The sequence below is a fragment of the Sardina pilchardus genome, chromosome 3 (genome assembly GCF_963854185.1).
Source record: "Sardina pilchardus chromosome 3, fSarPil1.1, whole genome shotgun sequence".
NCBI lineage: Eukaryota > Metazoa > Chordata > Actinopteri > Clupeiformes > Clupeidae > Sardina > Sardina pilchardus.
The window spans coordinates 4392738-4534427 of NC_084996.1; the positions used below are offsets into that span (position 1 = coordinate 4392738).

At 43.2% G+C, this 141690-nt stretch overlaps 13 protein-coding genes across 20 annotated transcripts in view; 6 read left to right on the forward strand and 7 right to left on the reverse strand.

Moving 5' to 3' along the window:
• The first annotated feature begins 2831 nt into the window (after positions 1-2831).
• trh (thyrotropin-releasing hormone) lies at positions 2832-4607 on the forward strand. The gene is made up of 3 exons (XM_062531039.1): positions 2832-2924; positions 3073-3326; positions 3549-4607. Exons 2-3 carry the CDS (start codon positions 3137-3139, stop codon positions 4130-4132), a joined length of 774 nt encoding a protein of 257 aa, XP_062387023.1. The 5' UTR covers positions 2832-2924; positions 3073-3136; the 3' UTR covers positions 4133-4607.
• Positions 4608-13702: 9095 nt separating this feature from the next.
• LOC134076395 (cyclin-dependent kinase 17-like) lies at positions 13703-29753 on the forward strand. 2 transcript variants are annotated; one of them, XM_062531433.1, is made up of 17 exons: positions 13703-13971; positions 16379-16543; positions 17598-17744; positions 19831-19964; positions 20247-20372; positions 20553-20609; positions 21199-21313; positions 22156-22250; positions 22372-22434; positions 22815-22938; positions 23140-23260; positions 24382-24479; positions 24853-24958; positions 25336-25378; positions 25651-25741; positions 26063-26140; positions 27110-29753. In XM_062531433.1, the coding sequence occupies exons 2-17, from the start codon at positions 16414-16416 to the stop codon at positions 27145-27147; spliced, it is 1566 nt and encodes a 521-aa protein (XP_062387417.1). In that variant the 5' UTR covers positions 13703-13971; positions 16379-16413; the 3' UTR covers positions 27148-29753. The 2 variants fall into 2 exon arrangements, with proteins under 2 accessions (XP_062387417.1, XP_062387418.1); XM_062531434.1 differs by lacking the exon at positions 17598-17744.
• A 265-nt stretch (positions 29754-30018) lies between these two features.
• LOC134076396 (citrate synthase, mitochondrial-like) lies at positions 30019-40543 on the reverse strand. Its single transcript, XM_062531435.1, has 11 exons — positions 40392-40543; positions 37792-37836; positions 37498-37605; positions 36728-36793; positions 35990-36121; positions 35116-35304; positions 34435-34634; positions 33784-33913; positions 33366-33467; positions 32775-32984; positions 30019-32169 (listed from the first exon to the last, which is right to left on the reverse strand). The coding sequence occupies exons 1-11, from the start codon at positions 40440-40442 to the stop codon at positions 31999-32001; spliced, it is 1404 nt and encodes a 467-aa protein (XP_062387419.1). The 5' UTR covers positions 40443-40543; the 3' UTR covers positions 30019-31998.
• Positions 40544-41740: 1197 nt separating this feature from the next.
• Positions 41741-50201, forward strand: LOC134076399 (cytosolic sulfotransferase 2-like). Of its 2 annotated transcripts, XM_062531438.1 has the most exons (8): positions 41741-41924; positions 42171-42312; positions 47728-47856; positions 48301-48401; positions 48487-48613; positions 48832-48929; positions 49631-49805; positions 49951-50201. In XM_062531438.1, exons 2-8 carry the CDS (start codon positions 42174-42176, stop codon positions 50061-50063), a joined length of 882 nt encoding a protein of 293 aa, XP_062387422.1. In that variant the 5' UTR covers positions 41741-41924; positions 42171-42173; the 3' UTR covers positions 50064-50201. The 2 variants fall into 2 exon arrangements, with proteins under 2 accessions (XP_062387422.1, XP_062387423.1); XM_062531439.1 differs by lacking the exons at positions 41741-41924; positions 42171-42312; positions 47728-47856; positions 48301-48401; positions 48487-48613 and adding an exon at positions 48643-48661.
• Positions 50202-53043: 2842 nt separating this feature from the next.
• Positions 53044-67692, reverse strand: LOC134077642 (proline-rich transmembrane protein 3-like). Its single transcript, XM_062533343.1, has 4 exons — positions 67445-67692; positions 59970-60932; positions 59401-59691; positions 53044-55226 (listed from the first exon to the last, which is right to left on the reverse strand). Exons 2-4 carry the CDS (start codon positions 60826-60828, stop codon positions 53044-53046), a joined length of 3333 nt encoding a protein of 1110 aa, XP_062389327.1. The 5' UTR covers positions 60829-60932; positions 67445-67692.
• A 4692-nt stretch (positions 67693-72384) lies between these two features.
• Positions 72385-76842, reverse strand: ogg1 (8-oxoguanine DNA glycosylase). 2 transcript variants are annotated; one of them, XM_062531436.1, is made up of 8 exons: positions 76796-76842; positions 76389-76533; positions 75586-75947; positions 75294-75473; positions 74683-74861; positions 74320-74467; positions 74178-74227; positions 72385-73853 (listed from the first exon to the last, which is right to left on the reverse strand). In XM_062531436.1, the coding sequence occupies exons 2-8, from the start codon at positions 76496-76498 to the stop codon at positions 73626-73628; spliced, it is 1257 nt and encodes a 418-aa protein (XP_062387420.1). In that variant the 5' UTR covers positions 76499-76533; positions 76796-76842; the 3' UTR covers positions 72385-73625. The 2 variants fall into 2 exon arrangements, with proteins under 2 accessions (XP_062387420.1, XP_062387421.1); XM_062531437.1 differs by having other exon boundaries at positions 76389-76528; positions 76796-76817.
• Positions 76843-77010: 168 nt separating this feature from the next.
• Positions 77011-91599, reverse strand: nr2c2 (nuclear receptor subfamily 2, group C, member 2). The gene is made up of 15 exons (XM_062531440.1): positions 91448-91599; positions 89805-89915; positions 87437-87538; positions 86962-87162; positions 86235-86340; positions 85813-85992; positions 85402-85549; positions 85163-85253; positions 84738-84868; positions 84193-84367; positions 81776-81897; positions 81024-81163; positions 80257-80394; positions 79834-79939; positions 77011-79655 (listed from the first exon to the last, which is right to left on the reverse strand). The coding sequence occupies exons 2-15, from the start codon at positions 89862-89864 to the stop codon at positions 79481-79483; spliced, it is 1875 nt and encodes a 624-aa protein (XP_062387424.1). The 5' UTR covers positions 89865-89915; positions 91448-91599; the 3' UTR covers positions 77011-79480.
• A 2290-nt stretch (positions 91600-93889) lies between these two features.
• b3galt4 (UDP-Gal:betaGlcNAc beta 1,3-galactosyltransferase, polypeptide 4) lies at positions 93890-102713 on the forward strand. Of its 2 annotated transcripts, none has more exons than XM_062531444.1 (2): positions 93890-94048; positions 97666-102713. In XM_062531444.1, exon 2 carries the CDS (start codon positions 97887-97889, stop codon positions 99000-99002), a length of 1116 nt encoding a protein of 371 aa, XP_062387428.1. In that variant the 5' UTR covers positions 93890-94048; positions 97666-97886; the 3' UTR covers positions 99003-102713. The 2 variants fall into 2 exon arrangements, with proteins under 2 accessions (XP_062387428.1, XP_062387427.1); XM_062531443.1 differs by lacking the exon at positions 93890-94048 and adding an exon at positions 96980-97099.
• A 389-nt stretch (positions 102714-103102) lies between these two features.
• On the reverse strand, positions 103103-109392 carry wdr46 (WD repeat domain 46). The gene is made up of 14 exons (XM_062531442.1): positions 109248-109392; positions 108764-108952; positions 108538-108618; positions 108283-108395; positions 108017-108104; positions 107709-107770; positions 107478-107582; positions 105902-106052; positions 105375-105610; positions 105105-105258; positions 104649-104796; positions 104311-104501; positions 103846-103959; positions 103103-103699 (listed from the first exon to the last, which is right to left on the reverse strand). Exons 1-14 carry the CDS (start codon positions 109302-109304, stop codon positions 103580-103582), a joined length of 1809 nt encoding a protein of 602 aa, XP_062387426.1. The 5' UTR covers positions 109305-109392; the 3' UTR covers positions 103103-103579.
• A 2247-nt stretch (positions 109393-111639) lies between these two features.
• Positions 111640-117617, forward strand: LOC134076407 (cytosolic sulfotransferase 3-like). Its single transcript, XM_062531451.1, has 8 exons — positions 111640-111969; positions 112895-113033; positions 113621-113749; positions 113979-114079; positions 114355-114481; positions 114655-114752; positions 115805-115979; positions 116070-117617. Exons 2-8 carry the CDS (start codon positions 112895-112897, stop codon positions 116180-116182), a joined length of 882 nt encoding a protein of 293 aa, XP_062387435.1. The 5' UTR covers positions 111640-111969; the 3' UTR covers positions 116183-117617.
• On the reverse strand, positions 116973-134932 carry LOC134076404 (protein SSUH2 homolog). Its single transcript, XM_062531448.1, has 10 exons — positions 134814-134932; positions 121591-121720; positions 121362-121422; positions 120779-120900; positions 120573-120635; positions 119374-119456; positions 119091-119183; positions 118210-118315; positions 117978-118085; positions 116973-117873 (listed from the first exon to the last, which is right to left on the reverse strand). Exons 1-10 carry the CDS (start codon positions 134915-134917, stop codon positions 117733-117735), a joined length of 1011 nt encoding a protein of 336 aa, XP_062387432.1. The 5' UTR covers positions 134918-134932; the 3' UTR covers positions 116973-117732.
• On the forward strand, positions 133636-139235 carry LOC134076405 (cytosolic sulfotransferase 3-like). 2 transcript variants are annotated; one of them, XM_062531450.1, is made up of 8 exons: positions 133636-133700; positions 134940-135078; positions 135693-135812; positions 136054-136154; positions 136437-136563; positions 136737-136834; positions 137898-138072; positions 138163-139235. In XM_062531450.1, exons 2-8 carry the CDS (start codon positions 134940-134942, stop codon positions 138273-138275), a joined length of 873 nt encoding a protein of 290 aa, XP_062387434.1. In that variant the 5' UTR covers positions 133636-133700; the 3' UTR covers positions 138276-139235. The 2 variants fall into 2 exon arrangements, with proteins under 2 accessions (XP_062387434.1, XP_062387433.1); XM_062531449.1 differs by lacking the exon at positions 133636-133700 and having other exon boundaries at positions 134919-135078.
• Positions 139066-141690, reverse strand: part of ssuh2rs1 (ssu-2 homolog, related sequence 1) — an 11620-nt gene continuing 8995 nt past the window's right edge. For all 3 annotated transcript variants that reach the window (XM_062531445.1, XM_062531446.1, XM_062531447.1), the window contains 5 exons: positions 141477-141559; positions 141194-141286; positions 140296-140401; positions 140064-140171; positions 139066-139961 (listed from right to left, as the gene is read on the reverse strand). In XM_062531445.1, coding sequence (XP_062387429.1) covers positions 139821-139961; positions 140064-140171; positions 140296-140401; positions 141194-141286; positions 141477-141559 — 531 coding nt within the window. In that variant the 3' untranslated portion in view covers positions 139066-139820. The remainder of the gene's footprint in view (positions 139962-140063; positions 140172-140295; positions 140402-141193; positions 141287-141476; positions 141560-141690) is intronic.

A 141690-nucleotide genomic window follows, 5' to 3' on the forward strand; every position in this document is an offset into this window, starting at 1 on the left:
AGATGAGTGAGGCTGTTGTCCACCTAGAGCATGATGTTGTGAGCTACTAGCCATGTTCCTGGATGTAGACTGAGGCTCAGCTGCTACTGTTGACCTAACAGCAGGTGGAGGCAGCAGAGAGGAGTGCGGTGCAGGTTGCATGAAGCTAGGCTGGCTTAGATGAGAGCGAATAGAAGGCTGAAGCATTGCAGTTGAACGATCAACAATGACTGTAGGCGATAGCGGTTTGACTGGTTGGGTCAAGTCAGTTCCAAGCAACAAACTGTCAGACTCAACGCCAGTGGTGTGATGACGGGGGGAACTCATCAACTGCGATTCGATGTCCCGTCGTTGCGTCACCCTCACTGGGCTAACCGGTGTTGCTTCTCTCTCCTCGATCACCCGGTCACTTTGTGCTTGGTCATCGTTGGCTCCTTCAGCTTGTTGTTTCAGGTTTCTTCTAAGCTGACGAATAAGACTGATGTCCGGTCCAAGCTGCCTTTGCGCTTCCTGTACCTCCTGAAGTAGCAGACTCCATTCATCTTGCAGCATGGGTGCTGTATGGGAGTCAGAGGAGTCTGGGTGTGGAGCTGGAGCTAAGGCTGTTGGCTGGGTATCAGCATCAAGAGACTGTAGGCTGTGACCTTCATCCTCTTCAACCTGCCCCTGTGTATGCTGCGCTATGCTAATGTTACCTGTGTAGGCTGTTTGTTGCCGACTGGCACCGTAATTCACCACAAAGTCGTCCAGGTGGCGGGGCCTGCGTGGCTGGCGCGAGGGGTGACTTGGCAATGACTTATCCATCCTGTTTCCGTGGTAAAAACCAATCCGGCTCGAAGGACCTCAATGTAGACGGGGTTTGGTAAGGACTGTATAATAAAATGGTGGAAATGATGTTCGCCACGGTATGCCGGTCAGAGCATATATAACAGGAGCCAGTCTGAGGTTACTTCCTTTTACTTGGTATTCAATTAAGCAATACACAGGGGGGTCAATTCAATCCAAATACTGCCATTTACAGCTTGATAGTGCATACATATGCGTGGGGTGTGTAAGTGTATTTGTGTGTCTGCGTGTCTGTGTGGGTATCTGTGTGTGGTTCTGTAAAGAGATAAGCAAATGTGGACACAATGAGCAACATTCAATTCAGAACATTGGCATACAGAACATATACATTCAGTACAACTTCTCAATTCAAATAACACACTTGATATTTTAAGCTACAAAGCATAAACATATGAATGCAGTTACCTAGCTAACCAAGACAATATACTAATCATATGTAGCCCTTGTGGCTAGGAGAGTAATGATATTGCAAGCTACCCTGTTAGCTTCCCAAACATGCTGACTCATACTCATTAGCGACATAGTTGCTACATACATCAATAGAATTCCCTAGAAACGAATTCAGATCTTTAATGCCTACAGTAAGTGGAAATAAGAGTTGCAAACTCACCCTTCTCATGTACGCACACAGTAACAAACACAGTCACGAATTCAGTCACGAACATAAAGTGCTTTCTCAGCAAACACGATGTCTTGACTGACCTCCAAAAAACGAACTCTACTCACTAATCTAATTACAGCTTCCTGCATTTACTACAAATATACCCCAAACCTGAGGAGGGCGCTGTTTCTACATTATACAGTCAATGGCCTTCACAACATAGTCAGTTTGTTTTATTTAATTATTGTATATTGTATATCATGTACAGTTTTCACTTGCACTGATACATACCACAGCATTTCACTTCATGGCCTCCACTGGCACATACAGCACTCTTTCAGTATAGTGATATAGAAATGACACGCTGACTGTATACCCACGCTCAGCTATGGCAGTGTAGGCGATTCATAGCTCGTGTCATGGCGTTCATGAACATATCTTAAGCATAGAAGTATTTTTATACTGTGAAAGGTGACTTGTATTGACAGGTTGAAGGATTGGACGTGACAGCACATTTAGAGATCCAATTGATTACATTACACGCTCTGCGCATTGCTGTCACTCACCGACCACTTAATCGCCAGGGCTCGAGTTCGTCGAGATTTTAGTATGGCGAATAGGCAACGCTTAATGGCCTCAAAGCTTTTGAGGAAAATGAAAACAATGATATTGTCTTTCCCCGGTAACCTGTGTCGGCTTACCCAGATGAATGTTATTATGAAGCTGTCATGAATACGCAAATCTGAAATGGATGAAGGGTCTTGGCAAATGGCCATCTGTCATGATGAGGTATAGCGTGGAATTCCCAAAGGCTGTTTCGAGTACTTAGGATAGAAGGACCAAAATGAGCATTTAAATAACCCTCTTTCAGGCAGACAAAAGGCAGGCACATAGCGATCATTCACTGTCTGTAGTGGTGATTTAGGGAACTGGCTGTAACTGTAACACAACAAAAAGACATTCTAACATCCTGAAAAAAAATAAAGTTTGGTAGCTTAATCCAACTTAGTAGACTATAGTGTAAAGTCCATTAAGTATGATGAAACTGCATCTCCATTATTCATAGCCTGTTCATTTCCAAAATGAGTTCCTGAGTTAATGAAATGCAAAAAAATGTATGCACCAATGTAATGATATAGTACCTCAACTTTGAAGTTACTTTATAGCATAGATCTTCATAAAGAAGGTGTGCGTAAAAGTTTTACAGCATTTACAGCAGGATAAAATAGAGAGCGCCTTCAACAGGTTTTCAGAAGTACTACACAGTCCAGTCGCCTCATGATGAAGTTGTGACATCAAAGATGCGAAGAGATCCTTTCACTCACGCCAGAGCAAAGATCATGACGGGGGTGTGTGGCCAGTATATATAGGAGGACCCACCAGAACAGCATAGAACTAACTACCCTCTCAAGCGGCTCTGCCTTGGTTGAAGACGAAACTTCATCGACGAGAAAGAAAGGTCCGGTTGTACTACAGTCCACTTCAACACTCTCTGAAGGTAAGACATTTAAATACAACATTCATCGTATGGATAATGTAGCCTAATGCATAGGTAGCTTACTTACAAACTAAAACAAATGTGGGTGCAAACATGATACCAGCTTTATATACATTACATTTCTTTCTTTCTTTCTCCTTCTTTTCAGGACATTCCAAGTCTCCTTCCGACCGTCTACCATCACAGAAGAAAAGAAAAGGTTTCTGGTGGCCATGAAGTCCGCATACCTCTTGTTGTTGGCAGCGGTGGCGGTGTGTGACTTCACAGTGAGCCAAGCACAGAACATCCCAAGCGAAACGGACCTGGAGGAGCGCCCAACGCTGAGAGACATCCTGCAGCGCGCCGAAAGTCTACTCATCCGCTCCATTATCAGAAAAATTGAGGAAGATGACAGCGAAAATGGTAAGTAACACATTTTCGCGTATGTACAAGTTATTGGAAATATTTGAGGTGACACTAAATTGAGTAATGACAACATTATAATACAAATGATTTAAACAAATGTAAATTTAAACAAATGTAAAATTAAATATAGATGGCTCTTTATTGCTCATCGAAACCCTTGGTGCTGGTTTATAACAAAAGTTTAAACACACTTTTGTTTCCCTGTATTTTGCATCTCAGATATGGTGTCACCTCAACTCAACTGGCTAGAGAAGCGACAACATCCAGGAAAACGCCAACATCCAGGAAAGCGCGAAGACGACGACTATGAAGACTACACAGACGTGCAGAAAAGACAGCATCCAGGAAAGCGAGAGGACGCGTCGGAGGAGTCGCTGGAACTCCAGCGAAGGCAGCACCCAGGGAAGCGCCTCATCCTGGATCACTTCGCTGAAAGCCCGGCTGCCCAGAGCGTCATCTTAAACGAACTTTCCAAACGGCAACACCCGGGGAAACGCTACCTGATGACGTTCAGCAAGCGGCAGCATCCTGGTAGGCGCGAGATAGACGAGAGTGACCTGGACACTGGTGACCTCTTGGGTCTGGAGAATCGCCAATATTCTGGGAAAAAGTATTTGGATGGCACCATCCAGGATATAAGCCTGAGCGGGGGTCCTTGCGACGTTCAGGATCCTGCTAATTGCAGTAAAACCAGTCTATTGTTGGAGCTGCTGGATAACGTGTCCAAACCTCGCCTTGAGGAGAAGAGACAGCACCCCGGGAAAAGGCTCGCAATAGAAGATGATGTAACGGAACAGGAATGAAGTAGTATTGAGTACTGAATGCTTGAACGTGTGAATAGAGTGTAAAGAAGTAACAGAGTTATTCCAATAAAGAGAATTTAATAATTGTTAATCATGCGCATTATTTATGAAATAGCACACGAAATATGATATATTTTAGCATTTTGCGTATCTGGACATGATCTTTGAGACAGACTCATTTGAAAAAGACATTTGGCCTAATTTACAATAGGCTTATGGCCAGTAAAGCTATATACTTAATGCGTCAGCGCAGGCTACAGTTAGCAGACAGACAGCATAGAATAAAAATAATACAATTATTCTGTTTGTATAGAGCAGTCCGTGAGATTAGTCTGACATTCAATTGTGTGAACATTTCAAGATGTAAGTAAATGTTTTCTAAAAATGTTTGCTGTCATAATAATAGGTTACAGGTGTTTATTCCATTGTCATTCATTCTGTCAGATAACTTGAGACTTCTTTGGTAAAATACAAATGTCCCATGCAAAAAAAAACTGGTCGATTATTATTTTTGAATTGTTCATATGAGGAATACAACAGCTGATGACATGCACGTATCCAAGGCTACAGAATGTCTTGATTGATGAGAAATGATTTTAAGAAATGCCTTTATAACTTTTGTCCTTTTAACACTTAACATTGAAAAGTTATTTCGTGACAGTGGGGGAAACTTGACCTTTGTATCATCATGCGTGAAACATTGGATTGGTGAGTATGCATGCCTGCGTTGACTAGGGCGGATCAATTCGTCTCTTGGGCAATTAAGATGCGTCCCCTCCTTCTCGTTCCTTGGCGAATCAATGCACGGAGGATATCGTCGGAGTCTATCCCTTAACTAATTACAACAGTTCCATCAATGCTACATGCGCACCACATTGGATCAATCAAAAGTTTTAGTGACTGAGAAGTATGTGTCGTCTTCAAGACAGCTAAACAGGAACAGAATCAAGGTTCAGACATAAAAATAATTCAAGAAACAACTCCTACATCCTTTGGTGATCCACCTTTGACCAAGAAAGGTGGATCGACGAAAGACACGAAGGAAGAAATGGAGGGGCCACAGGGATGTGTATGCATGGCCAATTAACAAGCTACCAAGGGAAGATCTCTCATTATACAGTGCATGTGAAAATATGTCCACTAGTGAATATAATTGCACATTCAGTTGCGCGAACACTCTCAATAACAGAGGTGGGAGGATTCTTCCCAAAGCATATGGCTTAATGCATATTGTCTGCAGGAAATAATATCTGCCTGCATATGCATATCAGGCATGATTCCGGCTTCTAAATGCGTTTTGTGAAAAGAGACACTGTTATTTAAAATATTACTGGCGAAAAACATAAAGATATCCACAGATGAAAGGAAAGGATATAGACTACTTCGCGTTCAGCACCGTTTTCCTCAAACACGCTTCAGTTTCTAAAATATTTAGCTAAAGTAGGCTGACTTAGTTGTATGAATGGCAATTATTTCGAAGCACTTCGTCATACAGATGTGATATAATACAGATATTTGATTAAAGATAACATGCAGGTTAGCCAAAAACGATAGAAAGTTCGTTGTAAATGAACAGATAATTCCCATTCATAACAACACAATAAAATGCTAAGGAAAGGGATTTAAAGTATTGCTTTTGTATATGTTGATCCCTAATAATTTGGCAAAGATGTGCAGTAGTCCTCGCGTTGAGAAGACTTAAATGGTTTACATTAAATGGCAACAAAGATCCACGAAATCTGCCCCACAAACTCACGCATTCAGAGAAGGACAGTGTGTGCTACATTGTTTCATTCCATTGGATAATAATGAGGGCCTGACACAAGGTCAAACTACTGATAGCCAGGAATGGACCTTCTTTAAAGATCACTCATGTCAAAGAAGGCCACAAAAAGACTATGGGGCCTGACACACAAAAGCTATTTGAGCATCAACAATAACAGTAAGCCAAGGTCAAATAATACACCACAATGAATGTTAGACTTAGACATTCTTCCATCATTCGCGACTGCCAGTGTCTGGTCTGATAGATGAGATACACTTCCCATCCATGTACATTTATTATTAAATAGTTTAGTGAATGTATTCACACAAGTTTCACACTTTTTTCAAATAATGCAATGTTTATTGAGTTGTGACATAAGGGAAGTAGGCTATGCGCATTTGTCTTAAGGACTGTGGCTAAATAACTTCCAAACAGTCATGGAGAAACTTAACATCAACAGCACATCAACAACGCAATTGGCGCTGATCAAAGCTTCTCAGTATGGGAATCTTTTGGCAATATAGTTAGCGATATTTTGCAGTTAAAACATTTCTCATATATACATGGAATGATCTGTTCCTGACCACAGAATTACATCCTGTATGTCCAGCTCGTGGGAATGGTAGGTGTGTTACATTTCCCTCACATGCTTGGAGGTGAAACCAAATCTGCTCCAAAACGAACTGTCAAAAGTGGCCAAATTGCTGATATACCATTAGGCTGTCTTCTTGTCATTCCATTAGCAGGTTTTTTTTTTTTTTAGTTCCACAATGGCTGCAGGTGTGGCTCCAAAAGTTTGCTATAGCAAGCCCTTCTGCAGCACAGGGACCTCTACTGTCACCCAGAGGGCATGGTGGTCAAGTGGCGATGAAGTAGGAGTGTGATGTGTGATGTGTGATGGCCTTACAGCGATGGCTGAGGTCTGAGCGGAGGTGGATGGGGGAGATCTATTTTTCTATAGCTTAGCTATAATATTGCAAAAGAGGAGAAGGTAAAGAGGTGAACTATGTGGACACACTAGAAATGTATTGCAGTTGAAATGAACAAATCCTCTATTACTTACTTTATCTTTAGACAACACCACAAATTCTATCAAAAATAAATAAAAATAATAATAATAATAAAAAATGACACAACTACAGACACAACTACAGACACATTTCCACAAGAAAATGCAAGTGTGACCGTACATCAGAGGACTATCATTTTCTTATGGAAGCATATATACTTTAACATATGCAACAATATTCAACATGTTTTACAGTGAGCCAGCAAGCCAGAGGCTGCCCAGCACATTGAAGAATCACTTCCTACTTGTTTAAGTGAGCAGCCTCTGCCAGGATTTGCTATGCTTGCTTGCTGAAATTTAGAGCACTGTATGTTATTATTATCATGAATGTGGCCATATGTGGGAGCAGGAAGAAAAGACATGATTGAAAAGGTCAAAAGGTCAAGAGCTCAAGGACTAAAGGTCACAGCATTATTAAATCAGGACTCAGAGGGACATACATGGGATGTACAGATATATTAACACAGTAGGCTACAGTATACAGATTTACATTGAATGAGAAATATATTAGTAAGTAATTGGCAACATATTTTTAATCTAAAAGGTGCTATTCTTGATTGCATTCTTGTACATATAAATGGAAACACACACACACACACACACACACACACACTCACACACATATACTGGAATGCCTGCACACACGTGGTGATGCAGTGCTGCTTCCATATAGCAGGTTGAATTTGAAAGACACAAAGCCATAAGAATTCGCAGTGTTTGAGAATTAAGGGATTTATCAAAAATATTAACGCTGTTATAAACACTGCCCATGGAGAACCTCGTTGCTTATCCAAACGAGACAGGGAAGATGAAGCTCCATCAAGTACAAAGAGCAGATTCTCAAAAACTTTTTAAATGCCAAAAAAAAACTGATGACAAATAGTTTTCTGAAATCATGCAGAAAGAAACTCAAATGAATGTACTGGTCTGATAAATAGTCTCTGTACTATCTCTCTTTGTGTGCAGTCATCGACTAATGGCGATGATGAACCAGTGAAAGTGGTGTGTGTGTGTGTGTGTGTGTGTGTGTGTGTGTGTGTGTGTGTGTGTGTGTGTGTGTGTGTGATGGAGGAGTAGAGGGAGGTGCACACATTAAAGCATCTGACACTTTGGTCTTGAATTATAGTGCCGTGGGGTACATGCTTGAAATCACGACGGGACAAAGCTGTACCATGGGCTGAGATCAGGCACAGCTGGGGATTGGCATTGCAATATGAAATGCAGGTGAATCATCAGGCGCCTCTGTGCTTGACAACAACACTCCAGAGCCTCTCTCAGTGAAAGGTGCCAAAGGTTGATTACTATATTAGAGACTACCACTGAGGGATAAATCAAGTTTTTGACCTTGTTAACATGTCTGTATGATGTGTGCTATGTTTTACAAGTGAGTAAAATAAAATAAGCAGTCAATGTCATGGCCGAGTATTTTTGCTTTTGGACGTTTGTTTCGACCAATCACTGCCCAGGTGGGTCAATTAATGCGTGATAAGGGTACAGGACCAATCCTGAATAAGGCCATGAAGGCGATGACATCCACGTCTATGGATTTGATGCGCAAGAGATAGAACAAATAGACCTCTGAAGTTTGCCACCGTGAGCTGATCGGTGCAGACGTTTGTGTTTTTATCCTTTAGATGGCAACGCAATGATAAGATTTCCACTCTAGAGAGCTACCTGCAGTCTACCGTGTAGTGCACTGTAGTCAACCGTGAGTGCTGTCGTGTGCCGTGTCGTGTAGGAGTTCTAAACTATGGCGTCACTTGAGGTGAACAGTGTGTGCAAAGGGGGTGGGGCCTGATAGATTCCTACAACAATTCCCTAAAGGAGAAAGGTGTTACAAGTTTACATTTAGGCCATTTGAATACCATGATGAGGGGATTTTTCCCATTAAAACCTTCTGAATGTATATTTTTTAGAGGAACAGAGAAGATTTTAAGGGGTGTTATAAACAGCTGACGTCTGCTGTAAGTAGTCTACTCCACATTTAAATGATGTCAACTGAGCACCAGTCCAGTTAGAAAATACCATCAAGACTGAACTGTTTATGAAATGAGAATGACCAGGACCTACAGTACATTCAAAATGAATAAAGAGTGGCCCTCAGACTTAACTTGAAGGAGTGGTTAGCAGTCAAAGTGTGTTTTCAACATGTGTATTATAATCATCAACAACAACAACAATAGAAATATTATTGTACTACTACATAATAATAATAATTGATTATAATGTGCTTTCAAAGCCATAATCCACCCTGACAGGCACAATCTGCTCTAACAAAGAGTTTGCACACTGTGTACAGCATACAGACTAATGCAAAGGAACTTTAAAAGGTTATAAAAACTCTTTACCTGACATAAAGCTACATTTTTTCCAGCGCCTGTGAATGTGAGGACTTGCCTATACAGTTTCTCAGAAGAACAATGTGTTTGTCTTTCACCTCTCGACGACGTCTCAAAACCCGTCTACTTTTGAGTGATGCGGGTCATCTCTGGACCCCCGCTGCTGGGATGGCGGTTCTGTCCATTTCTCCAGGCGGAGCGATAATGACGGACGCTCCTGAGCCGGATGAGGTGACGCTCACCTGTCTCCCGGCAGGCCCCCGATTCACGCTGAGATCAGCAGGTTTCTTATCAGCCGGCTGAGAGAGAGAGAGGTGGAGGTGGCGGTGGCGGTGGCGGTGGCGGCCGGTTCCTCTGTGCCGCGGCTGCTTCTGGAGGAGGCCCTTTCCTGCTGTTCCTGCTCAGACATGCTCAGCGTCACCCCCCCCCCCCCCCCCCATCTACAGCAGGCCTGATTACAGGCTCCCCTCTGTGGGCGCACTGCCTCTACGCCTGCATAAGCCTGCAGCTCCCGCTCTCGTGCCGCTTCCTGTGCCAGAGGATGCGGATATACACAGGCCTGGTTATATGCATTTGTGTGTGTGTGTGTGTGTGTGTGTGTGTGTGTGTGTGTGTGTGTGTGTACAGTATGTGTGCTTGTGTGTCTCTCTCTCTCTGTGTGTGTGTGTGTGTGTGTGTGTGTGTGTGTGTGTGTGTGTGTGTGTGTGTACAGTATGTGTGTTTGTGTGTGTGTGTGTGTGTGTGTGTATGTGTGTGTCTGTGTATCTGTGCGTCTGTGGGTGTGTTTGTGTGCAGGTTTTCTGTGTGAATCTCTTGCTAAAGTAATAGTACATCCCACAGAGCTACTATACTAGGATATACACAGGCCGGCTTATATGCATCATTTGTGTGTGTGTGTGTGTGTGTGTGTGTGTGTGTGTGAGTATCTCTGTGTGTGTGTGTGTGTGTGTGTGTGTGTGTGTGTGTGTGTGTGTGTGTGTGTGTGTGTGTGCGTCTGTGGGTGTGTCTGTGCGGGTTTTCTGTGTGAATCTCTTGCTGAGGTAATAGTCCATCCCACAGAGCTACTATGCAACATAAGAATGACTGACTGCTTCTTCACAAAGAGCACAAGTCTTCACAGGTCTGACCAGAGGTGTGTCAGTGGGCTTACTTTCCAAACACTCCAATTCAGTATGTCATTACACATCAGACAAGGAACTCTACAGAGCGTGCAATGAATGGATGGATTTGGCAAAGTTAACACCCCTGCAGTTTGTTCTATTCTCCAGAGAGGTACAACTGATTGCTTTGCAAATATGCATTTTGTTCCTCAGCGTACTTACAGTAACTGTATTCTCATGCTGTAATGCTCCAGACTCTCCAGTGTGACGGATTATTGTCACTGTAATGTGCTTTTCCACACCTCAGGCAGAGCATAATGTGAGCAGTGCCAACCATCTCAGAACTAGGCTACGCGACGATGAACCGTTTTACCAAAAAAAAATGAGACTGTAGCGCACCCATGTGGTGGAGTTTTAGAAATGCAGGTTCAAAAACAAATGATGTCACTAAAGGGGAGAGAGAAGTTCTACTAATCCAGTGCTAAGGACATTCTAAATGGGTTCAAACTCAATTTGTCCAATGGGCCTTTTATGTGGAATGTTTATCCAGTCAATCTCACACAAATTCAATCACATATACAATTTCTAATAATGTTCTATGCCCACTCCTCTCCCAGTGACTGGGCTCACCAGAACAGAAAGGGCTGCTGAAATGACTTCTGAAAACATACTCTGTTAACATAGAACCATTATCTCATAAGATCATACTTCCCCAATGGTTCTAAATGTACAGTGAATCTTAAGTTCCTCTGAGAATTAAATGTGTTTTGAAACCATCTTAGCCATAGAGCCATAGCCCGCACACACACACACACACACACACACACACACACACACTCCGGGAACTCACAGAACAGGACCAGTTGGTGCTGATACGAGACTTGACGTGAATGACGGGTTATCACTGGTTGCATCACTCACCTCTCACTTCCTGGCATGAAGCCACCGGGCACAGAGGCAAGTGTCAGCTGGAGGCACAATGCCACTAAAGTCTTGAGCTGAGGAGACATTTTGTCTGGAGGGAAGAAGAATCACGCATCGAGGAACATGAGGACATTTGGTTTTTTGTGCCTATATCTTTAATAATGCCTCTCTTTTTTGACAAGGAAGATCACAGATTCAAAACGAAATAGCCATACACAAACATTAAGTCTTAAACAGACCAACATATAAATTAAAATAGCATCTGATCCAGCCGACTGAGACAAGATACATAAGCTAATGTGGAACCAAGATGTGATAAAGTATTTTAATATTACCTGTCTGTTGGGCTGATGGGATCAGGTGGGCCTTGAAAATTCCCCACCTTCAAAGTGGGGAATGACAGAAAGAGTTTGAGAATCACTGTCTTAGACCTGCACTTCACTGAGGCCTTGCTAAATGCCAAGAGTAATTGTTTAGTAGTGGAAAAACAACGGTCTGGTTTCTTATGGTTTAGAGCAGGCCACTTGGTCTTGGTGATGCTATAAATAAGCATACAGCATGTTTTTAAGAATTTGCATGTGTTTATAATGTTCAAGTCCATGTAGTCTTATATTTAAAATCCTTTACAAACTGCCAGGCAATTACAGATGTTTCACTATAGACAATCTCTATAGGTTTTTATTTAGGGTGGTGTCCTATTTTTAACAGTGGTGAGGGAGCACAGTTTGAAATTTGGATGATGGATGGATGGCTGGCAAGAAATCTCGTGAGTTCCTCTCAGTTAAATGTGGCTAAAACCATAATCCTCCGTGCCCCAAAAGAAAAAACACAGATGAGATTTAATCAGTATGAGTAGCACACTGGCCCTGCAGTACAGTGGGATGAATGCGAAATGGATCCCACTTATGAAGTCTCAGCATTAGTCACTGGGCTTCCCTCGGCACGGCAGTATTGCATCTAGGCTCGGTGGACTGCCGTAGCTGTAACAGAACCTCTCTGCAGAAGCAGTTCACTCCTCTTCATTCTACGGCGAGTGCCATCCAGAACCTGCACTCGTATTATAACTAAATGGGGCGATAAAACATACAGGGAGACTGAGATGATATGAAAATTGCACTGGAAATTAAACCTTTGTAAGGAGCAGTCACGGTTACCTTCCTATCTTAAAATTCGTAAAGAACATTCATTGCCCTTAAGGGGGTGGGGTGGGGGGGGCCTCATATTGGCCAGTGGCGATGCAGAATGTGTCCTCTTCAAATGAGTGCATAATGATATAATGCAAAAAGCAATTTGTATCCTGCATATTCATCTAAAGGAAATGAACTCAGGGGAAATAGGCTCCCTGATAGGTTTCAACTCCCAGAGCACGGCCATCTCGCATGTGAGCTGTGACAAATGCAGGCCTACCAAATAGACAAATACTCATAATACCTTGCCAGACCGAAGCAGATACAGTAGCAGAAGCAGCTAGGTGCAGGTATTGAGGAAATGAATGATTGATTGATTGACTGATCGATCAGTCATGTAAGTAGATCCAAAGATGTAACCAAACTCTGCAGCCCTCTAGAACTGCTATAAACGTGAGCTGAGGAGGAGGAGAGGGAATCTAACCATGTTGGCGTCCCCTCAATATTAGTGTGAAATTAGGCCATTTTTGTCAGTCAGAGGAAACATGCCATTGTGTGTTATTTAGCTACTTGTCTGATGGGCATCCATCCATCTAACTATTGATTGCATGGATAGTCTTATTTCTTTTATTCAATTCACGATTGTTAATCATGAATCGAGATGTTCTATAGCTGCCTAATCTCACATGTTTACCATGTTAGGGGTATGTATGTAGAGCACAGTATGTGGAGTAATTTCTTCACATCACATACTCATTTTCAGGATTTGTATTCTTTGGATTATTCCACAACTACATGGTTGCTATATGAATAAGAGCAGGGTTTCCTGCCCGTGAGCCACTAATGGCCTAGATTTCGGGGTTTAATTAAACAATTCAGAAAATCAACTGAGCAGTCTATTCCTGTCGAGTTTGTGCTGTCGCCACTTACGCATCTTCTCAACTCTCTGTATTATGTCTGCATTACGTGTGTTATCCGATGGTAATCCCGTCTCACTTTCCACATCTGGATAATCCGATCCGTTCGAGGTTTATCTTCCCCGCTGCTCTTTCTGAATCGTTGTATTTAAGCGCCAGTGTGCTTAATGGTTTTAAAAAGAGCTCTGTGCACTACAGTGCATGTGCTGAGTAACTTGTGCGCTCTTGCCCTACATCCCCGAGATATTCTCTTATTAAAACTACCCCTCCCACCCCTGTTTTGTCTTTCACCGTGGCACGCGCGCGCGCAGAAACATCTTGACCGGACAGCTGGATTTGCAGAAAGATAGAACAGCCTATCCAAGACGGACGCGAAATCGTTTTCGGTGTTCAAGGCACACAAATCTGTCGGTTGTACGCCGCATGCCGGGTGTACTGGATATGCTATTAGTGCGATTTGACACTTTGTCTTTTGCGGCCATCTAGGATGCTGTGTTCGGGGTGAACGCAAAGTTGGTGCAGTGGATTGTTCCGTCCCGGCGCAGCGGTCCGCACAGACTCTTCGCAACATACCGGCCACACATCAGGATCACTGCAGGTTAGCAGCAATGTCCCGTTTACATTTCACTTTGGTGCGTTATTAACGTGTCCCGTTTGTTGATATCAGACTGCTTTGGGGGTCGAGGCTCACCGCTATGTGCTTTGTTTAAATGCATATGGCTGCGATTGTGAATGGGCTCTTTTGACATTGCTGTTCCGGGTAGCCGGTCTGTCCTGAATTGTGTGCTTTGGATTTGAGGTACATCACTGATCAAAAATCCAAGTGTGCAACAATGAAAGAGAATACGAGATTCACGGCTGCTAGCCAGATCGCTAACTCATCAGAGCTGCACCGGATAGTTTTTGTCCCAACCCGTGTGAATTCGGCGAATAATGCGCGTGTAGACTCACACTTACAACTGGTCAATACGCACAATATTGAACCGATACCAGTTTGCTCTGTGATATTATTCGGTTAGGCTGTCGAAAAGGGTTAACGTCCCTGTATTTCATGTAGCGTAGGTGTCCGTATGGGTGTCCAAAGCAGGAAACCACGGGGCTAGCCTAGGACAGGCCCGGCCCGTGTTGAGTTCTGCTCCCAGCAACCGTCCTCCATAATAGCACAAGTTGTAGCATCCCTTTAAGAGCCACTTTCCGGTGCACACGGTGCCGCCGATGATGGCATTATCCAGGATATACCGGAATCCCAATCGCTAAATGGGACTCAAGGAATTCACAGAAAATATGAACGTTATTTGAAGGCTCGTTGTGAATGGTGGAGAGGTCATGGTAAATGGGACGCCATGATTCTAGCGGAACCGCAGACCAGGGAAATAGGCTATGGATTATTTAAATTCATACTGAAGGCGCATCCTCTCTCAGTGTGGAGCCTAGGGCTACACTCGTGAACGGAACTCGCGTCTTGCTGAGAGAAAGATGCTGAGGGTTCAGCTTTGCGTTGGTCACTTGCCAACTTTCTGCCGTCACTATCCTATTATACAGATATGCAGAGCTACAACAGATCTTTCTGCTGATTCTGGCTGGCTTACTCTGTGAATTTCACTGAGTTCAAGATCCATGGTGGTGTTGTTGTTCATCTCTCGTCCATTTCCCTTGCAACCCAGTATTTGACCGATATACTGTATTTTGTTTAGTTCAGGGCTTAGGGCGTAATGTTGGTTAACGAGTGAAGGAGCCTTCTTTCTGAGCATTATTTGATGTGTTGCTTTTCATTGTGTTGTACTTTCTAAAATCTCAAGGTATGTATCATGTGCATTACATCATTCATATTGATTGTGGTATTGTTTTATTTATTTATTTATTTATTTAATGTTATTATGTTATTATTAACATTTAAATGATCATCTAGTGTAGATGATTATCCTCATGTCATTTATGAGTAATTTGGGAGATTATGCATTTTTCAAATCTTTAGTTTTGCACTCTTTACTAAAGAGAATTAGATCTGCCACAGTATGCATTATCCATTTCATAGAGGAAACTCCTGATTCTTCATTCAGGAGTCCACTGTAGGCCTAAAGCAAACAAAAAAGGCATGATCTTTGAATACTATGTGATATAACAGATTATCTAAGCATTAGGTATGGCAGTTTTGATATGGTTTGTAATTGAAATGCTAATGTGGTGATTTGGTCATCTTAATCATTGCTGGAAAGCAGCCTTCCCATCGAGGCTTCAAAGACATGAAATGTGTCAGAGAAACCAACTTGCTCATAGCCTTCTGTAATAGAAAGTCTGCTTTAGAACTGTAGTTATTCATCACAGCGTGCTTTAATTTTCCACCTCATATATAACTGGTTTAGTATAATTTGGCATGAATATAATTTTGTTCGGAATCAAGCTGCCAGCTGTGGGAATTTAAAAATACTCCCCAAATTTCATGTCTTCTTAACAGTTACAGAATGTTTGTTAACAGCTTAGCTTGTGACTCCACACTACAGCGCATTGATTACTGATTATATTCTCAGCATACCCTCAAAAAGCATTACTTTTATCACTTTTATTTTGAACCTTAGTGTCAGTAGTCCCTGTTTGCTGCAAAGTCTAGCCTATACATTTATTAGCAGCTGTATCCAGGCTTCTTAGATCTAGACTGTAGATTGCCTTCTTCATATGTGTGTTGAAGTGGACTTTGGCTGAACTAAGATTACACTAATAGTGTCTTTGAATTGCAAAGATAAACCTATTTCCTTATTAACCACCCCTACTCAGACTGTAAAGGGAAAGATCATAAAGGAAGAGGGAGGCAAAGTCCAACAAACCGTTCCCAGTGTTGTAATGCTGTGAAAACAAGCAACTGGATCGCTGGACTGTGTGTGTGTGTGTGTGTGTGTGTGCATGTGTGTGTGTTAGGAGCATGCTATGGAACGGTGTTGACGGTGTTCTGGTAGGCAGTTGATAGGGTTCTCACTTGTTCTTGACTGTTCTGGTCTGTGCGGTTCCAGCCCCTCAGGTTCCTGAGGCCCATGTTCCCGAGCAGATGGACCGGATGAAGATCATTAAGAGGCGTTTGTCTATGAGCCTCCGCAATACCAGGCCAGCAGACGAGTCCCTCTCAGAACTGTCTGAGCAAAGCAACCTGGATGAGCCGGCAGCTGTACGAGACCATGGTAAGAGAAATGCACACAGAAAGACACACACACACATACACACACATACACATACAAACTCTCTCTCACTCTCGCTCTCTCTCTCTCTCACACATACACACGCACAAGCACTCTCACACACACACACACACAAACAATGTGGTTACTGTACACATGAATATTCAGTGCAGATATGCACAGAATATTCACTTGGTGCTCAGCATGAGGTTGAGTTACTTAATCCTCTGCCACCCACCCACCCACCCAGCTCGCTCTGTCTGATCACACTCTAGGTGGATGGATTAAAGATGAATAGAACACAATGGATGGGTTATGAAAGTCCATTGGTTGAAGCCATGTTCAAGACAGATCATATTTCACATTGCACTGGACATCTGAAACTGCTAGCTGAGCCACTATCTTGGTGTAACCCGTAAATGTTTGTACTCTGTGTTTGTAGTCTATGTTGGTGTACTTTTGTACCCACGGAAAAGCGCTCCCAGAATGCATGGAAATAGAATCATAAAGAACATTCTATCAGTTCTGAATAACAAAATTCCAGCTTGTTGAATTACAATGAGATAGCTTCAAATGTAATTGGTTGAACATCATTGTTGTTGAATTCAGGTCAAATTTAGGCCGGCTGAACAACAATTTGTTTTTTTTATCAGCAAGCAATGATTAGATTGAAAGACTGATATCTTACTTGCATGGATTTGGCTTAATTTGGAAACAATTTGTGACACGTTGCAACTCACTCAGTGCAGAAGTATTTAGTGGATGTCCAGTTCTGTCCAGTGACTCACTGTTGATAACATTGAGTGGTGCTGCTGCTGCTGTCACGGTAACCACAATCAAAGCAGCATACACAGACAGTGAGGTTGCGTCTCCCCATGATCTGTCCCTAAATCTCTCACTTTTTCTCCCTACATCCCATGTTTTCTCTCTCTTTCTCTTTCGCTCTCTCTCTCTCTGTCTCTCTTTTATCTCTCTCTTTCTTTCTCTCTCTTTCTTTCTCTCTCTCTTGCTTCTGCTTGCCCTCCCCCGGATCTGTCCATCTGTGTCTCTTCTTCAGAGGCCATAGTCTGCTCTGTCCTCCCTCCCGCCTCCCACAGTGCTCCCTCTTTCCTGCGGCAGTACGCGGGCGGGCTGGGCCGACCGGCGCTCAGGAGGGACGGGCTGGACCGACCCTGTCTGGGCCTGCACAGGACCGGCTCTCTTGGTGACTCTCTCTCTCTCTCTTGCTCTTTGGTCCAGTTTCCTTCTCTCTGCCCCTGTCCTCTTCCTCCTCTCCCCTTCCTCTTCCTCCTCTTCCTCCCCTTCCCTCCCTCCCTCCCTCCCTTCCTACTACTCACATGTCGTAAGTGATACTGTACTCTCTGACTTTTTAGCCTGCAGGTATGTGTTTACATGGGTTGTGAAGAGAAAAATATAGGGAAGGATTAACATATTTCATTGTAGCAGCATACAGAGCAAACAGCCTCTGTGTGCTTTAGGACTCTGGCAAACAGCCAACGGTGGTTTTTCAGGCGTATTCCTGCTCAAAGCGCCACCTTACTCCTGACGGTTTTAAATATTTATATTTAAGTTGACTCTGCTCCTCAAATATTTGAGCCAATAATTCACAGAGATGTAAACAAGAGAAAGGGTTTTGTTTTTATAAAGTCAGGTGTCAGGTGTCAAGCAAAGCTCCACTGTGCACTTCCATTGATTTACAGCCTCTGTAAAGAACTGTTGTGTTTGGTGTGTGTGGATGTTGTGTGTTAGTCATCCAGTTATTGCCCTGTGGCGGTGGAATGCTTTTAGAGAAAAGTGGCATATTAGTGCCATATGTGTTCTGTAGCTGGGAATGCAGTAGTGGACCAACCTGGTAGAATGTTTTTATTGTGTTGCTTATAGCGTAGTGCAATGTTGGCAGAATTAGGGGGATCTTTAGTGAGGATTATTTGGTCGTGAGGTGACTAAATTGGCAACGTACTGGAGTTTGTGTAAGTCCGCGGATGGATTGATGCATTGAAGGGCTGTAGGCAGCGGTCAGATTGACAGATATTGCCGCATTTGTTGGCTGCTGAACCACATAATGGATCGCGCGCTGTCAGTATGTGTAGTCAATCACTTCTCATGTGCTGATGCACTGCGCTGCATTCATTCCCTGCAGTCCAACTGAAAAGCCCGGAAGAACATCTTTGCCCACCAACTTTTCAACTCTGTTCTGATCGCACCGTGTTTCGGACAGGTGGAAAGTATGACCTGTGCAATGCTCACAGACATTAGTTTGGCTACTGTGAACCTGAATGGAAACCATGGGGTTTGACCAGAAGTAGGGTCAGATTCGTTGACCTTTTGTTAGCATTTTGGTCCGCCAGCCAGCCATCGTTGACTCACGCGGTCACATTTTGAAGTGCTGTGAGGGGGATTTCAATCCTCCACTGAGTAGAGGAAGAGAAAGTTTGAGGGCATCCAACACGCCACGCCATGCCATGCCATGCCATGCCATGCCATGATGCCACAGAGGGTCAGAGGGATTAGAGGATCTCAGGCTAATGGACCGTAATGGCTGTCATCTCCATTTCCGTGGAGATATTAGAGTATTTGGGGATGTGAAAACGCAGGGCACTAAAGAATGAAATATTCCTCTTGTGCACTTTGTCCTTTTGTGAAATTTTTGTTTCCATTTCAGGGAACTGTGATGGTTAGTGTACTGTCATTTAAATACGGCTCTGTTGACAGCTGATAAACTCGTGAGACTCAGTGGGTCTGTCCCAGCTCTTCTGCTGTGCTCTGACTTAGATCAGAATTTTCATTTGAGCTCTCGCAAAATTCACATTCATACTAATTGAAAGAGTCAATGTTTAGTGGCAAATTTATGCACTATACACATCTGTCTTCACCACTGATCTGGCTGGGATCAAAACAAATTACATGTGAGGAGCTTTTAGCCGGAACCACCACTGATGATTTCCATTGCAGAACTAAGGTGTGAAGCTCCCAAAATGCCTTATTAAAGCAGTTAAAGAAATGGTAATGATCTTGGAATCATATCTGTTAAGTGTTAACAGGGACTTTGACAGTCTTTATAGCCAATTAGTCATTGAAAATGTGTCATAGTGAAGCAAGTAAAACAGCAGTGGCAGACTTGTTTTCATTAAAACATTAAATAGATAAAAAAAACTCACCTGAAATGTAATTTTGACAAGATAAAACTAGGCTGCTGTATTTATGTATGAGTTCCCCTCTGTGTTTGTGTGTGTGTGTGTGTGTGTGTGTGTGTGTGTGTGTGTGTCTGTGTGCGTGTGTGTGTGCCACAGGAATTGTTCATGAGAACGTAAAGATGGGCTCAGATGGGGAGAGTGATCAGGCGTCGGGGACGTCGTCCGATGAGGTGCAGAGTCCTGTTCGAGTGCGCATGAGGAACAGCCACGCCCGGCGCATATGCAACGAGGTACTAAAACAGAGCACGCTCTATGGGTGCAAACTACACACATCAGCTAAAAAACGCATCAAACATTAAAAATGCGTCCATGCAAAACATACACCAAAACATTTCAGTATCTTTTGAACGATGGGTGAAATCTTAATCTTAGGTCTAACATGGCATGGATGAACGAGCACAATTCTATTGCTTTCTCCTTCTCCTTCTCCTTCTCCTCTTTCTCTTTCTCTTTCTCTTCCTCTCTCTCTTTCTCTATCTCACTCTTTCTAATCTAAATCTATGTGTCTGTAGGACATAAACAAGCGCCTCTCTCTGCCCGCTGATATTCGTTTGCCGGAGGGTTACCTGGAGAAGTTTGCCATGAACAGCCCCCCCTTTGACAAACCATTAAGTCGCAGGCTCCGGAGGGCATCACTCGTAAGTGATTCTCTTGGCTCTCTTTCACATGGTCCCTCTCTGTTGGGATAAGAGCTCCTTTGGGAAAAGGGGTAGAAATCAGTAGCGGATGGATTTTAAGAATGAATTGATTCTCCACTTATGTCTTCAGTAACATAAAAGCATATATATTCTTTCTTATCAAATTTGTTTTTTTTTCAGTCTGAGATTGGTTTTGGGAAACTGGAGACTTATATTAAACTGGACAAACTTGGAGAGGTAAGAGACACTTAGAAAAAATCATGGCCCTCTTTGAGTAAGATATTGAAGGGCAGCCATTAATTTTGTGAGTGAGGCTGTCACTTTAGCTAATTTAGTCATGTATGACATATTCTAAACTGTATGCAGGGTTATTTATGGTTTTAAATGCTCAAAATCATCCCTTGGGTAACAATTTAACGGTCAGTTTGAAGGGATGTGGCTTGGGCATTTCAGACAAGCTGCACTTACCAGTATGTGTCAACAATGTAATTGTTTTGAATAGCAGAAGAAGCTCTATGATTTGTTCGTGGGAAAAGTGCTCCTGGCCATCTCTGTCCAGAACCAACCGTAATATGACCGTATAATAATCTAGTTAATCTAGTCTGATGCATTTAGATCAAAGGGATTGCTATTGGTCAGCTTAACTAGGCCTTTATGTAATTAACTTTGGCCTGGCCCTTGCCCACACAATGCATTTGACCATACCCTGGCCTTGTGTTTCTTCTTGGGCAATTGTGCATTTTCGCTCTGAAACTTGGGGTCCATATGCACAGTTTTTGCACAACGTGAGAAAGAAATGAACGTCTCTGTGGTGTTCTTTTTCTAGGGCACTTATGCTACTGTGTACAAAGGACGCAGTAAACTGACAGACAACCTTGTCGCTCTGAAAGAAATTCGCCTGGAACACGAGGAGGGAGCTCCCTGCACTGCCATACGAGAAGGTATAAGACCACTCACTCCATCTTAGGTGGCCCTGACCAGCACTGTGGAAAAGGGGAAGTTCAGAAGCTGGCAGGATTGTACTGCACGGTTGTACTCGACTATACTGTGCTCCAGTTTTGCTGGCATTAGACACAAAAGTGATTCTGTGCTAAAAATATTTATGCAGTAGGATATGCCTCCAACATTAGACATTGCAGGTGTTTTCAGGACACACAGTACTTTAAAACCAGTACTGATATCTTAATTGTAACAGTGTAGATATAAACCATACAGATATCTGGAACTGATGGCTATGACATGTTTGTAAACCATATTTTTATGAAACTTTATACTGATCAGTGTTTGAAGATCCTAGCATATAAATGCAATAATAAGTGCCGTTTTCTGTGCAGTTCACAGGTTGTGGTTGATAAGAGTGTGATTAACATTTGTCTTAGATCTGTGCTTGTTTGTGTTCAAAACACCTGTGTGTCCCTGCTGTGATGACAGACATGTTTGCCCGTATTGAAGAGTACAGATTGCATATTCTGACCCCTAGTGGTAGCCTGAGGTCCTCCACCCTTCTTATGACGACGGCATCCTTCCTCTTCTCAGACTCAAACAAACCAGCTCTAATTTCTGGACATTTAAGGACTATTTGTTTCATGACTAATGGATTTTAAAGCATTCTACTGATTAAAGTGGAAGATTATTGATAGTATTTTTCTAAAAGGTTTTAAAATGAACCGCAGTACTTCCCTTCAAACCACAGTGCATAAACCACAGGTATAACCTTGTCATATAGCAAAAGTAATTGTGGCAATCTTATCACTGATGTCTATTCTTTTTATGTCTTTTCCAGTTTCTCTTTTAAAGGACTTGAAGCATGCCAACATAGTCACTCTGCACGATATTATCCACACAGACAAGTGCCTCACTCTTGTATTTGAGTATTTGGTAAGTATCTCTTTCTGCGTGCGTGTGTGTGTGTGTGTGTGTGTGTGTGTGTGAGAGAGAGAGAATAGTGTAGCGTGTATCTGAGTGATGGACCATCTGAGGCATTTCTTGTGTTTGCCAGGAGAAGGATCTGAAACAGTATATGGACGACTGTGGAAGCCTGATGAGTGTGCACAACGTGAAGGTACGCGGAGGTGCCTGCACTCATGTGCTGCTTTATGATGAAATCTCATTACAGCACCATCACTACATTCATGCTCTCCTCAGCAAAAAGGTCTAACCTGGCTCCTTCTTTCCTCCTCTCTCCCTCTCTCTCTCCCTCTCTTTCCCTCTCTCTGTCTCTTTCTCTCCCCCTCTCTCTTTCTCTCTCTCTCTCTGTCCCTCTCTCCCCTCTTTCTCTCTCCCTCTCTCTCTCCCTCTATCCCCCTCTCTCTCTTTCCCTCTCTCTCTCTCTCTCGCTGTCTGTCTCTCCCTCTCTCTCCTTCTCTCTCCCCTTCTCTCTCTCTTTCCCTCTCTCTCCATCTCTCCCTCTCTCTCTCTCCCTCTCTCTTTCTCTCTCCACAGATCTTTCTGTTCCAGCTTCTGCGAGGTCTCTCCTACTGCCACCGCAGAAAGGTGCTGCATAGAGACCTGAAGCCTCAGAACCTCCTCATCAACGAGAAGGGGGAGCTCAAACTGGCCGACTTTGGTGCGACGAAAACTTTTTGAACATTGAGGATTGATTTTGTGACAAGCTAACCTTTTCGAGAGACTTTTTCCTCGGGTGTTGGCAATGGCGGCACTGCGTGCCACTACTAGCTCGTTTTTTTACAGGTTTGCTTTCTCGAGACGCATGAGAGATTAATGCCATCTGATCTAATGTAGTGTGTGACTCTTGACTGCGTTGCAGGTCTGGCACGGGCTAAATCGGTCCCCACGAAGACGTACTCTAACGAAGTGGTGACGCTGTGGTACAGACCGCCTGACGTGCTGCTGGGATCCACCGAGTACTCCACCCCTATAGACATGTGGTGAGGGAGACTCTGCTACACTGCTACACTGTCTCTATTAGCTCTTTTCGACTGGCAAACTAGTCCGACTCTACACGGTACGGTTTAGTGCGGCTCTACACGGCACGGCACGGCACAGCACCAGTACTTTTTTCTTTTCCACCTAAACCGTGACCTGGAAGTGGGCGGAGTCGGCGGGGTTAACATGGACGTGACGTCGGTTTCAGGCCACTAGAAGTTGCCCGTAGGCTTAAAGGGATAGTTCGGGTTTTAAGACACAAAGTTATATGGGTTCCCTGTCAGCAACGTTGTGCATCAGCACTGACTTACCCCCCGACAGCGTCCTGTGAGCCGAGATCCAGCCGGTTTTTGATCGTTTTTGATGCCGGACTATTTTCTTCAGCAAGTTTCTGGGGTCACGAAAGTAAAGTGTTTTTCTTCTCAAAACCATATGCGTTCAACAGAGTGATATATTTGCACCACAAAAACGTTGTCCAGCTGTCAGTAGCGCGCAGTGATAGGAATCGCGAAAAATAAGTAAGTGATAACGAGGTTTGAATTTTTCCTGGACAACGTTTTTGTGGTGCAAATATATCACTCTTTTGAACGCATATGGCTTTGAGAAGAAAAACACTTTACTTTCGTGACCCCAGAAACTTGCCGGACTACTTTCTTCAGCATCAAAGACCGGCTGGATCTCGGCTCACAGGACGCTGTTGCGGGGTAAGTCAGTGCTGATGCACAACGTTGCTGACGGGGAACCCATATAACTTTGTGTCTTAAAACCCGAACTATCCCTTTAAAGCAGTCATCGCCTATGCTTGTGACTGAACAAAAATTAAATCAATTATAACTATAAAAAATATTCAACAATTGAATATTTTGCCTCACTACATTTACTGTATGTCACATCTAAAATGTAATTTGTAGATTTAAACTACAATGTTTCATTTGTATTATATGTCATTTTTTTAGCTTTAAGCGACTGAAATGAAATGTTGACATCATAATTATTCTCTGGTCATTCCTCTCTAGTCTCAAGCCAGTCAACTGAAGGCTCATTACAAACCAGGTTTTGTTAGGACCTACAAAGTCATTTAATGACACAATCTTTGTCAATGGCTCTCTCTTTTTCTCCACAGGGGAGTGGGATGCATATTTTATGAGATGGTAACTGGTCGGCCGTTATTTCCAGGGTCCACAGTTGAAGATGAACTTCACCTTATATTTCGTATCCTAGGTAAGTTTAAAAGTGCTTTTGCACACCTCTTTTGTGGGGACAGGTGCGTTGGAATAGGTTAACCAGTTATACTTGAAAGAGAGAATCCTGCACATTGTCCATTACGCATGCAAACATTTATTCATTTATTTATCCTAGGTGAGACCTTCTTGTCCGAGCAGAGAATACATTTATGTGTAACAGTGCCTTTTTAATACATTATTCTCACCAGGATCAAGAGTTCGCAAGGGTTTGTTGTGTTTGCCAGGGCTGAGAAAAATTGCATGAAATTATTATGATTTTGAAAGAAACGTTTAGTTTCTTCCTGGAATTCCTAAAAATATCAATCCAAGAAATTGTGATCTCACCAGGATCTTCTCTTTTTGTTTTGCAGGCACACCGTCAGATCTGTCTTGGCCAGGAATTACCAGCAGCGAGGAGTTTAAGAACTATAATTTCCCACGGTACCACCAAGAGCCACTGGTGTCTCATGCTCCACGGTCGGTTCTTTAGCTTTTTAGCTGTTGTCCTCAACACCTTTTTCCTTGCTATTCTCTATGTCCTTAGTGCCTTCTTCACTGATAAATGAGCTACATTATATGAATGAATAGAACATAACTTAAATTAAACTTTAAAACTATTTTGTAATCATGGACACCCTTATCCAACTCTTCAGTGTTCAGTACATGTTTTTCATAGAATATTTTGGTAAATCATCACACACTTAGATTCAGTTTGTGTTTTCTTTTCATTTGCTTTCATTATGGCATAAAGGTTTTTCATAAACAGGTATTTCCATGATACATAAAATGTATCAGTCTTCAGGATTAGGGGTGCATTAAGGGGAGCACTCACAGTGTTCTGGTTTGTTCCATAGGATAGACAGCGATGGACATAATTTGCTGTTAAAATTACTGAAGGTCAGTATTTCTTCGATGTGAGCGCAGGCCTCCACCACACACAACACATGCACACACACACACACACACACACACACACACACACACACACACACACACACACATGTAGTCACATGCACACATGTGCACAAACACACACACATCCACACACACACACGCACGCGCACACACACACACACACATGTAGTCACATGCACACAGGTACACACCTACACACATACGTACACACACACACACACACACAGAATGCTCACCATGTTGTCTCTAAACAGTTCGACCCAAAGGCGCGTGTGTGTGCAGAGGAAGCCTTGAAGCACCGGTACTTCAACAGTTTTGGCGAGCAGGTGCACGTGCTGCCAGACAGTGAGTTTCAGCCTCCTCTCATCATTACTGACCGACTGTAGCAGACTGTCCAGTCCACCAGCTACAGAAAGACAAACGAGTGACCACTTAACCACAAAAGCAGTGATTGCTATATTTAATCATATTAGGATAGTTTCAAAAGGTACTTAAAAGTGATTAGGAATCAGCAGAGATTGATTATAGGGGTTATCTAAGAGCAACAGACAGTAAGATATATATATATATTAAAAAAAAAGATAACATCAAAAGTATTGTGTTACTTGTATTGATGAGGCCCAAACAGCAAATAGAAAACAATAAGAGGCTTGTGTACCTTTTCAGCGGCTTCCATCTTCTCACTGAAAGACATTAAGCTCCAGAAGGACCCGGGAAGGCGCCCGGTGAGACAAGCAGAAGCAGGTCAGTCATACTAACACACACACACATCTACACACACACACACACACACACACACACACAGCAGTATACCACATACCTGTGTATCATAGTGGTGACGTGCTTGTGTTAATTGTGAAGTTGTGTCTGTCTCTCTCCTCCTTCTCTCCCACGGCCACCTGTGCCTCTTTGCATCCCTCTCCTCTTGCCCTCCGCGTCCTCTTCATGTGTGTATCTATCGCTGTCCATCTGTCGCTCCCTCGGCCCTGGCCTCGGCCCTGTCCCACGTTTAAAAAACCGCAGTGCTCCGTAAGGTAGAGTATGTTGTTCACGACTATCCCCAAAGAGACGAAGCCAAGCCGGGGGCACAGCCCTCCACCTCCTCCTCCACCTCTCCCCCCACAGGCTGACTCAGCCCTTGGCCAGGGTAAATACCGCGCTCTCTCTCTTTCCCCCCCTTCTTTTTCTCTGTTTTCTTCCATCCATCTGGCTCTTCCCCTTCTCTTTCTCAACGTGTTTGTGATTAAAGCATGACCTTTTGGTGATTTCATTTCATTTTTTATGGTGAGTTTCAGTTGTCAGTGGAGCACTCATGATGCTACTTGGAAAAAAACATTTGCTGAATATGCATGTCCTCTACCACATTATAAACAAACAAACAAATAATACAATATTGACGTACGGGTCAGAGGTGCCATTTAGTTTTGCGACTGTCAAAGAGCCAAGTAGTGAACGGACTCCACCCTGAAATGAAAAATAGAAAAGATATCGAAAACATTTACTAGTATCTTTGTAGTGCAAAGACATTTCACTATCACACATAACTTGGTCTTTACAAATATTGGTTTCTTTAACATATCTATATTGACCAGCCGCTTAACACTGAAGTGTACAACAGAACAACACCAAACCTTACAAACTCCCAAACTCAATGCCTACAAAATATCACATTCTTACACTTTTCATCTCTCTATCTCTCTATCTCTCTTTCAGCTGAGGGAAAGAATCGGAGGCAGAGTGTGTTGTTTTAGGACAAAGAGCCTTTTTTGCACTTATTTATCCAACACACAGACTGAGATATACAATTATAAACATGGAAATAAACATCAAAATCCAGATGAGGAACGCAAGAGTGGGATGGAGAAACTTGGAGGAACTCTGAAAAAGAAAAAAAAACTACAGGAAGAGGAAGAGGACAAACCTCATTGCTGCTGCTACTGCTGCATCCTTTTTTTCGTTTGTTTTCAGGACGCCGACTGAGGAATGCGGAACTGAGGTGGACTATCTCCACTGTTAGCTAAGCTGTGGTTGCTACTCAGTTGTAATCTTATATATCACGTCACATCTCAGCATGCATGCAGCGGTGTGTGTGCACACACACTCTCACTCACTGCATTGACCTGTGCCAGTGGCAGTGCATGTGTACAGGTGTGTGTGGTCCAGAGAAGCATTTCATTGACATATAATCTTGTATTAAGCAGCTGCTGCCACTCCATCTGACGAACACGTTAACGGTTGCGCTTCCTTTAAGTAACATTAAGTCTTACTTACTCTGGATTACATGGTAAGAGAACTTGTGATGTTCATGTTTCACAGATACTATTATTCTGGCACCTTATTCCTCTGTGAACCCACTCAGGCGGATTGCTTCATAAAACACACATTTGTGTGGATTGGACAGAACTGTGTTTCTGTGTGTGTGTGTGTGTGTGTGTGTGTGTGCGTGCGTGAGAGAGAGAGAGAGAGAAAGGATGTTTTCACTGAGTCTCATGAATACACCATGACAGACATGACATCAAACATTCTCACTCTGCTCAGGGTGGAGCCAAACAGGCTTGTGGGTATTGAAGTTCTCAGAGAGTTCTTCTGAGAATGTGACACTGTGAAGACTCCAGAGTGAAGTAGATGTACACAGAGCTCAGTTCAGGCTATTCAGGAATCTGGCTCAAGGATAGAAAAAAAGAGTCGATCCAAAGGAGAAATGCTCAGATCTTAACCCAGTTCACCACAGAAAGCAATACAAAAACGAGGACACCTGCAGGAATATTATGTCTGCTGTCCAGTACTCATATCTCAGAAAGTCTTTGTGTATTTATCCAGTTCTTTCAGTCTTGTATAGGTTTTACCTCAGTATATGTGAACCACTTTCATCCGACAAACCTTTTCACCCTTAGTGTACTTCACTTGTAATCTACGCAGGTGCACACTCCTCAAGTCACCTCTGGTCATCTCTCATGGTTGGGCATCATCTGTCAGAACGCACATTCACACAGACACCTCAAGGCACACACATGGTCCACATACGAAACTTGTAGAAACCACTGAGGAGGTCAAAACTCAGAGAGTAAAGACACTAGCTATACTCTTTGATTCATTCCCCCTCAACAGTTGAATGTTGACTAGCCATTTGTGAGTTTTTTTGCCTGTTCTTGCCTCTTCATGTTTTGGTTGTGAAGAATAGGAACAGGTTTACTAGAGGTGAAGGGGGTCTTAACAAGACTGAGCTCAGTGTTCATCACTCACCACCGCTGCACCTTATGTTTGGTCCACCTGATGGCTGTGCCATCTCCATGCTTGTTTCACATGAGATCTGTGTCATTGTGGAAGTCTACAGTCTACTCAGCCACAGGCCGTGTTCCACGGCATGTTCTTATATTGAAAATGTGCACCACAGTTTTGTCGTCAGAATCTGGGCCTTTCTCAGAAAGAAAGGGCGTCAGTAAAAGCACCATTGTGTCCAGTCTTTTACAGAAGGTCAGGTCATCAATAGGCTGCTTATTATGACCACTCGACAGCCTTGCTCGCTCGACACACATGAAATGCAAGTTATTTTGTATGCTTCACGCCCAGATGTCACTGCCTCACAGGAGTTGCTCATCAGGTGAAAACATACTAGCTCTCTTATCTGCTTAGCAGTAGTTTTCTGTTATTGGACTTAAAGCAAGGCTGCTAAATTTTAAGCTTAACTTGTGTTGAATATAGAAATGGATTGAACTCTGATGTGTAGATTTCAAGATGGTGGGAGATGGAATCTGACACATAAATGTAAAGTGGGAAAACAGCTGTAAAAACTGTTGCAGAAATCCCAAGTGGATTGACTCCAGCCCATTATCAAGTAGATGTAGAAATTAAAACGGCTTGCTAATGCTACAAATGGGAGAAGTGGTTCAAGGTACAACGTTTTGTGTAACTCATTTCAGTATTGTTGAAAGCTTGTCTTCCTTTATGAAGTCATCCTTACACCATAAGACTTTGACAAGAGCTGGGAAAGACTCCTGAAAGATAGTGGTCTTTTGAATAAAGCTTGAACAAGGGCCATTTGTTAAAAGACTCCAGTCTTTTAAGAATGTTTTCAAAATCTTGTCAAGGTCTTCTGACGTATGGGTAGCATTAGTTGCTTATGACTTAATTCAGGAGAACCCTGAAGTCCGAGCAGCTCTCCGAACAGAACTACAATAAACCTGTTTGAGTGTCCACACCTGATTCCCCATTTCCCTAACTGCTATCCCCACCCCCAGCCCCCCACTCATGCTCTTATTTCATGGCAGAGGAACTCTTCCTAAGGTGAAACGAGTTCAGTCTGTCTGGCACATCTAGCCGTCTTCTGTCTAGTGAGGGATTCTCCACTAATAAACATGTCTGGAACTCCATCGTCTCCGTGTCCTTCATTTGTAGGTGGGAAAAGGACACCTTTAAGGCAAAATGTAGGTGACTTGTTCCTACCTTCAGGCCTGATAGAGTTCATGTACGATGTCAAGAAAGACTTTGAATGTACAATATTTGATCATTTCAGGCACAGATAATTTCCTCACAGGTTGACACATTTTCAAAAACATCCTGAGTACCTTGTACCACTGCTACCGAACACAAAAACCGATACAAATAGTACACAAAGAGAAAGGTCTTGTTAATAAAAACACTTTATTTATTTTCCCTTTCCTCCCCCCGCCCATTTAGATTTGTTATTGTTCTAGGAGTGCCATTTTGCCTTATTCCCCATGGATTCCGTCCCTGACTGTGACACCCGTCCTTTAATTCCAGTGTAGCTGCGCATCCTCGGTAGGCTATTAACTCCAAACCTTTACATCTAAATCTACACGGCAGGAAAAAAAAAACAAAAAAAAAACACATACACACACAAAATAATGTACGAGTTTACAGACTGACCTACAGATATACGAAATATAAATATATGTGGGAGAGTCATGTAGTGTAGTTCTGGAGTGCTGAAGTAGGACAAGTCACAGGGAGCACTTCACATGCGCCAGCCAAAGCCTTGGAACAAACCAGGACCATCAACAGTGAGTAAAGGGAGCCTCCACGAACACATGAGCAAAAGAGTAAAACCGCTCTGAGTGACCTCTAACGAGGTCAAATCGAGCGGCCATATTAAAGCCGACTCTGGATCCTCTCCAAGCGTATACGCTGGCTATATGGTATATGAACACATCTATATGTACTACATATACAAAATAAATAAATTAGGCGCCGAAACAAAATCACTACATCCTCAGACAACGGTTCATACAAGACTATACTTCACTTCAGTTCAGACGACTGACAGCCAAACTATGCACACAACACATAAAGGCTACTTTTCTTACCACCAGACTACAGGGTCCAGTAGACTTCCATTGGAGGGGCTCTAGCTTTACACCTGTGCTTGCAGCGGGCAATTTAACTAAGCAAGTGCTCATTTTTGGAGTAGCCGATCACTGACGGACTCGCATACAACAAACACACATACTTAGACGCGATAAAAACGAAAAAAAGAGCCCTATGCTCTCTGTTGCTCATGTCGCTGGATTGCGGGCTTTACTCCGAGGCTGTGCATGTGAGTACCTGAACGCTGGACTTTCGACAATGAACCTGAGTCTGTTGCTTTCCCTGTTTTAAGTCACGCAAAGCTGACCCTTAAAACCCTGATGACCCTAGAGCAAATTCCCATACATAAATAATGATAATGAAAAAAAAAAAAACACTTTGAGTTTGAGAGATGTCACCTCACAAAGATGGACATTGCTAGCAGGAGTCGGACAGCGCGGTGGGACGATCACTTAGCGGTCACTGACATGCGATGTGACAGACTGCACTGCAGCACGGGGTGGAAAAAAACGACCTCAGACTCAACGGAGCTGGAGTCTTCTTTTGACAGAACCGAGATGTTGGGATGAAGAGCAATGGGAATAACCGTGTTCATAAAACCGCTTCTTAAGCGTATTCTAGGGGACGCATCAGCAATGCTGACCATTGATCTGATCTCACAATGCTGCATGTTATGTACAGAGGCAACTCAAATGACTCAACAGTAACCCGATGACAAAACAATCTACAGTAGCAGAGTGAAATGTTAGGCCAACTCACTAACCAAGCCAAAATGACCTTTTACCAAACTAGCGCTCATCTGTTCTGACACAATCCCTACGCATCCACAAAAAGAAAAATAAAAAAAGGAAAAAAAGGACAAATACACCCGGAACTAAAATTACATTGGTGACTTCAGCAGGGACAGACCAGTGGTAATGGGGAGGATCTGAGTAATGAGGATCTGAAATATCACATGATACCCGATGTGATGTCCCAGCCCGCCCGCCCTCCCACACTGCCCTCAGCTCTCTGCCCTCATGTTGATGATTTGCTCATAGGAAATGAATGGGGTCAGGGGGTGGGGTGGGGTGAGGGGGTGGGGTTGAGCAGCTCACTTTCACCACAGGGAAAACGGTGATGGCCCTTCTTCAAGTGGAACAGTGTCTCTCAGAATCCCTTTCCAATAGTGCATGGTGTTTTTTTTTTCTCTTATCTTTGTTTTGTTTTGTTTTTGTCTTCTTCCCTTTTCCCCCCAAAGTCCCTATACTGGCCCAGGCCGTCCCGTCGCTCGAGCTTTATCCCGACTTGGCTCCCACGAGCTTCATGAGTCCGTCGCTGCTCATGGATTTGGGGCGCTCCAGGGGGAAGCCCAGCGCTCGGCTCCAGATGAGCTGAGCCAGCACGCCCAACGCCCGGGACACTCCGAACAGCACCGTGTAGTAGTTCATCTCCGTCATGCCGTAGTACTGCGGGAGACAGCGGGACAGAGAGCAGAGACGTTAGCGCAACCGTTACTGGAATCACGCTACGCTATGATGCTAGCAATAGCATAGTGGCTAAGGAGCTGGGCTAGCATGCAGCTGCTAGCAACCGTTACTGGAATCACGCTACGCTATGATGCTAGCAATAGCATAGTGGCTAAGGAGCTGGGCTAGCATGCAGCTGCTAGCAACCGTTACTGGAATCACGCTACGCTATGATGCTAGCAATAGCATAGTGGCTAAGGAGATGGGCTAGCATGCAGCTGCTAGCAACCGTTACTGGAATCACGCTACGCTATGATGCTAGCAATAGCATAGTGGCTAAGGAGCTGGGCTAGCATGCAGCTGCCAGAGAAAGTTGTGGGTTGCCACCATTGTACACTAAGCATGGTACTTAACCACCAAGTTGCTATTCTTATAATATTTCATATTTATAAGTCGCTTTAGATGAAAGCGTCAGCCAAAAGGTACATAGGTATATAAATCTGTATCTGTACTAAAGTTCAGCCTTAACAAGTTCACTCAATCGCATAGTGAGCGAGCGTGGCCACGCAGGAGGCCGTATCAGCGTTCCCTTTCGGTGCACTGACCTGCAGGAGGACGCCGCTGTGAGCGTCCACGTTGGGCCAGGGGTTCTTGGCCTTGCCCTGCTCCAGCAGCACGTTGGGCACGATCTTGTAGAGCTGCGCCACCAGCTTGAACATGGGGTCGTTGGGCAGGTGCTTCATGGCAAACTCACGCTGGCACGTGTAGCGTGGGTCGGTCTTCCTCAAGACGGCGTGACCGTAACCGGGTACCACCTTAAGACACAAGTATGCCCGAGGAAGGTGAGACAATCGGACAATAAGACCGTTCTGACTTGAGAGAAAAAAAGCTAAACATCACAATACTTAAGACCACTCTAAACCTCAATGAGCAGGATTTCTGCACTGCTTACAAGAAATCTTCCATTCTTGTATTATACAATCTTGAGAAAAATGCTGTACAGTAATTTCCTGTGTATAAGCCTCATTTGTGTATAAACCGCAGGACAGTGTTTTATGCTAGTTAAAAGAAACAAAACCATATTAACTGCCTTATAGCTGAAGAAATTGTGCAAAATCAATGTATAAGAAGTGGGTAATAGTTGGGAAATGACAGTACTGGCATGTTGGGTGAAGATTGAGTGTGATGAGGCTCACCCTGCCAGACTTGAGTGTGTTCCAGATGTAGTCCCTCATCTTCTCGTCCGACACCTCTCCACCCATCTCCTTCTGCAGCGCTGTCAGCCACACCAGAACCTCCTGCAGCAGAGGCAGCCGTGAGCTTCACACCACCATTTCCAGCTCTTCACACACACACAGAGTCCCTAACACACACACACACACACACTCCCTAACACGGGCGCCCACACACGCACACACAGACACACTGAGTCCCTAGCACAAGCACACACACACACACACCACACCACACCACACCACACCACACCACACCACACCACACCACACATTCCCTCTTCCTATGACTCACTCATACATAACTGCAACGCTTGACATTTCAAACTTTCAGCACAACCAGTTCCAAAAGCAGAAATGCTGTGGCTGTCCACAGACTAACCTGATTGGCCAGTCCGTGCAGGGGCCCGGCAAGACCGTTCATGGCGGCGCTGAAGGACAGATAGGGGTCGGAGAGGGCGCTGCCCACCAGATGGCTGGTGTGGGCACTCACGTTACCTCCCTCGTGGTCACTAGATCAGAGAAACACACAAGAGAGTAAAAAAAAGAGGTTTCCCAGACCACCTGAAATGCTTGAACTCAAAATGTCAACCTACTAGCCTTCCTCCTCTGTTAGCACTAATAACAACAGGACATGCTTAATCTGTCAAGACTATCCCGGCTTCTTCTTCCCTTTACTTAACTCAGGGCTGATAGACAGGAAATGATCTGTGCCTAAAATGATCAAATACATTCAAAGACAATTTAGAGAACAGCCTTTCTTGACATCGTACATGGCCGAGCTCAAGCCTGAATTCAGGCACCATGCCTGAACTCTATTAGGCCTGTTATTTCCGCTTTAATGGTCATTGTATTATATGCAAGTGGCACTAATTGCTGCGCTAACACGTTGTGGCCGCAATGCATTTTGATTATTGTTCCCTTTTTGTAAGTCGCATGGGATAAAAGCACCAGCTAAACGGCTAAGTGTAAACGCGAAAGCACAAATGGCCCACAGGAGGTCAGACTGGTGGGCGTGTGGTGAATGACTGACCTGTGGATGGTGAGGTAGAGGCGCATGAGCTCGGTGAACTGGGCGTCGGGGTAGCCCAGCATGTTGGTGAAGTTGTGGGACCAGTCCAGGTTGGAGTCGATGGCGCCGATGCTGCTGCCCTCGCGGTACAGGTTGCGGTAGATCTTGGCCGCCACGCACGGCAGCTTGGCGATCAAGTCCATGGAGTCCTCGTACACAAACTGCAATGGGGAGATCAAACACACAGAGACATCTCGGATGAGGACCGTTTGGAATAGAACCACAGAGGACATGATCAGAGCAGCACTGCCATACAATTAAGTCAATTCAAGTCAATCTATTTTTATAGCATATTTAAAACCAACAGCATCGCACCAAAGTGATTTACATAAAAAAAAAAATATTAGACTTGAGATAGGGACATAAATCCTACACCAATGAGCCCAATAACCAAGTGTGGTACACGGAAGTCTAGACATGGGTACTGTAGGTTACGTGATAATGCGTAACTTAAGAGTCTCTGGATTGCTTTCAATTTCAAAAACATTACACATGTCTCATGGCGCTATACAGCATGTTAAACACACACAGAGAGCCCATGAGTAACAGGGGCGAGGGAAAAACTCCCTGAAAACTGGAGATACATAAGAAGAAACCTCGAACAGATCCACGCCTCAAGGGCTTGGACTGACTGTAACTGACCTCCCAGTACTTGGACTTGTTGACTCCTTCCGAGTAGGCTCTGGCGAAGCTGCTCTCGCTGTTGAGCGCCGTGATGGCGGCGCTGAACTGGGACATGGGGTGCAGGTTGGTGGGGAAGTTGTCCAGCATGGTGACCACGTGGGAGGGCAGAGCCGCGCGCTTCGCCCACTCCTTCGACAGCCAGCTGACCTGCGCCCATCAACACCACAAGGCACCAGAATGAGCTCAAATTCACTGGACGAGGGAGGGGGCTGTAGTGATTGAGACCGTATGGGTGCCTCTCAACATCTCCCCTCAATCCTCGATGCTCGTTCCCACTGATCTATAACTAACACTGGATAGACTATCCCAAAGCCATCGATATCTCAAAGTTGCGACAGCCGTTGACTTCCATGTTAAAGCCAGATTAGAGCGGTCACGTGGTTAGTGGGTAGACTTAGTAGTTCCCTCGGTCCCTGGTTTACTACGGGATTGACAGCAGCGATCGCATTAATATTTACGGTAAATACTCGATGAAAATGACTATAAACTGCATTTCCACATACATATATATTACTCAATGAAAATGCATTATTATGCACACGACTATAAGTCATGTAGAAAAGTCTTATTATAACACCTGAGATATTCATTCATTCTCAATGGAATAGTTCCCGGATGTGCCGCCATTGTTTGTACACGGGAGTCAATGGTAGTGTCGCAACTTTGAGATATCGATGGCTTTGGACTATCCCATTGTTGCCGCCCCATCATTCTTTATGTAGATCAGTGAGGACCGAGGACCGAGGAAGGAAGGGAGGATGTATAAAAGACCAAATGAGAGGCACCCTATGACTTGCTGAGGTTGGAGCTCAAAAGGGAAGCTCTGGCTCACCTGTTCCTCGTTGGGCACCTGTCCAGTGACCAGCAGCCAGAAGAGGCCCTCGGGCAGAGGCTCAGCTCCGCCGGCAGCTTTGGGAAGCAGCTCCTGGCATTCCGGAATGCTGTAGCCACGGAAACGGATGCCCTGCAGGGGAAAGAGAGGAGAGTCAGAGGGCGTGTGACTTCACTCAGGCAACTCACATACTTCTGAGACGGCGCACAGAGATGAGGCTCTGAGGCATAGAACAAGCACAGGCAGTTTTTCAGCTTTTGCAAGAACTGATGCTGTTCAAAACTAAAACACTACCCTGGCTTAATTGATTGATAGTACAGAAAAAAAACATTTTGTAAACATTAACAAAGGTTTTAAATGCAATTTGGCTTTGTTGTCTCAGAAAATATACAGTATCTATGTCCATATAGCTCAACACAGACACCATCAGTACAGCCATTGGGTGTGTTGCACTGATTCTGTCTGATCATTAGAAGCCAAATGCCAAATTAGCAGTTAAGATTGATTGGTCCCTGGGTATTTGGTGATTCAGAAATCGCCTTTCGTGAGAAGGACTCCAGACAGACATCCAGAGAATATTTTACTTTGATTTGTTTGGGTTCAACGGATTCACTGCACATCAAATTCTTCAAGGTTGCACATCAATACCAAGTGCACATATCCAAAACACAGTATACAATGTGTGTGTGTGTGTGTGTGTGTGTGTGTGTGTGTGTGTGTTTCTTAACTGATGCTCACCTCATCTGGGTCCAACACAGATGTTTCATACACCAGGCCCTTCATCCCCCTCATCCCTCCATACATCTGCCACATAGAAGATACATATGAGACATCCGGGCATTTGTAAAGGCATCATGCAAGTAAGAGTCAGGAAGTTGCATAAAATAAGACTCTTCTATGTTGTGTACCAGAAGTGGTCAGAGCGAAAACGAGTAGATAAGAGTTGTTGCTACAGCTGATTATGTTAATAAGATGGCAACGACCTCTGACCCCATCAGGTGATGATACATGGGGCAACTTTTCAGGCAATGCTGCTGGGCAACCACATAACCAGTTCCATTTATTCTCATTGGATGATCATGACTATTTGCCTGCTGATGATTAATGTTCTCCAGAAGAGAACTTGTTGCCAATATCAATGAGCACATGCCAGAAACCGCAATAATGAGGAACACTGCCCGGAAACATTGCTCAAAAAATGTCTCCCATGTTTCAACAGCTTTAAATTTACATTGCACTGAAAGATTAGATAATTCAAATGTATGAAAGAGTAGTCATTGTGCTCTCTGTCAACATTATGCTTAATATTCAATGTATTTTTCATTGCACTGATTTGTGCTTTTTTTTAATAGACCTATTTTTTATGATGCTAAGAATCTTTATCACACAGGGCATAAAACATACATAGAAGTTATTGCCATACATGTACAGAATCCAAAGCAATGCAAAATACTTGAGAGACAACAACCATTTGTGGCAGAAGGGTTCATTGGATGGCAATTTCTCACCATATCCACGGTGATCTGGCCAATGTTAGTTTTGCCATGTTGTTGCTTGAAGTTCTTGATCCGGGTTTGTTCTTTGGGAATTTGGTCTACAAGAACATCTTTAAGGTTCTGCAACACAAACAGAAGCAAAAAGAATTCTGTGAACATGTAACACTCAAGCAAGCAAGCAGGGATTTCAAATGATGGGAACATTTCAACATGGAGTTTCACGGTGAAATTTAACCATTTAACTAATTTCCTGGTGGTCCCAAGTTTACGCAATGGACATTGAAAAGAGAATTCAGTGGTACTTACTGTTGATGCGCTGGCATGTCTGGCTGCAACAACGACAGATGCATTCTAGAACCACAACAGCACGGAAATTCACATTAATTTTTGATCACCACAATAACTATTACATAAGTACACAATAAATAGAAGATCCATCTGGACCCATAAATGTAGGGTCTTCTGAAGCAAACAACAACAACAAAAAACATCAATGTTCACAAAAGTTCCAAATAAAGACCTCATTCATAATATTGATTCCTTTTAAGATTATGATACACCACACAACAATCATTTGCTGAACAATTGATCAACAATGAATTTGGAAGTTGTCCGGAGAGAAATGTGTCAAATGTTCCTCTTGTGAGTAAATTTCAACACAATCATCGAACTACAGTCTTGAGAGAATACACTCTGTTATCACAGTTCTCAGAATAAGAGGTTTCCAGATAAATTGCTGCTTGAAACTAAAAGCAATGTCATTTACAGACAGTGTACACACAAAATGCTAACATATTATCAAGGCACTGTTTAAGGAACTGGACTGGCCTCCACCTGAAGATTCGGGTCAATGGCTAAGTCACATACTGCCAGATGCTTATCATAAGTATACTTAACAAGCAGTTAAGGTAAACCTTAGCATGAACTCTAAATGCTACATTTTGGTACCAAATCTTGTGTCATCATTTTCATTGACCACAATGGAGAAAATGGCACGCTTCAAACCATCTCCAAGACCTTTTCCCTCAAGCTTCACTCCAGGTCTTAGATGCAAATATTATACAGTACTATGAGCCTTACAAACCTAGCGGTTCCATAAGTCATAAAAGCTGTCCTGAGACTGAGACACTAAGAGTGAAGAACTTTCAACATCAAATCCATGAGACATATTAAACCGAGGATAGAGTTCTGCCAAGTTAGGCACCACCACAACCACCACTACTACTAAGTACCAACATGAGAGATGTTGGCTTACATGGTTCTGTCCGTGCCCACATGCCTTGTCACGCTTTATGAAACCCAACTCATCTAGGTCCAAATTGGCTACATGTAACTCCTCTCCTGTGATCTTCCAGTAGGCTAGATCTAGGGCACATAAAGCCTCTGGTCAGGTTTCAGATTCAGCCCTAATATACTAGAGAAATAACTCGGAAGCTGAGTGGGTCTGAAGGCAAGAGGAAAACATCTGTCAGGCCTGAACATCACTAGCCTACTAGCAAAGCTTTGTTAAGAGTTTGAAAAAATGTTAATTCGGCTTAAGTACCACATCTCAAAGCTCTGCTAGATGGGTGCTGGCACAGATGCAGGTAAGCAACATCCGAGCCACACCCTTACTCACTGATCAACAATAGAATAAGAGGTCGATTGTAACCACTAACTACATAATCTACAGCCAGGGAAGCAACATCAACAAAGAATAGACTGGGTAACACTTGTTAAAATCCCTGTGAGACTGGCATTACAAATGACCTGGGTATCTAATTCAAGGACTTCTAACATGTCCTAGACCTTGACAAATCTCTTAATCACTATTATTTTACTGTAAGTAAATCTCCAAAAACTCCAATAATCAAATAAGGAAAGAACATATTTAGTACTGCAGCTGAATTTGGCACCGCATGCCACATCTAGGCTTCAATGCCGAGGAAGTCTACAAGTCATAGGCAATATGGTACAGGCCTTTGAATAACACATTCTACGGCAGATTACTTCAAAAGGAGCGATACACTTCAACTGTTGCATGACAGATGGCGACATAAAAACAAATCAAATGGTGGGACCATTGGACGTACACGCACCGAATAGGGCCATATAAAGAGTCGCCAAAATTAAGCACCGAAGGTCACTGCAATCACAGCTGTAGAAAATGCAATACTACCAAGTTTGACTTAAGTAATACAGCTGGTCTATTTGACCGCTAAATTCACATTCTTTGCTTAAGCCTTGATGAAAGAAAATTCTAATCTTGGAAGTCAAAGCTGGCTAGCTAGTACTTTACTTGCACCAAGGCCAATGCTTGCATAACACTAAGGATAAGTCAGTGAGCATATCAAGTTTGAGACAGGCTAGTAACGTTACTGCTAACATTACCTGCGTTAACCTACATCCAAGAAGTTAGCCAACTCGTTCATAGCATGATCATCCACTGGTTTTCTACTGCTAATTTACGAATGTTCACGTTTTAAATGAGTGGTCAAGTTAGGAAATACTGCCTAAGCACACGATGACAGTTTACTTTAAGTAATTAAACTATATTCTCCAACAAGGACATTCCCAGGCATAAACGGCAACTAATGTTAACAACTTGCGTGGTCTTCAGAAGTTCCTAGCTATCCTGATAGCAAGCTATTGACACTCTCCTTTTGAAAAAAATATTAACCTTAAGATTGACCAGTGATGCCTGAAACAAGCTCGATAACCCAAACCATTATCCTGGCTCTTGTCATAACTTGACGCGATTAGATCTCTAAGCAGTCTGCTAAATTACTTGCAGATGAACTTTGCTATGAGCTAACTGTTAACTTAAGCTAGAAAACGTAGATAGCCAGCTAAATTGGCTAAGGTTAGCTAACGTTAGATAGCAGCTTTAACAGAATAAAATCAAGCCAGCAGTACTGTCATCTTACCGTTGAATTAAGGAGCCTAGGCGCTAGCCTGCTGATTGACAGAAGGGACATGGTGTGGACGTAGAAATAATTTAATTTACTGAATGATTCTAAAAAGCCGATGCCTGATGCACCGTAAGAGTGAAGGTGCCCCTGTGTGGACCGAGAGACTGGTGAAGGTTGAAAAAAATTTAGAGGGCCTCGGAAGGCCGGAGTGGGTGTGACGAGAACTCTCATGTCAATGACGCACAGCAATACTAGTGGTCAGAGAAGTTCATGTACTAAAGCGATTGGATAGATTTCTTAGTTTAAGACATTGATTGGTTAACATAATATTAACTAAATAAGCTGTTGAGGAAGTATTAATTTTGCAACAGTGAAATGATAACGGTTTGCTACTTTAGGCATGCACACAGAGAATGTCATGCAGTTGTCTCATGAATTATAATAACACCAAATATGGTGTTTGAAATTGAATCATTGATTCAACATGTCTGAGGCCAAATACTTTGTGAACAAACCGGCATGACACATGTTGTTTTTTTAGGAGATTGAAGTTACCTTAAATAGCCTAGAAAAAGTTCAGACTAGACCTTGTACCTCAAGCCAATAATTCCATTATTTTGAGTTTACAGTACATCACAAGAATCATTTAAAATAAATAAATAAAAGTAGACCAATTTAATTTTATTTGAATTGGAGATCCAAACACTTATGGATGTGTTACAGATTTAGACAGGTCTGTTCCAACACAGATTGCTTTGTGCTATTCAACTGTAGTGGTTAGACTATAGTTAGACATGGCATCATCGTTTCAAAAATGGATAGGCCGTAGGCTATTATTGCTAGAATGGAGCAGTATTATTGCAAAAATGGAGCACAGTTTTAGTCCAAGCGAAACAATATATGCACATGCCCAAGACCCTCAAACACAAGAATGTTTAGTTTGCATTGAAGCCTCAGGTTTACAATGCTGTCGTTAAGTGGCAAACATTCATGCACACACTTAAGCGCACACACACACACACACACAGGCATGGTGGAGCAACGATACCTATCACAACCTGACAATCAGTCAAGTTGCAAGTCTGCATTGCTTAACAAGTCTGTGTTGCTTAACACACACTCCCAATCAGTAAAAGTTCAAAGATTATGTCTCATGACACTTTGTCCACAGTTCAATACACTGTTCAATAAAGCAGTGCAAGAAAGATCACACACACACGCACGCACGCACCCATGCTCGCGCGCACACACACACACACACAAATTGTTGTAATGTAACCTAACTTGTACTACAGTAAACATAGTCTATCTATATTGAACAGCAGCCAGTTTTGGAAACCTGCACAGGAAAGATCAATGTGTTTAACTGTCCATTGAGGTATTTCTGGTTGACCCAAGACAGCGCTGTGAGTGGAGAAAAAAAAGGGTGTGGATAAGCATTCAGTAGGAGAGCATGCGCATGACTCAGACACGTCATTGACAGAAAGTTGCAGAGCCAAGAGAGGAAGAGGACTTGTTTGACAAGTTCCTTCTCGACACGCGACCACAGTGAGTTTTCAATCAGATCACATTCTGAAGTAGAGGTAGCTTGAGACCAGGGGAAGAAATTCTGGCAGAGAGGCATTTGTAGTTATTAGGGATATGAAATGGTTTATTGTGCTTTTACAGGTGTTTTTACAGTTGCTGACTCAATAACAATAACAATAACTTTTTATATTTGATGCATAGATGTGGATTCCACTGATAAAAACTTACCAACTATTGTATAGGCCTAATACATGGTTTATCCTTCAGGTAATGGCAGATGTTGAACGCCCTGAACTCTATGAGTTCCATGGAGTCTCTATGACACACTATTTCACGGACAACTGGGAAAATGTTCAAAATTTTAAGGCTCTACCTGATGATATACTCATAGCCACTTATCCAAAAGCAGGTGTGTTTGTTTCAGGCATTTCAGGTCTCTCTCTCTCTCTCTCTCTCTCTCTCTCTCTCTCTTTCTCTCTCTGTGTGTGTGTGTGTGTGTGTGTGTGTGTGTGTGTGTATCTCTTTGCATAGGATGTACACTTCATTAACCAAACTTATTTATAATGTGTCTCACTTAAAGTGACAACTTTTTGGAAAATTAGCTCATTTTATGTATGTTGGGGGGGATGTTGCATGTACCTTCTCTGTGCATGCAACATCCCAGTCTGACACAATTATAGCTTAGCATAATTCACTGGAGGTGGGTTACACCAGTTAGCGTATAGCTCCCTTTTAGGCTATAGAGGCTAACTGTGTAATCAACTTCCAGTGGATTATACGGAGACGAATGGTGTCAGACTGGGCTATGGCTTGCATAGAGAAGAGAGGGGTATGTACCCGCTTATTAACGCTGGTGTAGACAGAAGGTGCGTTTGTTTCAGGCATTTCAGGTCTCTCTCTCTCTCTCTCTCTCTCTCTCTCTCTCTCTCTCTCTCTCTCTCTCTCTCTCTTTCTCTCTCTGTGTGTGTGTGTGTGTGTGTGTATCTCTTTGCATAGGATGTACACACTTCTTTAACCAAACTTATTTATAATGTGTCTCACTAGTCAGGTAGAACCCCAGGATAGGTGTGACATAAGGTACTAATGCAATTTTTTTGCATAATCTGATAGTTTAGGGGGTGTAGACTCAGAATCTGACGGGTGCCGCTCCGGCACCCTTGAGCATTTTCCTTAAAATGACATCATCTGCCACACCCCTTTTTGATCATAGAAAGTCGTCTAAATATACATTAACATATAAACCCATCATGTATGGTATCAAATTAAAGCTCTTCTCATGCAGGAATCAGCTTTGATGAAAAAAAGATGAAAAAAAAAAGTTTTTAATGACATAATCTGCCACGCCCCCTATTGTTGACCATAAAAAAAGAACTAGACTCACATTACTGTATAAAACCCATCATGTATGGTATCAAATGAAAGCTCTTCTCAAACACAAATCAATGATGTCAATTTAAAAAATGCTAAAAATGATCCCTCCAGAGAACATAATAACTGTAAAATCTGGTACGGTCACACCTCTGAAATGGTAGGCTGAGCAACAAATTGTATCAACCCTCACCAATTAATCAAATAGACAACAAAGTAGTACTTTATCACAGATTTCTGAAAGCAACTATATCAAGAACATGTTGCCAGGCTGGCCTTGTACACATCACAAACATCAAATGTCTCCTCCAAAGAACATTCATTCAATCAGACATTTCTCCCTCGCTGTCATCAGTATCCTCCACTGAAAGTCGAATTTTTATTTGCACACTGCTCATCACCTTTGCAATGGATCCCTGAAGCAGACGACCACCTCGTGACCCAAAGAGAGAGCCATTAAGAGACCAGGAAGGGCAGTACATCTGCTACACATGTGGAGAGTCCGGTCACACCAGTCAACAGTCATGGCCAAGTCACCCGGCAAAGACATGCTCCAGGAGAGGCAGACAGTGCACAGAATACTCCACCAGAGAGCGAACCAAGGCCCCCTGGTTAATCAATGATCAGGAGTGGGCTGGCAGACTGTGTTGACACTGAAGTTGACCAGTTCCTGAAACAAAATGCATTTGGTCACTGCTGGACGGTTGACCTGATGATCTCTGGAGTGAAGACAAGCTGCCTTTGGGACACTGGGTTTGAGGTCACCACCATCAAAGAGTCTCACTTTAGAGAACACTTTGGGGAGGAACAGCTAAAGTCCACCCATTGGGTGGAGCCTATGGACTGAACATGCCGGTCCTTGGTTGTCTTGAAGCAGATGTTGAGTGTTTTGGAACCACTCTTTAGTGGCGGTGCATCTTCATACTGAGAGACACCCATCTGGATGTTGTAAAGATGTAAAAATGGGCTCCCTGGCATTATGGGGATGAACATCATCAAAGATCTAGTGACCTCTCTGCTGGGTGTGGATGCAATGAGGATGAAAAGGCTGCTCCACCAGAGGCAAGTGTCCGTCGTGTGTTGGCTAGGGTCAAGAATGAGGTGGAATTCTTGGATTCAGATGGCAAAATTGGGTTTGTCAAGGTGGCTGGCAGAGAAGTGATCACCATCCCACCACACAGTAAGAAGGTGATTGAAGGCTGGTGCCTCCAACTGTGGAATGCCATTCCTGGTGGAAGCCACTCCAAAGATCAGCATCCAGAAGGGGCTTCTGGTTGCCAACATACTCGGAAAGGCAGCAGGTGGAAAAGTCCCTGTCGGGGTTATGAATACCTGTGAGAAGGCCATAAAACTAATATCCAGGGCCAGGGTAGCTGTGGTGTCCAAGTCACAGAGGATCTGTCCAAAAGAGGAGGTGGGGTTTGATGAAATGGATGGGATATTGCATGTTGAACAGTGTTCAGGCTACCGAAGATGGACACCAATGTATGCCTCTTCCAGTACAGGTAGCTGCAGGAGAGCTTAACTCGGCACAGCATGTGAAGCTTAGTGCACTGTTGAGAAGCTACGGGGATGTCTTCTCAAGCCAAGACAATGACTATGGCTACACAACTACAGTGACACATGACATAACATATAAACTGGTGACACCCACCCGATCAAAAGTTCAAGCGACATGTACAGGACATAGTGGGGCAAAGAGAGTAGCAGCCCCTGGGCATCGCCAGTGGTCATTGTGCGAAAAAAAGACGGGAGTGTGCGCTTTTGCTGTGACTACAGAAAGCTGAACATGGTCATGTGCAAAGATGCATACCCACTTCCACGGATAGAGGAGGCGCTTCATGCACTGGGCAAGGCACAGCTGTTCCCCACTTTGGACCTGACATGGGTTACTTTCAAGTGGCTATGGGTGACCAGGATAGAGAGAAGACAGCTGTCTTTACCCCGTTTGGTGTCTATTCTTAAAGCATTAAAAAAATGATAGGATGAAAAATATTGTTTTCTGTAATTCTGGGGGGGGATCCAAGGACAGTCATAATAAATGTGCTTAACTACCTGGGAAGTACCTCACAACATTGCTGTCAAATTCAGTGACAGATTCAAGGGAAATTATAACTAACATGCTAACTAACAAGGGTACATCAGACTTGCTATAATATTCACAATAAAATTAATTACTATTGAATGATTGTATTCCTGTATCTATTAGGCCAGGGGTTCTTAACCTTTTCAACCTTGAGGCCCAATTTGTCATAGTAGAAAGTGGCCCGGGGCCCATTTAATATTCATCATTCACATCCAAAAAGCGCACGTTTTTGTATTTATTGGTAGACATTGCACAAGTGCAATTTCATTACGTTACGTTAACGGTATTTGTTTTTAGACATGGCTGGATTCACTTAATGGTAGCTTTCTGGCGATGAACTTCTGGCCATCCATTCATTCTAACACGTTGGGCAAGTCTCCCCTTTAGTGAAATGTGTAGTGTCAGAATCCCAGCAGTTTTGTAAGGATTCTTGTGAGTGCATAGGTATAACGACAATGTGCTAACGTAGCTAGCAGCATTTGCAGTACATATCCTCGATACGGATATACCCACAAGGTGAATGGAATTAAGTCTCATGCATTACATATCTCTGATGTCTTCATTTGATAATCTACCCAGTACCGCGGGCCTTGCGGCCAACAGGTGCAACACTGAACATGTCTTGCGGCCCTCTGGTTAAGAATCACCGTAAGTCTGGGCTGCGGCCCTGTGGTTAAGAATCACTGTATTAGGCTAAATGGCAGTTCCATCATTTATTCAATTTCATACCAAAATATGACATGATTTAGAGTCAGCTATTATGCGGCAAAAAGGAACGTAATCTGACCTTAGAGGTCACTTTGCAAATGGTATTTTGTTCTCTGAAGGGACCTGAACTATTTTTTTTCATCTTTTTGATGGTCAAAGCTGATTCCTGCATGAGAAGAGCTTTAATTTGATACCATACATGATGGGTTTATATGTTAATGTATATTCAGACGACTTTCTATGATAAAAAAGGGGTGTGGCAGATGATGTCATTTTAAGGAAAATGCTCAAGGGTGCCGGAGCGGCACCCATCAGATTCTGAAAGGACACCCCCTAAACTATCAATTTATGCAAAAAAATTGCATTAGTACCTTATGTCACACTTATGCCCAAATTCCACAAAGTTCTACCTGACTACACTTAAAGTGACAACGTTTTGGAAAATTAGCTCATTTTATGTATGTTGGGGGGGATGTTGCATGTACCTTCTCTGTGCATGCAACATCCCAGTCTGACACAATTATAGCTTAGCATAATTCACTGGAGGTGGGTTACACCAGTTAGCGTATAGCTCCCTTTTAGGCTATAGAGGCTAACTGTGTAATCAACTTCCAGTGGATTATACGGAGACGAATGGTGTCAGACTGGGCTATGGCTTGCATAGAGAAGAGAGGGGTATGTACCCGCTTATTAACGCTGGTGTAGACAGAAGGTGTGTTTGTTTCAGGCATTTCAGGTCTCTCTCTCTCTCTCTCTCTCTCTCTCTCTCTCTCTCTCTCTCTTTCTCTCTCTCTCTGTGTGTGTGTGTGTGTGTGTGTGTGTGTGTGTATCTCTTTGCATAGGATGTACACACTTCATTAACCAAACTTATTTATAATGTGTCTCACTTAAAGTGACAACTTTTTGGAAAATTAGCTCATTTTATGTATGTTGGGGGGGATGTTGCATGTACCTTCTCTGTGCATGCAACATCCCAGTCTGACACAATTATAGCTTAGCATAATTCACTGGAGGTGGGTTACACCAGTTAGCGTATAGCTCCCTTTTAGGCTATAGAGGCTAACTGTGTAATCAACTTCCAGTGGATTATACGGAGACGAATGGTGTCAGACTGGGCTATGGCTTGCATAGAGAAGAGAGGGGTATGTACCCGCTTATTAACGCTGGTGTAGACAGAAGGTGCTCTCTTGTCTAAGGCTGGGATTATACTTGCTGTTAGACCAACCGTAAGCATATGCGCCCGTGTGCGACCTGCTGTGTCCGGTGTACAGACTCGCTGCAGCATTACGCACCCTACTGGAGGTCTTCACTAGGGGGAGAATAGTAACATCAGATGTGAATGTGGCCATGTGCCATTGTTTACTCTCATGATTGCCCCCAGCTTCGATGTCGATAATGCATCTTGCAGTCACCTTTTTTTGTAGTGATCGCCCCCTACTTTCTTATCAGTATTGCATCTCGCGGACGCGTCATGTTCGCTTGCGACGACGTGCACGACCGACGCACCAAACGACCGCAAAATACGCGAGGCAGTCATGATACGAACACGAACGCGTTGTCTGCAGCAAGTCTAAACCTGCCTTTAACTCTAGACAGAAGGTGTGTTTTTTTTTTTTACTGTTTCGTAACCTTTCCAACTTATCCAATGTTCTGGTTCTCTAGGCACCACATGGATGTCTTTCATCCTGGACTTGCTCTACTTTAAGCAGAAAGATAAGGAGAGAGAGAAGTCTATGCCGGTATTTGACCGAGTACCTTTCCTTGAGCTTGCCATTCCTAACTACTGCACAGGTCTGGCATTTCATCCCGACCCCATGACACTGGGGTTTACCAACTTTACCAACCTTTACCAGATTTTCTCAGCAATACATCTTGATGTGTGCAAAAAATTATAATATAGGAAGTCATTCGAGTTGTTAGATTAAAGTTGTTATGATGATTAGCAGGGATGACCCATGCAGATGTTTTGCTCCTACTCTAGTTCTGCCATTTCATGTTCCTTCTACACTCTCCTTTTCCTCGTTTTTTGTTTAATTTGACCTCTCGTCTCCTGAGCCAGCTGTGGGCAGATTATGTACTCTCTTGTAGAAGGTTTCTGTTTAAGGTGTCTTTGTACAAAAAGGGTGATTTTACTCGTCAGTGTCAACAATGTTCATCTGTTTTCAATATTATTAATGAACAAGTGCCAAAGTTAATGAAACTGACAAACACTCTTTTTATACTCTTGACGCACAGGCGTAGAGGCACTTGACACTCTTCCCACCCGTCCACGACTTATCAAGACTCATCTACCTATTCAGTTTGTGCCAAAGAGCTTCTGGGAACAGAACTGCAGGGTAATGTTCCGTAGGCTATTCACTCCTTCGGTCTTTCTCTCAAAGAGTTAGACAGAGGACTGAGGACTGCTCTCTCTCTCTACAGATGGTGTATGTGGCCCGTAATGCTAAAGACAACGCTGTGTCTTACTACCATTTTGATCGCATGAACACGGCGCAACCAGAGCCTAAGGACTGGAGCAGTTTTCTGCAAAGGTTTATGGATGGAAAAAGTAATAATGAATAAGGGTTGGGAGAAATATGAAGTTTACCTTGCACAAGTAATAATAACTTATTAATACATGAAGTTTAGGAAATATGAAGCTTGATTTGCACAATCTTACATGAAACTATCTCTGTTTATCTCTTTCACACCCTCACACCCACTCACACCCTCTCTCTCTCACACACACACACACACACACACACACACACACACACACACACACAGTGGTTTTTGGCTCCTGGTATGACCATGTGACTGGCTGGTGGGAGAAGAAGCAGACCTGCTCCAATATTCTTTACATGTTCTATGAAGATATGGTCGAGGTAAGCAGAGCAAAGTACCTGTGCTGCTGTAAAAGAGCTGTGTGTGTGTGTGTGTGTTTATGTTTATGTGTGTGCTTAAAACGGATGGCTGCACTGTCAGCAGGCTGTTGTGATGTGCTTAGTGCAGTCTCCTAGCTAAGCAAGCCAATGCATGTAGAGATGCCTGCAATTTCCCCCTCCTGTAGCTTCTACTCCTGGCCACCCCACACAGGGTTCAGGAAGTGATGCGTTAGCCTTCAGTGGTCAGTACACCGTTCCCTCATCAACATTGCCTCCATGTGGCAGCCCAGAGTAACTGGTGTTTTGCAGGTCCCTGCAGCTCAAACCAGTAGGTTATTATGAGCCTCTCATGCCAGTGGAAGCTACTCTGGTTGAGTGAATATGGTGGGACTTATAAGACTGTGTGTCCACATCCTCACCCTAATCAGTCTCCTTCTGCAAGCCCCTTGTGCCAAAAGTAGTGTGTGTGCTGGTTGGTGGCTAATTAAGACTCTAGGACCTGAAGCATATGTGTGTAACTGCATGAGAGAGAGAGAGAGAGAGAGAGAGAGTGTGTGTGTGTGTGTGTGTGTGTGTGTGTGTGTGTGTGAATAGTCCTCATGTTGCATAACGCTGGGACCTGAAGCATGTCTGTATGTGTAATTGCATGAGTAATTGCATGAGTGTGTGTGTGTGTGTGTGTGTGTATGTGTGTTCATTAGGACACTGGTCGTGAGATAGAGCGCCTCTGCTACTTCCTGGGTTTGTCCACCACAGTAGACGAGAGAGAGAGCATCAGGGGAGGAGTGCAGTTTGACGCCATGAAGGCGAACCCCATGGCCAACTACTCCATGGATCCGGTGATGAATCAGAAGATCTCTCCATTCATGCGCAAAGGTACGAGTTGATCCGAAACGTCTGTGGGCGAGGATGGAAATGTGTAAGACAGAGTTGTGTCAGAGCAGTTGTTATAACCTGTCGAAGTAGATAAGAGTTTCTGTTTAGAGAACATGCAGTGAAAATTCCCTCTGATCCTTTGCAGGGAAAGTTGGTGACTGGAAGAACCAATTCACTGCGGCTCAAAACGAGACATTTGACGAAGACTACGAGAAAAAGATGAAGAACAACACATTGAAATTCCGTACACAAATCTAGCAAGACTCAAAGTTAACTGTGAAATGACACGAACAAATGAAAACTGCATTTTATGTCTTATGATTCTATTGTATACAGTAAAGACAATCAATGGTCTCTACATCCTCCAATAAACAAACATGATATGTTTGGGCTATATCAGTGAATAATCTATTCAGATCTTGGTTGAAATCGATTTTGAAGAAAGATAATGATACACACACACACAAACCGATAGCCCCATCTATACATGAACACTCTAGCTACATGCACCAAACTTAGAATCAGATATACAAGTAAACACACACACACACACTATATTGGCACAAATATTGGATCACCTGCCTTGACTCCTTATTATGATCTTAAGTGATATCTCATTCTTAATCCATACGAAGTCGATCCAGTCTTTGCAACTATAACGGCTTCAACTCTGGGAAGGCTTTCCACAAGGTTTAGGAGTGTGTTCATGGGAATTTTCGACCATTCTTCCAGAAGAGCATTTGTGAGGTCACAGTGTTGGATGATGAACATCCCCGAACTGGGCTTGGCCCCTTAGTTCCAGTGAAAGGAACTCTGGACGCTTCAGCATTAACCAAGAGATTTTGGACAATTCCATGCTCCCAAATGAACAGTTTGGGGATGCCCGCTTCTTGTTCCAACATGGGATGTCACTTAAGTTCATATGCGAGTCAAGGCAGGTGACCCAATACTGTTGGCAATATAGTGTATGTTTGTGCAGTAATTCAATCAAGCATGTCCTCCCACAAGTAAGAGCTTGTCTTTCAGACTTCTGACTGCGCACGATTGAGAAACAAACATCAGTATGAGCGATTGGGGAATTTTTTTATTGTTGAGCAATTACATGACTCCTGCTCAAGAGAAACATTTGGACATAAAGGACCCACAGTAGCAAGTGGCTCACCGCTCTCTTATCGCCATGACTACTCATTCTCACAAGTCACGAATGCCTCGTGTGTCCCCACAGAAATCATTATGACATGATCACAGAAATCACAACAACTGCAAAATAACACTACTGTCAACACTGACAATTGGTTACTTATCAACTGGTACCTGAGTGGGTCATTTGAATGGATAGAAACAGCAGAGAGTGGCATTGATAGTGTCTGTAAGCCACATCAACAGACCATGGCTACTACAGAAGGAGACGAGGAAATGTGGGGAAACAGGAATGCAGCTGACCTATGTTGATTCGACTTGGATAACACATGTACTGTACTTTTGTGCTTGAAATGGTCCTTTCTCACCATTAATGATATCTTGGACCATCTGTAGGAAACATGCTTTATGGGAGGAGAATAAAACAGTTATACTTTATGACGTGTTTGTATCTGTGTAGTATTGAAGCATTTTGTTTATGAGACATTCTGTAATGTTCAAATGGTTAGTTTTCTGATCCTTCAAAGTGAGATCTCCAGGTTGAACCTTGTGTAGTTTGTCTGTCTGTGTGTGCAAGTCTGTATCTCCCATCACATTAGATCTACAGCATCGACTCCATCGACTGTCACAAACATGTCACTATCTTCAATCTTTTCTCTAAATATATATATCATTTTATTTACAGACACAAAAATAGCCGTATTTAAGTATTTACAAAAGAGTTTATGTTACATATGTATATGCGTATCATTTATGCCTGTATGTTTTGTTCTTGGAGAGAATTAATTATTGTGGTAATGTCCGGATGTGACGGATCACCACACTGGAAGTACAGTTTGGGCTCGAACTAACAGTTCACTGCCTCCAGCACCAGTAACTTGGAATCACTCACTTTGGAGAACACAATCAGTGAGAAAAAAAATGAACTTCAAAATTCAGAACAATTAAGACATTAATGTTTTGTCATGCTGGGTCAAATACCTCAAGATAACACATAATACATCAAGACCAAAGTCACGATGTCAAGTCACAAAACTACAGAAATCGTTGACGGTGAAGCACTAAAAGTAACGAGAATTAGATTCAAAAGTATCACATAGTGATTTATATTGATGCAAATATTGCAATCAATTGCGATCCCTCATTTTTTTTTTACAGCATTCAGGTTGGTTAATGGAGAATATATGATTTATAAGACACAACAAATAAACATCAGATTTGTGTTAACATAGGACTGCCTTTAGGCTGGGTTATATTGAAGATGGGTTTTTTTTTTTGTGTTTTTCTTTCAATTTAGCCTCACAGTTCAGCTAGTGTTTGGAGAACAGCAGTTGGCTGTAAGCCCAACAGATGACTGTAACACTGGTCAAGTGAGCAGCCAGGCTTTGCCTTATACCACACCTGCACACAGGGATGCACAGGCACAGCTGCGACTGTCACAGATGGCACATGTTTACTAAACACAAAAGGGTTGAAAAGGTTTGTGGACAGTGGTAAGAACACAGCCAACGGTTTCACAAAACACATCACTGGAAGTTCACAGGAGTGCGTCGGGCCATCAGATAAAAAAAAACAGATCATCACATACATGAACGTGTCTGAAATGTACTACTAACACTAACCTAATCACTGCATGTCTGCGAGATGTGAATGGTGTGTGAAATGTTATGCCATCCTTTATAACATTGATCATTGTAATCGTCATATGCACACTTGCATGCACACACAAGCACAAGCATACGCACAAGCACACACGCGCATACACAAGTGTGTATGTGTGTGTATGTGTGCGTGTGTACAAGCACAGGCGCACGCACACACACACATTCACACACACACACACACACACACATGCACACAAACACACACACACACACGCATACACACATACACAAGCTTTGTAAGTCATGTGTGGCACTCTTTCTGCCAACTTGCTTTTCAGCATGGCCATACCCTACCAGCCAGGGCTATGTGCCACAAGTCCGATTGTCATAGAGTGTGTCCCTGTCAGGCAAGCGGGTCCCAGAGTCTCCTGCTGTGACCTCTGGGTGACCTTCCGGCTGACCTTCTACAGCCCCGGCGGTCTGACCGGGCGCCATCACAAGTCAATGATATCACTGCTCACGCTCGCCGAGTCGTCCTGGCGGCTGACCTTTAAGAAGCGCTTGCCGGCCGAGCTGTCCAGTTCCGAGCCGGCCCGGTCCAAGTCGGGGGTCAGGAAAGGTCGCGTGTCGTCGCCGGCCGGCGTGAAGCGGTCCAGGCTGTTGCAGGACGGGCGCAGCGACACGGGGCAGGAGAGCGACGAGGGCACCTGCTGCTCCACCACCCAGCGCGGGCCCTGGTGCGTGGGCGTGGGCGGCGCCGTCACCTGCCGACTGGGCACGGCGCTGTCCACCACGCGGTCCAGCCCCTCCGAGGAGCCGCTGAGCGCCGTGCCGCTGCTGTCCGACAGCGTGAGCTGCGGGTCGCTGCTGCGGCGGCGCCAGGGCCCCTCCGGCGAGGGCGGCTCCGGGGAGGGCGAGGGCGAGGGCGAGGGCATCGGCGGGCACAGCGGGCGGAACAGGCTGCCGCCGTGCAGCAGGTGCTCGCGGTGCAGCGCCTCGTCGATGCTGCGGCTCAGGTCGATGGGCGACGGCGGGCGCAGGTCGAAGTCGCACAGCGACGCGGACGACTCCTTGTCGCGGTCCAGGCTGGAGCTGTGCGAGCGCGCGGGCGTGCGGGTCAGCGCCTGCAGCCGCAGCAGCGACCCTCCGCCGGACCCTTGCTGCCGGGCGCGGTTGCTGTCCTTGGGCTCGCGGTTGCGGATCAGGCTCTTGCTGATGTCGGCGCCGGGCCGCTCCTGCCCGGCCCAGTTGTTCGGGAGCTCGCCGCCGGACGCCGCGCCTCCTCCTCCTCCTCCTCCTCCGCTCGACCCGCCCGCCCCGTTAACTCCCGCAGCTGCCGCCGCCGCCGCCGCCGCGTTCTCCGACTTCCTCCCCTTCCCTCCCTTCAGGCTCTGCACGATCTTCGCCCAGCACGTGTGCGGGTGCGAGATGGCCGCCGTCGGGCAGGGCGAGGAGATCTCGCCGCAGGCGCCGCCGCCGTTCGCCCCGGCCCCTCCGGGACCCCCGCCTCCCACGATGGAGCCCCTCCCCCCGCCGCGGGGCCTCCAGAACAGCCAGGAGGCCATGAGCAGCAGGCAGAAGGCCCAGGCCAGCTCCAGCATCCGCGCCCAGAACATGTTGAGCCACCAGCCCCAGCCGAAGCGCCGCCAGTCGCCCAGCATGCCGTAGACCCAGAGGCACGCGTGCGTGTGCAGCAGGCAGCACAGCGCCCCCAGCAGGCAGCACACCGCCAGCACGCGGCCCAGCGCCCGCCACAGCCAGCGCCCGCCGCCCGCCTTGCCCCCCCGCCCGCCCGGCCCGCTCTGCTGCTGCTCTCGCTGCTCTTGCTGCTGGGCGCACGCCAGCCTCGGCAGCGCCAGGCACAGGAAGCCCAGGCAGAGCGCCAGGCCCGCCAGCAGGGTGAGGCTCTGCAGCACCATGGGCACGGCGGGCGAGAGCGCGGGCGACAGCAGGTCGGCCGCCAGCAGCATGGTGCACTGCAGCACGGCCAGCACGGCCAGCAGAGGCGGGCGCAGCAGCGCCGCGGGCACCAGATCCGTCTCCAGGCCGGCGCCGCGCATCACCAGCGCCATCAGCGCCGCCTGCGCCCACAGCAGCAGCGGCAGCGGCAGGGTGACCAGCGCCGTGACCAGAGCCCGGGGCAGCAGCCGCCGCGCGCCGTACGGGTCCAGCAGGAAGTGGGCGCCGCGCAGCGCCCCGACCAGCAGCAGGAGGCCGTTGGCGAGCGCCAGGGCGCCGCGCGACGGGCAGCTGGCGGCGGGCGACAGCGCCAGGCCCAGGGCGCCGCCCGCCGCCAGGAGGAGGAAGAGCGCGGCCGAGCCGAAGACGTGCAGCTCCCAGGCGAAGGAGAGCGTGCGGCTCAGGTCGGCCCAGTCCAGCGACGTGCCGTTGGGGCCCAGGGGCTCGTCCAGCACCTCGCGGCTCTTGGGGGCCACGCAGCCCGGGGTCCCCTCCACGCACGGGGCCCCGGAGGAGGAGGAGGAGGACGAGGAGGAGGAGGAGGAGGAGGAGGACGAGGAGGAGGAGGAGGAGGAGGAGGAGGTCGGGCGCCACACGGGCGGAGGGATGAGCGCCATCGAGCTGGAGCCGTTCCTCTTCTTCTCCGCGGCGGTCCCGTCTTTGCCCACGGCTCCGGGTCCAGGAGAGGTCGGAATGGGACTGGATGGAGAGAGCACTCCTGCAGACAAGAGAAAGAGAGAGAGAGAGGGACATAAGTTTCCCAATCTCACAAAGGCACAGAACTGAGCAAGAGCACTACCTGCTTCTCGCCAGTAGGTGGAGAAACTAAACCCTTTTGCTGTGGCACGGTCATGCATCTAAACAACAACCTCTGGAGAACTTCAGCGCCTGGTAAATCTTATTTACGGAATCTCATAATCAGGGGATAGCAGAGATGGATCACAAAGAAGAAAACATTGCTGATGATAAGGTAGTGGACGGGGATAGCTACACTTGTTCTTGTAAACTTGTATGAGTGGTAAACATATTCAATGTCAATGTGAGTACAATGTTCAAGTTCAGGTTCACTGTAAACTGTTTTATTACCACTGCTTTATTAGGTTTTATTACACATCCATAGGGGAACTTCAGAAGGAACACGGATATTATGTAGATCTGAAGACAAATTCAGTAAGGCTAAAAAGTATGTGTGTATCTGTGTAAGTATGCATGTGTGTGGTGTGTGTGTGTGTGTGTGTGTGTGTGACTGTGTGTGTGTGTGTGCGTGTGTGTGCGTGTGTGTGACTGTGTGCGTGTGTGTGTATGTGTGCGTGTGTGTGTGCGCGTGTGCGTGTGTGTGCGTATGTGTGTCTTTGTGCTTGAATTTATATTCATGAGTGTGTGCTTAAAGTTCACGTCTTATGTAACGCCTAGCAGCAGGGGTCAGATTCAACCTGTAGTGTTTCCAAGACAACAGAACAGATTATGCTGCACGCTCAGAGCCCCTCTAAGGCACACACTCACAAGCCCTCCACATTAGAGGAGCACTAGAGGAACCTGTGAGGACACACACACACACACACACACACACACACACACACAGAACCTGTGAGGACACACACCTTGCTGCTCTCATAAAGGAGGTCCTGTCCTGTGACCGTGTAAAACCAACACAGAGCATGGCCAGATCACACACTCCACCTTATCCTGCCTTTGTGCACTCTCTTTCTTTCTTTCTTTCTTTCTTTCTCTCTCTCTCTCTCTCTCTCACACACACACACACACACACACACACATACACACACACACATACACACACAAGCAAACACACAGACACACACAGACTCACAGACACACCATTATATAACTGGTTACTTTCACTGACTGAGATATAAAGTATAGATGAAGTTAATATTTGTGAATCAAAATATGACCTAACCTCAACAGAGCCATGGGCAAGGAAAAAGATTTGCATTGTACTGAAATAATGTGTGCAGACACACAGAGAGGCGCACACACACACGCACGCACAAACGGACACAAATGCGCGCAAGCATGCACGCACACACACTCACACACATACACAGTTCATCTAATAAAAAGGGACTTTACGTGTTTATATGACATCTCTTTTCATATTTCAGTCTCGGTATTTTCATTAAGGAATCAATATTGTGAAGCCACTTGGGGAGGACACCCAACAAAAACAATACGAAATGTGGCGGAACATTGCAGGCGAAAACAGCAGCAGATGTGGGCACTTACACAAGCAAGTAAACACACACAAACATGTTTGTGTTAGTGGTGAGGAAAGCTGTCGAAGCGTTAAAGCCTTTTTATTTTATTCCATATGAAGACAACGTATCTCTCCTGAATGCTACACAGACAGAAAATCTAAGTCTCTCACAGATCTTTTTTGAGCTGTAAGACTCAAGACATACTCCAGATGTGCTCCTCGGATTTCAGAGTGAGGGCAATTCAGACACACACACACACACACACACACACACACACACACACACTTCTTTATGTCTACACACGTGTTCACCCACCCACCCACCCATATGCACATACCTTTCACACACACCCACACCCACTAGATGAACGCACCACCATGCACATGTCAAACACACACACCACACATCAAGAAAGAGAGAGAGAGAGAGAGAGAGAGAGAGCGAGAGAGAGAGAGAGTTACACATATGGCAGCTATAGACATAAAAGCAATCAGCTGTAACCACAGACACAAATGCAAACACACACGCGCACACACACAAACACACACACGCACACACACACACGCACGCATGCACACCACACACGCACACGCACAGGCACAGGCACACACACACACACACACACACACACACACAGGCACAGGCACAGGCACACACAGACACACCGACACACACACACACACACACACACACACACACACACACACACACACACACACACACACACACACACACACACACACACACACACACACACACACACACACACACACACACACACACACACACACTGCTTGTGCAGGAACTTATCCCAGCAGTAGTCGCTCAAGAGGGCTTTTGAGCGACTCACCAACCACTATGGCAAGCTTTCTTTTTCCCATCCCTTCCCTCCAACCCATCTGCTTTTCATTAATCCGTCTCTCTCTTTCTCTCTTCCTACCTCTCTCTCTCCCCCTACCTCTCTTTCTCTCTCTCTCTCTCTCCATACCCCTCCCTGCCTCTACCTTCCGTTCTGACACACAATCTCCCAAAGCGTTTTATTTTCGTCCTTCCCGGCTCTTTTCATCCCTTATTTCTTCATCTCTGTTCTCCTCTCTCACCTCTCCCCCCTGGCACAGTCCCATTCCTGGCTGCTGATTGTACATCACTGCACACACACACACACACACACACACACACACACACACACACACACACACACACACACACACACACACACACACACACACACACACACTGACAAAGAGCAAGAGGGGAATAAGCTGAGATGATAGAGAGCAAGAAACACACACAGATTCTAATTAGGAAAGGGCATTATGGCCTTATAAATGTCACAATATCCCAGGCTGGTTCTGCAGCAGTTCCACATTCAACATGATTATAGTTAGCTATTCAAATACCTACAGTATGTTTGTTAAACAGCAATGAGGTAGTTAGTTAGAAGACTAACGCAAACAAACTACTAAGATTTAAAGAAACCCACAGTTAGTACACTCTTAAAAAAGGGCTCTTGGAGTAGGCCTACTATAGAACCATGTGGCTTTAAAGAACCCTTAAGGGTTCTAGCACATTTTTTTTCTAAGAGTGTGCAACCTTGAACTCAAATTGCAAATCCTTAGCCCAGATTTGCACAACTAAAGGAACATTCTTAGCCTCATACCTTTAGCGAAACACTCTCTCTACTTTAGACACTGAAATCAAACATAACACGACATCACTTCTCTGCCATGTCCAGACACCTGACAAAATACCACGATCGTGACCTAACTGACCAAACACAGCTGTCAGGTGCGAGGACACTTTGGTGCTCAACTATAAACTGCTGGGACACTTTGTACAATCTGAATAAAAAAGAATGCTATGATTTACAAATCATGTCAAATCATCTCAACACATAATTAGCTGTGAAATGTTCCTCCTTTTGTTGTCTTTATTGTTACGCAACTTTTTCAGTCTTTTTTGCCCCCTTCCCAACGTATTTGGAGACGTGTTGCTGGCATCAAAGTCATGTTCCATGAAATAGTCCAATTTCTCTCCTTCAACAGTTGATATATTGTTTTTGAACTATTCTCAATTCAATATAGGGTTGACATAGGGTTGGCACACCCATGAACCAATTGAACACATTGGGTGTAAGACACTTTAGTAATTTGAGGGATTCTGCTACTTGGGTGCGGTGTTGTGTTTATTGTGTGTAGAGTTTCGAAACAACAGGCCCCGTTTTCAAACTTGTGCTTAAACAAAACAATGCAATGCACTGCTTTAAGATCAGACAGAGCACATATTAGGAAAGGGTCACCCTGCAGGGAACGCTCCCTTGGAAAGTATTTCAAAAGCTGTTCATGTTAATGGCATTTTTAGGCAATAATCCAGTGGTGGAGTGTACACATTAAAACGGTCATTTATGTCATTTTCTATGTGTCATTTTCCATAGGGGTATAATTTTCCATACAAGGCTGCATGATGCTTGACACCCCCCTTCCCCACCACAATGTACATGCACACCCAATATTCATGAGTTTCATCAGGTCCCTTTCCACAGGTGTAGAAAGTCAAGCACCTAGATTATGAATGCAGACTGCATGGTGCTTGATCAGGAAAGGGACCTAATGAAACCCATGGATACACTACAACCATGTCCTCACTCAAACATTCCTGACACACACACAGCCTTACCTGTCCTGGTCTGTTTCCCATTACCAGAGTGGGTAGGAAAAGTGAGACGTATGATGTGAGTTCTATTGACTATTGGTCCTCTGGGCATGGTGTCCTTGGCTAGACGACTGGTGGTGGTTGCTGTAGAGGTATCCTTCAGTGTTGTGCTGTCGGCCCGCTGGCCGGTGGAGCCGGAGGTGGGCAGCAGGGGAGTGGCAGTGCTGGTCAGGGCAGGACTTGCCCCCACTGGGGCGTTTGTGCTTCCTGCTGACTGGGTTCCATGAGTGCTATTCCTAAACCCTGTATCAGCACCTGTAACAAGGTAACGTACAGTGATGCCCAACAGAGAACACTCTACATGTAGCTATTAACAAAAAACACATTTGAGATGAAATCTGGGTAAACCCTAGCCTAGAAATCTAGCGGCAGCAAATTTAATTTGCTGCCCGGGGGTAGTCTGGCAACTCTTCGTAGAGCTTGGAAGCTGGACTTTCGCAGAAATCACCGGACCAATCACATCGTGTATAGAGTCGAGAGTGCTGTTTTTTTCCCAGATCCCATCACATTTGCTATTCTCATATGGGACCTACCTGGCTGAAACCCCCCAGTGCTAACTGCTGTTGTCGTCACTGCAGCAGTGGAACTCTCCCGGTCACCCTGGGAGTCTGTGGGGGGTGGAGACGTCTTAGCTGGTCTGGCCGGCGTGGGGACGGGCCGCAGTACGATGCTAGCGGTGGGTCGAGGCAGCGCCTCCGCCATTTTGGTCAGTGTGGTGCTAGTGCTTGCTAACCTCCTGGGTGGGAGCGGGCTTGGGGTCACAGTGACTGGTGAACCATCCGGCATCTTCTTGGAAACTGGAATGTCCTGATCACCCGATCCGGCCGGCGGCGAGGCTCCTTCCGTGGGGGATTGGGTTGGTCCCTCGGCGACCACCGGCTCCGACTCCGCGGACGCCTGAGTGGTACTGTGGACTGGACTCTGACTGGACTCAGGTAGTCCCATCGCCTCCTCCCTGAGTGATGGCGATCCCAGTGTCCAAGGCTCAGTGGCAGGATGGAGACTTGAGGCGAGTCCACCTCTGGCTCCCGTGGACAAAGGGCCAGCCGAGCTGGAAGCCAGAGTGGCCTTCGTGTCAGACACATCTGTGTCTGCACCTCCAATAGGTCCACCATTTTGCTGGAGCGACTGAGTTCCTACAAATGGAGAGTCTTTATCCACAGACTCTGGGGAAGCTGTGCCCTTCACTGTCTGTGACTCAGTCTGTCTCCGAGTGGAGTGTTTGAATGGCGCATGTGTCAGGCCAATGGCATGTGTGGAAAGCACGGCCTGTTGCGTGGGTTTGAGGGGTTCTGTGCCTAGGGTCGGGGCTTGGGCGGGACTTAAGGAATCCTGGGCCGCTATTGGCCACACGACGGCCAACAGCATGGAAAAACTCAGAAGGGACGTCATGGCAACCGCTGGCCCCTGAGGTGCTTCTCTGAACAAAGTTCTGATAAGCTCCTCTCTGACAGGCCTTTGTTCAAATGGCTCCTATCAATCCATTCTTCTGAGGCCTGTAAAAACACAAACAAAGTGAATGTTTATATTATTTTTACAAACGAAAGTACAAAAAAACACAAGTACAAACATGCACTCAAACAAACACAGACATGTACTTACAAACACATAAAGACATAGAGTCACCTTTGAGGACACTAAATAAAAGTGACTGAGACAGGGGAAGACTCCAGGCGATAACTGAAAATCTGGGTCACAGAGTGTGCTATGTGTGTGCATGTGTGTGTGTGCGTGAGTGAGTGAGTCAGTGAGTGTGTGTGAGTGAGCGTGTGCGTGTGTGTGTGTGTGTGTGTGTGTGTGTGTGTGTGTGTGTGTGTGTGTGAATGTGTGAGAGAGGGTGTGTGTGTGTGTGTGTGTGTGTGTGTGTGTGTGTGTGTGTGATTAGGTCTATTCTTCCTCCTGTTCATATCTGTTTGAGGAAACCTTCTCGGTCCTGCATAACTGTCTGGCTATAGCAGATCAGCTGTCTAGATAAGGTAACATGTGAAGATGTAAAGACTTATCAAGCAACTAACACATTGTTTGTTTGAAGTTATTCAGTTGCGGAGCGGAGCGGTAATCGGGAAAATCAGGAGAATTCCCGGTCAGCCGGTAACATTTTGAGGCCAGGCTGATTACTGTGGGCTTAAAAAGGGCACATTATCGCTGTGGAGTTCTTCACTGCAGCCTCCAGCAACCTGGACTGTGTGATTGCAGCCCCTCACGTCACACTCACTCTCACTCACCATATCCCCTCCCCACAGCTCATGGTAATAACGTGGTAACAACACCTACGATGACCTGACCTAACACAGGTATGAGACGGCGATAAGATGACTACAGACTTACTGAAGATTGTACCGTAGTTAAGCGGCCGTGACATGTTTAGGTAACCCAGGATTTCCCCCCCTCCCCTAAAAAAAGGAACCAGGCCACACACTCCCTGCATCAGCGCCCCTGCTGCCCTTTGAGACTCGCCCACTGGAGCTTGAAATCTCCCAATGTTTAGTGCCCCCACTCTGCCCCTGGATGAATGTGTGGGTTACAAACATGTTTGAATGAGTACATGGGTGAGGGAGGTTGTATGTGTGTGTGTGTGCGTGTGTGTGTGTGTGTGTGTGTGTGTGTGTGTGTGTGTGTGTGTGTGTATGTGTGTGTGTTAACCTTGTTAACCTTGTTAACCTTAACTCAGAAACAAATCACTTGAAGGAATTATTATCGTCACACTATAAAATATATTAACCAGTGTGTTTGTGTGTGTGTGTGTGTGTGTGTGTGTGTGTTAGTGTGTGCACCAGCCAGGAAAACAGCCATTACAGTACTGTAAGTGTCTCACCACCACACCAGTGCCTGTTACAGTACTGAAAACTGCCACACTGCTCCCACTGGGCACCACAACAGTGTCTGCTTCTAATTCTGATCAAGTGACATGGAAAATCATGCATGATTAATCAAGCACTAAAGGGCAGGTGACTCCTGTTCAAGACGTGCCTCCAGTGGCAGAGGAGGCAACCTGTTACGGCGCATTTCACATGTTTAATACACACATCACATCTCCTCAAGAGACAGCCTAGAGGTGTCTGTCTATGCCATTCGTACACAAACATGCCCGAATAATGACATTGACACTGCATGTTATTTTGACATAAAGCTTGGAATGGATTTAATACGCCGCTAGTATGGTGTATAGAGATGGCAGTCATTTACAAAAATGTTTCTAAATAAATGCTGTGTGCGCGCAACTTATAATTGGTTGTGTGTGCATGTATGTGTGTCTTTGTGTGTGTGTGTGTGTGTGTGTGTGTGTGCGTGTATGCACGTTTTGTTTGAGATTTGCAAGAGAAAATAGTGACCTGCCCTCTGAGTCAGCATAGCATGAACATGCTTGAAATAGTCAACACACACACACACACACACACACACACACACACACACACACACACAAACACACTTTACAAACTTGCACATTTGGAAAACCATCACATAACACACATATAATTCCTTCCCTCCCTCTCTCTGTATTGCGACTCTAAGCTCTTTAACATAAGTTCCATTGTCTAGACAGAAAATTAGTGCAGAGCGTGTAGGCTATGACATCACGTCCATGCCAGTGAGAAGGGCACGGCAGTGGGGGAGAGACGGAGCGTGGAAGCACTGACACACACACACACACACACACACACACACACACACACACACACACACACACACAGAGGGAGGGCAGCGGGGGGAAAGTGAGAGTGTGGAAGCATTGACACACACTCTGCCTTAGGCATGCCAGTGACATCACCCACCCCCACTGGGTGATTTAAAGCAGCTGTTGGCATCCCAGTCATCAGTCACCTACAGCACCTTCCCAACATTGCCCAATAAAGCAAGTCATTCAACTACCCCCCCCCCTCTCCCGCCCCCAACCCCCAACATCCTGCATCTGTCTGACTCAGAGCACGCTGATCTGTCCCCGTTCTGGATATCATCTTTCCGATTGGGTATGGAAGAGGAGCCGGGGCATGCAGGTTCTGGATCAGGAACGGCGGCTTATTAGCAGAGAGAGAGAGAGAGAGAGAGAGACTGCAGAAGCCTCTGACTCATCTAGCCCAGACCACAGTTCAGAGTACAGTTGTAGGATCCACACCGCACCACACCCACTGAACAAACATGATCAAGCACTGACCCAAGGCACACACACGTGAAGCCTGTTACACGCATTACTCCCACTCTTAACGGCGACTCACCACGCGGGGGATCCGCTGGCGAAACTAATCTAGTTAAGGCACATCCTGAGGAATTGCACGCTCGCTGTAACCTTGGGTCTGTTTGTGTACTCTGTGCTGTCAACAAAGATGCACAGCTGATGTTTCAGGAGCTGGCTTTCGTGTAATGTGTACACTTTTAACACAAAGGTGTTAGAAACAACACAGACCGCATTGTCTCTATCTGGACATAGAGACGTGTTTAAAAAACAACACAAGTTGTGTTATTTTCAACACATTCCTCTTAAGAGTGTAGACCATGCCTTTTTTTGTATCAATTTTTTTGCTCTTCATACATTTCCTCATTCCCTGCTCTCTGTGTTTATGAAGATACCAGTCACCTTCACTCCTTCCCTACCTTTTATCTTTCTTTCTCTCATTCCCTCCATCATTAGTTCCTACGCCCCCCCCCCCCCGTTAACTCTCTCTTGCCCATCATCCTCTATCTTCTGATTCTGCGCATCTCTACCTCTTCTCTGGTAGTCCAACGTCTCACTTTAACAAGATAAGCGTCACGGAAGATTTACACAGATTGGAGGGAGATTAGGCAAAAAGAAGACGCCAACAGAGATAAACTGAGCAGCCGACTTTGAAAACAGATAAGGCCTGAGCGATATGTTTTGGAGGAAGAGGAGAGAGAGAGAGAGAGAGAAGGAATGAGGGCCAAAAGAGGAAATGTTTCAGGCAAGAGGCAGAAACCTTTCCTGGCAGGGGTAGCCTCTTTCCATTGTCTGAGAAAGAGAGAAAGAGAAAGAGAAAGAGTACAAGAGAGAGAGAGAGAGAGAGAGAGAGAGAGAGAGAGTGAGAGAGAGAGAGAGATGAAGAGAGTATGAATGTGTTTTTGACAGCATGTGTGTGTTTCTGTGTGAGTGGCTATATCATGCTTTCAACATGACACAGAGGGCAGTTAGGCTGGGTATTTATATCCAGCGATTTGTCCTCAGGGGCAGAAAGTCCATCTCTCACAATCCCTCCATTATTCTGACACACACACTCACACACACACACTCACTCAACGCACGCACGCACACACACACGCACACACACACACGCATGCACGCATGCACGCACGCACACACACATGCATGCAGACACACACACACACACACTTAAACATACACATGCACACACACACACACACACACACACACACACTGACTCACTAACTCACACACACACACACACACACACACTCACTATAGAAAAACACACTCCCCCCCACACACAGATAGACATATGTACTATACATCAGTATGCTAAAATTAGATAACTCCAAAACACCATGGGAATGACAGTAGCATGGTATAAACACAAACAGTGGTAAGTCAAATAAAATTCATCCCTCATAAACACAACTGTGTGCAAGCACACATGTCTTTTACGAGGACCCCTCCCCATGTGCAATGAGACGAGGAGCCCCAGTGGTCTCAGCCTAACGCTGAAGTCGGCAGAATTTTCACGTTTTGAAAGAGATGCTTGTTCGCTCTCACATACTTCTCATACGCTCACATACACACACACACTCTCTCTCTCTCTCTCTTCACTCTCACACACACACACACACACACACTCTCTCTCTCTCTCTCTCTCTCTCTCTCACACACACACACACACACACACAACACACACACTAGGCACACACTTGCATATTTTGCCAGATTCTACCTAGTCAGACATTTCCGTTAATTTTGGGGAGTGTTTCCAAGGAGGAGACAGAGGCCTGATTGTAGACAGAAGGATTTCAGCTTCTTCCCTCGCCTCCTGCTCTAGACCTGTGTGTGTGGGGGACAAGCCCAGATTTGGGCAGACTGGGTGAAAACGATTACATCTTTCAGGAATGCAAATATGTCAAACATACTGGAGTAGTTCTGCACTGGATGTCTAGTATGTTGACCATTTCTAACAGAATCTTATGATAGGCTGTAACATCTGTTCCTCTCCGCCTCTCTCTCTCTCTCTCTGTCTCTCTCTTTACCTCTATCTTCCTCTCTTTCTTCCCTCTTGAGGCACTGCACCTATGCCAGGCAGGGAGTACGAGGCGTCATCATGTCTGCTCCACCTCTGCATCAGATGTCCTTCCACCTGTCCCTGTCCTCCACTCCTCTCTTTCATCTCTCTCTCTCTCTCCACACATCTCTTCCATGTGTTCTGCTACTTGGGGGAGTCAGGACAGAAGTCAAAGGGCAAATAATGAGTGATAGATGTGAAGTACTTAAACAGTTCTCACACACTAATAAGTGCACTTAAATAAATACGCTGGCCAGGGTCACCCTCGGGTCACTATCCTGTATGGGTTGAGGTATGGGACACAACACTATGGTGAAAAGCAGTAAACCTCAGAAGGTTTGAACTCTATATGCCAATATTTTTATGGTAAGAGCCCCAGGTCTAGCTCATGTCTCAGCTTTAAACTTCAACTAATAAGCCAATATCAACCTGTCTCTGCCCCCTGTAGGGGAATTATTAGAATGTAATAACAATTCAGTTTTTCATTATAAGGTAGGCCTAATGCTCCAATATATGGCATCTTAACTGAATATTTGAAAGCTTGCAGGGAAAGTATATCTATCATCTCAGGACGTATGTGTTTAGTCTGCTGCTACTGTGATGAAACCTAGATGCGCATTTGCAGTGAGAGATCCAAATAAACCTTGAGGCTTTACTCCCTGGAGCTATGTTGCTCAAACATGGCAGGTAGTATGTTGAGATTAGAGGTGTTCTCCGTCCCAAAGCCCAACGCGTTCTTTCTTTCTAATAAAACTACAGCACACAGGCGTTTCTCAGGCAACAGTTTTGTGTTGCTTGACGTCTTGACGCCTTGATCTGATTTAAACACGTCGCGTCTTGATTCTTCAAAAAAATTACGAAATCTCATTCAGTGGTTGGCGCCGTGACAGTTGCGCCGGCAGTAAACACCAGTAGCTTTTGCGGTGTTTTTGAAGCCTTATAAGATCCAGGAAGCGAACTGGCTGGTACATCCCTCCCACCCATCATTCCAACAGTCCTTACTAATGAGAAACAGGTGTACCCAGATTCTCCAGCAGATCTGATCCCAACACCCAACTGAGAGTCGTTGGGTAACGCCTGTAAATTCACTCGCGCGCACACACACACACACACACACACACACACACACACACACACACACACACACACACACACACACACAGAGGGAGAGAGAGAGAGAGAGAGAGTCCATAAAATTCCCACAGCCTGTCTCAATAAAAACCTCACCAGTAGTACACGTGCCACTGCCAGTAGGCTACTTAGAGGCATCCTCATTAACCTCGCATTACAACCTGACTTGTTGATTTGTCTCTGCCACTCACCGCTTGTAAGACTATAGATCTAACATTTTCTGAAATGTAATGCCACCGTTTCCTCTTAGAAGCTCTGACAAATAAAAAAGGACGGGAAAGTTTTCTCAATGCACCCAAACCTATGGACCACTGACAGCCTCACAAGACATCCTCAACGAGAGAGCGTAGGCTAAGTCAATGTGTTAGCCCAAGGTGCCACTGCCATTGGATCAGGGTTGACTCTTAGACAATGCTCTCGCGTTATGATATCGCAATGAGGTTATATGCTATTGCATTTTGTCTATAATACGCGTGCCATACATCTTCGTCATACAGGTTACTCTCCTTACGTCACTACTGTACGCACAGACATTCAGACCTAAAAATCCGTCGACCAAGCAGCATCCGTACAACGCACATTTCAGGAATTCTCATAGTAATTGGTAATCGAGATGGACGGCCTCGTTTAGATCTTACCTGCAGTGCTGGCCGTGTTGGATTCCACTGCGGCGGCTGCGTCAGCCCGACACTCGACCTCCTATCACAACAGCGCTACGTATCTTCACTGTATTTTTGTTTCTGTGACCGTGTAACGGAGAGGCCGATAGAACCGTTGGAACCACACACCGTATTCCCTCCTCGCGTCTCCCTCGCTGTGCGATAGACATAGCTTGCTTTCAATGTACGCCCCTTTCACCATACGCTGTCCCCACTTCTCCCTCCACACCTACACCCTCCCGTCATGCGCGCTCACTCGCACACCCTCTCTCTCTCTCTCTCTTCCTTGCTCTCTCCCTCCCTCTCTCTCTCTGGCTCACATGCATATCAACATGATCGCCCCCAACCTCGCACTGTATGGTTAGAATTACACAACGAGGGGGCAATAACATTCCTTTGGTTGTCACTTAAAGTCATTCCGCTGTTATTTATGAGGAGGCTAGCAATTGCCACGGGGCATTAATATCTGCAGGATTATGTTTGAAAAAAATGTCCGTTCGTCACTATTTGGAATATACACTAGCAGTTAGCCAGGACAGGAGCATCTCTGATTGACTAGCAGTTTGCTCTAGACTGAGAGACTGAACTTGCATGGAGACGTCTGCCTCATTTGTTTGGGCTTGTGCGTAAACATGTCCTTGCCATAGACTGTGCGTCTGTCAAGGCATGGTTGTCCATGCGCTCCCCAAACTTATTTTCCCTTGTCCACCTACTAAACACACACACACACACGCACGCACGCACGCACGCACACACACACACACACACACACACACACACACACACACACACACACACACACTTGGCAATGCATCCAACTGAACTAGACACATTCAAATAAAAGCAAATCATGAGCAAGCCATGTGAATTCCCTTATTTACATTTAGGCTACTCATTTTCCTATATTAGGCTACAGGAGAAATTGAGTGAAAACTACACAGTGGTAACTGACAGCACAAATGTCATCCATGTATCCTGCAAATTCATGATCATCAAAGGCATTATTTTCAGGAACAAATCTGGTAAAGTTATTATTAAAATGCACTCAATATCCAATCAAATAACATCATTCTCCTTAGTGTAACCACCATAACATGGAATTTGAGGAGAGGAGGACATCCATTATGGGAGAAGAAAATCATATTTGTAACTTTAAAGATGTACAATAAAATGTTATTGTATCAGTTGTTTTGTTACACACAGTTTTTTATTGTGCTTTGTTTCATGCTGAATTTCATGAACAGTGATTAAAAGAATGTGCTTGTACTGTACGTCCTTTGAAAAGAGACCTATCCTAGTGACTACTGGTCTGATGATGGGTAGAATTGAGCACAATAACAAGGTTGTACTGTTAAACTCAAAACTCAAATCCAATGTTCTTAACCATATCGCCTACATTACAAGATGATAGTCAGTCAGCATCTCGTCACCAGCCTAGACACCAGTCACTCAGCTGTACAACACAAACCCAGTTACTCATACTATACACACAGTGCCAGTTGAGCAGTCGGAACTAAAATAACCTGTAATAGGCTGTGAGGATTTCTATAAGACTATTACTTTCCCACTGAGCTGGCGGCAGGAAGAGAGAGGGATGCATGAAAGCGGAGGGAGAGAGCGACTGGGAGAGAAAAGGTGGGAGAGGAGTGGAGAGAATTATTGAGGGAGAGGGTGATCCACATCATCATACAGTACATTCATGGCGTAATGTCATTTAAAGGGAAATAACACAGAAACGTCAGTGTTTTAAATACCCTAATATAACTAACCGCTATCACTCATCACTAATTCACCTTGTCGATGTGAAATGCCTGTAATACATGTTAAAGTGTATTTTTATGTTTTCAATACAAAGGCGGAATGTAATATATATTACTTGATGCTTTATTTTGTGTGTATGTGCTATTGCAATGCCATTCACTTGATTCATCATTGACATAGTGAAAATGTGTTAGATATCTTCATATGTGTGAGTTGTACATGCACATACATATGTGGGCATTCATCAGCATGCATGAATGTATGTGTGTGTGTGTGTGTGTCTGTGTGTGTGTGTGTGTGTAGGTGTATATCCCTCGGTTAATGAGATTATGCTAATCTGACCGTCAGTGGGGCCGTTTAGCCGCTGATGCTCGTCTCACCCTGAAGGACCCTGTGAGTCACTCCCATGCACTGGCGTCCACCTGCCTACCTGCTGCTCCGAGACACACATCCCAGGGGCCCAGTCCAGACAAGACATGTCTCACAACACCATGGGAGATATACACAGTCCATATATTTAAGATACAGATGGTCAAGAGCCCAGTTTGACTCACTGCAGGTCTCTGCTGACTGACTTCTCCGGTGAATGTGCCAAAGCAGTGCGTTTCATCTCAGAGCCCATATAACCTCACCTGAGGAAAGGTCTCTCTCAAGTACAGCCAGCATGAAGACTAAGGGGCTAAGCCCTTGAAAATCTCTATAGCTCTAGTGGTCTAGACAACATAAGGGGAAATCCCCTTAAACGGGCCCCAGGAAAGAGGTTGGTTGGCTGGGCCGGGCCATAAGAGTGAGTGAGGGGCTCCCTTTCAGCTCACGCGTGTGTAAGGAGAAAGGGTGGGACAATACTTACCCTTTCAATTCACTGGGACAAATCAGTTGACTTCTGCCTAATATCATGTGATGAATGTGGGAGAGGGAGCGGGATAAAGGGAAGGGGGGTGGTGGGGGAGCTTTAAATACAGAGCAGACATACATGGGTAGGCACAGCTGTGCTTCCCTCCAAGTTGACCACACACAGACACACAGATGCACACACAGAGACAGACACACACACACACACACACACTCACAGGGATACACACACACACACACACACACACACACACACACACACACACACACACACACACACACACACACACACACACACACACACACACACACACACACACACACACACACACACACACACACACACACACACACACACACACACACACACACACACACACACACACACACACACACACACTCTTATTTGGTAATCGATGGAGCCTGCAAGATTGCATTCAGATTCTGAACAAAACAAAAAAAACACAGAAAAAGCAACAAAACAGCCTTGCAGAGAGCAGGAACCTCGGATGCTTACAGGACTAGCCAACAATAGCAACTGACATTCCTCCCCTGAAAAGGAAGGGAACCTGTGCAGACTGCAGCCAACTCAAGGGAGAGCTCGGTTTTCTCGGGTTGCTTCGGTAAATTGAAACAGGAGAAGCAACACTAGTGCTTGTGTGCTCTTCACTCACACACATGACAATATTGGTCTTATTATCTGCGAATATTGTCATGCACTCAAACATGGGTTCTCAAACACACATTCACGCCTCTGTTTCAGCTAAACATTGATAAACATGTTGATTTGTGTTTGTGGATGCAGGAGTATGAACTTCACTGATTCAAGCAACATTATAGTATGGTGCATGTATGTATACATTTGTGTGTGTGTGTGAGTGTGTGTGTGTGTGTGTGTGTGTGTGTGTGAGAGTGTGTATGAAGCATCTGTGGCACTACCACTTACATAATATATTACACCATGTACATATAATTTAAATCTCGAGGTCGAGGTGTTGCCAATGCAAGAGTGTCTTTTCTGTCTTACTCTCTATCTGTCTCTCTCTCTCTCTCTTGTTCTTCATCTCTTTCTTTCCCACTCGCTGTCTCTCACCCGCCTACTCCATTTTCTCTCTCCATCTCTCCTTCTCTCTCTCTCTTCCTTTGCCCTAAAGCTGAGCAGCCTCCTCTGCCAGATACAACTGGACCAACGCTGAGTCACTGATTAGCACAGATGGCTACACACACGGCTACACACACACACACACACACACACACGGCTACACACACACACACATACACACTTTACATAACGGCACACGTACTGTGGGCTAGAACCCTTCTTTGTATTTACATAACGTTCATGCTGACATGGGGCATGCTTCTGGACAAACACATCAAAACAACTATTGTATCAAGTCCTCATTTAAATATATCCTCCGTCTGAACTCTGGAGAGTCAGGGGCGCACTGACACACATATATATACACACACACACACACACACAAATTCGCTTGGGATGCAGGAGACACAGGTGCTTATTTTGCACTCACATGATGCACGCGCACACACAGACACAGACGCAGAGAGAGAGACAGAGACAGAGAGAGAGAGAGAAAGACAGTGAGACAGAGAGAGAGAGAGAAAGACAGTGAGACAGAGAGAGTGGCAACAGACACAGAATAGCATCAGTCTGTCTCACACACACAAACTTATGGAGACAGACAACTGTGCAGCTATTAACAGAAGCGCTGACGAGGGAATGCAGATGAACGCTGAAGGGGATGACACTCCAGACCACACACACACACACAGAGATAAGCAAGCACACACACACAAACTAATAAAAATATAGGCAGAGACAGGCTGCATATAGGTCTCAGGCACACACATGTGATAGCTGTTTCCCCATATGGAAAGCTTGCATGTTTTTCAGACTGGTGCCATTCTTAGCACGTGTGCGTGCCTTTGCATTAGTGGCACACACTGGGAATGCACATTGTATGCGTCACTTAGCTGTGGTCGCAATTAGCCTTTCAACCTCAAGGGCGGCATATAGTGCACGGTGCACTATAATAAAATCAGCTGATGTAGTGCTCTGTTCTAGTGGTCACATGTAGTGCAACCAGCTGGTGTTTGTTTAAAATGGACTGGGCCATGCTTGACATCGGTCTCAGCAGATAATCCACTTCTCTGGTGTTCAATAAAATGCATTACACACAAAAAATGGACGCATTCCTATTGATTTTCTGAGCCTCCAACTAAATGCATAAACATTGATACAGAACCAGATATTTAAATGATGCTTTCCATTACCCTTACAAAGACACATTTTTTAATAGCTGACTTCTTATATGTGACAATTACAGTGACATGACATGAGATTTTATCTATATTGAAACAGGGTAGCTTAAAGCTCATGAGCTTAACAAATAGTATGTGAAATGTGACTAGCAGGGACTGTTTACCAAAATAGGGGGAACAAAATAATTTATCTTGAGCGCCACCTTTTGGTCATTAAATGGCAGCAAAGTTGAATATGAGAATAACTGGTATCTAACGCATTGACAGTGTCGTAAGTGGTTTTGTGGATATTATTCTGTACAGTGGGTGTTTGAGGACACAGTCCTGAGAGGTGGAATGGCTCCGCTGGTGAGGACAGGGAGGTATGCGGCTAACCTTAAACAGATTTCCTGTTCACTGGAATGCAATGCACTGCGTCAGACACACCTGGGTAGTCCAAATCCAAAGAGGCCAGTTAATGCCTGCAGCCTGCATGACATTTCCTGCCTCAGCCTCCTTTATCACATTACTCCCTCGTTAATTCATACTGGCATCCATTTAATTCAAACAACTCACACGTTCACCTGCCGTGCTACTCAGATAAGACAGGATGTGATCCGACTTCTATAACACATAGAAACAAATAGCAAATATGGTGAAGGACACAGTGAAGAAAAATATCCTTGATAGCAAATATGTCACTGTTCCACCATCGGATTAGACATGTGAGTAGCCGAGCAACTCAAATGTCCTAAAACTGTTGGATGGATTTTGTACTTCACAATCTCATAAGCTTGCACCTCCAGCTATATCAGGTGTTTCCTGTAGAAGAGGCCCAATAACTGTTTACTAGCCCCCATCATTCCTCCACAAGGTTTATAAACTGAGCTCTGCATCTTATTTTACAAATAATTCCTTAACTTGAGATCAAAAAGCTCTCTGTGCCCTTTGAAGGACTCAGCCATCCTTTCAGAGTTCAAATTAGATGTACATTCCATAAGTTCTACTGAACAGTACAGTATTCTCTTAAATACGAAGGACGATCTTTCAGCCGTTCCATTCACCGTTGCTCTAGCAGCTTGAGTTCCACCTGAGTGGAGGCTTACTGTACCGTTTGACCCTATGGCACTACAACCACACAGACCATGACTGTCAAACTCAACAACACTGCCATGTTCACTTATATATTGCTGGGTTGCTGTTGTTGGAGAGCTGACAGCTGTACTCCTGACATCAAGCAGGAGAAATGTCTTATTTTCAGTTCTCTCAGCCTCTGATTCAGATTTTACTCCCCTTCTTCCTTGACAGTTCGGTTCCTGCCGAGTGGTTTCTCCAACTTGATCTTCTTCGCAGTTTTCCCCTTGACGTTGTTCCTCTCCGACAATCTGTCTTTCTGTTTCTTAGAGCCGCTCTTCCCCTTCTGGTCGCCCTCTGATTTCACCGACTCGGTCTTCACGCCTGCAGCCTGCTCCTTCAGCTTCTGGAACTTCTTCAGGTCAGCGCAGAACAGGACCTGAGCAGGGTCATCGAGAAGCGACAGACAGACAGACAGGGAGCGCAGACAGAAAGACGAGAGAAAACAGATAAGTAGCAGGGGAGAAAGAACAAGGGCAGATCAATTACATTACCTTACATTACATTTGGCTGAAGCTTTTTTAGCCAAAGCGACTTACAACATGGTAAACAGTTTAAGCTTTTAAAAGCAATTCTCACAACATACATTTTAAAGCAATTCTCACAACATACAGCTGATGACATTCTGTAGTTATTGTAGGAGTGAAACAGAAGTCATTGAGGATGAAGACTGAAAAAAAGGAATGACAGACACAGTACTCACAGAGTGTGCCCATCCTGCATAAGGACCCCAGAGCTGTCTGAAGAAATCTCCTGTTCAGAAAGCACAAGTTGGAATTTCACATAATCACCACTAGTCACACTAATTACAAACGCCATGTCATGCAACCCTGTCACACACTCACCAATCTCTCGGTGCACTTTGTCTGTGAGCGTCTTCTGGCCATTGCCAGAACTGCAGCCATAATCTCGCTTGGCAATTTGCCACACATGTGTATCGACAGGAACAGCATCTAGCTTATCCAGAGACATCAGACACGCACAGTCGGCCACCTGCACAGAAGATCAAAACTGTAGTTTTATAAGGAGGCACCACAAATGCATCTCGCAGCCTCAAATGTTCATTCCCACTGATCTATAACTAACACTGGATAGACTATCCCATTGTTGCCGCCCCATCATTCTTTATCTAGATCAGTGAGGACGAGGATCGAGGAAGGAAGGGAAGGTGTATAAAAGTCAAAATGAGAGGCACCCTATAAATTCACCTTGACTCCGACACCAGGCAAAGTACGCAGCGCTTCCCGTGCCTCTTCATAGGGGGCGCTGCGGAGCTGATGTAGCCAATCAGGGCTGTGCTTGTCCAGGATGAGCCGAGCGCTCTGCTGCAGGAAACGAGCGCGGTAGCCAAAGCCCAGGTCACGCAAGCATGCCTCAACATCATTACCTGTCTCAACACAGCAGGTAAATCACATCACAGGTATTCAAATCACATCTGTCATGAGACATAAGGTGCCTCTCATGCAGCGTTTATACGTCCTCCCTCGCTCCTCGGGCCTCGATCCTCACTGATCTACATAAAGAATGATGGGGAGGCAACAATGGATAGTCTATCCCTTCTTCCATCTTTCTTTATGTAGATCAGTGAGGATCGAGGCCCGAGGAACGAGGGAGGACGTATAAACGCTGCATGAGAGGCACCTATAGCCTTACTGCCTTTATTCTATTCTTACTGTTCTGTATTTTTTATTTTTATTCTGTTTATGTTATTGTTGAGTGTTGTACATGAGAGCAAATATTAACCGGAGTCAAATTCCTTGTTTGTTTATGCAAACCGGGCCAATAAAGTGTTTTAATCAGGCATCAATCAAAGTTTCACCTGCAAGGGCTTGTAGCGTAGGGAAATCATGATAGTGCGTGTCCTCAATTGTGAGCAGGCGAGGTCCTAGTGTGTGACAGAGACGCTCAACCATGCCCTGGATGCGTGAGATATGGTTGTTGGAGCTGCAGATGAACGAGAAGAGACACTCCACGGGGTCCTGTTTCAGCATACGCACTCCTGTATAAACACACCATTAGAAATTAAAACAAAATCACAAAGGACCAAGGCAGTATATCATTTACATTACCGTGGTCAGTAAGCATAGACATGAACAGGGGCATTTATTTACCTGTGAAAATGCTGGCTATTTGCCTGAAGTGGTCATCACAGGCACCCCAGTCTTTGTACAGATTCTCCAACTGAATATTGAGCTGAAAGTAATCTTTCAGGAGCTCCTGTTCAGTGGAATCGTGCGCTGAGGTCACCTTTAGTCCCTCCTCACCCTCCTGCTTCACACGGACACCCTTTAGCCTCTTGTCCAGTGCAGACTCTGTAGACTCAGCACCTGAGCTCATTTCCGGCACACTCCCTGTGCCACGGTTGTTTTGGTTGGTGTACACATAGTACCAGAGGGTGTCATCTGTCTGGGTAAGGGTCCATACTCGGCCACCCATCACTCCTGTCCAATGGCCATCCCCTGTTTCACGCCACCTTGAAGGAAATTAACATTAGATAGATTAACTACTTTGTCACATTAACGACGGAAAACACACACCTCAACATGAGAGGGCTTCCCATTTGTACCAGTAAGCTACTGTAGATCATAAATAGTTAGGTTACTATATCACAAGCTCAAATACCAGAGGTGGAAGTCCAGCATCAGAAAGTAAAAGTCCTACCACATGATGTGCCATCCATTCACTTAAACCAGCTGATTCTAATTAGCATTAATATTTTGACAGGTGGAGTAGCTAACTGGTGAGATCACCTGTGTTCACAAGTGCACAGGTAGATCCAATGGTTGGACTTTTACTTTCTGAAGCGGGACTTTCCCCACCTCTATCAAATACACACCTTACTGCACCAAAGTACAAACTGAGTGAAAACAAGACACAATGAATGAAATAATGCGGGGAGAGAGGGCACACTTGCCGAAACGTTTGTCCACATCCAAGAGTGAGGTCCAGCCGGAGCTCAGATATCGGGCAGGAGAGCGCGCGCCAGGCTTTGCAGCCAACAGACAGTAGAGCGTGCTGGAGCATGGTGGGTCGAAGGAGGGGCAACCTGTCTTGCTGTGCTTTATTAAATATTTGACGGAAACATAAAATGTAACTTGTTGGCTTTGTTGAGTAACTTGCATTGATCTTACAATCTACAGCCTCATGCAGTGAAGTAGGCTAGTATAAATCTTGTTGACTGGTGTAAACTGACTGGTGTAAGCGTTAGTGCATTTGACTGGAATAAGTTGACCCACGTTGCGTTAATAACACATGTATTATCAAGCTATATCGATAATATCGTACCTTTACATCCCACCTCTAAACAGAAACTGAACTTACCACCGTGCTTGTTGTTGTTGAATATTCCCTCTTCACCTTCCTCATTTAACGTCAGTTACGCACACTAGCGTCATCTATTGGCCTGGCATGTAAAAATACACTCAAAACCCTTTGAAACAGAAGGATGCTACAAACTTGTGTACAAGAACATAGAACACCATCTTGATATTGAGTACATTCAAATTGTATTTTTCAAGTATCCTGATTTTGAACCATAAAGACAGAGCTCACAAGGAAATTTTATACATACATTAATGTAATATCAAACCAAAACACTGTAAAACAATTACTCAACAACATGGACAGTGGACAGCTCTCTCAAGACACCAATTTATACCGGACTTAAACCTGGATTAAATACCTGTCTCACTTGTAAAATATAATTTATTTTACTTGTAGACAAGACTGGATCCCACCCAAACAATTATATTAGTAATGATGGTAAGGTATAGAAACCCATCTGGGAATAAACAAATGAAAAACAGAGACTGCATTTACATCATTTAATTACAGAGGCGATCATAGTGGAGCACACATTTGACCACGTTTCACAGCATTTCATAAAATGCATAAGCTAGTCCATGCATCGCAATGCACTATTTACAAAATAAAAACAACACTGCTCATTGTCTGACAGCCTGATAATATGGCGTATAAAAGCTCCAGATTAACAAAAACATGCACTCATATTTATGAAATTACATAAAAAGCGCATTTCACAGAACAATCTATTCATAAACAGTCTTCAACAGATCTTTAACCCCAAAGATTAAAGTAATATTCAATGTACAATTAATATTCAAATTAAGACATATTTTAAAGTTTTTTAGTCTAACCATACATAATCTTTCTTCTATAAATTATTAAACAAGTTTTGTGTTCGCAGGTCCACCTCGAACATAAGTGCACACAGCTGTACTTATAGTACACTTTTGATTGGGCTACATCAGACTGCTAGGACATGGGATGCCGAAGCTAGATATCAGTTCTGAAACCTCCTCAGTCAGCATATGCTTTCATGACCACATAAAATATGCCGACATGCAAATAGGACTGAGTGATGACTTATGGCCACTCATTTGGATCTGGCGGGGGGGGGGGGGGGGTAACAAAAAGCTCTGCAGGAGGAGACCTCCTCCAGGAGACAATGAGAGATGAAGTCTGAGGGGAAATGATGGCAACATTTGTAAACAACTAAGAGCTGCAACATACTCAGAGATAACAGAGAAAAAGAAAGAAGACTCAATTTCTCTGTCTCTCACTCTCTCTCTCCCTCTCTCACACACACACACACACACACACACACACACACACACACACACACACACACACACACACACACACACAAACAAACACACACAATCTCTCTCTCACACACACACACACACACACACACACACACACACACACACACACACAGGCAGACTGAGGATATGGGCACCACGAGAGACAAAATGAAATCTAACAGAAGATTGACTACATGATTGTCATGACAACAGAGTACTGAGGCTATGTGGATGTTAGGCTCTCACCCATCGAACAGGAGGAGCCAGTCCTCCACATTTGTGGAACTATCTGCCTTGCTGATCATGTCCATCTATGGTGGCTCAGTGCACTCATACTCAGACCTCTGGTGTTACTGACCACGACTCATTCACATGAAGTCCTTATGATGCCACATCTCAACACCAAATGAGAGGGCTATCTCGGTTTCAACTTTTTTGTTGAAGTTGTCAGGGAAAGTAAGGGAGCTACTGCAACAACAGGCTTCTATGTGGTGATATGAATAGGCTTTTGGTGATCCGTTATCGTACAGACTAAAATGGCTTTAGAGTTTGAAAAAGAATTGCTGTATGGAATCGAAACGTTATCTGAGCAGTAACTGACAGCTGTACCTGACTAAAAGAGCGACAGCTGCACAGACCCACCCACATTATATTCAGCAGTGCCAGCATCAAAGACATTTGATGATCCTATGATGATCAGTTGATCTAAGCAGACCAAGTCCAAGAGGACGTCTTGTGGAGACATTCATCGAGACTCCGATTATCCAGACAGAGGGATTGTTCACGTGTCACGGGGTCCCAGTCGGCTGACCGTGGGCAGAGTAGCAAACAGAAGGCAAGAGGATATCCTCAACCAGCCAGACGTTAAAAAACAAAAAAGGCATATGTGCAGGGGGAGGGGGAAACACGAACAAAAGGCTTCCATGAATGTCTTCTATAAATGCTTGGGATGTAAGTGCTTGTCCTACGAAGCGTAGAAAACGAAGTGCTGGCGTTGGCCTCAGCTGCGGCTCGGACTCCCAGCCGCGAGAGTCCCAGAGAGGGAGCGGAGCGGAGCGATTGCGTCGCGCTCCTGGAACACGGCGCTCCGGGACATGAAACGAAGCGTGACGCATCTCTCCGAGTGAACATTCAGGCCGAGCGCCAGGGCTTTAGACAAACGCCTTCAAAATGGCCTATTGAGATAAAGCATAATTACCGTACAAATTTCCGAATGTGTTTACATCAGACAGAAATTCATCCACCTAAAAAAAAGAAAGAAAAAAAAAAAAAAAGAAATACGTATATGAAATGTAGGTCACTGTTCGGAATGAGGGAGAGCGGGGTTTGTGGGACTGAAGCATTTTAAGGCCAGTGGGTTCAGAGGGAGGTCCCAAGAGTGACCTGGGGATCACGAGGGTCATGCACTGGAGCCTGTGATTTGGCTGTTGTAGTCGGCGGTCTCCATCTTGAGGATGTAGGGGATGATGCTGTCGATGGGCACGTTGCCAATCAGCCCTGTGAAAAAGAGCTCCTCCGTGATGCTGGAACTCATGAGCCGCAGAGCAGGGAGACGCATCAGGATTCGAGCTAACCTGCACATACACACACACACACACACACACGGACGGATGCACACACACACACACACACACACACACACACACACACACACACAGTTAAGAGAAAAAGGGTCAACATCCAGTTTTAGAGGCTGACCTATTTGACTGATATGCACAGCTTCAAGTGGCACTTTGCAACACATTCAGGTACCTGTATGTGTCCTCTGGGTAGGTCTTCTGCACATAGTCCTGCAACTCCATCTGAGCTTTCTCCTGAAACTTCTCTATCTGGCTACAGTTGCTCAAGCCGGGGTGGTCTGTGGGACAGATCCAGAACCATATGACTCAACAGAAACTGAAGGATGATGAGACCAAAGCAAAAACTACTCTTCACAGTTTAACCTCATCTTGCTGAAATTGCAATGGATTGAGATCAATGACTACTATACACCTTTAAAATCACAACTGTATATCTACTGAGGTAGTTGTTTCAGTTTGAGAATATAAGAAAAACAAATCACAGCCTTGCAAATGCTCTGGAGGGGTCAGAATAGTACAGTCCATGGTATGAACAGGGTACAAACAAAGATTCTTGATTATTGCTCCACTTTAACCCTCTCTGGTATCAACTCACCTGGACTGAAGAGCACAATGGCTTTGAGGTAGGCGTACTCATAGCCATCCGTCTCCAGCTTGGCCATGCTGTTACAGAACTCCTGCAGCTTCCAGATGTGCTCCATCACCAGCTTGATGCGGTCGCCAGACAGCTTCTCTGAAGAAGACCAAACACAGGTCAACAACAGGCACAACACTGACCGAATGGATTATGAGCCATTATTGGTACAGGTATGTACATTATACTTATGTGCATGTCTGATATTCATGATGTTTCTTTGCTATTATTTTCTATTCTTATATTTCTTTAACCTCCACGTATGACAGGATTTTGTTTCTAAGTATATCTGTATGTCCCTAGAGACGGGGATCAAATGTTTCTGTGTTTGCATCAGTCATCAAAGGACTCATTTTGACTCTTTGCATTCTCTGAGTCAGCATAGCACCGATTAGGTTAGCCTGGTCGTTCTTGCCCCCCCCCCGCATATTGAGTATATTTTTGGGGCTTTTTGCTTTTATTATGACAGGACAGTGAAGAGACTGACAGGAAGTGAGAAGGAGAGAGAGACGGGGTGGGATTGGGAAATAACCCGTGTCTGACACGAACCTGGGTCCCTGTGGGTACTTGGGCCCGCATGTGGTACAAGCTCTGTAGCCAGTTGCCCCCTAGCCTAGTAATTCTGCTGACTCAGTGATGTCTATAGAACTTGGGCCCAGTGATCAAAACGCTCTCCCGGCAATTCACACCACGAGATCTACAAGTGGCACAGTATACTGCCAACGTACCATCCTGGATGCTGGACTGTAGGTGGTTGACGATTGCTGCCAGGATGGTGGAGAGATTCATGACCTGTGAGCACTGTGCCAGGCCCAACGTGAAGAGCTCGTTCCAACACGCTCGCACCAGCGCTGTGTGACACTCCTGTCTGCAGCACAACAAAACCACACAGAGACTTAAAGACTAGGGCTGTCAAAATAACACGTTCATTTCGATCAATTCATTACAGAAAAAATAACTAAAAATAACTAACACTAATCAAATTTCGCAATAACCCAGTACACTTCTTGTTCATACTACATAGCCATATTTATTTAGGTTACTGCTAATATACTGCACATATTTAACTTGTATTACTGTAAACTATCTTTTGTAAACCAACTGTATACCTGTCTATGCACCACCTGTCTATACTTTGTATATCACATTGCACCTTTCTGCTTTTTTGCACTGCTGGTTAGACGCAAACTGCGTTGTCTTTCGTTGCACAATGACAAAGTTGAATCTAATCTAATCTAATCTAATCTGATAAAAATTTACAGACAAAGAGTGCATAGGGCATGACTCTGAGAATGTCCATACATGCCTGACTATCTAGTACCCAAACAACAACATTCTTTCACACACACGCACGCACACGCACACGCACACGCACACGCACACGCACACGCACACGCACACGCACACGCACACGCACACGCACACGCACACGCACACACACACACACACACACACACACACACAGTGTCGGAGCTCTCACCCAAGAGCGAGAAATGCTGGTATGGAGCGTGCCCAGTGCATAGAGAGGAAAAGCAGGCGGGACGCAGACTCACAGATGTAGTGAACATTCAGATACTCTGGCATTGGACTGGGCATCGTCAACTACAGAAACAGACACACAGGAACACAATGATCAGTTTCAGTCTATTCATATTTTTATATTTCAGCTAATTACCTTTTTTAGTGATAGTAAATTATAGCGCAGTGTTCAAGTTTGATTGCATCTCTGTATCTAGATTCTTCAACAGATTTGTGAAAAAGCTTAAAGTCGACAGCTGAATCACAGCCATGGCGATATCTGAGCCACTCAAACTCGTGCCATATTGCTTAAATCACGATTATGGGTTTCCTCCATAAAAGAGACGTGTACATGTATGAAGTTAAAATCCTGAAATTCATGGACGTGTCTTGGCTTTATTTTTGAAGCAAAAAACATCACTCTTAACAGCTATCAGCATTTGATAAGACGCAGAGTGTCCACTTTGTTTCTTACTACTACACTATTACACTGACAGGGAATCGTGTCATGTGGTTAAGGTAAAACATGTTTAAACAGCTACAGCTAACAGCTACAGCCTACATCTAAAAACAATTTATGAGGTAGAAACAATGAGACATGTCTACATTTAATACTGTCGATGCCACTTTCAAAGTTTGTTTAGATCCAGTGACACTGCAGCCATGGAAACGTCACATTTCGGTACTCTATTGAAAACTGTTTTGAAGCGTCTTAAGCCTACCTTACACTGACAGACTTTGACAAGATTTGGGAAAGATTCTTGAAAGATTGTAGTCTGGTTTTCACCATACTAAGCTCAATCTTTTAAGATTGAACATTAGTCTGGGGAGGCTGCACTTTGTTTCTACTGCACTTCGCTTAAGTTTCGTTATCGTCACGTCACCGGCCAATAGCTTGCCAGGACTAGTATGGCCGTTTCTGATTGGAGCCAAAGGTTCTGGCAGTAAACAGAGGAGATAGATCTGTTGGTTTCCAGTCTGAGCTGCCGGGTGAAATTCAAATTCCCCGGAAGTTCAGGCAGGGTTCACCCAGCCTAGAAAGATTGTAGTCTTTTAACTATGCCCAGTGTTGCCACAGTTACTTTGAAAAAGTAATCCGATTACTGATTACTGACTACTCCTTTAAAAAGTAACTTAGTTACTTTACTGATTACTTGATTGTAAAAGTAACTAAGTTAGATTACTTGGTTACTTTTTAAACGAAGCCCCCCGCCGCCTCAACATAAAAATGGCAACCGGTTTTGCCAATAGGCCTACTCACTTTATTGCAGTAGGCTAACGTTTACAATATATAGGCTAGAAGACATCACAACCTGCAAAAAGTAATTTCAGGGAGGTATCTAAAAAATACTTTAACCTACTGAGATAGCCAAATAGCCTACAGATGAGTATGTTTGTTCAATAATGTCTAGTCAGTATACCAAATAAGGAAGGCCTATAGATAGGAACTGGTAGTAAAATATGAAGATTTTGGTAGTTTAGGTTCTGTGTATCCTTCTACAGCCTTTTAGAATATGCCAATGAAATTAGGCTACACTTGTTAAACTCACATCGACAATTATTTTGCAATAATTTAATCCACCATGGGCGATGCTAAAGTCACTGTTACAAACAGTGCAGTGTGCAAGACTCTGCCATGACGCTACTGTACCATAAACATTGAACTAATTAATTTAGTTCGGGAGAAAAGAGATAAAAGCCCGCCTGCACTGACAACGTATCGGTTAATATAGCGAAACAGCCCAGTCAGGGTGCACTCTGTTTTGGATGCGTCTCGGGCACACACACACACACACACCCCTCTCTCTCCCTCTCCGTTGCGGCCGTCGGGAGCCATAGCCTACAGTATGCAAACTCGGGATGTCTTGCTAGACGGCACTTTGTCGCCAACACAGAGTTTACAACGTACCTTAATGTTGTCATGTGTAGATGACACAAACTCAAAATATGTCTACTGACTGTATTTTCATCTAGAAAACGCGCATCTCTCTTCTCCCTGCATTGTTGTTTACGTTTGTGTCGCTGCATGGAGCCTACACATGAGTTGTCCTCGTGCTGAAAACGTGAGCATACACGACAAGAAGAAAGCTAAATGAAAATGACAAAAATAGTAACGCACGTTGACTTGGATAAGTAACTTTAATCTGATTACTGGTTTGGAAATAGTAGCGCGTTAGATTACTCGTTACCGAAAAAAGTGGTCAAAATACAGTAACGCGTTACTAAGTAACGCGTTACCGGCATCACTGCTAATGCCCCTCATTCAAGCTTTACTCAAAAGACTACAATCTTTCAATAATCTTTCCCAAATCTTGTCAAAGTCTGTCAGTGTAAGGTAGGCTTTAATCGGAGACTAGTCGTCATCTATGTTTCTCCCACCTTGAAGCTGACGTGGGTGTCCGTGAGCAGGGGCCCCTCCACCTCGATGATGGGTGTCACCTGGTCCCGGCTGATCACCTGAATGGTGGCTCCGCCCACACAATCCGCCTCCCCCAGGCTCTGCCCCCCTCCAGCCTCACTGGGGTTCAGAGCTTTAGCCAGCGTGTCAAAGGCACTGCCAACACACACACAACAAATACACATTAACATACACAAACACACACACACACACACACACACACATACACACACACACACACACACACACACACACACAACAAATACACATCAACACTCACACATACAATATAAATATACATTAACAAACACACACACACACACACACACACACACACACACACACACACACACACACTTCTAGCTATGTGTCAGCCTACACACACACACACACACACACACACACACACACACACACACACATTAAATGTACATTAACATACACTCTCTATGTGTCAATGTTTAATCTAGGTTTCATCCTGTACACACAAGCGCGCACACACACACACACACACACACACACACACCGTGTGATTTCACTAGACTGATCCTCTTGCGGTGAGTCGGCAGAATCTCCATTGTTGAGTGATTCGTTCAGGTTTGCAAGTGACGTCACAACACTGGCCAGTGTTCCCAGGTCCCCCTGATTGGACTCTGCCTGCCGAGATTGAAAAGAGGAGAAAAATTAAACTCTGGCTCTGTTGTATTCTAAAACAAACACACAAGTGGCAACTGATTCCTTATTTCAAGTTACTTTTTGGGACTTTCTGCCTTTATTCAACAGGACAGCGAAGAGATGACCGGAAATGAGCGGTTGAGAGATGGGAAGTGGGTTTCGGAAATGACCGGATTAGAACCTGTATTCCTGTGGGCACTGAGCCCGTTTGTGGCACTGTACACTATGGTATGCCACCCCCCCAAACGAATTGAGTTTTCCTCCAGTGCAGTGTACCTTGGGGTCAGTGGCCAGGAGCAGCGTGCCATCAGCCTGAATAAGAGGCTGCTGGATGTTCACCAGCATACCGGGGTCCAGCACACCTGAACTACAAGGAAAACCAACAGGTAAGATCACTTTACAGCCCATCAAAACACACACCCACACTTATGTGCAAACAAACACACACATTTGTGTTGTGGCATTGTGCATGTGCGTGTGTGTGTGTGTGTTTAAGTACTTTTAAGTGTAAGTACCGTGAGCCATCCTTGTCAGTGATGAAGGTTGGCGTGGCGATGAGTGGACTCCGCAGATCTTTCCGGATATAAATCTTCTCTGTGGAGGCAGCACAGTTGGCCGGCTTTTCTCTCGGAAGATCCACTGGCTTCCTCTCACTCTGCACAGCTGCGCGCGTACGAACGCACACACACACACACACACACACACACACACACACACAGACAGACACAGACACAGTCACAGACACAGACACAGACACAGACACAGACACAGACACAGACACACACACAGACACACAGACACACACAGACACACACACTCAAAGTATGAGATCCTATGTATTTCGTGTGGCCATTCTTACAGGTTCCATGTGGCAGAATGTTCTCATGTAAACTAGGCACATGAGTTTCTACATGTGCAAGACTCACACTCCATTTTCATGCCCATCTCCAGGCACTTCCTGAGACGGCAGAACTGACAGCGGTTTCGGTGGTGCTTGTTGACAACGCAGTCCTGGTTGCTGCGGCAACTGTAGGTCAGGTTCTTTCGGACACTCCGCTTGAAGAAACCCTTACAGCCCTCACAGCTCACTGCCCCATAATGCCTCCCTACACACACACACACACACACACACACACACACAAACACACAAAACAGAGGTCAGCGAAAAAAAAATAGTAACAGACAAATAAACACAAGCATCCTTCAAGTGTTCTGTCTGTACATGTATATTTATGCTGCTTGTATATATGTGTGTGTGTGTGTGTGTGTGTGTGTGTGTGTGTGTGTGTGTGTGTGTGTGTGTGTGTGTGTGTGTGTGTGTTGCTCACATCTTAAGGAGTGAGTGTACCTGAGGCCTTGTCTCCACAGACCACACAGTACTCCACAGGCTGCGGCCGGCCCATGTCTCCTGCCTTTGCCAGCAGCCTCTCCACTGACACGGCATCTGCCACTATCTGCACAGGAAAGGTCAACAAAGACAACACAAAAGCAGTGGATTCAGACAGCCACATACATACATACAGTACATACATTAATACATACATGCAGTAGCCTGAAAAGTTGTGGGTTCAATTCCCGGCGTCCACCGTTGTGCACCTGAGCAACTCTGTGGCCCTTGTAATATAACTAATAAAAAGTAGACAATCCACGCACATCCTATTCAACCTGGGTGCCGGAACTTCAAAAAAGGCCATACAAAAAAGGATAAAAAGTCCGCACACCAGTATAGCTCCCAGTGATAATTTATTGAAGCCTTCCTTGTAATATAACTGACATATGTCCTGTAAGTCACTTCGGAGAGGTGTCTGCTAAAATAATAGATGTAAATGTACACCAAAAATACAGATTTCAAGTGAAAACCTGCCCAGAATTCACAGAGGAGGCGAGAATATTGCTTTTGGATATGATCCAGGAATCAATAAATGAATACTATCTCAGTAATGAAAACTACATTAATTAGTTCACAATCTCAGTATGGTTGGGGCAATATTTGCTCTGAATAAAGTGGTTACATACAGTACGTTTTTATGGCTGTTATGGGCAGTTGCTATGATCACCAAAACCAGAGGCTGTACCTGTATTCTGCCGGGCATCAGGCTGTCTGCAGTGGTGAAGATGAGCTGTTTAGCGTTCTGGCTCTCCGGCGATGCCAGGATGACTTTACTGGCCCCTGTGCCATCAGGCGCTGTCAGGATAAACTGCTGCTTGGGGCTGCATGTAGGGTCCACAGTGGTCACTATCTGGATCTTCTGACCTGTTTGCTGGTCAGTCACAATCTGTCAGAAGAACAAAAGGAGAGGAAGATCAAGCCTGACTGCATTCATTAAATGAATTTAAATTAAACACATACCTTTAAAAAAATAATGTAATGTGAGATAACCCAATGAGTTGAAGCTAGCTGATGTGGGTTTGTGCTTGTGTGTGAATACCTGTACTGTATGTGTTGAGGTGACCATAATGTGAGATAACTCCATAAATTGAATGGAGTTATCTGATGTAAGAGCTGATGTAAGAGGGTGTGTGTGTGTGTGTGTGTGTGTGTGTGTGTACCTGTATGCGTTGAGGTGTACTGACTGTAGAGTCAGTGGAGATGATCTGGATACGTTGTGGGGAGTCACTCATAACGGAGGAATCCGAGGGAGACGTCTGTACCTACACACACACACACACACACACACACACACACACACACACACACACACACACACACACACACACACACACACACACACACACACACACACACACACACACACACACACACACACACACACACACACACACACACGCACACACACACACACACACACACACACACACAAAATGCATCTTTGCTCTAACTCAAAACATCCCCCGCAGTACATCAACAAAATACCCCGCCCCCCCCCCCCCCAACACACACACACACATGCGCACTACCAATAGCTAAATGTGTAAATGTGCAGAATTTGAACATCTTGAAAGGTCAAGCATAGTGTTTCCATGGCTACCAAAGACTGAATCTGCTATGAAACATATAGCTCTAATATACAGGGACACGGTCACATTATTACATGGGTCATTCCACCTCAATTCAACAAATGCCTTCTGCTTGACCATCTCAGATTTCCTTCAAAATTTTACCACCTGAAGAGTAACCATTTAAACTGACTTAGCCAAAATATTACATTGGTATACCTAATACATCCAGAGAAAAACGTTTTTGAACATGGTACCCCCCTTCTGATTTTTGGCACATTGGCGCCCTCATCTAAATCTGCAGCAACGTTCAGATGTCATTATCTCAAAAAGTGTTCAAGCTAAAGACTTCAAATTTTCTGTGAATAATGATTGCTACCTATAGATTCCACATAGTCATTTGTAGGCCGTAAGTATTGATACTGACTGTGTTTCAATCTTGTGAAATCAGAAGAAAAATGGCAGATTTTTTTTCAACCCCCACATTGGGTGCTCCATTACACAATTTGTAAACAAAATGTTTGACAAATGGTTATATCTCTCTACAGAAGTGTTTAAGCTGTCTTTGAAAAAGTAATTAAGAGGTGTCTATATTGCTTTTTTGTTGGAAGTATTGTAACACAAAACTGAAAAATAATCAATTTGGATGATATTGTATCTCCCCATTACAGAGGTATGACACGCTATACCAATGAATTGAACACATCTCCAGAAAGAGTATGGAATGGGCTTTCAGACTGTGAAATTTCAAGATGGTATTATGGCTGCAGTTATTAAAAAACATTTTTTTAAATATTGGTCTATTACAACAATTAGCGTTGCTTTTTTGTGCTATTATTTAATGATTTCATAATCCTTGTCTTATTCCTAAGTATCAGATGTTTATGTCTCATACTGTTAAACATTTATATTTTCATTTACTTGCTGAGTGATGAACTAATAAAATATTTCCTGTATTTCCGAAATAAATTGCTGCTGTCACTATTTAATGCCACTAGATGTCACTGTTCATGGATATCAGCAATGTGTTGTTATAGTAGACCAATATTTCAAAAATAACATTTCAATAACCATAGCCATAATACCATCTTGAAATTTCACAGTCTGAAAGCCCATTCCATACTCTTTCTGGAGATGTGTTCACTTCATTGGTATAGCTTGTCATACCTCTGTAATGGGGAGATACAATATTATCCAAATTGATTGTTTTTCAGTTTTGTGTTACAATACTTCCAACAAAAAAGCAATATAGACACCTCTTCATTACTTTTTCAAAGACAGCTTAAACACTTCTGTAGAGAGACATAACCATTTGCCAAACATTTTGTTTACAAATTGTGTAATGGGGCACCGAATGTGGGGGTGTGAAAGAAATCTGCAATTTTTCTTCTGATTTCACAAGATTGAAACACAGTCAGTGTCAACACATACGACTTAGGAATGAATATGTGGAATCTATAGGTAGCAATCATTATTCACAGAAAATTTGAAGTCTTAAGCTTGAACACTTTTTGAGATAATGACATCTGAACTTTGCTGCAGATTTAGATGAGGGTGCCAATGTGCCAAAAATCAGAAGGGGGGTACCATGTTCAAAAATGTTTTTCTCTGGATGTATTAGGTATACCGATCTAATATTTTGGCTAAGTTAGTTTAAATGGTTACTCTTTAGATGGTAAAAGTTTGAAGCAAATCTGAGATGGTCAAGCAGAAATTTTCTCTAAAATCCGTTGAATTGAGGTGGAATGACCCACATGCATTCTGAGTAGAGAGCTAAGATACCAACAGCCCAGATAGCTTCACATGCAAGAGCAGAACCAGGACAAATACCTACACACATATAGAAACACACACACACACACACACACACACACACATACGCACACACGCACGCACGCACGCACACGCACGCGCACACGCACACGCACACGCACACGCACACACACACACACACACTGACCTCAGTAACCTGATCAGTGGCCACTATCTGCTGAGTGAGCACCTCCATGTTGGTTGTCATGGTGATGTAGTGTCATGAGTTGTGTAGGAGTGGCGATATTTCCAGCCACATCTGTGAGATGGACACATACAGTTCACTTAAGGAGTTTGAGTGGCAATGATAAGCATGTTTTCTACATGCCATACATTCAGAGAGCTAGTAAGGGTGGGCCTCCAAGATACAGTACAGATTTAGACAGAAAACATCAACAGCGTGAGCGTGACACTTCAGTAGTTTCTAACAGAGAAGAGTCAGTGTCCTGAGCTTTCCTAAACGTTCAACCTTTCAGTGAGATGTCATCAGATATGGAAAAAAAGCGTCAGCCAAATGTAATGTAATGTAGCCTCTCTGGATGCACTTATAAGGGTTGAAATGATTTTCCCCAATGTGTCTGGTGCATGAGCATGACACAAGTAAAGATTTACTACGACAAACAGAGCTTGAATATATTGCGATGAGTGTCAGTGTCACACATGAAAAAACACACAATTTGTATGCTTCATCTCTGACCAAATTGCAAAGACAATTCCTTGCTTTGAAGGGAACACTACTGTGTTCAGTAAACGTGATGTTTTAGAGAAAGAAAAGAACATGTTTAATGTTGTTGACATGCTGTGGTAGAAACACATGAGAGACATTTGTTTCTGCTAAGGACAGGGCAACGCCCACCAACAAGGCACAAGGTGACACGGGAAAAACACCAGCCAACATTCTTTTACTATCCTGACCTGAGAGGCAGGCTAAAGTCATTTAATATTCTTCTTACAAACATGACAGTTTTGAAATAAATAACCTAACGATACAGTTGCGTGAAGGACGATCATTTTATTTGCAGCATGTGACTGTGTATCTTGAACATACAACTGTGCAACATTCATATTTTCAATTGCATTTGTAACATTGCATTGAATAAATGACTTATTGATTAATGGGGGGGAAATGTACAGATTTTTGATAGGGTGAACTTGAAGTCAATCCGGGGCGTCGACAGACAGTCGCGAAGAAAAAACACGGAACAAAATGGAGAATTTGGCCATGAGCCAGCGATACCTTAGGCAGCCATTAAACAATGCAAGTAAAATTAATTTTATCCGATTCGATCGGCGTGATAGATCACGTTTTACTCCACAAATGAGCTGACACACGTACTGCTAAGTGTTCGACTCGCTCTTAATGCATTCACTTCTCACTAAACCAGCCCCTTTCCCCGAGATGGCAAAGGTAAAAGGGTCGGGTTCATCTGCGCGAAGGCTAGGCTAGTCTATTAGCCGTTAAGCTAATAAGTAGCGTTGAAGGCAGCTCTTTGTTGCACATGCGATTCCTTGCATATATTTGTCAGTAGCGAGTCATGACACGAATGAACTGCATGTGTTTACGGTGAGGAAAACAGCGAAGGCCCTTTAATAACTACATCGACGCTGTTGTCGAAAATCTGAGGCATTCTGACAGCAGTCCTAGACAGCCTTCCCCAGACTGTTTTCCGGGCTATCCGTGTCTCACAAGAATAGCAATGTAGCCTGTTAGCCAAAGTAATAATCCTTGTTTTTCTTGCGAACACAATTCGGTTACAAATGAGCTCTGCTCAAAGTCGGTAAACATCTTACCTGTAAGATTAAACAACGTAGAATTTGGAAGTCGGGTTTATGAAAAGTATTTGTTTATGTTTCTCATCTGTGAAAGGTCATAGTTCGTGACCCCGTTCCGCCAGCGTGCTGGGACGTTTTTTTCTTCTTCCTCCCTCTCGTTGCGCGCTCCTATCCCCTTTTTTCTCTGTCCTCGTGCACATACAGCAGTGTAGCCAGGGCTGTTCGAGTCAGACAGCGCTGACGTCATTCCAGTCTGCTCAGTCTACCTTTGAGAATAAAGAGCTGATTGGCGGATTTTGAGATGTACACAATGTTACTTTGATTAAAGCAATTGAAAGTAGCCTATCTGTAATGTGTGGTCCATAAATGATTACTTTTCCCATTTAATTGCTTTTTCTACACAAACGGTTTTCTAAAGCATCAGGATTTAAATCATGTAGATATGTCTACAGCCTACAATATAAATATAGGCTATGGTTAGTTAGGCCTATGTATTCATATTTAAAAATGATATTAATTATAAAGTCCATTGTATTTCCTTTGAAAAGACATTCTTTCTAATACAAATGACATCTTGTTTGCCATTCATTTGTATGGGCTTCAACAGATATCTACAATTCAGTTTCAGATATCCATATGTGATATCTGTAATTCCAGTTTGAGATATCTACAATTTGGGGATTAGTCATAACTCCAGTTCAAGACATCTTTAATTCACCTCAATGAAATGACGTATGAAATGAATATCTACAGTATTATTAAGTTATAGATATCTTGAAGTTTGATTTGATTTATTTAAACTAAAAAAACCATGGAGGGCTTAGCCCTCATTTACAATGATGTCGAAAAAATGAATTTTGATGAGAGATATCTGACATTTGAGATAGCCTATCTGTAACTTTCATTCTGCCTAGTCAAAATGTAATTACAGATATCTTGAATCATAGTTTTGACTAGGCAAAATGACGTTGCAGATACAGTGGGGAGAATAAGTATTTGAACCCATGCTAAAGTTGACTAAAAAGTGGAATATAAAATCATCTTTTGGAAATTGACCTTAATGCCTTAATTTTAAAAATGAGGAAATATTTAACCTTTAAAATCCAGGGTGTATTTGCACCCCTAAGTTAACCCCTAAATTCCCATAGAGGCAGGCAGATGTTTATTTTTAAAGGCCACTTTAAAAAATACTTATGCAAAAGTTAGGCAGCACATTCTTTTCTCTCTACTGACTAGGTCAAAGGTCATACGGAATCGATTAATCTGCGTTATTTTTTTTAATCAGTTATTTTTTCTCAAATTAATGAATCAAAATTAAACAGTTATTTTGACAGCACTAATATATGCAATTTAGGCCTGAGCATGTTGTATACAAATCATCAAATCACATAGGGGAGAACCGGGAGGAATGAAACAGTTTTTAATTAAATGGCATTTACAAAAACATAGCAAAATACTAAAAGCTGATATTTTGTCACTAACTTATTCATTCGTCCCCCGTTTCAATCTTTTTGGTACCCCACCTGTTAAGTCTTAAGGCATATCTATTCATTATGCACTTATTAGCGTTTCTTATGATTAAGGTTTGTATGTTATTATAGCGTTGTTTTTAGGGCTGTCAATCGATTCAAATTTAGCTTTTAACTGTTAAAAGGGCTTGCCATAGGCCTATCCTCCTGCAACTTAGGACATCAAGACAGTGGAGGCAGTGGAGGCAGTATTTCCCCTACAATGTATTCAGCAGTCAGTGACACAAATGTCACACAGCTACAGCGGAACGAGTGAAATCTAAGCTTTCAGATGGAATTAGTGGCAAGTTGCTGTGAAAAGTTTCGTGAGAATATTAACATTGAATTTACATCATATTTGCACTCTGCACACAGCTTTATGCTCCCACTGCTCTCAGTGAAATATCTCACGAATTTTCATTCAACACATGGCAAACCATATCACAATAAACAGCAGACCTTAAGAAATATGAAGATGGAAAGGATGGTTCCGTTCAGTAAATCTGGTTTTGAAATTGCAACAAATTTCAGCAAGATCTCTGATTTAGGGCCGAAATGATAACGTATTCTAAAGTAAACTATTATATCAGTTTATTATACGGCTCTCTAAAATGTTGAGGGAGTAGTTCCTTATTTTTGGGCTTATCACACTTGAATAGCCTATTAATTCGCCAATGTGAATGTAACAGTAAAAACAGCAATGTTGTATCAGTGGCAATATAAACGAAAATGATAGTGGTATAAACGGGATTATCAACTCCGCGCAGTGTGTTTCTAGGAAAATCGGGACCTTATTACCACTTCGAATGTGCATTATTATGACCGCCGCTAGCGTAGCTAGCGAAGCGGTCATATAGTTGTTGTCAAAGTTTTTTTTTTTTTTATTCCGTCATCGGTTCTGAATTTTCCGTCAACGATTCCCGGGACACCGTAACACCGGGGCACATGAAACTTGGTGGGCATGTAGCCCCAGTAGACTTCTGCGGAAAGAAATCGTTTCGTCCCTGGTGGTCACTCCACCCCCGCGCTGCCCCCGCCCGAAGCCCAAAAATTGCAGTTTTTCCTACATAACTACCTGAACCGTGGCACCGAGGATGACAAAATGTTTATGGTATGTTGGTCTCAAGAGCTCGCATCAACTTAGCTTATAACCAGTCATTTGTGATTTGCAACCCCATGGTAAAAATTGAAATGCAATGTAATATTGCTTTAATTGCCCCTATCTTCAGATGAGATGTTTAGGCTAGTGACAATTGGTCAAAAAAGGCTTTAGTTTTTGAGATACCCCTACCGGAGGTAGAACTAAACCCAACAATGTTTTTCCTCATCTCTAAGGTCTCCCATACATGAAATGGATTCTTGGCTAAAACTATTTTACTGCTAAAATTGTTAAATTAACATTGTTATACACACCATAACCAAAAAAAGGGCTAAAATATAGCCTGTCCGTATGGGACTTCAGGCATTCAAAGTAATGCAGATCAATCACACAAGCTCTGAGAGCTTTGAAATTTGTCATGTTTGAAGTCAGGAAGTTGCAACCTGCTAGAAAACACTGGATGCAAATATCTTGATGTATGAAGTAGATACAGACTATAAACACATACTTAAAATAGGCGAACATGCAAAAAAATCAATATTTATACAGAATGTTTTCATTTACTTTGTGTTTGCTTGGCCAGGGATTATCATAGAAACACATATGATGGCTTGTTAGAAAGGTGAGGTTGTGCTGAATCCAGCAATACCAACTAATGTCAATATAACATGACCAATCAGGGTGTTATATCACTAAATGTATGAGGTGTCCAAAATGAAAGAAAACGGAACACTGACAAAAGTGGTGAAAAGAATGTTGACAAATGCATTGTTACAGAATACATGAGGTAAGTGCTGATCTATATTTATGATACATTTAATAATGATACATTTCATATGACACATACTGTTCAGTTCATATGACACAGATCCAGTTGAATCAGGTTAAAATTGGAATGCACAGTGCACACACACACACACACACACACACACACACACACACACACACATACACACACACACACACACACACACACACACACACACACATTTTTGAGTATGTTTTGTGAGACCACCGGAGCTGAGAAGTGAGTGTGTGTATGATGTACTATAGCCTGTGTGTGTGGGTGCGTTTCTGTGTGCCCATTTGTGTGTTTGCATGTGTGTATATGTGTGTATGTGCATGTTCTGTGTGTATTCTGTGTGTGTTCTCTTTCTTTCTCTCTCTCTCTCTGTGTCTGTGTGTGTGTGTTATCTGTGTGTGTTCTCTCTTTACACATAAACAACTTACTTAGCCACAGAGCAGTGGTCCCCAAACTACGGCCTATGGTCCGCTACCTTATTTTGGGTGGCTCCCCAAAACATGTCCGCGATATAAAGCATCCGGCCCACGCAGTATGACACCATCAAACTATAATCTCCATCATTTCCCCCATTCATTCTTATGGTGAGTCCTAACAGTACACTGACTGCATCAGTGCTCAAAGTATAAAGTTGATCAATTAATTGTTAATAGGCCTAACTTCACATCATTTTTTCTGGGACGTCCTGGGATAATTATTTCTAATTTTTAATTCCCTCTTTCCGTTGTTCATAGAAAGAGAGCAGAGCTCACACAGTTCTCACTATAGGCGAATGAACGTTAGAATGGTGGTCATTTCAGATGTTTTTTCCAGCACTTCATAAAACTCTCAGTTTGAGAACTTCAAGTTATGTGTATGATATTCATATTGCTTGTTCACAACTTCAATGTATGTTGTTAAGACACAGGGTTCAGAGTTCACACATCTAATGGTATTAGATTGTGATAGCCTAAATGTAATGGATTAATATTCAACTATGATAGACTGCTGTTGTTCACAGCAGCTACGGTTACTGACATACTGAGTGTATGGCCTTCTCTTAGAGCAGTCCTAGTGAAATGGTCCTTTGAAGAAAAAGCTTGGGGACCACTGCCATAGAGTATCCCATCATCATGGTTCTTGCCAGATTCCAGACATCACATGGATACAGTAGGCTATATGTATCTACTGGGATGCTTGACATTAATTCAATAAAGAAAGATTATTTATTGATATAAAGCCTGACATATACGCAAATAATCACATCATGGAGTGCTGTAGCCTACGCTATTTGACAATTGCACTGTGAACAAATACATTTTGTGGCTGTGAATTAATACAGTAGCCTCAAAATTACTTCACATGTGTGTAGGCCTACTGTATGTTTTGTATATAAATGTTTTCATCCATAGATAAAAAAAAAATAAAATAAGTCTAAACCTCTGAGTTTATTTCCAATTGATGGACCTGATTGATGCATTAAGAAGTTAAAATATTTAACATTTTCTTGGGGGGTGGGACATGCCTTCGGACCCCCCTACCGTGTCTTGATGACAACTTCCGTCACATAGCACCACTGCTGGAACAAAATACGTTGAATTCTTAACAAGATGTGGCCGTTGGAATGAGGAAGTTGAGAATGAAAGACTTGCTTTGTGTTGATACGCCTCCCTGCACTTCTGCAATCTCGTATCGCAACTTGAACTTGAAACTATATGGACAGAGCCCTTATTAGACATTCTCTGCTATGGATTTAAAAAAATAATGGCTGGTCTTGAAGGCTTAAGTGATTTGGACATGGGGATACACGGTGGCCCTATGGAAATCAGCACATTTATTCAATAAATGAATAAATCAAATTGAATTGAGGATTGCATTGCCACTTTGGATATTGAATTGCAATTCCAGCCAGACAATATTAGAACATTTTGGCAATTTCAGAATGCATGCCACATGAATAAATGTGATATTCCTTGCGGATCTCATGCACTTTAAACCCTAGATAGGCGATTTATGGCCAGTACAGTAAAAGATTTACTTCTTCCTCGACCGTTCTTCCTGCCTGACAGGAACACATGTGACGATTATACACAGTTAGCCTATACAGAAATGACGATGCGCACTGGCTGAGCCTCGTGCCCGAGGCGAGGACATTTGCGTGGAAACAACGGATGCAGTGTGTCTCCTCAGCAGCAGCAGCGGCAGCCCCGGATCAACAAAAGAATCAAGCATCGTCACGGAGGGTTCACCGGGATACGCGAGCGCAGTCCGTTTTCTCGAGTGTAAGTTAATCTAGCGTAACCAAGATTAGTTGAGATAGTCTCATTGTATCTTTTTAGAACAAATAGCTGGATACAACCAGAACACTGTTGACCTAAATTACCCTACTTTCAGATTGTCATTGCATTCGTTAAAAAAGAGGAGACTAGGCTAATAACAACGTTACAGACTATCAATGGAATTCGGCAGCATCCTTGTACAACTCTCACAGTAACTTCTCATGTAGAGGCGAAACAGCATTTGCATAAGCGGTGTAGTCAAATATCCATCTTTAGCCAGCTATCCCCATAGTGTCAGGGTCGCCTATGTTAACCAATGGCTGTTAGGGATAAACCATGATATGTGTTCGATCGTTTGCTGTTCGAACTGGAACACGGAAAGCCTATTTTAAAAGATGTTTGGAAAAAGCAGTAGACTACACAAGGTGTTGGAGACGCAAACTGATAACAGATCACTGTTAAAAGAAAAAACTTTGCACAGGTCTAGGTGCATTCCATTCAATTTTGAAACAGGCGTGGTGACGAGATGACAATCTATGTCAAAGTCAATCGATTCTCCCTTTTTCCAGGCAAGCCTTCGGTCACTGTGTGGAACTGTCTGCATGAGAGGACAGTGTAAATAGGACAGATCCCCTGGCATCTGCAGAGGGTACACTGCAGAGTGGACTACGCCACTACCGATCAACATGACAACAGACTGGAGTTGGAGTTGAACAGACACGTTGAGTGACAAGGAGAGGTTGGTATTGTGGGTGCTGCTTGTCAAATCTGTGTCACTGGTAGAGGATCAATGGTTGGTCGGGGATTATGGGGCTGCAATCGTTTGGGCAAACGCAGTGGGAGGTTTGGAGTGGTGCCTACTGTCTGTGGTGGCATCATGGGCACCTTCCTCCTGGTACTACTTTTCATCGACTCCATTGAACTGTGGGCAACGTCACTGGGGATGACGGGGCACGTTAAAGGACCTACTCAGGGTGGGCTTCTACCTCAGAGTATGCCACCCACACGGCCAGAGGAGTACCTGCTGATGCCTAGCCCCTTGGTATGCCAGCGTGCCAAGCCTTATCTCATCACCATGGTGACAACAGCCCCTGCCAATCAGAGGGCACGACAGGCCATCCGGGACACGTGGGGAGGGGAGGTGGAGATCCGTGGTAAGCGGGTACTCACGCTCTTCATGGTTGGCATGCCTGCTGACCCCACCATGGGCAAGCTGCTTGTGGTGGAAGCACGAGAGCATGGCGACCTGGTGCAGGGTCGCTTCCAGGACTCCTACGCCAATCTGACCCTGAAGACTCTGGCCATGCTTGGTTGGGTGCGCCGGTTTTGCTCTCAAGCACGCTTTGTGGCCAAGGTGGATGACGACGTGCTCTTCAACCCGGCGGCTCTTCTGCGCTACCTGGACCGCAGCCACCCCGTTCGGCAGACGTCGGACGGCCAGCCGGCAGACCTCTATCTCGGCCGCGTCCACCTGCGCGTGGCGCCCAACCGGGATCCGTCCAGTAAGCATTTTACGCCCACCCAGGCCTACGCCGGCGCGGCGTTCCCGGACTACTGTAGCGGGACGGCCTACGTGCTCTCGCGCCCGGCCGTCCTCAAGCTCTCCCTGGCCGCCGCTGCCTCTCCCCTGCCACACCCTCTGCCCCCCGAGGATGTGTTCATTGGCCTGAGCGCCCATGCAGTGGGCCTCGTGCCCACACACTGCCCGCTCTTCTCGGGGGGGCCAGCCGTGCCCTACGGCCGCTGCTGCTACCAGGCCATGGTGTCAGTGCACCACGTCATGCCGTCCGAGATGGTCCGCTTCTGGGCAGACGTCCACACCTCCGCCCCCTGCTCGTGGTTGGGCACGCGGGCCTCACTCGGGGTCTGTAAGGTGCGAGCGCTGCTAGGGACCCTGATAGGGTAGCAGGCTACTGTCTGGGTGCCTCTCATTCGTCTTTTTATATATCCTCCCTTCCTTCCTCGGTCCTCATTCCCACTGATCTAGATAAAGAATGATGGGGCGACAACAATGGGATAGTCTATCGATTGCTAGTTATAGATCTGTGGGAACGAGCCTGGAGGACCGAGCATCGAGGAGAGAGGTTGAGAATGGGCCTCTGAGTTGAAGGAGAGCTGTCGTTGTGGTGCCCAAAGGGAAGACTGACTGAAATGTGAAACAGTACTCACCATTCATAACATGCATCTGCAAATACTGCACAAGATAAGACAGAAGGCAAAAGCACAAACCAAGTAGTAGCATTGAAAATCATTGTTGATTATCACAACTCTTTTGGAACTTAACATTCAAGATTTGAATGTATATTACTGCATTTCCACTGTAGGGAGAGATGCCCTTACTGAAACCGATACTGATGTTTAAAATAACAATTTGGCCGATGAACAATATATTGGCATTTTTATTTGTTTTGTAGTTAATTATACTCTTTACTGGCCGGTAAACAAACATATTCATAATCAAAATGCGAATAACAACCATTTTCAAGGCTTTTATGTCATCTATGACACTTTTTCTGAGTGTGCCAGTTCACACATCACAGAACATGTAGCTAGTGCAGAATTGATTTGACTTAACAGATACTGTAAATATCAGCCACTGCCTTTGGTAAATGTCATACAATTTGCCGATAGCGATATGTCAAAAAGGCCGATATCAGCCAATACCAATGTAAGGCTGATGTATTGGTGCATCACTAGTTATAACAAGCCATAGCAGGCTTTGCTAAGGCTTTACATTAATGAAGTCTCTGTGACCTATATGCACTATGCTGGAAGAAAAGGTGATGAAAAATTCAACTGCTTGTCTGATCAGTAATGGTTTCGGTGTACATGCTATGCACAATGCTGTTTAAGATGAGATCTTGGATAAGAAATGAACTCAGTGGAATTCGAGTCACCAAAAGCCTTTCCTTGTCAGATTCCTCAGAAGGTTGAGGTTTCCTTCACAGTGTTCAAACATTTCAGTGTTTTGCGTTGCCATTTTTAATTAGTTAAATGCTTGTTTAATGCTGTTGTAATACAGCATAGAATGCAGCCACATAGAGATTTTTTGATCAAAAGGGATGGTCTCTCAATAGTCAAGAGTGCACACTTAAATATTGATGTCGGTGACTATGGATGTCCTATGCTTTTTATAAGCAGACATTTTCAAATTCAATGAGTATTTCAGTAATGTAGCACTGTCTAGGATGTGAAGCAGTCTTCGCAAATGCACTGTTGTTGTTTTCTTAAGTGGCTCAAGGAGCCTTGATAATATGTGAAATCTTTTTTTCAAGGCATCATTTCTAGTCTGGCTATCACCAGACAACGCTCAATCTATTAAGATTGAACATTAGTCTGGGGTGTCTGCACTGTATTTCTACTGCACAAGAGGCATGATCAATGGGCATAGTTCAAATGACTCCGTAAGCTTGGATAGTCCATCAACCAATCAGACCAACGATCCGGGTGCACCTGGTGGATAAGCTATAGTTTGTGATTGGTTCCAGCAAACGTGGACTGGTAGCAGGAGAGATAAATATGCAGGTTTCCAGCCTGAGCTGAAGTGTGAAATCCAATCGCTGGCAGATCAGGTTGGTTTACCCAGGCTAGGTCGTTTCTACATACCATGGAAGTTACTGCTGTCTAAATGTACTGAATCAGGTCAGCCTTTGTGAAGTGTATAGTGAGAGAGTTTGTATGAGAAAGCCTGTAGGTGTTACTTTCACCCTTGTGCAAATCAATTGAAACATGAACAATAATACTGGCTGATGCAGTTGTAATGGCAGTACAGACCCAAGGCCAAATGCCATATTGGCAAAAGTGGAATTAATATAAATTTGTGGTTCTGGCTCCTAAATTAAATGGGTTCTTCCTGGAGTTATGCCGTACCTGTCCACTATCCGCAAGATACTCTGGCAATAAGCAACGATGCAAGCTACTTTTACCTCAGGCATCAGGGTAAGCCAATCACATAGGTGTATCTGATATAGGTGGGCCAGAGGCGAGCTAAACTGATGACGACAACGCTGCATGTTAAAAGTCAGTAAACATTGTGTTATTCAATTGCGTCGAAGTCCGGAATCAGTCAAACATTGTTCGTACGTAGTACGTATTATCCAATTACGTGCAGTGAGATTTTCATGGATTATACATTGACTTTGCAAATGTTTTTCAGTTATGAAGTTACAGTAATTTCCCGCATGTAAACCGCATTGTGTATAAGCCGCAGGACAGTGTTTTATGCAAGTTAAAAGAAACAAAACCATATTAACACCATATTAACTGCCCCCCTGTATTAACCTCATAGCTGAAGAAATGTTGTTAAATCAATGTATAAGTCGTGGCTAATAGTCGGGAAATTACGGTAATACGCGGGGTTAATAAGGTATTAATATAGCTTTGTTTCTTTCAACTTGCATAATAGACTGTCCTGCAGCTTATACAATAAGGTGGCTAATACACAGGACATTACTGTAACCTATTTGGTGGTTGTAATTAACTGATTCAACATTGGCATGTGAAAAAAGAAAGAAATTTAATATTACTGGTCTGGGCCTTTCAGCATAATGAAATGCCATGCGATTGTAGGCTAATTCAGAAGAAATCACATTTTACTTTGATTCATTTGAACAAAGGTAACTCCACAGGGAAGGTGAAAAAGAAGCATTTTTTAGACATAAATTCTGTGTTAGTGAAACTTTGTTTTAAGCAACTGAATGTGAAAAATATTAAATATGTAATATTTATTGATCTATTTTAACAATGAAAGAGATGATGTTAGTACAAGAAATACACAGTATTTTTTCAGCACTGTGTCTCTGAACAGTATGTTTACAGTTATATGTATGAGTGTTAAGAAACAAGTCCACTAACAAATGTAATGTGTGTAAGAAAATGTGAGTACTGTAAGTGTCTAAATATGTATTGCATGATTGAAGAGTGATGGTCTTGGGGTTTCTCATTTCCATTTGATCAGGTTGACTTATATTACTTTGTGTCCCCAAGTAGACAAGCTATTCCCATACTAAGTAACATGTAAACCATTTTTACATACATGCAGCTTGTATTTTAACAAAATTACTCAAATACCAAGGCAGGGTTTCCTCATTTAAATCACAAAGTGATATGCTTAATAACATTTGGTGTGCAGTATGCACATCTGTTTTTGTAGCAGCCTATATTACCACTCAGCTGCCATCCGAGTACAGAAGAGCACCAAAGAGAGAGGGAATACAGAACAAATAAAAAGCTTTTCTATCTAGTGTCACCATGCAATAAAATATTACCGTAATGTTTGGTACTTGAGTGCATGGAGAAAGGGGACCCGGTGTATGCACTGAAAAATTGTGTGTGACTGTATTTGATGGGAGCCTGAATGTGAGATGATGAGCAATAAACAAAATCTCCTCCAACATCTCCTTTGGTCTCCATCACTTCTTTATCTTAATTTTAGACTTCAAGGTATGGGTTAGTAACTCTGTTACCGTTTTTGCTTAGCCTGGCTAGCGCCTACCACTTTTCAAATGAGACGTGGTCTGGCAACCAGACGTTCATTTTCTCGTATTTGAAAAAATGCCCAGATCCGTTCATTGGGCGTCACAGATGTCTATCAAATGTGTCTGTGCATAGCTCATCATGGTCTTGCTTTCTCCCCTGTTCTGTGATTGGTCGCCAACATCAGGCGAAAATTTGGGTGTTAGTTTCCAGACTGCCTTAGCAGTGTGCATGAAATCACCGTGCAAGGCAGGATGGGAACACCCAGGCTAGTTTTTGCTTTTAAAATATTCATAAATTATTCAACCTTCTATTATTTATTATGGTCTCTTTTGGCATGGACCAACAACCTTGGACAATGGATATGATACAAAACGGGAATATGGTTTCTAGAAGGCTTCCACACCATAGAAGTTGCATCTGCCCTACTGAAATATTTTCAATGCACTATATTCCACTTTGAAGATGGTTTAGAAACTTGCCGTTTCTCTACAAAAAGAATCATACTCATAGTTGTATCTCGAAGAAGAGTTCACTTTAAAATTTGTTTTTATGAGCGTTGACAAACAGCTCTTCAGATACTCATAAAGCCAAACAATGTTAAAAAAAAATACAAAAATACAAAACAATGTCATCAGCTACAGACACTAACTTTGCTGACTGTTTACTTTGTTTAGTTCCATGACTCTCCTACCCATACAACATTGGAAGGTTTTTATTGGTTTCATGTAGAAGCTTTTCATAGAAAGTACAGCACTATATTTCAGAAACTAACTGCACGTTTTGTACATTGCTGGTTTCCCTAGGTGTTTCTCTGCCATCAACACAATTCCTTCCATTACAAACACACACAAGTCAAATTTGTAAATGCGTCTGTATTTCGCTGTCAATGTCTTTTTTTTTTGTCCATTTTAGTCCAACAGCCCAGGGACTGAAACACATGATGGGCTGAATCTCCTCACCCGTAAGGCTCTCACAGGTCTCATCTCTCTTCAGCATTGCCATCGCTCACTTTTTAAACCTGTCCAGTGCTGATCTCGGTCCTTCAGCAGCCAGAGTGACCTTTTCCTTCTCCTTCAGCTCCTTCTGCTTCCCCAAATTCTCCTCCACCGTTTTCCGAATCACCTCCTGAAGATATCAGACACGAAATGAGAAAAAAACCTTTCGTTCTAGAACAGGGCCTTATTAAGTGTGTACAGCAGTGTGTGTGTGTGTGTGTGTGTGTGTGTGTGTGTGTGTGTGTGTGTGTGTGTGTGTGTGTGTGTGTATATTACCCTCTGATCTTCATGAGCAACCTTCTTCTTCCTCTTTTCCACAGCGCCACTTGAGCTTCGGCCCTTCTTCCTATTCCGGGGTTTGAACTTCTCCTGAGCCAATGGGTCATAACCCTGTTGACACACACAAGGGTACATACACGCTTAACTGTGTTGTGTTTGTGTGTTTTTTAAAAAAAAAATATATATATATAACAGTGCTTCTTGAGTCACCCTTGTCCGAGTGATTAGAGCAGAACCAATTCTGACAATGCTAGAGGATTAGAAGGAAACGTTGGCCCTGGTTCAGAGCAAGACAGAACTGGCCAACCGAGACCCGAGACTCAAGATGTGCACGCTCTACAAGAATTGACAACTGCCTCAGAACCTTCTACCCCAGACTTCCCGAGCGTCGCTACAAGCACGCCAAACTATACTGGGACCGAAATTCTACTTCCTAATTTGAGTGTAAGTCCGTCCGCTCACCAGGGTCTTGACGCGCTCCTCGTGCCTCTGCTGCCAGGAGGCGTGGTCCACTCTGCCCAGCTCCGTGGGGTCCAGGCAGATGAGCTCGGGCTGGACCTTCTCCAGCAGAGCCTTGACCTCCCACTCGCGCCGCTGCTTCGAGCTGCTCACTGGGTTCACATCCATGGCGTCGAAGTTGGGCTCGCCCGCACCTGCGTCACACACAGAAGGGGGCCAAGTGAGTGTGTGTACCTATTGCTTTAGACAAGACTGAGGACAGGGGCAGGTGAATGTCTGTGGAGATTAAGTACAGGCGAAAGGAGTTGTGTGAGTGTTTGTGTGTGTGTAGGCGTGCTGACCTGGTATGATCATGCTAGTGAATCCATCGGAGTGTCCTACTCCCAGAACGTCCTCATGTGGGCAGTACTTCAAGCCTGTGATTCCGCCCCTCACACGATGGGCCATGTAGGGCTTGGTCACCGGCGCCCCCAACACATCCCTGTATACCTGCGCACAGGAATAGAGATACCGTTAGCCACACACACACACACACACACACACACACACACACACACACACACACACACACACACACACACACACACACACACACACACACACACACACACACACACACACACACACACACACACACACACACACACACACACACACACACACACACACACACACACACACACACACACACACACACACACACACACACACACACACACACACACACACACACACACACACACACACACAGGCCTGTGATTCATGAGGAGTGTGTGTATGGGCATAGGCTGATTTACCTGAACAATGTCTCCTGTTGCAGCAGCCAGCAGTCCTCGCTGACTGAGGGACAGACAAGCGGCCCCTGCTGGCAGGAAGTAGGACTGCAGAGGCTTGAAGGCTCTGATGTCGTACACCTTCAGCTTCTTGTCCAAACCAGACGTCACCATGTACCTTTACACAGACCAAATACATTTGTATGGACAAAAGTGGGGTGGTCTCCAATGCAGTACAAATAAACACACACAAACAAACAAACAAACAAAGGACGTTACGGCAGCAGAACTCACGTCCCGGTCTTGTCCACGGCTACTGAGCGGACCGCACCCTGGTGACAAAGCATCTTGACGAGTGGCTCCTTCTGATTGGGAGACCAGAGGCTGACGATGCCATTGGGATGGCCCATGTGGATGATGGCGTTCTGAGGGTTTTGGGCCATCACGCCAAGCCGACCCATCTTGGCATTGGTGCATGCCACCTCCTTCCCCACAGACACGTCCAGATACTGCAGGAACCCTGAGGCACTCTGGACACAACACACCCCAATTTATTGATCCCCAAAAACACAACAAATAACACAAGAGGACCCCACACACACCTTCCAACTCTTAAACTATTTAATTATTGCATTTTCCAAGACAGAGAGTTGGATGTGGACGAATGAATATACAAGACACTCATTCACACACTGACACAGATATATATATATCATCAATACACACACACATACACAAACACATACATAGACTCACATGCACACACAAAAAGACATATACACACACACACACACACACACACACACACACACACAACTTACCGCCGTTGCCAGCAGAAAGTGGTATGGCAGAAACTCCATTGTGAGAACGTCATTAAACTTGCGAATACAGTGAAGCTCAACCCCATTGGAGTCGTATATGTGCAGCCACTTTTTCTGAGCCACAGCAAACATATCTTCATTGTGCAGCCACCTGAGGAAATCAGACACACAGGACCCTTTTCAACCCTGACAGGATGTGCTCCACCACAACCCCATTGTGTGCATAAACCACAGAAAACAAAAAAAACCATGGAATGTTTCCATGCAAACTTGGTGTCGTGTAGCCACCACAATATCAGACTACACCATTCTCTCTCTCTCCCTCTCATATAAACACAGCAACACAACCACAATTTACAAACACATATACATATTTGGTCCTGAGAAGATTTATCATCTAAACCTGTCATGACTATGCAGAGACAGCAGGTGGCAGTAGGTCGATTGGCTCATTCAGAGGTGTGTGTGAATGCAGCACCTAGCCTAGCAAGCCAAACTATACAGAAATGTATAGTCTGGGGTCGGACCATTCACAGAGCTGAAGCCTGTGGGTGGGATGAACCAGTGTCTTTCAAACTACTCTGCACGTAATAGGCCAGCACTTGTGACCAATCGTAGCCGGTCGGCAAAACGGCAAATACATCCTTCTTTAAAACGAATGACTTGAGTGCTTCTTTCTGCTCAACCTTCAAAGAAAAGCCCAAGTCTAACTCTTCCAAAGCCGTTTCAAACGAGCTCGCTTTGTTAGCCTCATCCATCTTTTGTTGTTCTCTGTGGTTGTTGCAACACGGTCTCACACCCAACTCGTCGAACGAGGACGCATGGTCAAGCCCCTCAATATCGGAAGACGAAGGTGCTTCGCAGCTCTGTCGTCACCGTGCTAAGGCAGGCTCAAGGATTCTGTACACAGATAGAGCGTTCTGATTGGATAAGCTGGCCTGGAGTCGAACGCAGGCTTGGCCTCAACGGTGCGACCCTAGACCATCCCGCTAGGCAAAAATATTTTTGGCCGCTAGGGTGCGTCTAGATTTCTAGGCTATGCAGCACCTGCTTTGACATCCTCCTCAGCACTATTCTCACTGTCATTTGTGACTGATCATTCAGTATCCAACAATGCATTCATTTCTTATATACACAAACAGCACACAATCCTTGGTTTAGTCTTGAAAAAAAAATAGCGATGTCATTACCCAATAACCAAAAGACCTGAAAGCTTTAACAAAATATGGCAACATATTAAAACAACATAATGAGCTCTCTAGCTTGATGACTGATACATTTTTGAAAGATATACAAGAGTACAAGCTGTTTTACACTTTTCCTGTTTCTGACACTGACCATAAAATTTACTTCTGAATAGTCCATTTCCGTACCATTAAAGTCACTTTAAAGATGTTTACATTAACGGTGGGCTAACATATAGCAAAACACATTGACAAATACATTATTTTCCCTATGTGTGTGTTAGTGTGTGTGTATTTATGAGTATTTGTAAGTAAACGTATGTAGTTTGATTTTATGAGGATGGTAGTATTGACATGTGGATGTATTATATGCATATGATATTGACACTCACTTTACGTCGTTGACCGTTTCCATGACATTTATTTCTGACACCAATCGTTTCGATTGCCACTCTATGCAGGTCACATGACCTCGTTTCCCTCCCAAGATGAGATGCCTAAAATAAACAAATGAATCAACTCACATTAAATACTCATCTTGAGCGCATTTCATTCCAGTTAATGAACACATATCCTGTTCTTAGATAATGAGATCATCCATGTGTCCACAAAACATAACTTACCTGCCAGCTTTGGTATAGTCAAGTCTGTATGGACCAAACTGGGATAGGTTCAGGTTGAAATACTGCAAAGGAAGGAGAATGAAAAAAAAATAAAAAATACTACAGGTGAGCGTTCCTTTTCCAGGGGGTTGACATTGAAAATCATGTCACATACACATACACACACACACACACACACACACACACACACACACACACACACACACACACACACACACACACACACACACACACACACACACACACGACCTGTCAACACATTAGCCATCATGCGTAGATGTATGGGTATGATCTTTGGGGCATTTTACCTTGGCTCCTGCAGTGATGTCCACAGCATCTGCGATGTCGTCCTGAGAGATGGTGCAGGTATCCTCATCCTCATCTCCCTCTAGGAAACTAAGCGCACAGCCCAATGAAACACAAGATTAATTTAAACTGTTATTTCTGGAAAACTTCCTCTATAAAATGCTTTGGCAGCAATAGGCATTTTCATAACAATGGATACATTGACTGCTCAACATTCATATGATACGAACACAACACACTTTGAAAGCTACATTTAAGACAACATTACCCTGCGTCCTCTGGGAGCAAGAGGTCAAATCTGGCTGCTTGTTTTTGAGCAAGCTCTGATTCTGCCTCTGAACGTTTTATGGCCTCTCTTAACTTTGACCTCAAACCAGACGTCTGCAGAAAAAGGTTAAAAGGAAACGAGAATTAAACAAGCACACTCTCTACAGCAAACAGACGTTTCAACAACATGATATTCTATATTGGCTTACACTCTTCTCACAAGTATGACGACCTATTTCAAAAGAGGATAACTTACCACTTTGGACTTCTCTCCTCTCTGAAACTTCTTTAGCCGCTCTTTGGGGATTGGCGCTTCTCCCGGGAAAGGGTCTTTTACCTGTAACAGAGTTGACTTTTAATCATCACCAAAGAGTACATGTCCATGGAATACGTCTACATCAGAGGGGCAAGTCGGTGGCCGGGCAACACTACACTGCTCAATTCAACTCATTTGGTACCTACTGTCTAGGAGAATAACTTACCCCCGAGATTCGATTTTTCTTGCTTTGTCGAGAAGTCTTCTTTCGCTTCTCCGTATCCAATTCCTTGGTAGGAGAGACCTCTGTGATGTTTTCTTGTTCCGAGTCACTTTCTCCATCTTGCCGATTCTTCTTGTTGACGTGACTATTTTCACCATCCTCCGTTGGGTTATCCCAATAACGCTTCGGGGGCTGGTAGTTATAGAATCAAAATATGGGCAGACAATCAGGTTGGTGCTTGGTATTCTATTTCTTATGTCTTTTATAATGACAGGAGACAGCAGCGATTGTAGCCTACATTCAAGTTAGTAATCTAACAGTAGATAACGTTCGCTAGCTAGCAAACTAGCATGCAAACTTAAGTAACTTATGGTAGGACAGATATTTCAATATTAAATTTTTTCGTGATGGCAAAGATTTGGATGCGAATATGTTGACATGACGACTATGTATGAGCGCAAATAAAATACTAAATTAATGCGTTTACCTTTCCCTTTTTACCCACGTGTGGTTTGGACGGTGCTGCCTCCATGGTGGCCGCCATCTTTGTTGTGTATTTTCTCTTCCGGTTACGTCATCATCACCTCATAAAATGTATTGGGACTTGGATAAAACTTTACAGATCCAAAAGTAGGTCCTACACCAGTAAAAATCTGTGCCATCAAAGTTACTTAAAAAAAAAAAAAAAAAAAAAAAAAACCTGGAGGAAAGAACACTATTGGCTCTAGGATAGAGTGAGTGGCTTTGGACACTATTTGAGTAGGGCTATCTTGCAGTTTTTAGCCTACCCACAAAGCACTAGACCAATTTTCCACAGTGCAAACACTGGAGTGCTTGTAGATTTCAAAGTTAAAGCAATTCAAGACATATTGGCTGGTGTTGCTTCCCGGTAGGTGTGAACCCAGATGAACCTGTTAGCAAATTTTAATTTGCTTTACCTGTCCGCTTGGAAAGGATCCCTTTCTGACTTTCTGACTTTCAGGTTTATGACTTAGGGGCGCAACTTTTAAATTCTACTTAATTTGGTGCATTAAACTCTACATGCATAGTGCAGCAAACACATCTTTCTTGTATAGGCTAAATGATGGGTTAAAATGCAGTTTCAAAGAAAAGACAAATTCAAAATCGAATCCTTTATTTATTTATTAAAATATAGTAGTTGTCCAGGTAGCCTAATTTCAGTGTAATTTGGTTATTGTTATATGATTTATCTTTACTCAATCAAAACAACACAGCACAATTACATTAAAAACATGACTTGTTAATGTTTTTTTTTTTAAAATGGACATATAGCGTTTTGGAACCAAACTCTTCATATAACATAACAGGTAAAACTGAAACAGGAAAGCTGAAAGCAGGAGAAGGGTCTACTCTCTCTCTCTCTCTCTCTCTCTCTCTCTCTCTCCCTAATGGTGGACAAAATATTGCAAAATATTTGCATTCTGGGAATAACCTCTGCAAGTGCATAGTGTACGCTGCATATCCCTCACTTGTCAGGCTGGTTGCCCCCGACAGCTTGGCTTTGCTCGAATCCAGTTGGCGAGCTGGATGACCAAAGTTAAGTACAGCTAAAATGTCCCTCCAGTGGCTTATGTGTACAGTTCCATGCAAACAGATCTGACAACATTTTGTTGTTTTGTAATACATTTTCTCTGTCTGAAATGTTCTCAATTCCATAATTCACATACATTTGCTGGGAGTCCGCTCAGGTTCTGTTTAAAACTGTTCTGTATAGGACTAGCTGATCAGCTTGCACTCAAAAAAGCCGCTTTTCTCTTATAATCATATGATATAACTGACCTCAGTGTAACATAGTAAGATTACTTCTGTTTGCAGATCAGGCTGAACACCTGACACCAATTGGTCAACCAGACTTTAAAACATGTATCCCAAATATTAAAATATTAAAGATACCTGAAATCTCTTCACATAAACTCTTTGGTGATACCAGACGAACCTGTTAGCAACCAGCTCATCTGGGTTCACCCAGGCTAATCAACACTTCATAGTGGAGATTACATTAAATGAATATCCCTTCAGCTGTCTCCACAAATTACCTCTGCAAAAGAATGCAGGGAATTTCTTGGATGGGAAAGTAAAACAGTGCAATAGGAGGAGGCCTAGAATGAAAGCCTACCTCTGGGATACCCATAATGAGAATGTGCTCATACCTTGAGGGACATGTTTTCATCCCTGATCCAACTTGTGTGAGAGAAAGTGGAAAATGTTGTAGAACACCTGATCTCAAGAACACGCCCTTTCCTCAGCTGCACACTCGCACGCACAGCACTAAGCATGCACACATGCTGTAAGGCTTATGTGGAACTACACACGCACACATGCACGCACGCACGCACGCACGCACGCACACACACACACACACACACACACATGCGTGCATACACATATGCGCGCGCACACACACACACACACACACACACACACACACACACACAGAAATATTATAAGCCACTGATCACTAAACAATTAAGCCAGTCTGGCGGAACATAACTTCCTTTGATAAAGAGCCAAGTTATTCCAGAGCAGCTCAAACAGTGGAGTGGGCCATGACACTATGAGCGGATGAGAGGCAGGACTGAGAATGAGAGGTGGAGCATGTTTTAGAACAGGGAATCTAAGCTGTAGGCAGGAAGTCAAGTCAGGGTCTAGCAAGGAGAGGTCCAGAGGGAGAAGCTGGAATGTGTGTGTGTGTGTGTGTGTGTGTGTGTGTGTGTGTGTGTGTGTGTGTGTGTGTGTGTGTGTGTGTGTGTGTTGCTCCCCTGGGATAAACCAGAAACACACAAAACACATGCTGTAATAGATCAGTAGATCCAGTGGGATGTTGTTCATCAAAGCAGAAAGGATCTTGAATTAAAAACGAAGAAGGGATAAATTCTAAATAAAAAAAATATTGTATTTTTCAATAGGATCATATTTACAAAGATGGTTAAGATAGGCATTTGAACATCAGTGTGATGAGGAGATTTGAGGAAAAAGGGAATTTCTATTGCAGAATTCTTATATGCTAAGTTGAAACAAAGTGACCAAAGGGGAGGGGGCAGCCAAGGCCAGAATCAACACACTTATGTAACCATACACCGTGCAGAGACAGAGAGAAATGTAAGGTGTCAAGTGTAGGCAAGTCTAGGTGGTGCAAACGTGAATAGATTGTTCCATGCTATAGGCTGTCAACGGAGCGACTGCAGGAGGTAAGAGCCAAAGTTTTGTGATTGCTCGTTGAGGTTTTGAAAGCAGCCAATGTGTGAGTGTGAAGGTCTATACAACCCACAATTCGGCAATAAGATTCGGCATTAGTTTGATGTGAAAGGAAGAACTGCTGACATATGTTCCTATGTTGTCAGTGGAAAAGCCAAAACAGTCTAAACGCAATGCAAAATATCCTGCAATTGAAAGCCGAAATAATCTTGCTGATAAAACCAACTCCTCAAAAGTAGCAACTCTCAAGAGAAATGTTGCAGCTGGCTTGTCGCTCTTCCCAAAATTCCTGACAGAACACAACATAGCCTAAAGCCTAAATCAAATGACTACTGCTGAGGAGTAGGGAGTTAACAATTTAACAAATGGGATGGTATGTTTATTTATGTTTCTATTTAAACAATAATGTTACATTGCTATTGCTTTTCCAGTTTTCATGTGTTGTCTCATGCCCACCCCCAAGTGATAGACTAAGTTCAGTTAGTAGTCGTTAATAACTTTACGCGATGGGGTTTTGGATAGATAATTTATTCTTTGTAGCAATGTTTAAGTTCAGTTGTATTAACTAGTTACCCTAGTTCAACATAAAAATAGCACTGATCAAATGCTACAGGGGGCAATCGGCGGAGAAAGAAGGCAGTGCGTAATTTTTCAAATGCTGTAAGATTAAAAAGTGACGGTGTATAAATGGCAAATTAGCAGTTTACAACTCATATAGGCTAAATCCGTCGAAACGTCAGGTGTGTGGTAATGGTACCATAGGTTTCTTCACTTAACTGAGCGGAGGGGGCGGCATGTCCCTCAGAGGCGATAGTAGCCTACAGTATGATGACGGTCTGCTGCATTAGTTGGAAAAGCTGAACAAAATAATATACAGTATATCTATAAATCTTATAATGTTTTCATCTGATCACCCAGATGGAACCAGAGGGGAGACCCAAGCTCTTTGACTTTGAAGGAATATCGATGATAAACTACTTCACAGATAACTGGGAGAAAGTTCAAAACTTTCGTGCTCGGCCGGACGATATCATCATCGCTACATATCCCAAGGCAGGTGCGTATCTGCATCCTTTATAGCTTTTATCTTTATATGTGTATGGGGGGTTTCTTTGACAACAAACGAAAATGTAAAATATTATTGCGCCACAAAGTCACTAGTATTCTACATGCCTTTGATCTTAAAATCAAAGAAAAGCCACACCAGTCATACAGGTTGCAGTCATCTTGCATGCGCAACAATCGTGTTTCATTGGCTTCCAAGTTAAATCTGCTTGTTCTGCAGGTCATTAACCCATTCTCTAGGCTACCACAGGCTATCTTTGTCGGTTAATTTTTGATCAGCTACGATGAAATAAAATCTGACAGTTCCAGCCTTATCATAAATCTGTGTTTGGTTTACCAGTTACGTAATTACATCATCATGCGCATTTTACATGACTATTTAGAATAGAGAGATAAGGATAGAAAGGTTTGGTGGAGGAGTCGTTGATGGTTTTTAACATGTAAACAGTAGGCTACATGTATACAGTACAGTAGTTAAAATAAGCCATGGGATACCTTATTATGTGTATATCTGACTATGTTATATTATACCTATAATATGTTCCATTGACAAGCAAATAAAATGCCATTTATCTACAGGCACAACATGGGTGTCCTGTATCCTCGATTTGCTGTACTTTGGCAAAAACATGCCAGAGAGACAGACCACTCTGCCTATCTATGAGAGAGTACCATTCTTGGAGATTGCTGTTCCTCAAATAGATAAAGGTGCTGACACACACACACACACACACACACGCACACGCACGCACACGCACACACACACACACACACACACACACACACCAGAGAACATGTTTGAAATGGGACTTGCCATATATTGCAAACGCAATTTTTCTATGTTGGTCTGGAGAAAGCACTTACTCCAAAGTATTCCCAAACGTCACTAAATCCCATGCACTTACATGCTAAATATGCATGTTCCCTTCCCATATAGGAACAGAGTTGGCTGATAAGCTATCTACTTCTCCTCGGCTTATTAAAACACACCTTCCTGTCCAGCTGGTTCCCAAAGGATTCTGGGAGCAGAACTGCAGGGTACAGTATGGATATGATTTGCAATGCTTTGTCAAGCACTTGACACACTGACTGTCCCAAAAGCATGAAACATGAATGGGTTAGCAAAGACTGTTACTGTTCATTCATGCATTAATTCATTCGTTCATTCTTTCTTTCATCCGTTCATTCATTCATTCATTCGTTCATTCATTCATTCGTTCCTTCGTTCATTTATGCATTTGTGTGTCGTCTCAGTGGTCTGCGGTGGTTGTGAGAGATGAGTCTATGCGTTTTCCTACCCTCACTCTTCTCAGATGGTGTACGTGGGCCGTAATGCTAAAGACAACGCCGTCTCCTACTTCCACTTTGATCGCATGAACATGGTGCAGCCAGAGCCTGGAGACTGGAACAGCTACATTGAGAAATTCATGGAGGGGAAAAGTAAGTTGAGACTTAAAATCATGGGCTAGAGTGGACAAATAGATGAGTGCACTATATAATCACTTAATCCACTTACCACCAACTAAATCAAACTCTCGAACCAATGATTTGGCACCCTCACGAGCAGTGCAAATGAGAGTGTGTGAACTCTAAACCTCTCTCTGTGCTATCAGCTGTGTTTGGGCCCTGGTATGACCATGTGACTGGCTGGTGGGAGAAGAAGCAAACCTACTCCAATATGCATTACATGTTCTATGAAGATCTAATTGAGGTATGTGTAAGTTCTGACAGGTATACCTGATATATAAATGAAAAATGAATGATCAGAAACAGCAACACTGAAAAGAAATCAGGGGATTATGATGATGGTGTTTGAGAGTGTTATGGGTATTGTCATCTGTAAATGAACCTCAGATACATGAAAGTGTGTGTGTGTATGTGTGTGTGGTCATAATGTTGGACAGCACCAGAGGGGTATTTCACAAAAGCAGAATTAAGTAATCCAAGATAAGAGGTAAAACGAGGCTTGACCTTGTGTTGTGTTGAGCTAGGATGACTAGACATTTCATTAATGCCGGAGTGACTAGGTCAAGCCATGTGTAAGTGTTTCCGTATTCATGGGTTTCATTAGTTCCCTTTCCACAGGTGTATTAATTAAGCACCATGTTGTTTTATACACTTGTGGAAAGGCACCTGATGAAGCCCACGAATACAGCGAGGCGTGATGGTGGACCAGCTGAATGCTTACGCATCTAGGCCCACAACGTTATTAAGAAACATATCTATCACTGTATGACTTCACATTGTCTTTATAGCTGAATTCATTGAAAACACCTTTGAAAAAATGCCCTCTATTTCCAATCAACTACTGCAGGCAATTCATCAAATGTCTTATCAACACAAGAAGCAAGCAACAACTTTGTTACAGTATGATTATAAAATAGGCTATCAAAATAAAAAAGTATATCCTTCTGGAATTATGTAGATTATTTATTATTAAGCAAATAAATATAGCCAAGCAAATAGTATACATAAGCTATGAAATGAATTTCATAAAAATCACAAAGGATGTCTGATCACAGTGACAGCTGGCTGAACCAACCAAATGGCTGTTAACCTGGTCGGGTCCAGGCTAGCTGCACAGAATAATAATTCCCATGGAAACGTATTTAACCAAGTCAAGGCTGAATTCAGCCAGGATAACCAAACAGTCGCAACTTAATCCCTTTTCTAGGTTTTGTGAAATACCTCTCCGGATGCGCAGCATGTCTGTACGGTAATTGTATGACTGTGTGTATGTGTGTGTGTGTGTGTGTTCATTAGGACACTGGTCGTGAGATAGAGCGCCTCTGCTCCTTCTTGGGTTTGTCCGCCACAATAGAGGAGAGAGAGAGCATCAGGGGAGGAGTGCAGTTTGACGCCATGAAGGCGAACCCCATGGCCAACTACTCCACCATCCCCGTGATGGACTTTAAAATATCGCCCTTCATGCGCAAAGGTCAGTGAAAAAAGGGCACGCTGATAGATATTGCGAAACACTTCAATCCGCACTTCCTCATTCCTCTGTTCTGTTTAACATCATCTGCAGGGAAGGTTGGTGACTGGAAGAACCATTTCACTGTGGCTCAGAACGAGAAGTTTGACGAGCACTACGAGCAAAGGATGGAGAACAGCTCGTTGGTATTCCGCACACAAATCTAACGTCAGGAAAGAAGGGCACTCGGAGGACAGTTCAATCAGTCTCAAAAGTCCGCTGTTCTGTCTGTAATGAAATGTCGTTTAATCCAATAATATCCTGCAGATCTTTGTGTGCCTCGGTGTACGTCCAGTTAATTCACCCGGCTCAGTTACTGAGACTGCAGAAACAGGCTAAAGCAGTGTGAGTTTCTATAGAGCTCATGGTCATAAGGGATCAAAGTGCCAAGAGTCCTCTCAGAATCAGTCATCCCTCAAAGGAAATGAGCAGAATATTTTTTTATTTTTATAAAAATATTTTTTACTAACAATATAGCAACAGAGTATATTTTTTTGCTATGGAATTCTAACCTACTGTAGTATGGCATGTTAACATCAACAGTAATAGTCTTATTCGTAAATGAAGGATCACATACTATATGACAGATATACTATTCCAGTGGTCATTTTAGTCTTGATTGTACAATACTATCCAACAATCATTATACAGTATATATATATATAATTCAGATCTTTCTTCATTTTATTCATTACACTAATCCTGCTGCTGACTGAGACAATATGTATTTTCCAAAACTGCAATGCAGTGCTAATTGGTTGACAATGCCTCTTAGACTTCCAACACTCAGGACCATTTTTTGGATAATGTATTATGAACAGCTACTTTATTATGAATGAAATTACATTTATTTTAAAGCCAGTACTATTGCTTTGTCTTGCTATGTATGTTCACTTAGTCTTGAAGACCCACATAATAGAAACAAGATTACATTTAGTGTAAATCATGCATAGCAAATTATCATAAACAATATTACAAACTTTATTGTAGAACAAACACACAATTAAGTTCATTAGCCTTTTTGTACAAAACGGTTATAAAAATGTAAGTAACTTTGGTCTGAGCAAACAACTTCAGGAAAGTGGTGTCATAAACAATTACAGACATTAAAATCAATACCTCACCAAGACATTCTGGGATTGTCTCCTCACTGTTGTGCAAAACTCCAAACTGACTTTTTGTATGAAGCAAAAAAAGATCAGTCAGCCAAAACAGATGAGCTCTCTTCCTTCACTGAAGTAGTACTGTACTGTACTGTACTACTGTAAGTGACCAGTTTTCTGGTTACTTGCGGTAGGCCTACATTATACCTGACAATAAATGTGGAATGCACTGACAAGCAAATCTAAATAGGTAGCTAATGCTGATAAGAACAAACAGAACTCCCATTCACAGAATATATTGGATATCTCTGGCATTCTCTGTGAAGTGAGACTCATCGACATAACAACATACATGACTGTGACATTAAAAAAACAGTTGTGAATACTTTTAGCAGTATTATCCGTGAATCATTCAGCAGATGATAATCATGTCTATGCTTTTTAACATCTGTGCACTGTATTTGTTTCATATGAACAGAAATAAACAAATGTCATGTAAGACGTCTGTGTGCATTCACATTACATTATAAGCACAGAGATTCTCTTACAGACAGTACATGGAGGTAGTGCCCTCAGCTGGAATAAAAGTGAACTGCAATCTTCTTGGCAGGCAGTTACATCACAGAGCAGCAGCACTGAGCAGGGTAGTCATCAGAGCTCACTTTGAATTCATTCCCAAACACAAAATAAACGTAATTAGATCCCTTCCACATGTAGCTGACTCGAGTGATGGGGATCAGCTCGATGGTCTGGCGCTGAAACAACACACGTGGAATAAAAAATCAGTTGAAGATAAACAGCATTCAAAACTGGTATGTGTGACCCTGGTGAGTCACACTCACACATTCTGTATACTGACCTGCTGCAGGATGCGTGAGGTCTGGGAGTAGTTGGCCGTGTGCTCTCTCACTAGTCTCTCTGATGCTCCAACCACAGCAAGATCAGGAAAGCCCCTCACAGGATATACCTAACCACACACACACACACACACACAAACACACACACAGATTAGAGAACTCTGAGAGTACACACAACATGAGCAAATCTACGCAAATGTTGAACGAAAAGAGAGAAAGTATCTTTCGTTTTACCAGGTATTGGGAATCCTTGTACATCTCCTTTCCTGACACTTTACTAAGATTGTCCACCTTCAGACCACTGGCCTGCTCCACCACATAGACGTCAGTGTGGTTAGTCCTGCAAAACAAGCATCCATGACACCAGACGCATTACATTTAGTCTTATTTTTTTGCCTTCTGTTTGGCCTTTATTGTGATAGGATAGTCAAGAGGTACACAGGAAGCAAGTGGGAGAGAGACGTGGGGTGGGCTCGGGAAATGACCGCAGGTTGGATTCGAACCTGGGTCCCTGTGGGCACTCAGACCCGTATAGGGTTCAAGCGCTGTAGCCTGTTGCGCCACAGCGCCCCTGTATTACATTTATTGACCCTTTTAAGGCATCATTGTATCTGTAAAGAAAAGTTTGGGGGATGACTGGGAGAGGGGGGACGGCTTTTATCCTTTAATTTGACAGTATAAGTATAGTATAGTATAGTATCCTGTGAGGGAAACTCGGTCTCTTAGTGAAACACACACAGCACACAGTGAGGTGAAGCACACACTAACCCGGGGCAGTGAGCTGCCTGCTCAACAGCAGCGCTCAGGGAGCAGTGAGGGGTTAGGTGCCTTGCTCAAGGGCACTTCAGCCTTGGATGTGGGCGTGAGAGCGGTGCTCAACCACTCCCTCCGCCCACATTTTTCCTACTGGTCAGGGAACACACCAGCAACCCTTCGGTTACCAGCTCAAAGCCCTAACCAGTAGGCTCCAGGACAATGGAGAGAAGTGAGTGGGAGAGAGAGATGGGGTGGGATGGGGACATGACCTGTGGTTCTGAATATGGTACAAGCTCTCTAACCAGTTGCACCACAGCACCCCCCCCCCCATGTCTGGGAATGATGACATGATGCCTCACCATTTGACCTTCAGGTTGATGAACATCAGGATCTGTCTCCTGCCATGGCACGTAGTACAGTCGCGAGAGCCTTGACCACGGCAGTGACTGCAGCTGTGGACACACAAGGGAACACATGCGGGTAAACACAAAATCATTCCATCATCCGACTAAAAGTCTGGACATAAGTATTGTAAAAAAAGAGCATGGTCTTTATGGGGAAGTGCTCTATATTCCATATCCTGTCATCAGTTCTGTCTCGTAATCTTGAAATCGTGTCAGAGGGTGAAACTACTGATTTTACTTGTCTCTTCCTCTTCCGTTGCAGTGCGAGCAGCGATCATCTCCATGGCGAAATCCAGAGCCATTGCACACCCAGCAAACTTTCTGTTGGGAAAGAAACAGCAAAATATGAGGGTGTAAATGTTATCCCAGAGAGCTTTTAACCAGATTATTTTGGTTTATGTTAGTTCACTTAGGGTGGAATTCTCCCCTGCGCGTAAGGGTGCGTAAGTCCAAAAAAACCCGCAACTACGCGCATTTCCCTCTAAGTGAATTCTGCCATCCACTTAAATCGGTAATTTACGTGTGGTAGAGAGAGTTGCGCCTTTTAGGTGAAGCAACCCCAAAATCTGGGCATCATAATCCCATAGCATACTTCGTTCGAATCTGTCAGTTTCTTTCCAACTTCACCGAAGTCATCCATACATTTGCACAGACGTCTGTACTATTGTGGAGCAGCATAGTTTATTCTCTCGTCTTTTGATTAGTTTGTAATGGAGATTGAACTCGTTATGCCAGTCTCTCTACTGTGTTCGAGGCTGCAGATCTCAGTCTACAGAATTCTTAGCATAGATGCATTGATATTATTCAAGGCAGCTGCCAGCCAAACCTTTTTGTCAACCGTGAGTTTTTTAATTATGAATCTACACACCTCAAGCACGTCTTGACTCTTTATAAACAAACGTCAAAGTAAAAGTGAAATTCCGTGAAGTCATTTCTTTGTTAAGCTATGTGATGACACACCATTTTACTGTAGGCCGTTCTTTATACAGTTTGCTTAGGTTTTCAAAATCAAAGACTGGTGGTTGGTGTTCTTTCTGGATTGAAATGGCATTCAGAAGGTCAATGAGAAAGTCCACGTTCCACGTTTTCCTATCAACCTAAATTAAGGAGGTGGTAGATCAGTCTGCTTCTTTTTTTAAATAAATCACGCCTCTTTCATAAGGCCGCCTTGATTTGGAACTTGCGCTATGTGGGTGTTTTCAGAAGCTGGGACGGCAGAATGCGAGTAAAACAGAGGCGCGCAACAGAAACGCGTAAATAAAAGCTTACGTGCGATTTACACGCTAACGGGAGAATCCCCCCGCCCCCCCCCCCCCTTAAAGCGGTCCTTTTGTTAGACATATGCAGTGTGTCAAATGTCTGTGTCAATTGTCAGTGTTAAATGACAAGTGGTAAGTGTTGTGTGCAGAGCCAGAAGGTAGGAAGGTAGATACTCACGTTGCCAGCTCCAGCACAGTCTTTGCATGGGATTCTGCCCATCCCAACGCATGTATAGCAATTCTGCTCAGGGCAGAGAGAGAGAGAGACAAGCAGTTCATTTCATACAGACATTCATATGCCATTTGAAAAAGACAATTAAAGAGAGGGAGGGAGAGAGAGAGAGAGAGAGAGAAAGAAAGAAACAGGAGAGACAAAGAATATACCTTCACAGATGAAGTGTAGGGTACTCTGGTATTTTGGGTATGATCCTTGAAGAAAGCTGGAGCCTGGGCGGGGACGTCCCAAGGACCTGGAACTGCTTGCGTGAAGGCATCCACCGGTTGCCCTAACACATGTATACAAACACACACACAATAAAAACAATTCTCATGTCATTAGCAGTTAATCATTGACATGATGTGTCAAATTATTTCTGGGATCTGGCACTCAAAGAATAGACACTGTGCTTTAAAAAGCAAGACACATATCAGTTCCAAAGCAGAATATTGGTTGTGTTGATGTGTTGTTGTGGTTAGACCTAATAAATAATAAACTCTAAAACGTTTATGATACCATTACAACTCTCAACACCTTGAATAGTCATGCACTTATGTGTGCAGTATCTCATTATGATCTTTTGCAGGAAATTATTTTCCTTCTGTAGAAAATTATTATATGTAAAACTGAAAATGCAAAAATGCACTGAAAATGTCTAACCATACGAAACGAGAAAAAGTTTCAGAAAATGTGTGTGAGCAGTTGTAAAAAATGTCAACAATGTGACTGATCATGGCTTTGGACTTTTACCGTGGTAGGGCTCCTGGCTCCATTCAGTAGATCTTGACTCACTGAAGGTCTCCAAGCGATACTGAAAAGACACACATAACAATAGGTATAAGGATTGATTGTTGTTTGCTTTTACATGTATGTTTGCACATTGTGAGAGAGAGAGAGAGAGAGAGAGAGAGAGTGTGTGTATGTGTGAGTGAGAGAGAGGGAGAGAGAGAGAAAGAAAGAAAGAGAGTGCACCCTTTACCCTGTAGGTGTTGAAAGCCTCCATTCTGGTAATGACTCCGTCTTTGGCTGGGGCAGAGCTGTAGCAACACTTGCTGGAGGCGAACATAATGAAGGCGTCTTTGGCCGTTTCCTCAGTGATGGATGGAATGCTGAATGAGAAGAATGCAGCCATACGGTTAAGTAGAACTCCTCAATTTTCAACATTCTGGCTAATGTAAACAACACACTTGATTGGTACCATTCAGCAAATGCAACAAATATTCAGCAGGGCTGCGGAATTCTCGGGTTTGGAACAGCCCAATTTTTCAATGGTGTTTAAGTCTGGAGACTCTATTTCAAGCATACCATCTTGTTTTTTTCCCAAAGTAGATCTGGCATAGATTCAAAAAATGGGGGCTTCCTGGACTCAAAAGTTTGCTTTGTGTGAGGAAAGATGGGATACTGAATGCCAAAATTTCCAAAAACCAAAGAAACTCCAGGGCACTCTCAGTGGAAAAAGCTAAAAAGCCTTTATTGTTTTGGCTGGGTCATATTAACCTTCTAAAAACTGACGCGTTTCGGCTACATGCCTTCTTCCGGGAGTTAGGCTTTTTAACTTTTTCAACTGAGAGTCAACTGAGTCCTTGGAGTTTCTTTGGTTTTTAGTTCAGGCATAGCTTGGACGTAGGGCTTGGAGCTTATCATCTTGTTGTAGGATGAACCCCTGACTAATTAGGCACATACCAGAGGTTACTGCACAGCACTGCAGAATGCTGTGATAGCCATTTTGGTTCAGAATGCCTATCACTGTAAAAGTCACCGACCCTGGATCCAGCTAAACAGCCCCAGGCCATCACGCTTTCTCCTCAGTGTTTGACAGTTGATGTCACACACTGAGGAACCATCCTTTCACCTGCTCTATGGCAACCAAAAGTCCTGCATGATGAACCGGAGATTTCATTTTTGATCTCCAGATTCGCTTACTACAACCACTAAGCTGTCCTTGAAGTTATTGTTCTGTGAGCCACAAATCGTGCAAGCTGTTGAACCTCAGAACTTGTTTCCACTTGTTTTCTGATTTTGATGTGGCTTTGGGTCAGCCAGACCTCTTCCTGTAAGAATTTCCCCATGTTTTAGAGTACCTTTTGATGGTGAAGGAAACTGCTCTAATTCTTCTGTACATTGTTTTTCAGTTTTGGGTAACTTTATCTTTTTCCAACCTTGGCAGTTCGGCACTTACTGTACCTTTGTACCAATTGAAACTCTTCATTGGACAGCTTGAATTTGGAATTGAATTTTGAATATGGAAATATTGGGGTGTTCTAAAACTTTTTACCAGTAATAAGTATACGGGTAATTCTTCAACTACGGGACGTTTTGAAGACTTTTTTTCAGAAAATTCAACATATTTCAATTACATTTTTTTTTTCATAGTTCAATTACCTGCTCTATCTAGAAACATGCCCTAATAGTGGTCATACTGATTTTACTTAAATAATATATGTTTTTGCCATTTAATTCCAAATGTTTAACTGTCATTTCCATCATACAACAAAGCGTGTTTTCATGCAAAAATACCATAACATCTACTGTTCCAAATGTATTTTATTAAATATTACACACATATCTGCCCAAATATTAAATTGATTAATTTTGCAGAAATGCATGATGTATTATTTTTATATGATTATCTTGATATGTACTATGATGGTCATTTCCGCCACACACAAGTCATTTCCAAGCGTGGTGGAGATGACATAATGACAATACATAGCCAAATTTAACATTTAAAAGCATCACAATTTAAAAAAAATATGTCCTTACCACATGTTATGTCATTATGTTTCCGTCTGCTATATTTGTTTTTTACTATGAAGCAAATAAACTGCGTTTTAGCGTGGGCAATGTCATTTCCACCTCAACCAAAAAGTGGTGGAAATGACTGTGACGGAAATGACATTTTGCCCCTTTTCATCTAAAATCTCATGATATCTAGCCTTTTGATGCAAGTTGTTAGACTTAGCATTATATATACAAAAAAACACACAATATGGCCTTGAGCTTTTCCAGCTGCTTTTGACATCCACATGAAATATGAGCCGAGTGGAAATGACGCCAATAAAAATATTTTCATTTTCACTCATCTTTACCTGGATCTTTCTCCCTTGTATTAATATCTATGGAAGTCACCCTTTGTCCACCCATAAAACCCTCTGTGGAGTATCTATTACTGTAGTTATTAGGTATACAAACCTAAAATCATGATCTCAAGATTCTATTTTGTGCAGTGTGGTGGAAATGACAGTGAAACCATGGGACAGGGCTTCATCTTATGAAAAATATAAGAAAATGTGAATAAATATTGCAATATATAATATGTATGATTGAAATAGACTGTATTTCATAATTTGGACTTGAATTCTACATTATTTCACAATTTGATTTAGAGTTAAGAGAGGTTGAATACCCAAAGTCTGGCCTTGGGACAGGGGGAAAACAGTCAAAATGATGCATAAAAGACCTCATATTACTTAAAATAAGAATAATTGAGCCATGGTTATTTTTTTATAAGTTGCTCTTAGGGTGTAGTAAGTTTGACAAAAAGAAAAAAGAAAAAATATGTTTTAGTTTTTTTTATTTCATCCTGGGACATGAAAAGTCCCGTAGTTGAAGAATTACCCATACATGCAATGCACACCAATGGCTGTACAAGGAGAGATTTAACGAAACGAGAATGTTTCCCTTAACTGGCCCTTGTCCCACAGATCAATATATCATTAAACATGACTCACAGCTTAAACATATACTCAAATGGCAACTTAACTGTCAACAGTTTCCAGTCCAACACTTCACCACAAAAAAACAGAAAAAACCACCTTGAAGATAGGGCTGCACGATTTGCGGGAAAATATCCAACTGCAATTTTTCTGACCGATATTGCGATTTGAATGTCAATTCCAAATGTCTCTTTAAGTCGTACCGCTTCTGACTGGGGTTTTGTGTTTCTTGCATGCTGTGCATGCTCACCAATCAGGATGACATGAATATAAAAATCATATATCTGACCAGATATATCTTATATAACTGACCACGATTATTTGTAGCTTTTGCGATTAGGTAATTGCGTTGGTTCATATAGCGATTGGCGACTGCGATAATTGTGCAGCCCTACTTGAAAACCGCACTAGCATGATAACACTTGACAGGATGTTTTACGGAGAAGCATCTTCCTCCACACAGCAGTAAAAACAAATGAATTCTTCATGAAAGAGTAAGTTTCCCTGAGCTTCTGTAAATACTCAAGAGACCTTCTGCAACAGATTGAAGAACAGACTAAAGAGTATTTATATAATACTCATTGTTTATCATTAGTATCATTATTAACCATTATATTCATGCTCCTATCTGCCATTGAGGACACCAAGGTTATATGTATATTTTTCCCACAGGTTTTTCTTCAGAGTGTTCTATTTATATACTGTAACAGATGCCTAAACTAATTATCTAATGCACAATTGTCTCACAGCTCACATAAACTTCAATACCCACAAACCCAAAGTCCAACATAAACAAACTAGGTTATCTGATTATTTCTGCCTGATATGTCTATTCAACTCTGAAAATGAGTGACAGGCTAAAACAAACAAAACTAGTTTGTTTAGCTAACATAAGTGGAGCCAAAGAGAGAAGGAAAGAAACTAAAATGGCCTAAAAGTAGCCTACAGATACAGTAGGGTTGCTGCCAAGAATGAGAAGCTAACATATAGACTTATGCTGAAATTCAATAAAGCTAACAGCTACAGTAACCTACATACAGTAGATACTTTATTCATCCCCAAAGGGTCAATAGCCAATTATACATTGACTTTTGTTATTTTGGATGAGACTATGATTACTGGATTAAACAGGTGCATCTCAAAACATTTGAATATAATGGAAAAGTTCATTTTCTCCTGCAATTTATTTAAAAAAGTGAAACTATCATATAAGATACAATACACATGGGGTGCCTCTCAACATCCCTCCTCAATCCTCGATCCTCCAGGCTCGTTCCCACTGATCTAACTAACAATAAATAGACTGTCCCACTGATGCCGCCCCATCATTCTTTATGAGGACGAGGACGAGGCTCGAGGAAGGAAGGGAGGATGTATAAAAGACAAATGAGAGGCACCCATAAAGTTAAATATATCATATATAATAATATATAGGCTAATATAATATATAATATCTCGATGATTTTAATCTCGATGATTACGGTTTACAGCTCAAGAATCCAGAATATAAAAATTTTAGAACAACACATTTTATTACAGAAATGTCGGCCTGAGATCAGCTCTAATCAGCTAATTAAATCAAAACATGACAATGGTTTCCTGAGTCTTTAATCTCTCAGTCCGGGCAGGATAATGGGCTTTTCCACAATATTATAATTTTTTTAGATGCACCTGTATTGTTCATAAACATGACCCTCAACATAACCTTTTGTCAAATATTACCAATTATGGATGAGTTATTCAGTCTTTTGTGGTTTCAACAGGGCAGACAGGAAAGAGAAAAGTAACGGCCCTACTACTTGAGGGACAGAAGTGACCCAGATCAAATAACTCCCAATTAAAATTGGCACCAGCCACCACCAGCCAAATCCTAGTAAAATATGAAAGCGGATGGTAGATTTTGGACACAACATAATAGCTGCTGAATGCTGATTAATTGTCTGTAAGTAGCTGTTTTTTTCACACACACACACACACACACACACACACACACACACACACACACACACACACACACACACACATGCGTGCATACACATATGCGCGCGCACACACACACACACACACACACAGAAATATTATAAGCCACTGATCACTAAACAATTAAGCCAGTCTGGCGGAACATAACTTCCTTTGATAAAGAGCCAAGATACAGTATTCCAGAGCAGCTCAAACAGTGGAGTGGGCCATGACACTATGAGCGGATGAGAGGCAGGACTGAGAATGAGAGGTGGAGCATGTTTTAGAACAGGGAATCTAAGCTGTAGGCAGGAAGTCAAGTCAGGGTCTAGCAAGGAGAGGTCCAGAGGGAGAAGCTGGAATGTGTGTGTGTGTGTGTGTGTGTGTGTGTGTGTGTGTGTGTGTGTGTGTGTGTGTGTGTGTGTGTGTGTGTGTGTGTGTTGCTCCCCTGGGATAAACCAGAAACACACAAAACACATGCTGTAATAGATCAGTAGATCCAGTGGGATGTTGTTCATCAAAGCAGAAAGGATCTTGAATAAAAAACGAAGAAGGGATAAATTCTAAATAATATTTTTCAATAGGATCATATTTACAAAGATGGTTAAAGGAGTCATAGAACGCATTTTTTGACCATTACAAGTTGATCTTTGAGCCTAAATAATGTCATATGTAAATTTGTGGGGCTGAAAACGCCCCAGGAGCACTGCTAGATCGCCTAATACAAGGTCATAAATAAGCCTTGCAATGAAACAGTTTGTTTTTCCCGCCCACTCAGCAAGTTCATGAATATTCAAATGAGATGCGCGCTGATTGGTCTATTGGCCGATATGTCCTGAAAGTTGATTGGCTCAATCCACCGGTCTGAAGCTAGAGCAAAGTGAAACTAGAAATGCAATTCCCAAGGAATTACACGAGGGGATGCAATCTGTTGGGTAGACTTTTATTTTGACACACAGGAAACACTTCAATAGGATGTGTAGTTCAGGGAGAGCCATTGTATGCTTTGTATGCAGATTGTATGGCAAACATTCTAAAGTGGAACTCTGTTCTAGAATCTTTGATTAAAAGTGACAGTTGGATTCACAGGGCAGTGTTCTAACTAGACTGGGAACTGAGAGTTCTGGCCCATTATGACATCACATTCTCCATTAAAGTCTATGGGGGAAAAATACACTTTTAATAACAAATATCTCAAAAAGTATAAACTTCTCAAAAATGTCAAATAGATTGTCTAGTAGATATTTGGAAGATCTACGGAACGGTGTTTCAACCAAGATTGTACGTTAAGCGGTTCGGGCTGAATAGCGCGCACAAAAAGGTAAAAAGAATAATAATAATTACTAGAAATGCAATTCCAAGGAATTACCAGTGCATGAAAATGCAAAAATAGATAGATAATGTAGATATGGTTACTAAGGTGTAGCTAGGGTAAACATGGTGGTTGCATAGTTTACAGAGTGTTGATAGTGTGAAGGTAGACAGTTTAAAGATGAAACATTCCAGTTCTAACTTAACTAATGATTTATATTCATGTTAAAATGTTGATTAGCTAACTTAGCTAATGATTTCTAGCAGTTACGTTAAAAATGCTAATTATGCTAGCAATGCTAACTTTACTAACAATGCTAACCAGGTTGATTAGCTAACTTAACCGATGATTTCTAGCAGTAATGCTAAAAATGCTAACTATGCTAACAATGCTACATTTGCTAACAATGCTAACCAGGTTGATTAGCTAACTTAGGTGATGATTTTTTGCAGTTATGCTAAAAAATGCTAACTATGCTAACAATGCTAACTATGCTAAAAATGCTAACCAGGTTGATTAGCTAACTTAGCTAATCATTTCTAGCAGTTATGCTAAAAATGCTAACTATGCTAACAATGCTAACTATGCTAACCATGCTAACTAGCTAACTTGCTAGTGAGGACTTTTATTTTGAAACATTTGTTGCTAGGGTATCCATGGTGGCCACTATCAGGAAACAAGAAGTTACTGCAGCATAATGATGTTGGTTGCTATGGAAACGGTCATAAACGCTTAATTTTAATGGTTGCTATGTTGGTTGCTAGGTACATGGAGGTTTCATGTAGTTGACCGGAGGCATGGCTGATGATAACTGGGAGTGGGAATGGTTGAACAGTTAAATAGATTAGTAGTTTCAATGGTTAAATGATTTAATAGTGTATTATTGCAGTGAGGACTTTTATTTTGAAACAGTTGTGGACAGAGGAAACAGTTTAACAGGTATGTGTAGTCTTCATAGAGAATGTATGCTTAAAGCCTGAGAGAGAGAGAGAGCTGCTGCAGCTGGCCTGGCCACCTGGCAGAAGATTCTAATTGCCCTATTATGATGTCATAATCACAATGTTAAGTCTATGGGGAAATTGTCATTTTAATTGATTAATAGTTAAAAAAGTATAAAAGTTACAAAGTTGAAAAATACGAAAAATGCAGCGCAATTTGAATGAAGTTTCTACGTTAAACGGTTGAAGCTCCATTAAGTGCGTTAGAAGAAGAAGAATAATAACTAGAAATGCAATTCCAAGGAATTACCAGTGCATGAAAATGCAAAAATAGATAGATAATGTAGATATGGTTACTAAGGTGTAGCTAGGGTAAACATGGTGGTTGCATAGTTTACAGAGAGTTGATAGTGAGAAGGTAGACAGTTTAAAGATGAAACATTCCAGTTCTAACTTAACCCTCTAACCGCCCGTTTTTTTTTGGATTTTTGCATAAAAAATTCAAAAGGCCATGGCTTGAAAGTGGTCAGAGATAAAGTCCTACTGTAAATGTGAAAATCATTGAGTATGAACTAAAGTTTATGAAGGGAGTAAATTTACTCATCTAATTTGCATATTATGACGTCACAGGATGGCAATAGCGTCAAATTATGCACATTTCAGTAAATACTGATTGTTGAACACATTTGAGCAGTTTTACTTTGATTTTTGTAATTTCTCTGACATAACAAACAAACAGGACCACAGCCACATGTAAACCAACAATAGTAAACTATTAGTATCACCACAATCCCTATGTTACTATATAATAAAGTAGCCTGGTCAAATCAGTTCCTATCGCGGATGACTTTGTAGTTCTTCAGAGCCCTATTTTTACTAGACCTGCTGTCTGTACCATGACAATTACAGACACTATCATCATGATTATCACTGGCAACAAGCACACCATGCTTATTTGAACCCTTTGGTCAACATTGCTGCAGGTAAACATTGACGTACACACGCAAAGACCCACCTCCATTCACAGACGCATCTTGACTGTCACTGCCAATGAACGACCGATCATAATCTCCAAAAGGCAGATATTCTCCTTCAGAATCAAAGTAGGTGAATGGCAGACCCAAGACTTCATAACACACGACTTTGTTTTTTAACATTTGCCGTTTTTCTGCTTCAATTTGTGCATAGCGATCGCGCATTTCACTTCCGCGTTATAAACAGGAAATGCGTCTTTTTTTTTTGTTTCTCGCGAGTAATACAGGCACTTCCTGAAAACTTTTTTACTCGAACTTGGGCTTGAATCGAAGCTCTGGATGTCTGCCAACTAGTGGTGGAGAGTACAAAGGCGATTTGTCACCCTACTCGGATCTACCGTCTGTTTTAATCAGTGATGTTGCTTGTCGCCGTACGGCGCCTTGGGCGGTTAGAGGGTTAACTAATGATTTCTATTCATGTTAAAATGTTGATTAGCTAACTTAGCTAATGATTTCTATCAGTTATGCTAAAAATGCTAATTATGCTAGCAATGCTAACTTTATTAACAATGCTAACCAGATTGATTAGCTAACTTAACCGATGACTTCTAGCAGTAATACTAAAAATGCTAACAATGCTAAATTTGCTAACAATGCTAACCAGGTTGATTAGCTAACTTAGTTGATGATTTTTTGCAGTTATGCTAAAAATGCTAACTCTGCTAACTATGCTAACCATGCTAACTAGCTAACTTGCTAGTGAGGACTTTTATTTTGAAACATTTGTTGCTAGGGTATCCATGGTGGCCACTATCAGGAAACAAAAAGTTACTGCAGTATAATCATGTTGGTTGCTATGGAAACGGTCATAAACCCTTAATTTTAATGGTTGCTATGTTGGTTGCTAGGTACATGGAGGTTTCATGTAGTTGACTGGAGGCATAGTGGATGATAACTGACAGTTGGAATGGTTGAACAGTTCAATAGTTGAGTAGTTTCAATGGTTAAATGATTTAATAGTGTATTATTGCAGTGAGGACTTTTATTTTGAAACAGTTGTGGACAGAGGAAACAGTTAACAGGATATGTAGTCTTCTGAGAGACTGTATGCTTAAAGCCAGAGAAACTGACAGTTGGTGCCCAGGTGGCCGGCCACCTGGCGTAAGATTCTAATTGCTGCCGTGATGTCATAATGAGCAATGTTAAGTCTATGGGGGAAATTGTAATAGTTTTTAACTAATAGTTTAAAAAGTATAAAAGTTACAAAGTTGAAAAATACAAAGCCCACATCGCGTAAGTAAGACCTACGCGACAAAATTTGAATGGAGTTTCTACGTTAAACGGTTGAAGCTGAATTGACTGCGTTAGAAGAAGAAGAACTACTAGAAATGCAATTCCAAGGAATTACCAGTGCATGAAAATGCAAAAAAAGATAGATAATGTAGATATGGTTACTAAGGTGTAGCTAGGGTAAACATGGTGGTTGCATAGTTTACAGAGAGTTGATAGTGTGAAAGTAGACAGTTTAAAGCTGAAACATTCCAGTTCTAACTTAACTAATGATTTCTATTCATGTTAAATGTTGATTAGCTAACTTAGCTAATGATTTCTAGCAGTTGTGCTAAAAATGCTTGTTATGCTAGCAATGCTAACTTTACTAACAATGCTAACCAGGTTGATTAGCTAACTTAACCGATGATTTCTAACAGTAATGCTAAAAATGCTAACTATGCTAACAATGCTAGATTTGCTAACAATGCTAACCAGGTTGATTAGCTAACTTAGCTGATGATTTTTTGCAGTTATGCTAAAAATGCTAGCTCTGCTAACAATGCAACCATGCTAACTAGATAACTTGCTAGTGAGGACTTTTATTTTGAAAAATTTGTTGCTAGGGTATCCATGGTGGGCACTATCAGGAAACAAGAAGTTACTGCAGTATAATCATGTTGGTTGCTATGGAAACAGTCATAAACGCTTAATTTTAATGGTTGCTATGTTGGTTGCTAGGTACATGGAGGTTTCATGTAGTTGACTGGAGGCATAGTTGATGATAACTGACAGTTGGAATGGTTGAACAGTTAAATAGTTGAGTAGTTTCAATGGTTAAATGATTTAATAGTGTATTATTGCATTGAGGACTTTTATTTTGAAACAGTTGTGGACAGAGGAAACAGTTAACAGGATATGTAGTCTTCAGAAAGATTGTATGCTTAAAGCTTGAGACAGAAGGTGCCTCTCATATAGCGTTTACGCGTCCTCTCTCGCTCCTCACTGATCTACATAAAGAATGATGGAGCGGCAACAATGGGATAGTCTAGCCCTTCTTCTATCTTTCTTTGTCATTGAGGATCGAGGAGCGAGGGAGGACATATAAACGCTGCTTGAGAGGGACCCACAGTAAATACTTTAAAAGTTGAATGTAGATAGTCTAATTAATGTTGATAGACAGAATGTTTAATGGATGTTGATAGGCAGATTGTTTAATAGATATTGATTGACAGTTTAATGGGTGGATGAGTGAATGGTCAGAAGAAGATGAATGGATAGAAGGTTGGATGGAATGTGCCTTATATTCTTGTTAAGAGAGACACTGATACAGCTCTCTGAGAGTAGTTGACACAGGTGTAATCAATTTAACTGGCTAGTCTTAAGAGAGCCAGAGTAGGCTACTCTTAAAGCCTGACACAGAGTAAATCATTTAAAAGTTGAATGTAGATAGTCTAATTAATGTTGATAGACAGAGAGTTTAATGGATGTTGATAGACAGATTGTTTAATAGCTGTTGATAGACAGTTTAATGGGTGGATGAGTGAATGGTCTGAAGAAGATGAATGGATAGAATGTTGGATGGAATGTGCCTTATATTCTTGTAGAGTGGAGAGACACAGCTCTCTACTGAGAGTAGTGGATACAGATACAGGTGTAATCAATTTAACTGGCTAGTCTTAAGGGAGCCAGCCTGAGACAGAGTAGATTGTTTAAAAGTTGAATGTAGAGCGTCTTATTGATGTTGATAGGCAGACTGTTTAGAATGGGTGGATGAGTGAATGGTTTGAAGAAGATGAATGGATATAAAGTTGGATGGAATTAGGAGGACTTATTTTGATACTGTTGTGCGCAGAGGATACAGGGGAACAGAATATGTAGTCTTCAGAGAGATTGAGAGAAACTGACAGTTGGTGCCCAGGTGGCCGGCCACCTGGCGTAAGATTCTAATTGCTGCCGTGATGTCATAATGAGCAATGTTAAGTCTATGGGGGAAATTGTAATAGTTTTTAACTAATAGTTTAAAAAGTATAAAAGTTACAAAGTTGAAAAATACAAAGCAGGCATGGCATAAGCAAGACCTACGCAACAACGTTTGAATGAAGTTTCTACGTTAAACGGTTGAAGCTGAATTGGCTGCGTTAGAAGAAGAAGTTTAATAATAAGAAGACTTGGAATAACAGTATAGTGCATTTTCATGCACTATAATTATAAGAAAAAGCCTAGGAAGAACAGTACAGTGCATTTTCATGCACTGTAATAAGAAGTTTTGGAATAACAGTACAGTGCATTTTCATGCACTGTAATAATAAGAAGTTTTGGAATAACAGTACAGTGCATTTTCATGCACTGTAATAATAATAAGAAGCGACCGGATTTCAATAGAGGGGATGCATCCCCTCTAACTACTGCTGGTAAATAAAGCCAAAGTCTTTGATAAAGCTATCAACAATGGATTTAAATAAGGAATACAGCCGTACATGTATAAACCGAGTCAGAAGAAGGTTCTGACGAAGATGAAGTGCAGCAGATTCCCCAACAGAATGAATGTGTTAGAGATTGGTAAGTTTTATCAGTAGGCCTACATTTCTTAGTAGGCCTATAGTAACTCTCCAAAGTTAGCTGTAATAACGCTAGCATTACAACGTCTCTGCCATAGACCACATATCTAGATACTAGCATCGTAAGAGCAGTTTAACAAGAATTATTAATCGAAGGTATGCAAATGAGAGGGGCCGAGGGGTGTATCTAAAGGGGGATGGGCACCTATTACGTGTTATCTGAGCTCTGTTCAGATTGGAGCATTTCAATACGGCTGTTTCTATTTCCCAATTTGCATACGAAAGCAGGCGGGGGACGCGGTAAAGTCTTTGGTGTTGTCCTTTGGACACTGCTCGCAGCCTAAATTCAACAGGAACAAGGTGAATGTGGTTTTGAATTATAGGACTCCTTTAAGATAGGCATTTGAACATCAGTGTGTTGAGGAGATTTGAGGGGAAAGGACATTTCTATTGCAGAATTCTATGTGCTAAGTTGAAACAAAGTGACCAAAGGGGAGGGGGCAGCCAAGGCCAGAATCAACACACTTATGTAACCATACACCGTGCAGAGACAGAGAGAAATGTAAGGTGTAAAGTGTAGGCAAGTCTAGGTGGTGCAAATGCGAATAGATTGTTCCATGCTATAGGCTGACGGAGCGACTGCAGGAGGTAAGTTCCAAAGTTTTGTGATTGCTCGTTGAGGTTTTAAAAGCAGCCAATGTGTGAAGGTCTATACAACCCACATTTCGACAATAAGATTCGGCATTAGTTTGATGTGAAAGGAAGAACTGCTGACATATGTTCCTATGTTGTCGGTGGAAAAGCCAAAACAGTCTAAACGCAATGCAAAATACCCTGCAATCGAAAGCCGAAATAATCTTGCTGATAAAACCAACTCCTCAAAAGTCGCAACCCTCAAGAGAAATGTTGCAGCTGGCTTGTCGCTCTTCCCAAAATTCCTGACAGAACATGCAACATGTATAGCCTAATTCAAATGACTACTGCTGAGGAGTAGGGAGTTAACAATTTAACATATGGGATGGTATGTTTATTTATGTTTCTGTATTTTAAACAATAATGTTAAATTGTAAGCTATTGCTTTTCCAGTTTTCATGTGTTGTCTCATGTCCACCCCCATAAGTGACAGGCTAAGTTCAGTTTGTAGTAGTCGTTAATCGCCAAAGTTGCTATAACTTTACGCGATGGGGTTTTGGATAGATAATTTATTCTTTGTAGCAATATTTAAGTTCAGTTTGTATTAATTAGTTACACTAGTTCAACATAAAAATAGCACTGATCAAATGCTACAGGGGGCAAAGGACGGAGAAAGAAGGTAGTGCGTAATTTCTCAAATGCTGTCATATAAAAAGTGACGGTGTATAAATGGCAAATTAGCAGTTTACAACTCAGAAGGCTCTTAGCTCATATAGGTTAAATCCGTCAAAACGTCAGGTGTGTGGTAATGGTACTATCATAATGCTTTCTTCACTTAACTGAGCGGAGCGGGCGGCATGTCCCTCAGAGGCGATAGTATGGCGGTCTGCTGCATTAGCTGGAAAAGCTGAAAAAAAAAAGGAAAAAAAATCTATAAATCTCATAATGTTTGATCTGATCACCCAGATGGAACCAGAGGGGAGACCCAAGCTCTTTGACTTTGAAGGAATATCGATGATAAACTACTTCACAGATAACTGGGAGAAAGTTCAAAACTTTCATGCTCGGCCGGACGATATCATCATCGCTACATATCCCAAGGCAGGTGCGTATGTGTGCATCCTTTTTTATATATATAGGTTTTATCTTTATATGTGTATGGGGGGGGGGGTTCTTTGACAAATGAAAATGTAAAATCTTATTGCGCCACAAAGTCACAAGTATTCTACATGTCTTTGATCTTAAAATCAAAGAAAAGCCACACCCAGTCATACAGGTTGCAGTCATCTTGCATGCACAATAATCGTGTTGCATTGGCTTCCAAGATAAATCTGCTTGTTCTGCAGGTTATTAACCCATTCTCTAGTCTAGGCTACCACGTAGGCTGTCTTTGTCGGTTAATTTTTGATGAGCTACGATGAAATAAAATCTGACAGTCTTCCAGCCTTACCATAAATCTGTGTTTGGTTTACCAGTTACATAATTACATCATGCGCATTTTACATGTTCAATTGAATTGAATATGAATTAGAATAGAGAGATAGGAAGGTTTGGTGGAGGAGTCGTTGATGTTTTTTTTAACATGTATACAGTACATGTATACAGTACAGTAGTTAAAATAAGCCATGGGATACCTTATTATGTGTATATCTGACTATGTTATATTATACCTTATAATGTGTTCCATTGACAAGCAAATAAAATGGCATTTATCTATAGGCACAACATGGGTGTCCTGTATCCTCGATTTGCTGTACTTTGGCAAAAACATGCCAGAGAGACAGACCACTCTGCCTATCTATGAGAGAGTACCATTCTTGGAGATTGCTGTTCCTCAAGGTGCTGACACACACACACACACAAACACACACACACAAACACACACACACACACACACACACACACACACACACACACACACACACACAGAGAGAACATGTGTGAAATGTGACTTGCCATATATTGCAAATGCTATTTTTCTATGTTGGTCTGGAGAAAGCTCTTACTCCAAAGTATTTCCAAACGTCACTAAATCCCATGCACTTACCATGCTAAATATGCATGTTCACTTCCCATATAGGAACAGAGTTGGCTGATAAGCTATCTACTTCTCCGCGGCTAATTAAAACACACCTTCCTGTCCAGCTGGTTCCCAAAGGATTCTGGGAGCAGAACTGCAGGGTAGGCTACGGTATGGATATGATTTGCAATGCTTTGTCAAGCACCTGACACACTCTGCCCCAAAAGCATGAAACATGAATGGGTTAGCAAAGACTGTTACTGTTCATTCATGCATTAATTCATTCGTTCATTCTCTCTTTCATCCGTTCATTCATTCATTCATTCATTCATTCATCCGTTCATTCATTCATTCGTTCATTTATGCATTTGTGTGTCGTCTCAGTGGTCTGCGGTGGTTGTGAGAGATGAGTCTATGCGTTTTCCTATCCTCCCTCTTCTTAGATGGTGTACGTGGGCCGTAATGCTAAAGACAACGCCGTCTCCTACTTCCACTTTGATCGCATGAACATGGTGCAGCCAGAGCCCGGAGACTGGAACAGCTACATTGAGAAATTCATGGAGGGGAAAAGTAAGTTGAGACTTAAAATCATGGGCTAGAGTGGACAAATAGATGAGTGCACTATATAATCACTTAATCCACTTACCACCAACTAAATCAAACTCTCGGACCAATGATTTGGCACCCTCACGAGCAGTGCAAATGAGAGCGTGTGAACTCTAAACCTCTCTCTGTGCTATCAGCTGTGTTTGGGCCCTGGTATGACCATGTGACTGGCTGGTGGGAGAAGAAGCAAACCTACTCCAATATGCATTACATGTTCTATGAAGATCTAATTGAGGTATGTGTAAGTTCTGACAGATATACCTGATATATAAATGAAAAATGAATGATCAGAAACAGCAACACTGAAAAGAAATCAGGGGATTATGATGATGGTGTTTGAGAGTGTTATGGATATTGTCATCTGTAAATGAACCTCAGATACATGAAAGTGTGTGTGTGTATGTGTGTGTGGTCATAATGTTGGACAGCACCAGAGGGGTATTTCACAAAAGCAGAATTAAGTAATCCAAGATAAGAGGTAAAACGAGGCTTGACCTTGTGTTGTGTTGAGCTAGGATGACTAGACATTTCATTAATGCCGGAGTGACTAGGTCAAGCCATGTGTAAGTGTTTCCGTATTCATGGGTTTCATTAGTTCCCTTTCCACAGGTGTATTAATTAAGCACCATGTTGTTTTATACACTTGTGGAAAGGCACCTGATGAAGCCCACGAATACAGCGAGGCGTGATGGTGGACCAGCTGAATGCTTACGCATCTAGGCCCACAACGTTATTAAGAAACATATCTATCACTGTATGACTTCACATTGTCTTTATAGCTGAATTCATTGAAAACACCTTTGAAAAAATGCCCTCTATTTCCAATCAACTACTGCAGTAGGCAAGTCATCAAATGTCTTATCAACACAAGAAGCAAGCAACAACTTTGTTACAGTATGATTATAAAATAGGCTATCAAAATAAAAAAGTATATCCTTCTGGAATTATGTAGATTATTTATTATTAAGCAAATAAATATAGCCAAGCAAATAGTATACATAAGCTATGAAATGAATTTCATAAAAATCACAAAGGATGTCTGATCACAGTGACAGCTGGCTGAACCAACCAAATGGCTGTTAACCTGGTCGGGTCCAGGCTAGCTGCACAGAATAATAATTCCCATGGAAACGTATTTAACCAAGTCAAGGCTGAATTCAGCCAGGATAACCAAACAGTCGCAACTTAATCCCTTTTCTAGGTTTTGTGAAATACCTCTCCGGATGCGCAGCATGTCTGTACGGTAATTGTATGACTGTGTGTGTGTGTGTGTGTGTGTGTGTGTGTGTGTTCATTAGGACACTGGTCGTGAGATAGAGCGCCTCTGCTCCTTCCTGGGTTTGTCCGCCACAATAGAGGAGAGAGAGAGCATCAGGGGAGGAGTGCAGTTTGACGCCATGAAGGCGAACCCCATGGCCAACTACTCCACCATCCCCGTGATGGACTTTAAAATATCGCCCTTCATGCGCAAAGGTCAGTGAAAAAAGGGCACGCTGATAGATATTGCGAAACACTTCAATCCGCACTTCCTCATTCCTCTGTTCTGTTTAACATCATCTGCAGGGAAGGTTGGTGACTGGAAGAACCATTTCACTGTGGCTCAGAACGAGAAGTTTGACGAGCACTACGAGCAAAGGATGAAGAACAGCTCGTTGGTATTCCGCACACAAATCTAACGTCAGGAAAGAAGGGCACTCGGAGGACAGTTCAATCAGTCTCAAAAGTCCGCTGTTCTGTCTGTAATGAAATGTCGTTTAATCCAATAATGTCCTGCAGATCTTTGTGTGCCTCGGTGTACGTCCAGTTAATTCACCCGGCTCAGTTACTGAGACTGCAGAAACAGGCTAAAGCAGTGTGAGTTTCTATAGAGCTCATGGTCATAAGGGATCAAAGTGCCAAGAGTCCTCTCAGAATCAGTCATCCCTCAAAGGAAATGAGCAGAATATTTTTTTACTCTTATAAAAATATTTTTTACTAACAATATAGCAACAGAGTATATTTTTTTGCTATGGAATTCTAACCTACTGTAGTATGGCATGTTAACATCAACAGTAATAGTCTTATTCGTAAATGAAGGATCACATACTATATGACAGATATACTATTGCAGTGGTCATTTTAGTCTTGATTGTACAATACTATCCAACAATCATTATACAGTATATATATATATAATTCAGATCTTTCTTCATTTTATTCATTACACTAATCCTGCTGCTGACTGAGACAATATGTATTTTCCAAAACTGCAATGCAGTGCTAATTGGTTGACAATGCCTCTTAGACTTCCAACACTCAGGACCATTTTTTGGATAATGTATTATGAACAGCTACTTTATTATGAATGAAATTACATTTATTTTAAAGCCAGTACTATTGCTTTGTCTTGCTATGTATGTTCACTTAGTCTTGAAGACCCACATAATAGAAACAAGATTACATTTAGTGTAAATCATGCATAGCAAATTATCATAAACAATATTACAAACTTTATTGTAGAACAAACACACAATTAAGTTCATTAGCCTTTTTGTACAAAACGGTTATAAAAATGTCAGTAACTTTGGTCTGAGCAAACAACTTCAGGAAAGTGGTGTCATAAACAATTACAGACATTAAAATCAATACCTCACCAAGACATTCTGGGATTGTCTCCTCACTGTTGTGCAAAACTCCAAACTGACTTTTTGTATGTAGCAAAAAAAGATCAGTCAGCCAAAACAGATGAGCTCTCTTCCTTCACTGAAGTAGTACTGTACTGTACTGTACTAAGTGACCAGTTTTCTGGTTACTTGCGGTAGGCCTACATTATACCTGACAATAAATGTGGAATGCACTGACAAGCAAATCTAAATAGGTAGCTAATGCTGATAAGAACAAACAGAACTCCCATTCACAGAATATAATGGATATCTCTGGCATTCTCTGTGAAGTGAGACTCATCGACATAACAACATACATGACTGTGACATTAAAAAAACAGTTGTGAATACTTTTAGCAGTATTATCCGTGAATCATTCAGCAGATGATAATCATGTCTATGCTTTTTAACATCTGTGCACTGTATTTGTTTCATATGAACAGAAATAAACAAATGTCATGTAAGACGTCTGTGTGCATTCACATTACATTATAAGCACAGAGATTCTCTTACAGACAGTACATGGAGGTAGTGCCCTCAGCTGGAATAAAAGTGAACTGCAATCTTCTTGGCAGGCAGTTACATCACAGAGCAGCAGCACTGAGCAGGGTAGTCATCAGAGCTCACTTTGAATTCATTCCCAAACACAAAATAAACGTAATTTGATCCCTTCCACATGTAGCTGACTCGAGTGATGGGGATCAGCTCGATGGTCTGGCGCTGAAACAACACACGTGGAATAAATAATAAATCAGTTGAAGATAAACAGCATTCAAAACCCTGGCCCTGGTGTCTGGTGAGTCACACATTCTGTATACTGACCTGCTGCAGGATGCGTGAGGTCTGGGAGTAGTTGGCCGTGTGCTCTCTCACTAGTCTCTCTGATGCTCCAACCACAGCAAGATCAGGAAAGCCCCTCACAGGATATACCTAACCACACACACACACACACACACAAACACACACACAGATTAGAGAACTCTGAGAGTACACACAACATGAGCAAATCTACGCAAATGTTGAACGAAAAGAGAGAAAGTATCTTTCGTTTTACCAGGTATTGGGAATCCTTGTACATCTCCTTTCCTGACACTTTACTAAGATTGTCCACTTTCAGACCACTAGCCTGCTCCACCACATAGACGTCAGTGTGGTTAGTCCTGCAAAACAAGCATACATGACACCAGACGCATTACATTTAGTCTTATTTTTTGCCTTCTGTTTGGCCTTTATTGTGATAGGATAGTCAAGAGGTGCACAGGAAGCAAGTGGGAGAGAGACGTGGGGTGGGCTCGGGAAATGACCGCAGGTTGGATTCGAACCTGGGTCCCTGTGGGCACTCAGACCCGTATAGGATACGAGCGCTGTAGCCTGTTGCGCCACATTAATTGACCCTTTTAAGGCATCATTGTACTGTATCTGTAAAGAAAAGCCAGGGGGATGACTGGGAGAGGGGGGACGGCTTTTATGCCTTTACAGTATAAGTATAGTATAGTATAGTATAGTATATACTGTATACTGTACTCTTTTGATCCTGTGAGGGAAACTCGGTCTCTTAGTGAAACACACACAGCACACAGTGAGGTGAAGCACACACTAACCCGGGGCAGTGAGCTGCCTGCTCAACAGCAGTGCTCAGGGAGCAGTGGGGGGTTAGGTGCCTTGCTCAAGGGCTCTTCAGCCTTGGATGTGGGCGTGAGAGCGGTGCTCAACCACTCCCTCCGCCCACATTTTTCCTACTGGTCAGGGAACAAACCAGCAACCCTTCGGTTACCAGCTCAAAGCCCTAACCAGTAGGCTCCAGGACAATGGAGAGAAGTGAGTGGGAGAGAGAGATGGGGTGGGATGGGGACATGACCTGTGGTTCTGAATATGGTACAAGCTCTCTAACCAGTTGCACCACAGCACCCCCCCCCCCCCCCATGTCTGGGAATGATGACATGATGCCTCACCATTTGACCTTCAGGTTGATGAACATCAGGATCTGTCTCCTGCCATGGCATGTAGTACAGTCGCGAGAGCCTTGACCACGGCAGTGACTGCAGCTGTGGACACACAAGGGAACACATGCGGGTAAACACAAAATCATTCCATCATCCGACTAAAAGTCTGGACATAAGTATTGTAAAAAAAGCGCATGGTCTTTATGGGGAAGTGCTCTATATTCCATATCCTGTCATCAGTTCTGTCTCGTAATCTTGAAATCGTGTCAGAGGGTGAAACTACTGATTTTACTTGTCTCTTCCTCTTCCGTTGCAGTGCGAGCAGCGATCATCTCCATGGCGAAATCCAGAGCCATTGCACACCCAGCAAACTTTCTGTTGGGAAAGAAACAGCAAAATATGAGGGTGTAAATGTTATCCCAGATAGCTTTTAACCAGATTATTTTGGTTTATGTTAGTTCACTTAGGGGGGAATTCTCCCATGCGCATAAGGGTGTGTCCAAAAG

Excerpts from the sequence above, each read along its gene's own strand:
- trh (XM_062531039.1), top strand. The coding sequence starts at position 3,137 with ATGAAGTCCGCATACCTCTTGTTGTTGGCAGCGGTGGCGGTGTGTGAC. Across the intron at positions 3,327-3,548 it reads GGAAGATGACAGCGAAAATG|ATATGGTGTCACCTCAACTC; the intron begins GTAAGTAACACA and ends TTTGCATCTCAG.
- LOC134076395 (XM_062531433.1), top strand. The coding sequence starts at position 16,414 with ATGGACCGGATGAAGATCATTAAGAGGCGTTTGTCTATGAGCCTCCGC. Across the intron at positions 23,261-24,381 it reads TCCACCCCTATAGACATGTG|GGGAGTGGGATGCATATTTT; the intron begins GTGAGGGAGACT and ends TTTTCTCCACAG. Across the intron at positions 25,742-26,062 it reads GGTGCACGTGCTGCCAGACA|CGGCTTCCATCTTCTCACTG; the intron begins GTGAGTTTCAGC and ends GTACCTTTTCAG.
- LOC134076396 (XM_062531435.1), bottom strand. The coding sequence starts at position 40,442 with ATGTCCCTTCTGTCAATCAGCAGGCTAGCGCCTAGGCTCCTTAATTCA. Across the intron at positions 33,468-33,783 it reads TGCACGGACTGGCCAATCAG|GAGGTTCTGGTGTGGCTGAC; the intron begins GTTAGTCTGTGG and ends CCTCTGCTGCAG. Across the intron at positions 32,170-32,774 it reads ACAGCGGCGTCCTCCTGCAG|TACTACGGCATGACGGAGAT; the intron begins GTCAGTGCACCG and ends TGTCTCCCGCAG.
- LOC134076399 (XM_062531438.1), top strand. The coding sequence starts at position 42,174 with ATGGCAGATGTTGAACGCCCTGAACTCTATGAGTTCCATGGAGTCTCT. Across the intron at positions 48,930-49,630 it reads TCTATGAAGATATGGTCGAG|GACACTGGTCGTGAGATAGA; the intron begins GTAAGCAGAGCA and ends TGTGTTCATTAG. Across the intron at positions 49,806-49,950 it reads CTCTCCATTCATGCGCAAAG|GGAAAGTTGGTGACTGGAAG; the intron begins GTACGAGTTGAT and ends GATCCTTTGCAG.
- LOC134077642 (XM_062533343.1), bottom strand. The coding sequence starts at position 60,828 with ATGACGTCCCTTCTGAGTTTTTCCATGCTGTTGGCCGTCGTGTGGCCA. Across the intron at positions 59,692-59,969 it reads CACTGGGGGGTTTCAGCCAG|GTGCTGATACAGGGTTTAGG; the intron begins GTAGGTCCCATA and ends ACCTTGTTACAG. Across the intron at positions 55,227-59,400 it reads TGGGAAACAGACCAGGACAG|GAGTGCTCTCTCCATCCAGT; the intron begins GTAAGGCTGTGT and ends TCTTGTCTGCAG.
- ogg1 (XM_062531436.1), bottom strand. The coding sequence starts at position 76,498 with ATGCTCCAGCACGCTCTACTGTCTGTTGGCTGCAAAGCCTGGCGCGCG. Across the intron at positions 74,862-75,293 it reads TACGCTACAAGCCCTTGCAG|GTAATGATGTTGAGGCATGC; the intron begins GTGAAACTTTGA and ends GTGTTGAGACAG. Across the intron at positions 74,468-74,682 it reads TGCCTGGTGTCGGAGTCAAG|GTGGCCGACTGTGCGTGTCT; the intron begins GTGAATTTATAG and ends TCTTCTGTGCAG.
- nr2c2 (XM_062531440.1), bottom strand. The coding sequence starts at position 89,864 with ATGACAACCAACATGGAGGTGCTCACTCAGCAGATAGTGGCCACTGAT. Across the intron at positions 86,341-86,961 it reads TGATGCCCGGCAGAATACAG|ATAGTGGCAGATGCCGTGTC; the intron begins GTACAGCCTCTG and ends TTTCCTGTGCAG. Across the intron at positions 84,869-85,162 it reads TCCTGGCCACTGACCCCAAG|GCAGAGTCCAATCAGGGGGA; the intron begins GTACACTGCACT and ends CAATCTCGGCAG.
- b3galt4 (XM_062531444.1), top strand. The coding sequence starts at position 97,887 with ATGGTTGGTCGGGGATTATGGGGCTGCAATCGTTTGGGCAAACGCAGT.
- wdr46 (XM_062531442.1), bottom strand. The coding sequence starts at position 109,304 with ATGGCGGCCACCATGGAGGCAGCACCGTCCAAACCACACGTGGGTAAA. Across the intron at positions 108,105-108,282 it reads TTGCTCCCAGAGGACGCAGG|TTTCCTAGAGGGAGATGAGG; the intron begins GTAATGTTGTCT and ends CTGTGCGCTTAG. Across the intron at positions 107,771-108,016 it reads ACATCACTGCAGGAGCCAAG|TATTTCAACCTGAACCTATC; the intron begins GTAAAATGCCCC and ends CTTCCTTTGCAG.
- LOC134076407 (XM_062531451.1), top strand. The coding sequence starts at position 112,895 with ATGGAACCAGAGGGGAGACCCAAGCTCTTTGACTTTGAAGGAATATCG. Across the intron at positions 114,080-114,354 it reads TCTGGGAGCAGAACTGCAGG|ATGGTGTACGTGGGCCGTAA; the intron begins GTACAGTATGGA and ends CACTCTTCTCAG. Across the intron at positions 115,980-116,069 it reads ATCGCCCTTCATGCGCAAAG|GGAAGGTTGGTGACTGGAAG; the intron begins GTCAGTGAAAAA and ends CATCATCTGCAG.
- LOC134076404 (XM_062531448.1), bottom strand. The coding sequence starts at position 134,917 with ATGAGATTTATAGATTTTTTTTCCTTTTTTTTTTCAGCTTTTCCAGCT. Across the intron at positions 121,721-134,813 it reads CATGCCGCCCGCTCCGCTCA|CATTCCATCCATCACTGAGG; the intron begins GTTAAGTGAAGA and ends CTTCTCATTCAG. Across the intron at positions 119,184-119,373 it reads AACGGAAGAGGAAGAGACAA|CTGCAGTCACTGCCGTGGTC; the intron begins GTAAAATCAGTA and ends GTGTGTCCACAG.
- LOC134076405 (XM_062531449.1), top strand. The coding sequence starts at position 134,919 with ATGTTTGATCTGATCACCCAGATGGAACCAGAGGGGAGACCCAAGCTC. Across the intron at positions 135,079-135,692 it reads CGCTACATATCCCAAGGCAG|GCACAACATGGGTGTCCTGT; the intron begins GTGCGTATGTGT and ends ATTTATCTATAG. Across the intron at positions 135,813-136,053 it reads GGAGATTGCTGTTCCTCAAG|GAACAGAGTTGGCTGATAAG; the intron begins GTGCTGACACAC and ends CTTCCCATATAG.